A 106,358-nucleotide genomic window follows, 5' to 3' on the forward strand; every position below is an offset into this window, starting at 1 on the left:
GCTCTACAATCAACACACATGCGCCAACTACCGTCTTTTTTAGGAACCAAAAGAACAGGAATAGCACAAGGACTAAGGCTTTCTCGTACATACCCACAGTCCAAAAGGTCTTGGACTTGCCGCTGAATTTCCTTAGTCTCCTCCGGATTGGTCCTATATGCTGCACGGTTTGGCAAAGTCGCTCCTGGGATCAAATCAATTTGGTGCTCGATTCCTCTCAAAGGTGGTAGCCCCGGGGGTATCTCGGTTGGAAACACATCCTTATACTCCTGCAAAAGGTTAGTGACAGCAGAAGGCAAAGAGGAAGGTATATCATCAAGTGAAAATAAAGCCTCTTTGCATACCAAAGCGTAGCAAGGAACAACATTGTTAACAATTTCAGCAAGGTCTGATTTTGTAACAAGCATCACACAACCTTTTAATTTAATGCCTGTGGGACTAGAAGAAGGTGTTGGTTGCTCTTTCTTTGGTGGAAAAACATGTTTAGCTACTTGCTGATTTTCAGATTCTAAATCTTGCTCTCTCTTCGCATTTTCAGCTATTGCTTTATCACATTGCACAATCTCACTCGGTGTTAAAGGAAGCAAGGTTATTTTCTTTTCTTTGTGCATAAGTGTGTATTTATTACTTCTACCATGGTGTGTAGCATTAGTATCAAACTCCCAAGGATGGCCTAACAAAAGGGAACATGCTTGCATAGGCACGACATCACAATCTGCATAATCATTGTAGGAACCAATGGAAAAATGAACACGAACAGTGTGTGTTACCTTCACCTTACCACTGTTGTTGAGCCATTGAATGTGATATGGACAAGGGTGTGCGCGAGTGGCCAAGCCAAGCTTCTTGACAAAATCTGAACTCACCAAGTTATTGCAACTCCCACCAACAATTATAACTTGAACACGACAGTCCTTGACAATGAGAAACATCTGAAACAAATTATGGCATTGAAGCTGCTCCGCTTGCTCCATTTGAGCACTCAAAACCCGTTGTACAACAAATGTTCTATTTTTGTAGTCCTCGGTGGCAGCGGCACCTAAAATCTCATCACCATCGCTATCGGTCTCATGATCACCCGCAAGGTTAGCTTGAAGCACAAATTCATCCTCAACATCACTAGTACTGATGTACCCACCGTCATCAGTTGCAACATAAGCGCGTTGACTAGGGCAATCCTTCATGACATGGCCCATGCCCTTGCAACACCAGCACACAATACTCGCTGAACTACTCGTGGAGCCAGTTGAAGGAGTGGTCTTCGTCGCTGGTTGCTGCACAAAAACAGATTTGCTCACCTCGGTTGTATGTGGTGCTGGTGGTGACGGTGCTGCTGTACGCGCCCTATTATCGGAGGGGCCAGCAGACTGTGCTGGAGCAAACGAGGCTGATTTGGCTTTGCCCGATTGCGATATGGAGGAAAACGAACTCCCAATGTTCCGCGACATTGGCTCACGTCCCTACAATTCTTTCTCTGCCAACATAGCAAGATGGAACAACCTATCCATGGTATTATAATCTCTATAATCAACCAAGTCCTGAATTTCACGTCTTAACCCCGAATAAAAACGAATCATTGTATCCTCATCATTTTCTTGTATACCACAGCGAAGGACAGCAATGTGTAGTTCATTGTAGTATTCATTAACAGATCAACTACCCTGATTGAAGCGCTGCAATTTCTTTTTTAAATCTCGTTTGTACTCAGGGGGTATAAATCTACTACGCATGGCATGCTTTAATCTCTCCCAAGTAGTAGGTTCTAATCCAGCATTTACCAACCTATTCCACCAAATAATTGCATAATTAGTGAACTCACTAGTGGCTTGTCTAACTCTATGTATGTCAGGAACCATGTGAGAATTAAAATTCTGCACAACCGTCATTTCCCAATCTAAATAAGCATCAGCATCATATGAACCATCAAAAGAGGGTATCTTAAACTTGACCTTAGTGTAGTGATCATCATTACCTCGAACATTACCTCCCATGCAGTGGTTACAGTTGTTGTTATTGTTGTTCAGCCGGCGCTGATGTTGTGCCCTCCAATCTTGTCCCACAAAAACACCAGCATCATCATCTTCATGTCCAGCATTGGGATCATCATTTTCAGAAGCATCTTCTTCCTGTGGATCCCGCAGCTCAATGTCGTTCACCCGTGTGACTAGATTAGCAATACTTACTCTCATGTCGTTCATCCTTGTGACAATGTCATTCAATGTTTGATTCTGTCTTGCCATCATGTCGTTCAACGCTTGATTCTGTTGCTGAACGAGGGTGTTAAGTTCTCCCTTGGAGACACAGTACTTGAAATCCGTCGGATCATCTGCCATGATTAGTAGAAAGCAAAAGACAAAACAAAATTATCCCTATCACTATTAGGCAGTGGAATCACACACACTCAAGCGTCTTACCACGCTCTTACAAGTGTTCTGACCAACGTAGCAGGTGGAACAATCGGCGGCTGCTTCTTGATAACTTGTCGAGCGAGGGTGTGATTGCAAGAGAGGACATGATGAGGACATCACTCTTTCGGATACACACACACCGAGTATTCCTCCAACAATAGGTCCATTGACACGAGCTCGTGCACGTCAACTAAATCATGAGGTGAGCTCGTTCCTTAGTGTTCCTTTATATTTTGATAAGGATGGGATGCTACTGAATAATTGTGATGTATTATTACTTAGGAACACGGGAGAAGACCAGCAAGGGCGCCCAAGCCAAGGTGGAGGTCCAATCAAGTTCGAGTCCGTTTCGGAGTCTAGGACCAGACTGCACTAAAATTGTCGCCCAGGACGCATACAGACTCCATTTTCGACGTTCTACACATGGTTGGAAAGCTAAGGAGATAGGCTTTCCAACGGAACTGGTCCCATGTCCAAATTTTTTCTGAGTCAACAGGAATTGTCGAAACAAGTGGACATCCAGAATCTGTCAAGGTGCTGCGCCACCATCTTTTGGGCCGTTGGGCCGTGTAACGTGTTGGAGTCCATTAGGGACGCGTCCAGGGGTCCTTGGCTGACCCTAGTCTCTTATATACAGTAGCCGCCGCCCCAATTAGGGGGGGGGGTTTGCTTAGATATTGATCTACACACAGATTGTGAGATTTTCGCTCTTGTTCCGGACCGACTAGGCCGCCGCAAGTATTTGTGGAACTCCGACTTCGAGTGCTTGAATTCTATTCGCAATATTTCAGATTGCATCTTCTACATTCTTGCTTGTGTTCTAGGTACGCTTGCAGGAATTGAGCCTTCTTGGAGAGGTCAACCGCGCGACACGGTTGATAACCTACGGAGCTGTGGTGTAGTGATTGCAAGGGAGACGATCTATTCGGGTCGAAGCCTTTGGATCATCAACGTCGAGTTCTCCACCTACCGACTTATCGCTACCTATCGGAAGATCAGGCCAACAATCTCATCAACTGGTATCAGATTTTCAGGTTGCCCGTTAGGTAATTTCGTTTTCCCCTTTAGATTAGTCTGTTTTTCATTACCTAGAGTCCAGAAAAAGCAAAAAAAAAACAATTCCGTCAATTTCCGCTGCCCTAGAACCATTTGTGCATTTGCAATTTTTGTTTTCAGTTGCGCATTGTTTAGTTTGTGTCCGTGGTCGAGTCTTGTTGCTGGTTTAGAGTCGTGTTCTTGGTCTTTAGTCAACGCTCCGTGCTATTTTGATCACGCCGCTATCCCATCGCCACAATCCCCACCAACAAGTCGAGCCACCACATTACTCGATTTGCCACCGCGAGCCGCCTTGTGTTACTTTCCGCCACGCCAACCCTAGATAGGTCGCAAGCCGCCTTGTATCAATTGCCCTGCCACCGCTGCCCTCCATGTTCATCTCGCGATCCTATTGCTTGCAATACCTTAACGAGAACAATTTCTGCAAGAGGTGCTTTGAAAAAGAACCCTAACTCGACAGGGGTTCAGTAAAACGGCCATAACTTTCTCATACGGACTCGGAATCAGGTAAATTTTTTTTTCACGAACATCTACAGAAAAAGTTACATCCGTTGCTCCCTCGCTTGTCGGGTTCCGCCAAAATTTTTTTTCCCAAATTCGGCTTGGAAGATTGAGTATTCAAGCCGCGAAGTTTTCGCACGCTTTCAGAGAACGTGCTTGATTTTCTATAGGCCATATCTTGCATCCATTTGCGCTGAAAATTTTTGTGGTTGTTTCTTGTGTGCTCCTAGTTCAGAAACAAATATCAGAAAAATACAAAAAAAAATTCGTGATTCCTACTAGTGCTAAAAGACAAAAAAGAGGAGCACATAGAGAACACCCAGATAATTGTGTTGTTTGCTGTATCTTTCTCTGATCATCCTGTTTAGCTTTGTTTCAGCTGTTGTGCTAGGACTAGGGACACGTGATAGACCAGCAACTGTGATTCATACTTTGGACACTTATTTAGCTTTGCTCATCTGATTACAATTATTGCTAATCCTTTCCAAGCTCCACCTCCTTTGATCCGAACAGGTTCACTTTTGCAATCATCCCACGCTTCCAGACTTGTCACCGGTTGTTCCTCCTTGCTGCGTTGGTAAGAATATTTGTAAGAGCGTGGTAAGACGCTTGAGTGTGTGTGATTCCACCTTCCATCACCTAGTAGTTGATAGGGATAATATTGTGTTGTCCTTTGTTTTCTACTAACCATGTCAGGTGATGGCTTTCCGTCGGATTTTAAGGATTGTGTGTCCAAGAAAGAACTCAACAAAGCCTTGCAGGATCATACTAGACTATTGACAGACATTAGAACAAGCATTGCTAACCTTGTCACGCGAGTCAATGACCTTGAGTTGCGATAGCCACCACAGGATGATGAACATTCACATGATGATGATAATAATAATGGTGACGGAGATGGTGACCAAGAAGATGGTGAGGTTTTTGTTGGGCAAGATGCGCGTGCTGAGCAACGTCCTCGTGCTGAACAATTACGTCGTGACCAACAACTACGTCGTCAAGGTAACGGAGGTAATAATGTTAATCGTAGCGGTCGCGATGATCCTTATTCTAAGATTAAGTTTTCAATGCCTCCTTTTGATGGTGCATATGATGCTGATGCTTATTTGAATTGGGAAATGACGGTTGATCAAAAGTATAGTTCTCATATGGTTCCTGAAATACATAGAGTTAGACTAGCCACTTGTGGGTTCATGAATTATGCTATTATTTGGTGGAATGGTTTAGTTTCTAGTGGCTTAGAACCTGAATCATGGCCTAGACTAAAGCGTTCCATGCGCAATAGATTTATTCCTCCTGATTATACACGTGAATTGAAAAAGAAATTGCAGCGCTTAAATTAAGGTTCTAAATCTGTGCATGATTACTAGCAAGAGCTTCAAATTGCTATGCTTCGTTGTAGTATACAAGAGGATGATGAGGATACCATGATTCGTTTTTACTCCGGGTTGAGACGTGAAATTCAGGACCTTGTTGATTATAAAGATTACAATACTACCAATAGGTTGTTCCATTTTGCTATCTTGGCAGAAAAAGAACTGCAGGGTCGACAACAGGTGCAGAATTAGCGGAACAATTTTGGGAGTACATCTACTTCACGAGTACCACCGGGACAAGCAACAACATTCCCTTCTACATCTACACGATCTGCTGCCCCCTCCTCCAACACTCGGGCGCGTTCAGCAGGAGCACCACCACCATCACGTGAGGTGAGCAAATCTACTGTTTCGCAGGATCCAATGCTAAGCTCTTCTTCAAGTGCAGCTACCGCGGGTCGTACAACGGGCATTGTGTGCCATCGCTGTCAAGGTATTGGCCACGTCATGAAGGATTGCCCAAGCCAGCGAGCATACTCCGCAACAGCAGATGGTGGATATGTTATTCATAGTGATGTCGAGGAAGAATATGCATTTGAAGCTAATCTTGCAGCCGATCATGACATGGATAGTGAGGGGGAGGAGATTAGTGGTACCGCTGCCACGGAGAGTTATCAGCACGCACCTTCATTGTGAAGCGAGTTTTGAGTTCTCAAATGGGGCAAGCAGAGCAGCTACAACGCCATAATCTATTCCAGACATTCCTCATTGTCAAAGATGCACGTGTTCGTACCATAATTGATGGCGGGAGTTGCAACAACCTCTTGAGCTCCGATCTTGTGAAGAATCTTTCCTTGACAACACGTACACATCCTCATCCATACTACATTCAGTGGTTCAATAACAGCGGTAAGGTTAAGGTAACACAATCTGCGAGAGTACATTTTTCTATTGGTTCCTACCATGATTATGCTGATTTTGATGTAGTGCCTATGCAAGCATGTTCACTTTTGTTAGGCCGTCCTTGGGAATTTGATACCGATGCTACACACCATGGTAGAAGTAATAAATACTCTCTCATGCACAAAGAAAATAAAATCTCTTTGCTTCCTTTGACACCTGCTGAAATTGTGCAATGTGATAAAGCGCTAGCTGAAATAGAAAAGAAAGAATGTGTTTTGGAATATGAAAATCAGCAAGTAGCTCAATCTGTTTTCCCACCTAAGAAAGAGAAGAACACACCTAGGTCCGAAGGCATTAAGTTAAAGGGTGGTGTTATGCTTGCTACTAAATCTGACCTTACTGAAATTCAAGATAATGATACTTTGTGCTATGCTTTGGTATGCAAAGAGGTTTTATTTTCAATTGATGATATACCTAGCTCTTTGCCTGCTGCTGTCACTAACCTTTTGTAGGAGTATAAGGATGTCTTTCCAGCTGAGATACCCACGGGGCTGCCACCATTGAGAGGGATAGAGCACCAAATAGATTTGATCTCGGGAGCGACTTTGCCAAACCGCGCTGCATATAGGACCAATTCGGAGGAGACTAAGGAAATTCAGCGACAAGTCCAAGACCTTTTGGACCATGGGTACGTACGAGAGAGCCTTAGTCCTTGTGTTGTTCCTGTTCTTTTGGTTCCTAAGAAAGATGGTACATGGCGCATGTGTGTTGATTGTAGAGCCATTAATAATATCACAATAAGGTATCGTCACCCTATTCCTAGGCTAGACGACATGCTTGATGAGTTGAGTGGTTCTATTATTTTCACGAAGATTGACTTGCGTAGTGGTTACCACCAAATAAGAATGAAATTGGGAGATGAATGGAAAACTGCTTTCAAAACTAAGTTCGGTCTATATGAGTGGTTAGTGATGCCTTTTGGTTTAACTAATGCACCTAGCACTTTCATGAGATTGATGAATGAGGTTTTACGTGCTTTCATAGGAAGATTTGTGGTGGTGTACTTTGATGATATTTTGATCTATAGCAAGTCACATGAAGAACACATTGATCATCTACGTGCTGTTTTTACTGCTTTGAGAGAGGCACGTTTGTTTGCTAACCTTGACAAGTGCACATTTTGCACGAATAGAGTTGCTTTTCTTGGCTATGTTGTTACTCCACAGGGAATTGAAGTGGATGAAGCTAAAATTGAAGCCATCAAGAGCTGGCCGACCCCTGGGACTATCACACAGGTGAGAAGCTTTCATGGCCTTGCAGGGTTCTATCAGCGTTTTGTGAGAGATTTTAGCACCATTGCTGCCCCACTCAATGAGTTGACAAAGAAGGGCGTTCAGTTCCAATGGGGGCCAGCACAAGAACAAGCTTTTAATATGCTGAAAGAGAAGCTTACGCATGCACCTCTACTCCAACTTCTGGACTTTGGTAAGACTTTTGAGTTAGAATGTGATGCTAGCGGCATTGGAATTGGAGGAGTGCTACTACAAGGAGGTAAACCCGTTGCTTATTTTAGTGAGAAATTGAATGGGCCATCTTTGAATTATTCGACTTATGATAAGGAGTTGTATGCTTTAGTGCGAGTTTTAGAAACATGGCAACATTACCGTTGGCCCAAGGAGTTTATTATTCATTCTGATCATGAAGCTTTGAAATATATTAGAAGCCAAGCCAAACTAAACAAACGTCATGCTAAATGGGTTGAATTTATAGAGTCATTTCCTTATATCATTAAACACAAGAAAGGTAAAGATAATGTCATTGCAGATGCGTTATCTAGACGTTATACCATGCTGTCCCAACTCGATCATAAGATTTTTTGTTTAGAAACAATTAAAGGATTATATGCTACTGATTTGGACTTTAATGATGCTTTTGAACATTGTAAAGAAGGAAGAACTTGGAATAAATATGTGCTGAATGATGGATTGCTATACCGTGTTAACAGGCTATGCATCCCAGCTAGCTCTATTCGCCTATTGTTCTTGCAGGAAGTGCATGGAGGTGGTTTGATGGGACATTTTGGAGTGAAGAAGACCGAGGATGTACTGGCTGCTCACTTCTTTTGGCCTAAGATGAGGCGCGACGTCGAGCGCTACGTGGCACGCTGCACTACTTGCAATAAAGCTAAGTCTCGCTTGAACCCACATGGACTTTATATGCCTCTTCCTGTTCCTAGTGTGCCTTGGGAGGATATTTCTATGGATTTTGTTTTAGGATTGCCTAGGACCAAGAGGGGGAGGGATAGTATATTTGTCGTTGTGGATCGTTTTTCAAAAATGGCACATTTTATACCTTGTCACAAGAGCGATGATGCTACACACATAGCTGATTTGTTTTTCAGGGAAATCATTCGCTTGCATGGAGTACCTAACACCATTGTTTCGGATCGTGATGCTAAATTTTTGAGCCACTTTTGGAGGTCACTTTGGAACAAACTTGGGACAAAGCTGCTGTTTTTGACGACATGTCACCCTCAAACCGACGGACAAACGGAGGTTGTGAACCGCACATTATCCACCATGTTGCGGGCTGTTTTGAAGAAAAATTTGAGGATGTGGGAAGAGTGTCTACCCCATATTGAGTTCGCTTACAACAGATCAGTTCACTCCACCACCAAGGTAAGTCCGTTTCAGGTAGTGTATGGTTTTAATCCTCGTGCCCATATTGATTTTACTGCCTTTACCAACATCCGAGAAATTGAATTTTGATGCTAAGACACGTGCTGATTTGATTCTGAAAATGCATGAGTTGACTAAGGAAAATATTGAAAAGATGAATGAGAAGTATAGAACTTATGGTAGCCAAGGTCGGAAACATATTACTTTTGAAATTGGTGATCTTGTGTGGTTACATTTGCGCAAAGATAGGTTTCCTGATTTGAGAAAGTCTAAATTGCTGCCTCGAGTTGATGGTCCTTTTAAAATTGTGAAAAAGATCAATGATAATGCATATAAGCTTGAGTTGCCTGCAGATTATGTGGTTAGTCCCACATTTAACATTTCAGATTTGAAGTCTTACTTAGGAGAAGAAGATGACATTGCGTCAAGGACGACTCCAATTCAAGAGGGGGAGGACGATGAGGACATCACTCTTTCGGATACACACACACACCGAGTATTCCTCCAACAATAGGTCCATTGACACGAGCTCGTGCACGTCAACTAAATCATGAGGTGAGCTCGTTCCTTAGTGTTCCTTTATATTTTGATAAGGATGGGATGCTACTGAATAATTGTGATGTATTGTTACTTAGGAACACGGGAGAAAACCAGCAAGGGCGCCCAAGCCAAGGTGGAGGTCCAATCAAGTTCGAGTCCGTTTCGGAGTCCAGGACCAGACTGCACTAAAATCGTCGCCCAGGACGCATACGGACTCCGTTTTTGACGTTCTACACATGGTTGGAAAGCTAAGGAGATAGGATTTCCAACGGGACTGTTCCCATGTCCAAATTCTTTCTAAGTCAACAGAAATCGTCGAAACAAGTGGACGTCCAGAATCTGTCAGGGTGCTGCGCCACCATCTTTTGGGCCGTTGGGCCATGTAACGTGTTGGAGTCTATTAGGGACGCATCCAAAGGTCCTTGGCCAACCTTAGTCTCTTATATACAGTAGCTACCACCCCAATTAGGGGTGGGGGTTTTGCTTAGATATTGATCTACACACAGATTGTGAGATTTTCGCTCTTGTTCCGGACCGACTAGGCCGCCGCAAGTGTTTGTGGAACCCCGACTTCGAGTGCTTGAATTCTATTCGCAATATTTCAGATTGCATCTTCTACGTTCTTGCTTGTGTTCTCGGTACGCTTGCAGGGATTGAGCCTTCTTGGCGAGGTCAACCGCGCGACACGGTTGATAACCTACAGAGCTGTGGTGTAGTGATTGCAAGGGAGACGATCTGTTCGGGTCAAAGCCTTTGGATCATCAACGTCGAGTTCTCCACCTATCGACTTATCGCTACCTATCGGAAGATCAGGCCAACAATCTCATCAGGACATGTTCTGATCAAGAGAAAGTGTAGCTTGGCACGGAACAATATGGTAGCAAGGAGTAGCAAAATCGTAATCTGATTAGCAAAGCTGAATAAATGTCCAAAGTAGTTATCGTTGCTGGTCCCTAGCGTGTCCCTAGACCTAGCACAACAAGCTGAAAGAAATGACCAAGCACAAAGAACACAGTGTGCTACCACAATCCGATTGCCTTTAATATTTCTGATTTTTACCACAATATTTTTCTCTATTTTTTTTTGCACACTTTCTTTTCTAGATGTTGTAGCACACACTTATAAAGGGTCTAAAAAAGATAGGCACAAAATTTGGAAGCAAGCAAAGCCAAAATATATCACAAAGTGGTAGACAGCAGGATGTGAAAAATAGGTGCTAAAACTTCTGGGCCCCGAAAGAGGGTCTAAACAGTTGAATTTGGGGGTCAAACAGGGCAACAGGTCAAAGACGAGTTGCTTTTTTCACGTCGGGCTCGAAATTAGCTTTCTAGCGGGTATAGAACGTCCAAATCCAAGTTTGTAGGCAAAAGTTACGCCCGATTTAGTGAACAATGCTCAAACTAGGATTTCTGCGCACTTATTTCTTCTGTCGGTTTAGGGCAAAGCTTCCCTATCAACCGAACATAGGACATGGCTAAGTACTCTGCTTAGCGATGTAAACACACCTAGGGCAAAGCTTCCTTTGGCTATGGATGATAACCGCAGCAGAAAATTAGGGCAAAGCTTCCCTACTCAATCGGTAAGCCCACGAAATTAGGGCAACAAAGCAATCGGATTGCGAGATGAAAAAGGAGGGTTGCGGTGGTAGGGCGAGTGATACAAGATGGCTTGCAACCTATCTAGGGCTAGCGTGGCGAGAATTAACACAAGGCGGATTGCGAGGGCAAATCGAGTGATGCAGTAGCTTGACTTGTTGGTGGGGGGGTGGTGGGAGAGCGGCGCGACAAATAGCACGGGCATTGAACTAAGACCAAGAACACTATTCTAGATCAGCAACAAGACTCGACCACGATGGACACAAACTCAACAACGCAACACCAAAAATAAAACTGCAAGGCCCAAAGGGTTGTAGGACAGTGGACAAGGGAAATATTTTTGGCTTTTTTAAGACTCTAGGTGATGAAAACACTAATCTAAGGGGAAAACGAAATTACCTAGCGGGCAACCTGAAAATCTGATACCAGTTGATGGGAGAATTAGGCCCGATCTTCCGTTAGGTAATGGTAAGTCGATTAGTGGAGACTCAACATTGATGATCCAAGGCTTCCGATCAGGATAGAACGCAACCCTTGCAGTCAGTACGCCACTGCTCGGTTGGTTATCAACCGCGCGTGGCACGATTGACCTCACCAAGAAGGCTAATTCCTGCAAGCAAATTGAGAACACAAGCAAGAACATGGAAGAACACAATCTGAAATTGCAAATATGATTAAGCTCACGAGTTGGGGTTTCACAAACCGAACGACGGCGAAACTGTTCAATGACAGATTAATCTAAGCAAAATCCAAAAAGTCTATGACGACGGCTGCTAGATATATGAAGAGGGGCCTGCTAGGGTTTTGGGCGACCAGGGGGGCGTCCACAATTTGGGCTTAGACCCGAACACATTTACAAGGCCCGATATGGTCCAAAATTGTGACACAGCACATTGTTTTGATGACACAAAATAATCCACCATGAATCTGGAGCTAGGACTAGTATAAAAACAAAGCTATCATCCTTATCTTTCCAACGCATCAAAGAACACCTTATTTGGACTCCATATAAAGAAGTTATGACCGTTTTAGTGTGGCGTTGTCTGCTGAATCCGAACCGAGTTCCGACTCCTGCTTGAAGTTGGCTTGAGCCCCATCCGACTTGGCTGTTCCATAGGTGCTTCTCCCATATTCCTAAGCATAAAAAATTCAAAAAAATTGAGTAGCATCTCATCCTTATAATTAGTAGTATGGACAGCGAGTAACGAATTCACCTCATGAGCTAAATGACGTGCACAAGCCCGTCTAATCGGTCCTTGTAATGGATCAATCACTGGAGGATCACTTGTAGTGCGTGTATCTAAATGAGTGATGTCCTCATCAACATGCCTTCCAACATTTAGAATCACAACATAGCTTAAGAAATAGCAAGTAATTAACATTTATATTACAAGTTCTTAAGCATGCAACCATTTCCAACAGTTTACATCAAAAGGTAACAACATCTACGTAATGGAAACATAAACCTATACAACAAAAGAGAGTGGAACCACATTCCCTTAGGCTCCACCCCAAAAGCACGACCTTCGAAAGTAGGATGCACTACTCTTGCCCACCACCCTAAACGGTAGGCACGAAGTAGCCAAACACCAGCTCTTCCTCACCAGCAGCACCTAAAAATGTAGGCATGAGTACGAAGGTACTCGCAACACTTAAACCATATAGAGAACATATACATAGCTCGACTCCAAGGATTATGCATTGAGCCATTAGCAAGGAAAAGACACATGGTTAAGTTAAACATAAATGGTAAGCAATCTAGACATATATGTGTGAGCAACTAACTTAACCAACAACAACATAACTCTACCCTACCATAACCAACTGAACATAAGTAACTGGAACCATAAGAACAAACATGTAACAAAGACCAACTCAACCATCTCCCACATATCCAACCATCAACCACAAGCGAAAACTCTACAACCGATGCAGATGGACAGAAGCATGCTCATAACCGAGAGCGCGGCATTTCAAAATGTTTTTACACCCTGCAGGGGGATACTCGTGGACCCACACGACTTGAGGATCATATGGCTTGCATGACCACGCAGATCCATACAAGGGGGTACTCATGTCAACCTTTCCCAATAAGCCCCGATAATTTGAAACATGCATCGCTCGGCGCTGTGGTACTAGAGAACTACTCCCGAAGAAAATTACTACCACTACAAACCCGCTCGCTCACACCGTCCATATTCAGGCCCCAAATGACAACAACTACAAAGGTATTCGGCTCGCCTTACCATTAGATCTGCATGTGGTGAGTACGGTAAGTGCTAAAGCCGACTACACCGACGATCGGTGCTTAAACGACGCAAGTGGTCTACGGTGTCTGTTTTCCTCTCCTAACCAACCTAGGGGAACTCCACATCCGGGCAGGGTAAACACCTCCTAGCACAACCCACGTCTCGTCTCATACTCACCACTCGTACAACCATCATCAACAACCCATCAAGGTTAAAAATTATTGTGAACAACAATTAAGCCTATAGCTCGCGAACGGTGGAACATTTCACCGCTTGACTTCTACCGGTGGCCTATGCATTGCTAAGCATTTAAGTCGAAATTGAACTTAGATGACAACATGCTCTCAAGGCTACAAGGATGCGGGTAAACAATATCTCAAGGTAGGGCTAATGCAACCAACATAGGATCTACCCATTTATACCCGACACCGACTCGCTAATCATGCAATATACATAAGCATAATTTATCAACTTTAAACTTCATTCAATTCAAACAAGGGTGCAATATGCTTAGTTGCTAGCCTTGCTGCTCAGGTGGCTGCCTATAATTACCCACACAACACTCACAGAAATCTGGAAGATTGGAGTCGTCTTCGACCACGGTCATCTCCCACTCCGGCTCCTTGTTCACTAAACAAGAACGTGTGCAATGATGAGCATGAATGAATGCAACAAGGTATGCCACAATGCATAACAACATGCTAGAAGTATAAGACATGTGAGTCAATGCAACACTAAACGATTTAAACGAAATCTGAAAAATAACAGCCATCCGGAGTATCCGGGTTGGTTCGGAGTATCCGGGTCCGGACCCTCTGGGTGAACCTCCGGAAGAGGAGCTCGGTTACTGCCTTTTGCTTGTCTGACCTAGAGTATCCGAGTGAATCCAGAATATCTGGGTTCCGGAGCCTCCGCGCCATCCTCTGGTGAAGGTACTCGGTTAGCCACTATTCTAACTTAACCCGGAACCTCCAGGCTAGTCCAGACTATCCGGGTTGTGCCGGACACTCCGGGTGAGGCTCCAGGAGAGTCTCTCGGTTAATCGTTAATGCAACTACCCGGAGTCTCCTGGCTTACCCGGATAATCCGGGTGAGACAGACTTGGGTTCTTTCACAACTTTTCCCTTGGTCGATTCAACTCACTTTACAAATATGTGCTACACAAACGTGTATCTGCCCTATCCAAAGGATTCTAAACCTATCTTGCACCCTAAACCCTAACCAATTTTGAACACAATTCGACGAACGATTTCTGCTGAACCTGGAGTATCCGGGTGAGGCCGGAATATCCGGGTCAGCCCAGAAAAGCTGCTCTCGAGTGGATTTTTGGTCGATTCAAGTTGCGATCTTCTCTAAGCCTAAAGGTAACATGTTAGGTATAGTCCAAGGGTAGCAAAACTCACTCATCAATTAGCAACACGATTCTATAGCTCAAATTTGTCCAAAACTCCATTTTTGCTCCAGAAAGCTCAAGAACTTCAATAACTACTCAATTCTTCCAAGAAAACAAATATGAATTGGATAGATGAGCAGCTCATGAGCTAGAGAATTCAATGGTACCACATGCATACCTTGACCTTGCTCCTAGAGAGAGAAATCCAAGGGAGAGTGAGAGAGCTTAAGAGGGGAGTGAGAAGGGGCAGCAGCTGCAGCTGCTGTGTGCTGCATGGTGGGGGTGTGGGGAGTGAGAGAGGAGAGAGAGAGGGAAGGTGGGGCTACCACACGGTTGGGGTGGTTGGCCCACTTGTGGGGCCCACATGTTAGAGAAAGGAGATATTTTCAATGCGATTTCTACTTTTTTCTCTCCCGATTTTCTTTCTCTTATCCAAATGATTTTAAATGAATTGCTTTATAGTTACAAAACAAAACTACGCAAAATTAAACATAATGCTTGAGAAGCATATTTATGCTTAATTATGCAATTACGGATTTTGGAACGTGACAAACCTCCCCCCCCCCCCCTTAAGAAGAATCTCATCCTGAGATCCGGTACGAGTCGGGGAGAGGACGATGAGTCTAGGAACCACGCTGTTAGAGATATCACGCGGCGAGATACAGAACCTACTGCAATACTTTCATTCAATGTAGTGATGAGCATAGACATGCAAGAGGTTCCAATTGTGCAAAATTTACACAAAGCATACAAGCTCTCAAAAAGCTCGGGATACTCGGAGCGGATTTTATCCTCACGCTCCCAAGTTGCCTCATCTCCGAATGGTTGCTCCATTGGACTTTGACGAACTTTATGGAATGACGCCGAGTTTTGCGTTCTGCTACGTCCAATATCCAGGTCCGTTGCTCACGATATGTAAGATACGGCTGCAACTCTTGGTTTGCAACTCCGATTACCTCGGTCGGGACTTGGAGGCACTTCTTCAGTTGCGACACGTGGAACACATTATGAACGGTGGAGAGAGACAGCGGCAAGTCCAATTGATAGGCTACATCTCCACTCCGACCAACAATTTGAAAAGGTCCCACATAGCGAGGCGCTAGCTTGCCTCGAACTCGGAAACATCAGACGCCTTTGAGAGGCAAAACCTTGAGATACACATAATCTCCAATTGCGAACTCGAGGTCTCGGCGGCGGCGATCCGCATAGCTCTTCTGCCGTGATTGTGCCGTGAGAAGACACTTTCGAATAGCTAGAACATGCTCTTCATCCTCTTTGACCAAATCCGGGCCTAGAAAAGCCCTTTCGCCAGATTCGGACCAATTCAACAGTGTTCGGCATCGTCGGCCACATAGAGCTTCAAATGGCGACATGCCAATGCTCGTTTGGAAGCTATTTTTATATGAGAACTCGGCAAATGGCAAGCAAATGTCCCACCTCTTCCCATAAGTGAGAACACAAGCCCAGAGCATTTCCTCCAGAATCTAATTCACCCTCTCATTTTGACTGTCGGTTTGAGGATGATATGCGGTGCTATGGAAGAGCTCGGTCTCCATAGCTTCATGAAGGCTCCTCCAGAAATGAGAAGTGAACTGAGTGCCTCGATCAAAAATGATATTCTTCAGAATCCAGTAATGAAATCAATGCCGATCTCCTCCAAACTTCCAGGAGGGAATAGGTAAAGGTTGAAGCGTACCGGCTAGTTTGAGATGCTCATCCTTCACTCTTCAGCAAACATCACACTCAACAACATATCGAGCGATTTTTTGCTTCATGCGAGTCCACCAAAAATGTGGCTTGAGGTCTTGATACATTTTCATGCTCCCTAGATAAATGGATAGCAGCAAGTCATGAGCCTCATCCAGTATCTTCTTCCTTAGTGCCTCAACCTTCGGAACCACTAAACGGTTCCCGAACCACAGAATACCCTGGTCATCTTCAGGAAAGCACACGGCTTTGCTGATCTTCATTTTCTCCTGAATTCTAGCTATGCCCTTATCACCCTTCTAAGCTGCCTTGATATCATCTAGGAGAGTTGATTTGATCTCTAGATTGGCGAGAAAACCATCCGAAACCATTTCAAGTCCAAGTCGGCGGAAGTCATCACAAAGTGTGGCATTCTCGGGCTCAACTCTAAGACAATGACAATGAGGCCTTCGGCTCAAAGCATCGGCGACCACATTCGCCTTACAATGGTGATAATGAACTTCCAGCTCATAGTCTTTGATCAACTCGAGCCACCTTTGCTGCCTCATATTCAAATCCACCTGAGTGAAGATATATTTGAGACTTTTGTGATCTGTGTAGATACGGCACAAGTTTCCCATCAGGTAATGGTGCCAGATCTTCAGAGCGTGCACCACTACGGCAAGCTCTAAGTCATGTGTTGGGTAGTTCTCCTCGTGGCGCTTCAACTGGTCGCTTGCATAAGGACAGATCCAAGGCCCATGCGACAAGCATCGCAATAGACGTTGAAGCTCTTGCCCACATCAGGCTAAGAAAGAACGGGAGCAGTCGTGAGCAGCTTTTTCAAGGTTTGGAAAGCTAACTCACATTCACTTGACCACTTGAATACACTTCCCTGCTTCAATAGCTCAGTCATTGGCTTGGTAATTTTGGAGAAGTTTTTGATGAACCGACGGTAATAACCCGCAAGTCCAAGAAAACTCCGGATGTCAGTGACATTCTTGGGCTGAACCCAATTGAGCACATCCTGCACCTTGCTTAGGTCAACTGAAACACCGTTCTCTGACAATACATGACCTAGGAAAGCAACCTCCTTGAGCTAAAACTCGCATTTGCTAAACTTGGCATAGAGTTGGTGATCTCGGAGTCGGCCAAGAACAACACGGAGGTGCTCAGAATGTTCTTTTTCAGTCTTAGAGTATATAAGAATGTCGTCAATGAAAACCACGACAAACTTATCATGTTCCTCCATGAATATCGTGTTCATCAAGTACATGAAGAACGCTGGGGCATTCGTCAAGCCAAAGGACATGACAGTAAACTCATAAAGACCATAACGAGTCGAGAAAGCCGTTTTTGGAATATCCTCTGGTCAGACCTTGATTTGATGATAGACCAATCTCAAGTCAATCTTCGAGAAAACCCGGGCACCGGTTAACTGATCAAACAGAATGTCGATCCTCAGGAGCGGATACTTGTTCTTGACAGTGACCTCATTCAACGGACGGTAATCAACACACATCCAAAGAGATCCGTCTTTCTTCTTCACAAAGAGTGCCGAGCATCCCCAAGGTAAGGAGCTCGGACCAATAAACCCCTTCTCTAACAACTCCTTCAACTGCTTCTTCAGTTATTGTGAACAACATGGACCTTGAGACCTTGAGGAAACCAGACACCGTAGACCGCTTGCGTTGTTCAAGCACCGATCGTGGGAACTCCACATCCGGGCAGGGTAAACACCTCCTAGCACTGCCCACGTCTTGTCTCATACTCACCACTCGTACAACCATCATCAACAACCCATCAAGGTTAAAAATTATTGTGAACAACAATTAAGCCTATAGCTCGCGAACGGTGGAACATTCCACCGCTCGACTTCTATCGGTGACCTATGCATTGCTAAGCATTTAAATCAAAATTGTAATTAGATGACAACATGTTCTCAAGGCTACAAGGATGCGGGTAAACAATATCTCAAGGTAGGGCTAATGCAACCAACATAGGATCTACCCATTTATACCCAACATCGACTCCCTAATCATGCAATATACATAAGCATAATTTATCAACTTTGAACTTCATTCAATTGAAACAAGGGTGCAATTACCCATGCAAGACTCGCAGAAATGCGGAAGATTGGAGCCGTCTTCGACCACAGTTGTCTCCCGCTCCGGCTCCTTGTTCGCTAAACAAGAACGCGTGCAATAATGAACATGAATGAATGCAAAAAAAGTATGCCACAATGCTTAACAACATGCTAGAAGTATAAGACATGCGAATCAATGCAACACTAAACGATCTAAACGAAATCTGAAAAATAACAGCCATCCGGAGTATCTGGGTTGGTTCGGGGTATCCGGGTCCGGACCCTCCGGGTGAACCTCCGGAAGAGGCGCTTGATTACTGCCTTTTGTTTGTCTGACCTAGAGTATCCATGTGAATCTGGAATATCTGGGTTCCGGAGCCTCCGGACCATCCTCCGGTGAAGGTGCTCGGTTAGCCACTATTCTAATTTAACTCGGAACTTTCGGGTTGGTCCGGACTATCCGGGCTGTGCCAGACACTCCGGGTGAGGCTCCAGGAGAGGCTCTCGGTTAATCGTTAACGCAACTACCCGGAGTCTCCAGGCTTCACCGGATTATCCGGGTGAGACAGACTTGGGTTCTTCCACAACTTTTTTCTCAGTCGGTTCGAGTCACTTTACAAATCTGTGCTACACAAAATTGTATCTTCCCTATCCAAATGATTCTAAACCCATCTTGCACCATATACCCTAGCCAATTTTGAACACAATTTTGACGGACGATTTCTACTGAACCCGGAGTATCCAAGTGAGATCGGAATATCTGGATCAGCCTAGAAAAGTTGCTCTCGAGTGGATTTTTGGTCGATTCGAGTTGCGATCTTCTCCAAGCCTAAATGGAATATGTTAGGGATAGTCCACAAATTAAATACACAATGGGAAATTACTTCTAATTATTATATACACAAATTAAATTAGTATATTCTAGGCTCTAAGATTTCTTTTATATCCTAAGAATGATTACCTAAATTATCTACACTTAAAACTATTCTTAAACTAGCTAAAGGGCTAACACAAAAGAGATGAGATGTGAGGGATTTTTACTTTTTTATTTTTCTATTCGATTTTATCCCCTCTGTTTCTTCTTCTTGTTCTGGAAATTTTAGGGTGTGACAATGTCTTTGAAACAGATAAATTATCTGCCTTGTCCCGTTAAGCTCATTGTATGGTACATACTATTCAAGTGATATGAACTGTTGAGGGCTAAATAAATATGATTGTATCAAAAGAAAAAATATGAACAAGTACAAGAATCTGACAATAGCTATGATTTCCCTCCTTCCTCAGACCGCATATGCTCAATAAGCACAACGGAGGAACTCAAAGAATGCAGGATATTATCCAACAAATTTTTCGAGTAACACTTATTTTCTATTTGAAGTTGACTTTAATGAATTTGGAATAGTGTAAGGAAAATTCTAAAGTGAGCTGCACCTTTGTAGTAGTGAGAAGCTTGAGATGGAATATATAGATGAAAAGGCTGAAGAGGTATACTCGATTACTCATACACATTTTTTTCATAACTAATGTGCATGTACTCACTATGCATATTTTTGCAAAAAATAAGTTAGAAAATGAGGTGTTTGCAACAAAGGAATAGTTTCTTTTGTAACTATCGTAGTTTTGGATATTGTAAACAAGCTTGCGTTTTGGCAGGAAAAGTATAACTTTGATCATGTGACAAAGGAACAAAAATGTTACAATAATGATAATTATGAAAAGAAAATCTCATTGACGGAAAATAAAAAGCTTCTCCGAAAGCCAAAGAGAGAAAAAATCAAGCAGAATATCTAAAAAGAAACTAAGAATTGTTACTCGCAAGAAAAGCCAAAAAAGTTGTGGCAGAAACTAAAAATTCCGATAATGTTGTATTCTTTAATATTTCTAACATATTAGCTAGCTTATTACAATATAACCATGTTGGGGAAACGCCGCAGTCTTTAGATATTTATACGGTGTACAACATTATTACTATAGCAATCATAATATCCCAGTTACTACCTTACATGTAAAGGAGTGAAAGACCCAAACTACCCTCATATGCACATGATTCACTATGTAAGAAACCATCAAAGGAGACACGTCATTAGTCACGGCTCCTCAGTACATGTCACTAATATACTATTAGTGACAGATCCAGTGCTGACCTGTTACTAATGTGTAGCCCGAGCTAGGACCCGACCAAGACCCGTCACTAATGAGGGTTCATTAGTGATGGTGAGGAAACGATCTGTCACTAAAGATAGTAGTGACGAGTATCATAAAAGACCGTCACTAATAATATAGTCATTAGTGATGGATAGATGGGGCACACATCACTAGATGTAGCTTACTCATTAGTGACGAGTTGTTATGAGACTCATCACTAATATTAAAGTAATTAGTGACGGATCGTAGTTCTTACCCATCACTAATTACTAACTCATTAGTGACAGGTGTCCTTATCACCCGTCACTAATTTTTGCGCCAACCATCTGCTGCTCGACCACTCTTATCTGCTCATTTCTCTCTCTTGACCACTCCCATCTCCGGTCACCTCCTCCTCCTGACGCCACCGCCGTTAGCACCGCGCCACCCGACGCTACCGCCATCCTCCCACCTCCACCACTGCCCGACGTCGCCGCCCCCTTCTACACGCTAGGGTTAGGGCAATGGATCAAGGTAACAGTGGGGGCCGTGGCCGTGGAGGCCTTGGATGGATCCCGATGACTCCTCCATCGGCTCGCGCACCAAGCGTCCACTACCCTCCAGGCATTCGCCCACCGGCGGCGTCCTCGGTGAGGACCCCACGGCCGCTTGGGTCAAACCCGAGCATAGTACGTAACTTCTTTCCTTTTTATCCCTCATTGTTAGGCTCATAGTAACACTCATTAGGATACAATAATTTAATTGAGTTTATAGTACATTAGGCTTAATTCATATCATCCTATCATGTAGGTGTTTAAACTGATCATATGGCTCAAAGAGGTAATCCATGTGATAGGTGGTACTGTACCTTTGGTGCAATCCACATAAGATGGAAGGAATTTTGTGGAGATATCTATCTCTTTTGACATACGTTCAAGGGGAGAAAGTAGTGGGGATATCACTATTAGGGCCTGTGGCAATGCATCACCGATTGCGTTGTATACCAAAAAACCGCAGTGGAAGAGTGGCTAAAAGCGCTTGAGGAGCATGGGTTCTTTTTGCCTGACTACAACTATTTTCGAATAAAAGCGCTTGAGGAGGGCAAAGAGGATTTGGCTTCGATCAATGAGAGGCTTGATCAGTTCAATAAATATGATATGGTATAGTAATATGTAATCTGGTTGCTTTGATATACATGATTGTTAGCATGTATTATTTTCATAATTTTATTTTCTTTACTTGTAGGATATTTTTTGTGACACCTTTGCATCAATTAGCTTCATTCTATCTTAGATCAAGCCATGGAGCATCTTGGGTTAAGCCTTTATGGCCCCGAAGTGGACTTCACTGCTGAAGGTAACTTTCGGGCTGATATAAGGTTTTATTTAAGAGGAAATGAACCAGCTAATAAGACATTGTTTATTGTCTATGGTAAAGCATCGGGTCGTCCATGCCAAGGGAAAGAGAGTGCACTAATTCATGTGCTAATATATATCGATGAAGTACTATGATACAATATTGTAGATTTCAACTATATTAAATATCTTAGGTTACATACTCCGGCAAATACTCAAGTGTAATGATGTATCGATATTTGAATAAGTATGTAATGTATGCATAACTATATTGTATGAGTGACTTGAGCTAAATTGAAGTTTCTGGATGTATATCTATGTTCTTGAATGTATAGATGGCTGCCAAATCCTAACATTGCTTCAGGATATCGTCCATCGAAGTTCTGTTCTGTTCTATTGAATGGGATCTGTTAAAGTACTCTTTGTTTGCATACATGCCTCTGTTCTGAAAGTCGATCTCTTCTTGTAGAAGTCATTTCACCCATCACTAATGTGTCATGAAAGTCATTAGTGACGGGTTGTAAGGAAACCCATCACTAATGTGAAGTCATTAGTGACGGTGTACTTATGACCTGTCACTAATATTAAATTATTAGTGATGGTTATCCTTCTAAACCGTCACTAATTATTGATGTCTACTGTTATTTTTTGCGTCGAGCAGCACGATCAGACAGTGTCTGTCCGCCAGCGGCTCAGCAAAGGGGTGATTTTTTTGGCGATTCTGTTGAGGCCAAATCAAATCTCAGTGATTTAAAGTTGGGATTGTCCCTAGCCTTTGAAGGTTTGCCTCCCCCCTCCCCTCCTCTTGCTCATATATGCATGGTGGATTCTAGGGTTTAAGTACTTGGAATCATCAATTTTGCTCTTTCTCCCTGATCTTGATATATGTGGATTGTCCCCCTTAGTGTACATGTGTAACCTACGTCTCATGTGGAGTGCTTGATTATAAATATGACTTGGAAACTTATCATATTTATAAGAATATGCTCCCGAATTGTCCACGTACTTTGGACAGTTCGAGGATATGTGGTCCGAGTAGTAGGTTTTTGTGCTCTTGTATGGTTCTAGAGAGAATTTTGGTGGTGTCTCCCTGTTTGTTCTCTGGATACACACCCTCTCGGCTCGTTATCGAGACGTGTATTTGGAGAACAGCGGGGAGGTGCTGCCAAAATTTTCTCTAGAACCGTACAAGAGCATGGAAATCTACTCGGGCCACATATCCTCGAATGGGATTAGGACCTATCTTTGCCTATTAGAAATTAGCTAGGATTTAGCAATTTGGATTTAGCAGCCTTTTGCGGTCCTCATGGGTTTTTTTTGTGTAATCCAGACCTTCTTTGTTGAGGAAGATGATAATGGCATGCCTACGGAGAAGAAAGCTCTGCAGATGTTGCGGAAGCTTGCATGCCTTAATGCTCGGGAGAGGGTGCCATTGACCCTTCTAAAGTTCAACGACCTCACTATGGATCAAAAGAACACCTTGTTCAATGATGGTGTCAATACGTTTATGGAGTTCTCAGAGAACATGAAGGTGAAGGCTTGCAGGGCTGCTATGAAAATGATTGCCAAACTTTGGAGAAGCCACAAGAGCAAACTTGTGAACGAGTATATGGCAAAAGGGTTGGAGCCCTTTAGCAAGTACCCATATGTTAAAATAGAGGATTGGAAAGCTTTTGTGAGGTTAAAGAGCTCAGAGGTGTTCCAAACGGAGAGTTTAGCAAAGAAGCAGCTTTGGGCAAAGAACAAGAAGAATTACAAACTGGGCACAGGCGGGTACATGAGGGAAAAAGGATAAATGGCAGGCGGAGGATGCAAAGTTAGCCAACGAAGGCCTTGCGAAGCATATTGTGTTCTTAACTTCTTATGCTGCTAGTTTATACATGATCTTCTGGACCATAATGTCTACTGATATTTATAAATTGTATTGGATCATTTCTTGTTCCTATGACATCTTGTTTTTTATTAGCTGAAGATTAAGAGTATGCCATGCTATCTTTATATAGTTTATTTCTCCTCGTGATTTCTTTTATAAAAAGCTTACAATTTTTGTTCCTTCTTTGTGACTGTTAGGATGAATTCTTTGTGACTGTTATTTTAGATTCTCTTATGCTGCTCTTTTACCAGTTACTTTCAGTTATGCAAGATCATGTTATTAGAATGCTTTTGCTTCAATACACATGTTGTTACCCATTTTTGCTTTGGTGATGACATTTAGGAAATTAAAATTAAATTTGTAAGAAAATCCCAAAAATGAATTTAGGTTGCGTAACCTATTACGTTGTCTCCCGTTCGGGAGTGTTTGATTATAAATATGACTTGCCAACTCGTCATATTTATAAGAAGATGCTCTCGAATTGTCCATGTACTTTGGACAGTTCGAGAATATGTGGCCCGACTAGTAGGTTTATGTGCTCTTGTATGGTTCTAGAGAGAATTTCGGTGGCGTCTCCTGTTGTTCTCCGGATACACACCCTCTCGGCTCATTATCGAGACGTGCATTTGGAGAACAGCAGGGAGGTGCTGCCAAAATTTTCTTTAGAACCGTACAAGAGCATAGAAATCTACTCGGGCCACATATCCTCTAATGGGATTAGGACCTATCTTTGCCTATTAGAAATTAGCTAGGATCCTTTGCTTTAGATAAGAAATACATCCTATTTTCATAAATTCATATAAAAGTGAATATAGTTACTAATCCTGGATCAATTGTATCTGCATATTCGTATCTATTAGATGTCTACCAACCAGTCTTCATCAGGATCCTCTGATGAAGCACAAGCTCCCAGTCAGACGTCTGCGCAACTAGGTCCCAGTGGAGCAACAGTACGAAGGCCAAGGGCGCAAGCAAAGTGACTGACGGACAAGATTACCGTCACGAAAATCGATGATGATGGCATGCCTACGGAGAAGAAAGCTCTGCAGATGTTGTGGAAGCTTGCATGCCTTAATGCTCGGGAGAGGGTGCCATTGACCCTTCTGAAGTTCGACGACTTCACTATGGATCAAAAGAACGCCTTGTTCAATGATGGTGTCAATACGTTTCTGGAGTTCTCAGAGAACATGAAGGTGAAGGCTTGCAGGGCTGCTATGAAAATGATTGCCAAACTTTGGAGAAGCCACAAGAGCAAACTTGTGAACGAGTATATGGCAAAAGGGTTGGAGCCCTTTAGCAAGTACCCATATATTCAAATAGAGGATTGGAAAGCTTTTGTGAGGTTGAAGAGCTCAGAGGTGTTCCAAACGGAGAGTTCAGCAAAGAAGCAGCTTTGGGCAAAGAACAAGAAGAATTACAAACTGGGCACAGGCGGGTACATGAGGGAAAAAGGATAAATGGCAGGCGGAGCTTGCAAAGTTAGCCAACGAAGGCCGTGCAAATCCTTGGTTGCCATTCCCAGGATGATCGCAATCGTATTTGCGAGCGAGGGGTTCATTGTCTGATAGTGGAGAAATCACCTTCAAATCCAGCGAAACCGAGTCAGTCACTGAAAAGGTGAAAGAAGTAGCAGCCCACTCCTCCGAAGGTTCATTCAGTGCGCTGGGAAACCCTGAGCACTCAGGTCGCGTTCGAGGCGTGTCCAGTTCCCAGGGCTGGAAGTTAGGCTTCCCTGAACGCGTCGGGATGTATAAGAAGAAGAAGAGATCGATCCCAATTGATGTGCAAGCATTGACCCAGTCAATCACGGAGAGCGTTTATCAAGACGTCCTGCAAATTTTTACGGCACAGGGAGTCGTAATTCCTAGTGCACCAGCGGGTGATAGCCCCATTGCTGAACACAATAGTCAAGCCTCCAGGGAGGTTGAACAACCAGTCTCTCCATCCATGGGGCTTGATACTATAGACCTTCTCGATGGGCCCATGCCATGCCCGCTGATCATAAGACCTGGTGGCTACTATATTGAGGTTGCAAAGGGCCAGGTGCATCCAGAGGCTCAGGAGTTACATACAGTCCCGAACGTCCTGGCTATGTCATGGTCTTTATGGATTTTGTACATGCCAATGCCATGGACACAGATTTTCCCATCCCCCCCAATGATGAAATCCAAAAATTGGGTCAAGCCCGTCTTTAAAGAATCCAATGGAAGAGAGGGGACATCGTGGTGCACACAGAACCATCTAGGAGCGATCCTCCTGGACGTTTAAGTGCACCAAGTTCCCTACCCCGACCTCAACCTTGAGATGCGCTAGTTGTGTCACCTTTGCCCACTCCATCATCTCCAGTTAAGCAACATGAGGGCAGCCTATAGAAGAAGAAGAAGTCTAAGCTAAGGTCCAAGAAGCAGCTACCGAAGAAATCCAAGTCCTCTGGTAAGGACTCAATCGCCGAGAAGCACCAGATAGCGGCAGCTTGGAATCAGGACAACCCAAAATTCAAGCTTGGGAAGCCTTTGCTACCAGCAGATCCACTTTGAAGGGTGGGACAACCTTGTGTCCAGTTACATAATTACTAGCTGCAAGGTTGTAGAGAGAAAAAGATTTTCATTGTCGTCTATTACCAAAATTGTCACTTCTTGCAAGGGGACGGCTACTTCATCGTGGACTTCAACGACTTATATGACCTCTTCAACCTCGATGACCTAGACGTGAGGTTATTGTGATGCTTTATATTGTAAGCCCTTTCAGACTAGACGTTCATTAATTGTTACCATTAATTCTCCCATCTAATTAATTTCTTATCTGTAGACACTTGATGCAAGAAACGAGGAAGAAGGAGCCCTTCGCATTCCTTAACCCCCAAATTTTGATAATTTTTGTGATGGAGCAACAAAGGGAATTCGTTGTGGCAAATGTAGCTAATGAAATGAGTCACTTTTCGAAGAGGGACTACCTGGTGGCCGCCCACAACACAGGTGGCCATTGGATCTTACTAGTCATTGCCCCCAAGTGGAACTTGGTTTGGTACCTCAATTCGTCAAGATCAGTAGTAGAATCTAATGTAAAACTGGGAGTACGTGACTATACTTTGGTCAAACAAATCCTCAACGAGTAAGTTCTTCATGACTTAGGTTACATATTGAACTTTTCAAACTTACACCAAATGTTGACTATTGGATCCCTCTTCACATGTAGGGCTTTTGACAGGTATATGCGTTGTGATCCAAAGTACGATCCGAAGAAGCCCCGCACACTAACACATAAGACTGCCTTCACGATAACTGCCAGCATACATATTTGCAAATACTCTACTACTACCTTTTTTTTAACTGATGGTTTTTTCCTTCTCCATTGCCACCAACAACCACCGTGCAACGCCTGTGGCTTCTATGTTGCGCGTCACATGCTACTAACATTAGTAGCCAAGGATATGAAATCCCCAGATGTAAGATAATTGCATAGTCTTTTCATAACTGCTTTTATTCATTACTAATATCTGATGATAAAATGATTTTTCTTATGCTAATTGCATACTTTTTCAATAACTACTTTCATTCAGTAGGAATTTAGCTTACTGGATGGCAACATCGAAGAGTCTGCACTCACCAACAGTTGAGGACGGATTGCCGCGTTCATAATGATCGAAGTCATCTCTTCTAAAGGTGAGTTCTATTGTAGGGACACAATATCCTGACTTATGTAATTTGTAGTTATCTTGATGTGGACTTGTGTCGTTGTACGTTTTGATTATGTATATGTGCATATCTCGTGACTTGGTCCCTACAATGTGGGTATCTTGATAATGCATGGTGTGGCATGAATGTGATTATGGCATGAATGTTTTGATTGATTTCGATGTAGGTATCTGGATGTGTCTTGTTTGCAGGAGAAGACGGTTGCCAAATCCTGACATTGCTTCAGGATGCAACCATGAAACAAGTAAATCCCTTCGGGGAACGAGATCATTAGTGACGGGTGAAAATTTCACCTGTCACTACAAAGGCCACCAGTGACAGGTCATAAATTCACCTGTCACTCACGACCCGGTCCCAGTGACGGGTAGCTTTCCAATCCCTCACTGGGACTTGGTTATTAGTGACAGGTGGTAAATAGATCCGTCACTACTATCTGGATCATTAGTGACAGGTGGTAAATAGACCCGTCACTTATGACTCGATCAACAGTGACGGGTTGTAGTTACCACCTATCACTAATTACCGAGTCCCTGATACGGGTTGGAAAGCTACCCGTCACTGGAACTCGATCATTAGTGACGGATGGTAAATACACCCGTCACTAATGACGATCACAGTGACGGGCAACAGGCCTTCTCAGGCTATAGGAGACGCACTTTAACGAGGGTCTCAACTATGACCTGTCACTGGTGATAGTCATTACTAACGGGTTTCAACTCGTCACTAATGTTTCATTATTAGTGACGCAATAAGAGTGACTGGTACGGTAACCATCACTAATGACGGTTATCACCCGTCACTAATGACGGTTATCACCAGTCACTAATGTGTTGTTTTGTCGTAGTGATTGTAGCACAATCTCAGGGGCAGGCTTATAATTTCTCATGCCCCTTATCTCTATAAAATAAGCCCTCAAAGGGCGGGTAGAGGGGGCCCCTCTTTGAACTTAGTCAGACAACTCTCTTCCTGCTTCTTCCTCCCCTCTTAGTGCTCAGTTCATCTCCAAAGTTGAGCCTTTCACTCCAGTGAGAAGGGCTCTCGCCGCGCTCTATTGGTGCCCTTTTTCACGCGCCAACAAACCATTTATTTGAATTTAGATGGAAGAGAGAGCAGATTTTAATTCGTAGGGAGGGCATTATAACAGTTTGTTTGATTATTCTAGCAGATATAGTGGAAATAAAGAACATAGATAACAATAGCAGATTGGCAAGAAGGTAAACTTTTCAAAAAACAGGAAAATCATGCATAGCATGAAGAAGAAACAATCAAGGGTGCTCGAACCCTTTGTTTCCTGCTTCGTGTCGCCGAGGTAACTTTCGAACCCTCGCATTCTATGCGGTTCGTTGCATATGCATGTGATTTGCTTCTAAGTAGTTTGTTTAATTGTGCGTGTGTTATGGAGAACTGCCCACATACGCTCCTGATGACACAAGTTAATTAGAGGAAAGCAATTGCAAACTGCGAAGCAATGGGTAATTATTCGTAGCGAAACAATTAAGGGTGGAATGGATTGGGTTAATCCCTTCCAACCTTGGGAGTTCATCCGTTGGTTTGTATGCTTCAACTAAATAAAATTTGTTTGGATTGGGAGGGTTCGTTATCTCATATTCAAATATCAAAATTAAAAAAAGAGTCAGAACATTTTGAAATGAAATAAGAAAACCACAATATTTTCTTGCATAAATGTTTGCAGGAGAGAACTCTTGCTGAGCAACACTCGTCACGCCACACAATTATACAGCAACTAGGACACTCATCACAGCTTTGTTTACATTTTATTGCACACAGGCCAGCCCAATGGGCTATTATTCAAACTCAATAATGAACTTGCAAGGATAAAGACACGACAACCGTTTCAACTTTGATCATTCGTAGTACTCATCAACTACCACTGTAGGTTTGTTCTGATGCATACCTACAGAACTTCTGATATCAGACACCTTCACCTTGGTAGCTTCAGAAGCTTGCTGGCTGACTGTTAGATTCACTTGCTGAAGATTTCCAGGGTTCTCTAAACCATAAGCACCTTCCAATATCCTGAATTGTAGCTCGAGTCTTTGAAGCTCTGGCATTGCCCCTTCTAGGAAGCTCAGTAGTGGCATCACGGGTGCGGAGAATCGGAGTAGTTTGAGACGGACAAATCCGCCAGGCGGCACGAAGATCTTGCCTCCCGAATCCATTGTATTCTTCTCTAGAATCTTCACGATGCTACGATCATGCCCTTTTGCAATGACTGAAAATGTGAGAGAAAACAACAAAGGGAGACGGGAAAGAAGTAGCAAACCCTCTGTCTGCAGTGAAGTCAACGATAAAGTTAAGTTCTCAAGAGTTTCCAGCTCCTTGATCCATTTAGGCACATGAAGCAATTTGCCAGAAAGATCAAGTGAGAGAATGTATTTTGGTGGAGTGGATAGGTCATCCATTGAATTAAGAAAACCCGTGAAACCATCATCAATTGCAAGAGACTTTAGGGAGAAGCCACTTAGGTACTCAATGGCAGAGAGTAAATCATACTTATGGCTATTGGCATCAAGGTCTCTAAGATTGTAGATGCTCAACTTCTTCAATTTGGTGAGGTTGTGCATGCTTCCAAGGTCTCGAGTTGAGCTCGTACTAATCTCAATCCCTGATAGTGTCTGTAATGCTGTCATGTTTGCAATTTCTTCGGTGAATCTTAAGGCACGACGTGTGGATTTATTGCCACCAAGAAGATGGACCATTTTTTGGAGCCGCCCAATGGATGAAGGCAAGTATGTCACATTTGTCTCCCTTATATCCAGTGTCTCCAAATATTGAAGCTTTCCTATTTCTGATGGGAGCTTCTTGATGTATACCTTGCGTAGGCTCAGATACTTCAAGTGGAACATCTTACATATTTTGTCCAGCTGATTGGTATTTAAGCTCTTGCAACCTTCCAGTTCCAACACCTGCAGGATTCCAGACTTGAATGAATAAGAAGGCAAATGGTGAAAATTCTCAAACACTGTTAGTGACCGGACATGGGACAAGTTCATGCTCTCCATTTTCTCTTTCGCGTCCTCAGGATTGCTGCTATGCAGGGAAAGCCGGCGGACTTTGTTGCTTGGTGTTGGTGTGAGCAAGTGTCCTCCAACCACAGTGATGAAATTCTCTTCGCTTGACTTGGACACAATGTATTCAAGGATCATATCATGAACCTGACAAGCTTTCACCTTCCCATTACTGCTATGCTCCACTGGCCGAACTATATTTCTGCTGATGAGATCATTAAAGGTGTCATCAGCAACCTCCTCAACAGTTTTCCCATCCTTCTCAATAATGAAACCTTCAGCTATCCATCTCTTGGTCAAACGCTTCCTGTGGATGCTGCAACCCTTTGGGAATATGCTCAAGTACAACAAACAATTCTTCTGATCGGCTGGCAAATCATTGTAGCAGAGATTAAGAATATGCGTCACTCCCTCGGGGGAGAGATTCTTTTCTAACTCTGAGTTTAGAGACTCCTCCACTGTTTTCCAATGACTACTTTCGTTCAGGTCTCTTCTGGCTAAGAGACCTGCTACTGTAAGTATTGCTAAAGGCAGACCTGCACACTTCTTTATAATTTCCTCCTTGATTTCTTTGAATTTTGTCGGCTCTGGATCATGAATTCTTTCAAAGAACAGGATTTTGGATTCCTCACCACGGAGTGGTTTAAGCATGTGGATACGGTCTTGTTTATAGCAGCAGGCATTTGCTACAGACTTGAACCTTGTAGTCACCACTATGCTACTACCTTTTTTATTTCTGGGCAAAGATTCCCAAATATCTCGCCATGACGATACGGACCATACATCATCTATTAAGAGAAGGTACCTGCGAGGATAGCATGTACAAATAAAATCAGTGGCGTACTAACAACATGATTAGCGAACTTGTCACCACAATGGCATAATTTTTTTTTATAAGGATGACGTGTGTGCAGACACACCACAACACACATATGCCACACTCACGAGGATCTCCAATCTTAAATTTACAAACAAAACGTTGAAATCACTGACGTGTGTAAATAGTGGATATTAGAATTTAAACACTGATGAATGGAGTCATACCACTATGCCCCCACCACCCCACTAATTTAATATATTCTCTTTTACTTGTACCTTTTGACATTGACATGTATAGTCTCTAACACACATCCTTACAATTACCTTTACTTGTGGTTTTCTTAAAAAAAGATACTCTTTTTATTACATTTTAGAAAATAACGGACATTGAAGAAAATACATCTGCAACTTTGGGGTTTGTCAAAAAAAAAAACCCTTCAGCTTGTTTTTTGTCGGTCTACTCCTAACAACTTTCAAATACCCCCATAGTACTGTTTGACTACACGTTATATATGGTGCTTATGTGACTTCTAATTAAAATAGCACAATGACTTCTAGAATGATTTTCATATTTTGTTGAACCATTAGATTGGGCTTGCCTCTATATTTTGAATGCTTAAATATGATTAATGTTCAAAAGTACGTGAACTAGCTAGGAATTTAAATAGTCCTAAGATGTCAAAAGCAACGTTAGAAATCACTACGCCACCCTAGAAACCCTAGTAAGTCACGCATACACTACATCGTGCAGTTAACGGTCATAGGGGTATTTGACATTATAGAATAGTTACGTGTGGGAGAATGGAGAAAAAGAAGTTTTAGGAGAGGTTTGACAAACCATCAAAATTATAGGTGGATTTTTGTAATTTTTTCTAAAAATATAGAATTATTATGATATAGAAGTAGTTTTCATGTCTACTAGTATTATCTCCATGCATGCGGCAAATCTAACAATTTTACGTATATTGGTGGTCAACATTTAAAAAGTTGAATCGACATATTTTAGGATGACATTTATTTTGGTCATAGTAAGAGACTCCAATTTCTTCCCCGTTTGAGTATTTGGTCGTTCAGTTAAAATTGTTTTAGCTTGGTCCATGTCTAACTCTCTTACCCCTAATATTAGTCGTCAAGCCATGCTCATTTAGAGATAAATATGCTATAAACTCAAAAATTTAAATAGTTTTGTTAAAAAAAAGGCTGACCACTCAAAGTAAAGGTCATATATCTCGAAAAGTGTGCATAGGATTCACTGGCAAAAGTAAAAGGTCAGAAGGTTAGAGCCTTTTTGCTTAAGATACTATTGAGTTGCATGCAGCGAGTAGTAAGCAAAGGCGCTCAGTATACTCATATGCATTTCAATGATCATAAACCATTCAAATACAATATAAATATCAATAATAAGGGCGCTGCTTGGATCCCTCGCCCATGATTCCTCACCTTGCTGGACTAATTTTAGTGTGTTTGGTAGGCACTCCAAAATCTTGCCTTGCCTGGCACACTTGCCAGCATAAGCAAAGATTTCCTTGCCCGTGTAGGTGAGCCAAATCGGCTCTTCCACACAGGCAAGCTTCGTTGCTAACACTAAATTGATGTCGTGCAACAGAATTCACACCTAAATCAAAGCAGCGACATCCTTTCTGAGCTCCGTCGCGAGAATCGAAGAGGGGCGGCTGCCGCGAGCTCCACCGCGCCGTGACTCGGAGTGCCCAAATCGAACTCCTGGCACGGAACTGAGCTCGGGCGAGCCCAAATCGGCGTCCTCGACGGCAGCGGGCGGAGACGACTCGAACGGCCTCGCGAGCTTGGCGGCAGCACTTGAAGCCGGAAGCCGTATGCAGCAATGCAGCGCGGCGGTTGCTATGCTTATTTTACTTGTTAGCAGCGGTGGACCCTCCCTATAGGCGAGGTGGGACGGCCGCCCCAGCTACTGACGTGGCTCCGTCTGCGTGCCTCCAGCCGACCGGAGATGAAAAAGAAAGGTATTGGCGTGCAGCGTGCTGTTATCTGTTGATGTTGTTGCAGTGGGCCGGCGGATTATATTTCAATTTTGTGGTGACCCATCGATCCCCTCATGGCCTCATCCCCATCTGCCCTAGGCCCTTGGCCATCCGAACTCTCCCAGGCAACCAGCCAGCCCCCATCGATCTCCCAGACTCCAGTCCGCCTCTAGCAGCCCCCATCGATCTCCCGATCCATCTTCGAGCTCCGGCAGTCCCCATCGGCCATCGCAGATTCGCAGGACTGCCCCATCGATCTCCTAGCTTGGCAGCCGGCAGCACCCATCGGTCCTCAATTCCTCAACCCCCAGCGCCGAACCGTCGGCGGCTTCTAGCCTTCTGGCTTCTTCCGTTCTACGACGCCTGCGAAGCTGCGACACTGGGCGCCTGGGCGCGATCCGGCGTCTGGGACTCCGGGAGCCCCTGCTGGCTGCTAGCCTGCTAGCTGCTACGGTGCTCGGCGTCGTCCACGCCTCTGCGCGGCCGGCAGACGGCGGACCTACGACGGTGGGCGCGACCGCGCTATCCGGGAGCCCCAGCTGCGGACAGGTCACGGGCGGACGGTGGTCGGCGGACCTACAGTGCTCGGCGACCAGCTCGGCCGCGACTGCAAACCAGTCCAACTCAGTGCGGTCGTGACTCGTGCGGCACTGTGGGATCACTGGGATGTGGCTTGACGCTTGACGGCTTCCCCAGGTCACCCAGCAGAGAGCAAACCACCTCTTGTTGCCTACTTGCCTTGATGGAGGAAGAGGAGGCCGGAGGTGCCCCGGCTTGCGGCGTTGCTGGGCACGGCCATGGCCGTGGCCGCGCTACTGCTTCAGCTGCAGTAGCGGTTCCGGTGGGAGTTAGCATTGGCCGAGGCCGCGGTGCCACCAGCACGAACCCCACTAGGAACAACAACAAAGGAATTGGCAAGAAGACTAAAATAAATGGTAAAATTCGTTATTGTTTGATTGAAATTTTTTGTAATTTAGCAATTTGCTTAGTCATTCATGTGCTTAGTGTAACATGTACTTATTATCTTATTGTGTAGATTTGAAGAACTATTTTACAAGTTTGAGTGGTGGCTCCTCGAGCTCCAACCACCCATGAAAGTCGCAATGCCGCCAATTCCATAGTCAGAGAAGTTGAAGGCCATGCTGCCATTGAAGCCGTAGTATCTAATATAGCTCAAGTTGAGATTGGTGTTGATGATGCACAACCACAAGCACAACAGGAAGAAAATGAACAAGAAGGTATTGACCTTATTGTAGAATTTAACCCGCTTGTTCATGTTGTTGCTGATCCGGCTCTTAGAATACCAATTGAGGGATTTCATCCTAATATTAAATTTGAGGTTAGGAGAGCTTATTTATTGCGAGGCCCCACCCAACCTATAGGTCATAATTTTCCTCGCAAGCGCGTTGGAAAGGATTAGAGACTCTTTCAACCGAAATGGTTTAAGGACTATGATTGGTTGGAGTATAGTGTGTCAAAGGATGCCGTATTTTGTTTCTATTGCTTTCTTTTTAGGCAAGAAGATGAGCATGAAAAATTTGGTCATGTGGTTTTCACAAAGACAGGGTATGATGATTGGAAGGATGCATATAGAGGGTTACCTGGTCATGTTGGTGGAGTTTCAGGTTGCCACAATAAAGCAAGGTTATGTACCGAGGATTTTAAGAATCAAAGGGCGAGTATCTCCCATAAGATCGATTCTAACTCTAAAGACACAGAAATGCTATATGAAGTTCGTTTGACTGCTGCTTTAGATGTTGCAAGTTATCTCATTTCGCAAGGTCACGCATTCCATGGACATGATGAATCTACCTCTTCCTTAAACAAAGGCAATTTCTTAGAGATGATTGATTGGTAAAAAAACACAATGAGGAGGTAAGGGTTGCATTTGATGAGTTGTGTCCAAAAACTGCCCGCATGACTTCTCACAAGATTCAAAAGGACCTTACACAAGGTTGTGCAGAAGAGATCACTGAAGTGATAAAGGAAGAGATTGGGGATAGTCTTTTCTCCATTCTAATTGATGAATCTCGTGATATCTCAATAGCAGAGCAAATGGCTGTACTTGTGAGGTTAGTAGTTATTTTTTTATGCATTATCTTGAAATATTCATTGATGACTCGATGTGTTAAGCAACTAACTGTGCCAGTGTGTCATGCAGGTTTGTGAACAAAAAAGGAATGGTTGTGGAAAGGTTTCTAGGTCTTAAACATGTTGAAGATACAACCTCAAATGCATTAAAGAAAGCTTTGACTGAGATTCTTGCTGACCATTGTTTATCTATTGCTAAACTAAGAGGGCAGGGATATGATGGAGCTTCAAATATGAGAGGTGAATTCAATGGTTTGCAAAAACAAATTCGTGATGAGAACCCTTATGCTTTCTATGTTCATTGCTTTGCTCACCAATTACAGTTGGTTATTGTTTCTGTTGCAACTTGTTGCTCATCTTTTGATGATTTCTTCAACTATGTGAATTTGATTGTGTCAAGTACTAGTGCATCTTGCAAGAGAAAGGATAAGTTACTTGCAAAGCATCGTGAAACCAATTTGGCAAAGTTGGAGAGTGATGAGATTTTTAAAGGAAGGGGGAAGCACCAAAGCACAAACTTGACTAGACCTGGAGATACAAGATGGGGCTCTCATTTTACAATATTAGTTCGTATTAAGTCAATGTGGGATTCCGTGGTCAAGGTGTTGGCCATGATTCATGAGGACGAACGTAATCCTGATCGAGCAGGTGGTTTGGTGCGCAAAATGGAGAGCTTTTTCTTTGTTTTAAACATGAAGTTGATGTTGAAAGTGTTTCGTATTACATGATTTATCTCTCCTGATGCAAAGAAAAGATCAAAATATTGTTCAAGTCATGTCATTGCTTATTGATGTGAAAGCACGTTTGATCACCTTCAGAAATGAAGGTTGAGAGCCATTATTGGAAGAAGTCAAATCATTTTGTGTTGCAAAACATATTCCAATACCAAATACGGATGAGGCAATACCAATATGGGGTCGATCAAGGCTTGATGGGAACTTAATCACTCAAGAACATCATTACCGTGTTGATACTTCTTTACTGCACTTGATGCTATTATCACAGAGATGGATCATTGCTTCAATGAGGTATCATCGGAGTTGCTTGTTTGTTTTTCTTGTCTTGATCCAAGAAATTCCTTCTCTAAGTTTGATGTTGGTAAGATTGCTCGACTAACGGAGATCTATGACGAAGATTTCACAATTGTTGATCGTTCTCTTATAAAAGATCAACTTGAGACCTTCATTATACATGTGAGAAGAATTGATGATTTCACTGCTTGTCATGATCTTGGAAGTTTAGTCGTGAAGATGGTTGAAACTGAAAAGCATATTGCTTTTCCATTGGTCTATTGCCTCATTGAGTTAGCATTGATCCTACCAGTGGCAACGGCATCAGTTGAAAGAGCATTCTCGGCTATGCACTTAATCAAGACAGATTTGCGCAATAAGATGTCCGATGATTGGCTCAATTACTTGCTGGTGTGCTACATTGAGAAGGAGATTTTTAAAGGACTTGATTGTGATAAAATTAAGAAGAGGTTTCAAGTCATGAAAGACCATAAAATGGGCTTGCCGAGGAAACCTAAAGGATCTAGACGTGCTTAGTGTTTTACTAGTAGTATGTATATTCTCATAATTTTCACCAATTTTTAAGGCATATGATCACTTCATTATTACTAACTAATTGATCTTTATTAAATTGACAGGTTACTTTGATCCATTATCTTTTGGTGTATTTTGAATTATATGGTGCTAGTGCAAGAACTGTTATTTATTTCTTCATATTAGAGGTATCATCTGAAATCTTCTTCTACGTCATTCATTTACCGTTTACACTCTAATTTGTATGATTGCAATATGCGAATGCCGTGTGTAGTATATTTTTACTTTTGATTTACTTTTTCGTTCCAATTCACTCCACCTAAAAATTTTAGCTGGGTCCGCCACTGCTTGTTAGCTGCTTGTTGCTTGCTCGGTAACCTCGCTTGTGTGCTTGCCTGCCTGCGTGCTTGTACGCGGAAGACAAAGAAGGGGGAGAAAAATAGCAAGGATAGCAAACAGGGGAACCAAACGCTATCATGTTTCCTAGTCCAGCTAACTAGGTTAGACAATCCTCAGCCACCTAGCTTGTCCTAGCGAAAAAAACAAACATACTCCTCTTTTGCTCACCTCTTTTGCTCGAGTTGTGTTTTGAGCTTCAGCTTGAGCTGTTGCACGCTCCATCCTTCGGTCCCATTGACACGGCTCTCCGAGGGGCCACCGCCGCCGTCATTTTTGCGCTCGGGTTCCTTCTGCGGCGTGACCTGGTTGAGAATGCTTCTCAGCAGAGACGGGAGGTTCAGCTTCCGCGACACCTGCACGGACGCCCGGTATTCGAACTTCTCCCCGAACCTGCGGAGCAGCTCCTGCGCCATTGTTGTCTTGCCGAGCCCGCCAAATCCGACGATGGCGAGGATCCTCTCGTCGCACTCGGGCCGCGGCTCTGTGAGCCATTGCCCGTGGTCGACGATGTCCTTATCCTGCCCTACCAGCTTGGTCGTGCCGACGAGCTGCGGGGCGGCAGGTTGGTGGTCGGCGGTGTACGGGCGAGGCGTTCCGCTCGACTTGCCCTTGGAGTCGTGCTTGGGGTCCTGCACTCCGTACCTCGAGCGGCGCTCGCCGACATCCTGCGCGCGTTTCTTGAGGTCGATGATCTTGGCAGCGATGTCCCGGCGCGACCAGAGCGTGGCCATGGTGTACCACGCGCGTCGGAGGTTGATGAGGAGGCCCTCGCCGCGGGGCTGGTGGCCAAGGCGGTGCGCAAAGTCGTCCACGCAGTCCTCGATGTCATAGGCGACATCGCGGACCTGCTCGGTCCAGTCCTTGGTCTGCTCGTCGTGGGCAGCTCCGGCTGCGGCGGCGCGCGCGAGCTTGCGGAGGAAGGCGTGCATGCTGGCGAGCTCGTCATTCATGTACTGGATCTCGCTGCGGACACCGCTGATGAGCGTGTACTCCTGGGCGAGGAGGCTGCCGAGTTTGCCTAGCAGCGAGCTCATGGCGCTCTCGGAGGCGCCCACAGCGAGCTCCATGCTTGCTCGCCGACCTCGCAGACGTTGGCTGAGCTTGCCTTCGTCGCTAGCTACCTTCTTCTCTCTTCCTTGGCCGTCACCTCAGATACTCAGACTTCACCACACCACGACGACAGTGCCTATTGTTGTCAGAGAAGACAACAATTGTTTAAGATAGATGTTAATGGCGTTTTCAGCGGGTGATGCTGAAATTCATGTGGGTGGGAACCAGGGCTGTTCTCTTTAATAATGTATGAGCGGATCCAGTGATCCACTGGCACAAATCACGGAGTGAATGAATGGTTGCGATATCAGAAGCCAACACTCCCACTACTCGAAACAACTGGTCTCGCTGGGCAAGGTTATTGAACTTTTGAAGCTTTAACTATTAATAAATTTTAAATATTTTGTTAGAAATATAAAAATAATGTGTAAATTTGTCTTGTAAAATTCTTTCATAATATCATAAACTTATTTAATTTTATTAATATATTCTAATAGAAAATGATGTTCAAGACTACACATTAAAGATCGGGCTGTTATCTAAAACGTAAGCATTTGTGATTGGATAGAGTAACTTGTTTGTATAGCATTTCACCTCACATGGACACAGGCAGGGTTCTTCTTATTGTTTTTTTAAAGAATTATGGGACCCCACCAGTAAAGCTGATAAGGCGGTTTTTGAAAAAAATTCAACCAAAATAGTCCAAATTCAAGTTTAATTTAAGGTCCTAAATTCAAATAAATCCAATTTTTTTTACCGATTATTTTACCGGGGCCCTTGGCTATGATTGAAAATTGGTCGATTTTCGGTGATATTATGCATCGATAATACCTCTGTTCCTTAATTCTCTTTTCACATGGTATTATTCGATCATATGTAGTGCGCTTGCCTTTGGATGATGAAAATAAATAAAGTTAGAAGGATCCCTTAAAGAAAAGAATAAAGATAGAAGGAAAAGCAAAGGCAAAGCGGAGAGCTAAGCCAGCATCATTGGAAAAGAATAAAGTTGAAACAAAGGAGGAATTCCAAGAAGAATGGCTTGGAGAGTGGGACAAGGAAAGCTACGCAGAGAATGGCTTGGACAGTGGGAAAAGAAAGAATCGGAATAAAGTCCCTTAGTTATTAATCACAGCTTCATATAATAAATAATGTTAAATCAAAATAATCTATTTATTAATAAAGGATATGACCCTCCATCCTCCCACCGTGATAACTAGCCCTATAAAAAACTATTTTCAGATATGGGTGGTAATCCATTTACACAGGCGTATAACTTACCCATCTGTGATCAAAGGTATGTAGAAATAGATGATTTTCATGGGTGAAAAAAATACCGTTTGTGAAAACCTATTATTATAGACGATTCACTCGAAGTAACCGCCTATGATAATAGAATCGATGTTCTTTCCCTGAAGATTGCGAAAAAAATTCACCCGAGGAACCCCCATGCCGCACCATCGCAAACCACAAGACGCACTATATTTTCACACTGTTTCAGTCTTTGTGTTTTGTGGGAATCGAATCTGGGACCTTCACTCACCTGCGAACCTCATTACCACCTCACCTATCAAGTAGCTACGATAGAAACTGAATATTTCATCCTTTTAACCTTTTGTGCCGAAGCATCATAGTGAACCGGAGTGCCTTCTGTAAAACGGGTACAACTTTTGCATACGGACTTTGAATTCGACTTTTTTGACTTTACGGATATCTAAAAAAAAAGTTACATCCGTTTCTCCCCCACTTTATTAGGTTTGGTGAATTTTCCAAGGCCAAAAACGACCTGGAAGATTGTGTTCTCGCGCCCTGAAGTTTCTGCACCGTTTTCAAAATACGTGCTTGTGTCCATAGCCGTCACCCCTTATATCAAACTTGAGCAGAAATGTACACTGGTTCATATTCTAGTGCTGCTGAGGTGAGAAAAAAAAGAGAAAAATAAAAAAAAATTAAGATAAGTTGTCATCCATTTTCAGAGACGGTTATTTATGTAAACCGCCTCTGAAAATGATTCTTCATTTCTACAAGCGGTTCATATAAGAAACCGTCTGTGAAAATGATCATTATCACATGTGGTTTCTTATGTAAACCACCTGTGTTTGTGAACTCATTTTCAGAGGTAGTTTATATAAGGAACCGCATCTGAAAATAACCTATTTTTATAGGCAAATCGTTATGTGAACCGCCTATGAAAATGATACGATTTACACAGGCAGTTCACATAATGAATTACCTGTGGAAATGACCTTTACACAGGCGGCTTCTTCTGTCGTCCGTCTCTAGAAATCGTTCAAGCGGTTTGCCATAAGACCCGCCTGTAGAAAGACACATTGGATGTCTCGAAAAATAGTTTTTAATAATGTAAAAAAAAAAGATAATTTTTTTTTTTAAAAGCAAAACATTCTGTCTTTTGTTCCCTCCTCGCATAATCTCATAGAAATATCCAACACTTAATCCCCTCTTTATGTGATCCGAGTAACAATCCACGCACCCCCTCCTCTCACCCTCTCCTAACATCCAAAACTGACGTACCCCCCTCCTCTCAGGTGATCTATTAGGGAGGCTCTTGTGCCGCACGGCTCCAGCCGGTCACCGCCCGCGATTGTTACTTGACACAAAATCGATCTGTTAATCCTAACGAGTGCCCCCCAACCACCCTCTTCGTCGGCGGCCACATCGCTGTCGCCGCTGCCGTGGTGTTCGCCAAGCCGCAGGTACCGAGCGCCCGTACAACGGCACATCCGCGTCGCCCGTGAAGGCACCCAAGCAGGAGTCGGACGGGGCGCTGCGAACCCACAACGGCATGGTTGCAGCTGCCGAGCCCACCGGTGCCAACACTACGTGCCTAGGCCGGTCTTCAAGAAGTTCAGGAGGACATTCCTAGGATGTAAGTTTCATTTTCAATTAGTATTTAGTTAGCTTTGTGTACGGGAGTTTTTGGCTTGGCTCAAGGTGTAATCGAAACGAGTGATGCTCATGTTCAATAATTAGGGAGATAGGTTCAGGCGGTGTAGTTACTATTTGCTTTCATGTTTACTTTTGATGAATGCTCTTTCTTGCCGCTAGATAGATCTGATTAGAGAGATGGCAAGACTACTCTACGGGGGAAATAATGTGGTTTATGAGCAAACAACTAACTAATGAGTATAAATCTTGATCAGATTAGTTTATGGAAGTGGAAAGTTTTTCAGAAAGTGTTCGGTCCGATACGTGCTAGCTCTTTCCATCCTGTGCTTTCATGTAAAATGGGTTTGTTTGCCATTTCACAATCGCAGAATTCGGCCCTCTTGCCAACTGATTGAACGTCGCACTTGATGAAGTTGTCAAATCACTATTGTTCTGGAACCCTCTCTTCATCCACTTGTTTAACTAACGGTTGTGCTGTTTTATGATCTGATTATTTTGGATTTACTCTGTGTATCACCTACTTGTGCTTGTGTATCACCTCCTTGTGCTCGTTAAGATACGGTTCCACTTCTTTCATGTCTTGCAACACTATGAAATAGCATGTCTCAGTTCATCTTGATCTGGATCCAAAATTCTTTCGTTCCGATGGTCCCGATACTCTCCTGCCTCCCATCATGAGGGAATACATGCACATTAATCGGTGTAGCTATAACATTAACCAAAGCCGCACGCCACGGCCTAGCATCCGTCGTGATTGCTGGCCATTGTCATGGCTATTCCCCCCTCACTTGCCTATAAAAGCCAGTCACTCACTCCTCCGTATCGCACCACCGCTCATCGAGCTCGCTAAGGCAAGCTCTGCCACTCCTCTCTCTCTTCCCTCTCACTATCTCCTCCCCCTCCACTGACAGCACCCACCATCAATCCACCACCAGAGGTTGCCGCTAGCCAATTAGGCCAGCGGAGAGCTTCACCCAACCTCCCTTCACCTCCCTCACCCCTCAACCTAGCCTCTCCCCTCTCTCCCGAGTTGTCATTGAGATGCCATGGCCGCCGGCCTCCGCCTTCGTCGCTGGCCACCGTTGATGCCCCACCGGCCAAGCCAAGCACGGTATCACTTCCCTGCGCCCCTTACACACTCTTGACGCCCTAAACCCTAGCCCAGGCTGCCTCCCCACATATTTCCCCCAGTGGCCTCCGTCGCTCCCAACTCTGGCGTGCTGCTGGCATTGTTCCGGCTGGTGCCCACCATCGACTCCGCCGTACCACGCTGGTCCTCTTGGACTGGCTCTCGGTCCAATCCAAGCCCAGGAGCTACCGATGGTGAGCTCTTTAGCCAGCCCTTGCCGCGAACTCCCTGGCGTCGCCGTCTCAGCTCCACCCGATGATCACTCGCCCCGCTGCCAACATGTGTCCAACCACGTCGATGCCATGTCGATGCTACCTTAGCACCAGCCCCACCCCTTTAACCCAATCAGCTGCCACGACAGCGTAGTCCATGGCCCTGGTACACCGTGAACCATGGACTTGAGCTCCTCCGGTCCACAAGATCCATGAACCTAGTCTACAACACATTAACCTTTTTGTTTTTTCCGAAAATCCTTTTTCCAAAGAATATTCTAGGGAATATTCTCCCCTTTTCTTTTTTCCTGAATTATTTTGCCAACCAAATTCCGGAGCCCATATCTCCTCTGTATCAACTCTGATTTTGTCGATTCTTTCACCGATATTCATCTAATTTCAAATCCTATCCATTTGTATCAATTTCATATTTATTTAAAATTAGATTGTATTTTGTTGGTATTTATGTGTGTTTTTGTTTGTGTGTGGTGTGCCACACAATAGACACTGGAGAGACCGAGGAGGAAGAGGAGTCGAGAGCGTAGGATTTCGAGTAGGACCCTCTCGAGAACTTCGGCGTAGGACCCTCTCGAGAACTTCGGCGGAGGCAAGTCTCAATATGTTTTCCTCGTTGATCATATTGAACCCAGATTTTATCACCACAACCCGTAGCTGCCATTTTTCCACCAAATAATTGCTTGAAGTATTACTATTTGACATAATTTAAATTGTTGAGCTAGTTATGTCCTATTTTTGAGTTGCCAGCTAGATTACTTTTGGCTTATAACATTGTTGAGCTAGTTATCGTCTCAGCAACTTTAAATTGTTGAGCTAGTTATCGTCTCAGCAACTTTAAATTGTTGAGCCAGTTATCGTCTCAGCAACTTTAACTACTCTAAGACGAACACCTTGATACTAGTATACTTAGGGTTGTGTACTTTATGGTTATTTCATGCATAATCATGATTAGTTTTACGAAATGTGTGAAACGTGGTGCCTTGGTGTTGTGTGAGTTATCGGGATTGGAAGGGTTACTGGATGGCTAATAACAGCAAAGAGCCTGTTAGAGCTGGGGCAAGGCTAGGTTCCCGCCGAGAATGCCTTGGGAGTTTAAGTGATGCCTGTGTGGTAGGGTTAGTGTAGAGATGTTTACCTTGCCTCGATTAAGGACCAAGTTGGTGTGACATCTTACCTAGTCTTCACCGTACAGCTACTCGACCCTGTATGTGGCAGGGCTTAGTCTAAACCCCACCAGCTAGTTCACTAGACTTTTGGAGACAGGAGTGCAACAGGAGACCATGGAGCAGGCACAAGCAGTTGCATGCTTGTCGACCCAGTTGGCGGCCTAGTATAGGTCAGGAACCCCCGGTTAACTCTTGTAGGCGGCTAGAGGGATGATGCTATGGTGGGTAATGGCTTTGTCGAGTTACACTGCTATGATAGTGGTTTGTTACCAAGCTCAACTTGTGGGTAAAGTGTACCACTCTACAGAGGTAAAACTATTCGAATAGTTGTGTCCACGGTCACAGACGAACTACGGTTCGGTCACAGCAACTAGCATGGGTTGTGTGCGTTTTTCTTTTAGCATGAGTGAGCAAGGTGTGCCCATTTTTTTGGAAAATAGGTCCAACAGTGTGCCGTGAGTTGTTGTGGACAGAGCATCCAGCAACGGGACCCACTAGTTACTTTCCAGTGGGACCCACCTATGAATAGTAACATTTTGGAATTTCTCGATATAATTTTAGATTAATCTTTCAGGAGTTGTAAGTTCTCCGTTTTGACTCCGATTCTGATGATTCTTTTGCCTAAGTTCATCTAAATTTGAGATCTATCTTTCTATCGTAGTGTGATATCCATTATTTTTCATTCGGTTTTCTATTTGGTGTTATTTGATTCTTCAATAGCATATGCTCTCGTTAATCGTAATCACGCTTTGCAGAACCGGAGGATTTCTTGGAGGATTTGGAGAATCCTGACTTCCACCAAAGACTAGGGGAAGACATCGGAGAAGGCAAGTCCTATCTCCTTGATCATTTTGAACCCAAGTTTTCAATAATCCAATTGATCAACTTAAAACTTAACTTATTATCGCATGTGCTATATATTATGCTATTTTAATTGCTTGCAGTAGTTAAATCCTATCAAATAATTGTCATGCCTTAAATGTCATTATCTTGAATCCATGTCACCCTAAGATTACCTGTTGTTATCTATATTAACGTTGGACGATGCCTTGATATCTAGCATGCTTAGGATTTAATACATCTCTTTGGAGATGTCGCTTATGAAATACATCTCTTCGGAGATGTCGCTTCAGTGAATATCAATTCATCTCATATGCCATGAATCCTTGATGATTGTGGAATCCTTAATATCATGTGGTGTGTAAAAATGGTGAAAACTATTTTGGCGGTGATAGGTAGAGTAGTCCTCCAGTGAGGATGCTCTTAAGAGCTTGAGTTACCTGTGTGGTACTTGTTGCCAATGCTGAAGATGCCTGCCTCAGCCGTATAAAGGACTGAATCATTGCACCGTCATGCTAAACCACCCCCGTGCAACCATGCATCCTGTTATGGGCAGGATTTGACTTTTCTATCTCCTGACCAAGCTAGATATTTTACTAGAAGGCTAGAGGAGCAACGAGGATCCAAGCATCTGTCATGTGCTCGCGGGGATGCTTATTGAACCAGACACTTTACAAAGGTCAAGGTGGTACCCTGCCATCCCTTACGTAGGTCTGGAGGACTTGAGTGTCTCGTAGTATAGCTCGGTAAGGGAAGGTGATTGAAGCATCTCGGTATGATTCACTCCTCTGCTTGCAATGGTTAGAGACTAAGCATATTATGTGGGTACAGTGTACAACCTCTGCAGAGTGTAAATCTATTCAAATAGCCAACTAGTCGTGTCCACAGTCATGGACATGCAAAGCAATGACCTCACTTGGTTAGACTCGGGACATGTGTATCATTGATGAGTGAGTGTGTAGACTAGATATCTGTATGATGAGGTTGCTGGCTCAATCTGCCAGGAGCTGAGTGGTACTGAAGGTACACTAGATATATTGATAGGGACTGCAGAGCGAAGTGTATCCACTCCCATGACTGAAAATCCCAGATATACATTGTTACCTTATTTAAACTGTTTCAAAGTTAATAGTAGAGAATATAACTGGATATCTTCATAAACTGCTTTATGCTTAAAAACTAAACCGTAAAGCCTTATCCTTAAGTTATCCTTTATGCATCTAACAACCCCTTGAAGTAGTATAGAACTTGCTAAGTACATTCCGTACTTATTCTTACTGTCATTCAGATGAGGAGATGGATGCTGACTTCGCGGGTGACGAAGGCGCGGATGAGGAGTAGATTTAGCGATCACGTTTGCACCAGAGCTACCTGTGGCTTTGGGTTGTTATTCCGCTGTGCTTTTGTTGGCCAGTTGGCTAGGTTTGTAATGTACTGTATGATTTAAAGACTTTTTAGTTATTGGTACATTTACTTTCGCCAAGCATCCTCAAGTGCGCAAATAATAAAGTGATGGTTTTCTCCCTTTCCATTCTTCATATAGGGTTTTTCTCCTTATTCTTGGTAGGAACTCAATTTAGAACATGACACGAAGTCACCAATGCCATCCCCACCATGCCTTAGATAAACCTGTAGTGTCTAACATGACAATAACCAAGTCAGTCAGGATGTGGTTCTTCCTATCGGCTACCCCGTTTGATTGGGGCAAATAGGAAGATGTTCTCTTATGAATAATTCCATGTTCCTTATAGAATAAGTCGAAACCACTCGAGAAGTACTCTCCACCACGATCCAAACTAAGTCTTTTGATTTTCCTTTCCAATTGATTTTCAACTTCTACCTTATAGATCTTAAAATAGTCTAGAGCCTCATCTTTAGATTTCAACAAATACACGTAATAAAATCTAGATGCATCATCAATTAAAGTCATAAAATATCTTTTTTCACCATTCGTCAACACACCATTCATTTCACAAAGATCTGAATATATGAGTTCTAACGGTGCCAAATTTCTCTCCTCGGCTGCCTTGTGAGGCTTATGAGGTTGCTTAGATTGCAAACACCTTTGGCACTTGAAACCTTTGACAATGGAAAAATTCAGAATTAAATTCAAGCTAGAAAGCCATGTTATACAACCAAAGTTTATGGGACGTGAGTACCAAACACTAGCCTCGTCTCCATTAATATTACAACAAATATGGTTCACAGATTTATTGCAGAAATCAGAAAGAAAAAAGCAGAACAAGCCTCCACACTCATAGCCTTTACTAATAAAAAGATCATGTTTCGACACAACTACTTTATTGGACTCAAGTACCACCTTAAACCCGTCTCTACAGAGAAGGGAACCACTAACTAAATTCTCATTTATTGAAGGGACATGTTGCACATTCCTCAGCTACACGATCTTTCCCGAAGTAAACTTCAGATCTACCGTGCCAACACCATGAACAGAAGTATGAGACCCATTCCCCATTAAGACAGAAGAATCCTGAGCGACCTGATAAGAAGAGAACATTGAACTGTCAGCACACACGTGCACATTAGCCTTAGTATCAATCCACCAACTGATAAACTGATTTACTGAAAGAACAATAGGTAAATTACCATACCCACTAGTTTCATCTCTAGTGTTGCCAATGGTCACGTTGACAGACGTGGTGTTCTTCCCTTGATTAACCTTTCTTCCTTTGCAGTCTCGGCAATCTTTGGCCCAATGGCCAACCTCGTTGCACATGAAGCAAGTTTTATCATCTTTGTTCATCATCTTCTTCTTAAAGTTGGTAGTTTGTTTGGTCTTGTTATTTTTCTCTTTGTTCTTGCTATTAGAGGACTGTTGCACCACATTTGCACTAGACTATCCATCGCATCGTTGTTATGCACATCCTTAGCTCGAGCTTTCTCCTCAACATCAAGAGATGCGATCAAACTCTCAACAGAAATCTTTTGTCTTTTGTGTTTTAGAGCAGTGAAAAAATTCCTCCACGAGGGAGGTAATTTGGTAATGATGCCCCCAGCCACAAACTTATCGAGTAAGGTACACTTTAGGAGCTCGAGATCTTTTACAATGCACCGAATCTCATGAGCCTACTCGACTACTGATCGATTATCGATCATCTTGTAGTCATGATATTGCTCCATGATATACAGTTCACTAGCTGCATCTGACGCATCAAATTTTGTATTAAGTGCGTCCCATAACTCTTTTGCGTCCTTTATGTGCATATACACATCACAAAGATGATCGGTAAGAGCACTAAGAACACATCCTACAAAAGAGTGTATTGACTTCCTCGAACTTCTTCTCTCCATCAGAGGAAAGAGTTCCTTTAGGCATGCTAGATGCAACCCAGTAGCAGTTCATAGCCGTAAGCCACAGAGTGGCTTTGACCTGCCATCTTTTAAAGTGTACATCGGTAAACTTGTCCGACCTTAGTGCATCAGCAAAACATCGTTAAATCAAAGTTCCTACAATAAGGTTTTTGGATTGTTGAAAATCATAAGACTTTTAGATTTAACTTAATTCAATTCCGAAATATAACAGGACCAAGAATAGATGTAGATAATCAATATCGACTATGTTGCGACTAGCTCCGACGAGCCTCGACTAAATTCAATAGTCTCGACTAGGATTCGACCAGCCCCAACCTACACTCGACTAGATACTCGAGCAGGATCTCAACCAGCTCTAACCAGTCTCGACTAGTAACGACTACCACTCGAGTAGAGTTCGACTAGATTGCAGTTTATGTACTCGATGGCAATATGTGATGCACAGTCCCTCGTGATGTCAAAGCAGTAGACGATGACGAAGATGAAGCAGTCGATGTGGAGTCCACTGTGCTGTTGATACAGTAGGCGATGACGAAGATGAAGTAGTCGACGTGGATCGCGATGATATAGAGGAAGCAGATTGTGAGCAGTCGCGATGAGCGCTTCCCAAAAACCTTATTCGCCTTTTCCGGTGCGGGATCTTAAGAGCGACAGGTTTCAAAGACCTACTCTTCCGTTCGTCGGTGCACGTCGGCGCAGCGGGATGGAATAGACTATGTGCGATGGCGCAACAGAGAAGAATTGGCAAAACCCTAATTGTGTATCGTGTCTTTCTTATTATCCTTTGAGAGTCGCGCGGTTGAGATGCGCCACGACCGGAGTCGGTTACACCGCCACGATTGGAGTCTTGACCGACACGATTTTCATATATTTATCTATTTGTACTCGCAGCAAAAAGAATAAAACTACAAAAGGAGGCTGCATCTGCACAAGGATCTGAACTCAATTTCGGCGGACCATTCACGCAGGTGCCGCTTGCCCACGCCCTTCGCCCCCGCCTCGGCCATGACCACAACCACGTTTGTGCTACAGCCACGGCCACAGCGAGACGAACGAGTGAGCGCACATGTTCTTCTAATCCTCTTATCTACACATGCTAAGTGGGTGAAAGAGAAAAACTTTTTTAAATTAGTCTCCATCCACATCCGCTAGGAAGATGAGACTAAAAATACATACTTCCCATGCATGACTGAACCTTTAAGATTTATTTAAAATTATACAAATATAATAACCTGAGCCCATATATTCTAACCGAGATGACGAAATCGAAGTCTTAATTTATATACCCACTCCTATTCAGCGGCGGATCAGGTAAATATTATTTCTGCTCCATGTACTTTGGAGAATTGAAGAATTGCAGTCCCTTGGAAAATTAACTACTGATTCTGCCGCTTGCTCTACCTACAGCTTCTCAGGAGGAGAGTGAGATGGCGCCTGCAGCTTCGGAGGAGCAGCCGAAGGGTGGGGAGCCTGCAGCTGAGGAGAAGGAGGAAGTAGTTGCAGTGGTAGAGCCCCTTCGTAGGAGGATATCTTCAGTGCTGGAGGCTGTTGGCCCTCTCCGCGTCACCAGCTACCGCATGCGGTATTCCTTGGAATTCATTGCGATGGAGCTCGCATTACTGACATTGAGCCCGCAGCCTGCATCGCAGGAGTATCATGTCATCTACCGCTTGGTGGTTTGGCTGAACTACTTGAAGGAGAAGGCCATGGATATCGAGAGCATGCTCGATCAATACGAAGCTCATCCGCTGCATCACGCGCTGCCGCGAAGCGCCGCACCGTGGTTCTGCCGGCGCCGTGATCATGACAGCACATTGCACGGGGGATTCTTATCCAGCGCGGCAAACCTATACTGTGCGACCGAGCACCCCTGCAGTTACAGGTACAAAATGAATGATCCTGTGCTCTCTGGCTCAGGCCTTTCGCTGCTGCCCCACGACGTGGCGGAGGAAGGCGGCCTACATCTCGTTGGCATCGACGGCCCGGCAAAGAAGCTGCTCAGGTGGCTCAGGCTCACGGCGGCCGACAAGAGAACGACAGTCATCTCCATCGTTGGCCCCACCGGGGTGGGCAAGACGACTTTTGCCATGGAGCTCCACCGCCGGCTCCAGCCCCAAACAAGAGGGCCCCATAATTTTCTGTGCTGTGCTATGGCCCATGTGTCCCAGGGGCATGATAGAAACAGGCTTCTTCTCAAGCGAATCCTGTCAGATATCGTAAAACCGAGAGAACTGGAGGTACTGTCATCTGAGCGCTCACATGCCACGACGACGTTGGAGGCTGAACTGGAGCTTCTGGCTCGCAATATCAGGGAACGCCTACAAGATAAGAGGTACTGATATTGTAACAACCGACTGAGTTCAGTTCATTCTTTACATCGAACAATATAATTGGGAGTTAATTCGCAATGTTTACGCCATGCCTGCAGGTACTTCATATTAATCGAAGATATATGGGAAGCATCAGACTGGGAAAAAATCAAGGGTGCATTCCCTAAGAATAAATGTGGAAGCCAAATTTTGATTACAACACGCGTTCGAAGTGTAGCCCGGTCGTGTTGCTCTGAATCTGATCACCATGAAGGGCTTGTGCATGAGATGAAGCCCCTGAATAAGCGGGATTCAGAAAGGCTTCTACTTATAGAAGCTTTTGGTTCAGTGGATGGTTCCCCGAAAGGCAAACCTTTCAGGAATGTTTGTGAAGAAATCCTGAGGAGATGTGGCGGTATACCATTGTTCATAACTGGTATGGCCGGCTGGTTAAAAGAGCGGCAGCAGAAGGGATATACATTTTACAGCGTGGAACAAGTGCCCCAGACACTGAAACAGTTCGAACAAGGGTTGGCCCCAACTTACTATGAACTTCCTTATCAGTTGAGGTTGATGTTTCTGTACATGAGCATGTTCCCCCAGGGGTACAGGATCGCCAAAGAGCAGCTCATCTGGAAATGGACAATTGAAGGGCTGAACAGTGAATATGGTATTCATTGCGACGCATATGATTTGGCTTGTCGGTGTTTCTCTGAGCTTGCCGACAGGAATGTCATCATCCGGGTGGAAAACTGCAAATGCCATCCTGAAATAGAGGCCTGCCCATGGCAAGTCAATTGTTACATGCTGCAGTTCCTTGCCTCCATATCAGCGGAGATGGGTTTTGCTTTCACCAGCACCACGCTCGCCTCAGCGAAAGCAGGAGCTGGCGCTACTGGTGACAACAAGCGTGCAGTACCACGGCGGCTAGCCCTCCACCACCCCGATCCAGAGCTCCCGAGGCTACTGCGAACAATGGATTTGTCTCAAACTCGTTCGCTAGCCGTGTCTGGTGAAGTGGACCAAATTCCTCTTGACAAATTTATCTATTTGGTGGTGTTGGATCTAGAAGGTTGGAAGAATTTGAAGGATGAGGACCTGCTAATGATATGCACCAGCAAACAGTATCTGCTCAAGTATCTGAGCGTCAAAAACACCCGGGTCCGCAAGCTCCCATCAGAGATCAAGGAGCTATGCTGTCTAAAGACATTGGACATAAGTCACACGCAAATAAGTGAGCTCCCATCAGAAGTGTGCGAGCTAGAAGATTTGTTGAAGATGGACCTAAGAAACACACAGATAAGACAGCTCCCAGAGCAAATCGCGGGGCTACGCTGTTTACAAGATCTTCGCATTGGTGGTGATGGAATTGCTAATTCCGATGAAACAGCAACAAAGATACCTGAGGGTGTCCGGCATGTTTACAGACTAGTAACACTAGCAACTGTTGATTTAAGTGAATGCTCTTCAAGCTTCGTACATGCTCTCGGCGATCTAAGCCAGCTGATGGTGCTTGCAATAACATGGTCCTTTCACCAGTGCACTGAAGGATCCTACTCTGATGCTTTACTTTCATCCTTAAAAAAATGGAGGTTGCTTGAGTCTCTGACCATTTATTGTGGACTCGGTTGTTCCATGGAGTTCCTGAGTTCTCTATCTAAGCCTCCTAATACAAGACTTGAGAAATTTAAGGTAACAGGAGGGAGATTTGTCAGTGTTCCCCAATGGATCAAAAGACTCAAGCATCTTGCTTTCTTGCAAATCACGGTGTGTAAAATGGTGCCACATGATCTGAAAATCCTCGGGGACTTGCACAGTTTGCGGTGCCTTGTACTAGGCTTGGAGTTCGCCCCCAGTGAAGGGATAGTGGTTGAAAGTGAGGGATTCAGTGAGCTTCTCAAATTCTCCGTCGATTGCCCAGTGCCATGGCTCAATTTCAGAACAGGAGCTATGAGGAAGCTGAAATATCTTGAACTAAAAGTCTGCTCAGGCCCACCAAGTCGAGGGAGTGCTGTTCCATCAGGTATCGGCAATCTCCGAAGCCTCATGGATGTAGTCCTCTATTACAACCAAAAGTGGTGCTCTGGTAGCTCCCACATCAAGAAGACTGTCGAAGCGGTGAAAAAAGAGGTTGCCGAGCATTGCAACCCGATCGACCTCATCATCAATGGCACCAGAGATGATGGTGTTCAAAAATTTGATGAGGAGACTGAAATTCAGAGTGAAGTTAGAAGGTGAAACGACCAAGAGCTCCCAACACAAGGTAAAATCACTCACTACTTGATGCTTGGAATTCTGCCTGTAATTGGCACCAGTTTTCTGATAATTTTCATACCCGTTGTAGAAGGAATGGTGATCTTCTCAGCAGTGTCCACAATTGCCAAAACAAACGAATTAAGACCACGACAAGTTAGAGTTGCAGTCTGGCAATAGACGTCACAGAATGGTACAGTACTATATATTGCTCTTGCCACTCGTGCTTCTGTATTGCTGCTGGCTTCTTGTATCGTTATGCATGTCAGATGGTGTATCGGTTTGGTAATGCATTTATGCATGCCTTCGTTTGTGTGTTGCTTCTCAAGACTTTTCAAGCAATGTACCCATTAATTAGTCCATTTCCTCGTGCTGTATCTAAAACCGGTGTAAATTATATAGAGAATTTTTTATTTGTTATTAGAAGATATGGTGATTCTCTATTTACCACTTTGCGAAATGCATTTTCTTATTTAATAATGTTTCTAATTTTCATTCTTTCCTCGTCACTGTTATCTATTTTATCCATAAAAAAGACACATTTGCCTATGAAAAGGAAGTATCCATTGTAGTCAAGTCATCTTGTTATTTTTATATCTATTTTTCTACAACAGGAAACACAACAAATACACACATTAAATTTATCTACACAAATTTTTTTACAACTTTGATATTCGCCAAAAAACTAATTCTAGCATTTGCTATGCCTAATCATAGTCACCAATGTAACCATACAGCTTCCTAATGGTCGGCAAACAACACGACTTCAGAAATTCATATCTCCTGATTAATTCGTCCAAATTTAACGTTCAAAAACTCTATGGAAGCATAAAGAAATTTTCTATAGCTCTCTAGTACATCACATTCTATGATTCGATCTCTAAAGAGCTCTAAACTTTGATTAGATGTCGGTGACTCCGCCCAAGGCTACTGTCCTCCCCAAGAGCAAATACATCTTTTTTATAGATAAAATGGGTGATATTGATGAAGAAGGAATGAAAATTAAAAACAATGTCAAATAAAGAAGTTTATTTCGTGGAGTGACAAATAAAAAATCACCTTTTCTTCTAATAACAAATAAGGAATTCTCTCAAAATTATATTGTAAGATCAGTGTGGAACTGGGAAACATTTCATGATCGTTCATGGCTTCATGCCGTAGCATGTGTTGCATGCAAACATGTAAAGAGACTTGTTCATGAAATGCATGCGCTGGGTTTGGTTGCGTCAGTCTCGTAATCGTAGTACACTCTATCATTTCGTTCTACCAAAAAGTGTTATTCGTACTGCAGTACCTTTCTTTTTGAGAAACAGGGAATATCTCCACCCGATTTTCATATTAAATCGGATAAAACATTCCGGCTACAAGTTCTCGTAACTGCAGTATCTTTTTTTTAGAAACAGGAGGCGGATTTTCCCCCACCCGATTTTCATATTAAAACCGATAAAACATTTGGGCTACAAGTTCTCGTAACTGCAGCAGTGACATAATATTATTCGAACTGGGACACCTACATATATTCACATCAAATGTTTCTTCTTTTTTGACGCCTTTCACATCAAATGTTTCTGTTTCAAAGCTGAAAATAGTCAGATTAGTTTTGCCCGCGCACGATCCCAAGTTCGAGGCGACGAACAGGAAATTTGCATTTCTGTGTACACGCTACAGTGTAGCAGCATCAATCAGCAACACTTCAGCAGGGGGGCGCGGCAAAATGATCTAAAATCTCGTCAAGCGGAGCTGCCGTGCTGTCCAAGCGTGGACCTTTTAAGTATAACGTATTCACCTCATGGTGTTAGAATTATATTTTACGTTTAACTATTTTTTATGAAATGATGTGAATAGTATGACTTTTTTTTATGTGATATATGTGTGTAATTTTTATGGTCTACGTGTTATGATTAATTATAACCAAAGGCTGTCAGTTATTGTCACTACTACAAAAGCTATTTTTCGAGACACATAGGGTTCATTTATACAAGCGATTCATATTATAAACCGCCTGAGTAGTAGGTTGAGGTCCGTGTGGTTTCTAGCTGCCTGTGGAAATAGCTCCATTTCTAAAGGCAGTTAATATAAATAACCACCTTAGAAAATGAAGCATTTCTACAGACGGTTCACATAAGAAACCGCCTGTGAAAGTTAATTTTCATAGTCTCTCCCAGTGGGGAGCTACATTCATGCAGAGCTTACTGTGTCCGAACAGTACAGCTCAAAGGCGGCCGCGAGTTTTGAAAACAGAGGGGGAATGTTTTGTTTTTGAATTTCTTGGAGGAGCCATCTAAGATAAATGGTATCTCCTCCCTAGCTAGCATCTTTTTGAAGTTTAGATTTAGATTTAAGGCTTAATTAGAGTTTAGATGTGATCTAAAGATGGTTATGGTTCTAGTCATTTAGATCCTCGAATTAGCTAAAATTTGTAGCCAATGTTGATTCAATTATGTAGATTCACATGATTCTAGCATTATATTTGAAAAATGTAGTTAAAATTTGATGTTTTTAGTCTCTAGGAGATTTTATCATGAATGAGGATTTTTTGATATATCTAGATCCAGATATAGAGGGAGAGATATTAATGAATCCATATTGTTTTGAGCCATATATTTGCGCCAACGTAGATTCAATTATGTAGACATATTATAATCATAACAAGCTCAATTTTTCCCATTTTTCAAAAAAATCTTTTTTATTATGATTTTCTTATTAATTAATTTATAGATCTAATTTTGTGGTTGAAGTTAAAGATGGATAGAGCATGGATATACAATGCGCCAAGACATGGACAAATATACATCAAAGGACTCTCTACTTCTATTGAAACTACTGAGAAGGAGACTTTGACTAAGAAGACAAAAGAAATACACTGTCCATGCTCTGACTGCAAGAACTAGAAATTGTGGGACAAATTAAGCATAATCAAATCACACTTGATCTTAAGAGGTTTTGTTCAGGATTACACATGTTGGTCCAAACACGGCGAACAATGTATATGCGAATCAAACGACGACGTCGCTGCCAATCAAGTGGATGGTGATGATGAGGGAGTCGAAGGCGACACTGATGTTATGATGGATGATGATGCTGATTTTGATCTGGAGGACATGTTGCGCCACACAGAACTGTACGTTTTAAGGGACATGAGAGGTTTACATAATTTTGAGGCGTTACAGAAGACATCGAAGGAACTTTTGTATGAGGAATTGAAGGGTTGTGATAACAAGTATACGATGTTGCATTCGGTGCTTGAACTTCTAAGGTTGAAGGCTAGCAATGGATGGTCCGACATGAGTTTTTTTGGATTTGTTAAGTCTCTTTGCAAACATGTTTCCGAAGCCTAACTCCTAGCTCACCACCACTTATCAGGCGAAGAAGCTTATCTGCCCGTTGTCATTGGATGTGCAAAAGATACACGCGTTTCTGAACCACTGTATCCTCTACCGTAAAGAGTACAAAGTCTTGGATAGATGCCTAGCGTGCAATGCGAGTCGGTACAAGAGAAATGATGATTGTGAGGATGAAGATGCTCCCTCCAATGCGAAGAAGAAGAAGAGTACTGCTGGTCGTGTCGAAGAAGACACTTCTTCCAACGTGGAGAAGAAGAGAAGAAGTCTTGCCATGGTGATGTGGTACCTGCCAATGATCTCCCGCTTGCAACGTTTGTACTTGAACCCTAGAGACTCTGAACTGATGCGCTGGTATTTCGGTAAGTGCAAGAAGGATGGAACTAAGGTTCGACACCCCGCTGATGCTAGCCAATGGAGAAAGTTCGATGTCATGCATCCAGATTTCACTAAAGAACCAAGAAATATAAGGTTCGCGTTGAGTACTGATGGAATGGATCCTTTCGTTGACATGAGCACCTCACAAAGCACTTGGCCAGTGGTCCTGGCCATCTACAACCTTCCTCCATAGCTATGTATGAAGCGAAAGTACCTTATGCTGTCCATTCTTATCCAAGGATCGAAATAACCTGACAACGATATAGATGTGTTTCTGGAACCATTGATGGAAGATATGGCAAAACTATGGAACGATGGGGTTCGGGTGTGGATGAGTTCCGACAACAATACTTATGCTGAAATCCATGATTTTCGTTACCATTAGTGATTATCCCGCCCTTTTTTCCCTATCGGGACTGGTTAAAGGGAAGCAAGGATGCTTGGATAAAACCGTGTCTGTGTACCTTCTGTAGTCACAGAAGTTAGTCTACACATAACATCGATGGTTCTTACTCAAAACTCACAAATACCGCAAGATAAAGAAATATTTTGACAATACGATTGAGCAAGGTACTGCTTCAAGACCTCGCAGCGGGGCACCAATGTTTGAAATGGTCAAGAGCATCAAGGTTGTTTTTGGGAAGCCGCCAAAGGGTAAAAAGAGGAAGAAAAGTGAGACGCCGACCAGCATGCTGTGGAAGAAGATGCCAATTTTCTTTAAGTATTTGCCCTACTGGAAGGACTTGGACGTTCGCCACAGCATCGATGCCATGCATGTTGAGAAGAATGTGTGTGATAGCATTATTGGCCTCTTGTTGGACATACTGGGCAAGACAAATGATGGAATCAAGTCATGTAAGGACTTGATACATTTCAAAATCAAGCCAGAGCTACACCCTGAAGATAGACCAAATGGGAAACATTACCTTCCACTGGCTAGCTACTCTCTGACACCTGAGGAGAAAAAGGCAATGTGCAAGTGCTTATGTGGCATGAGAGTCCCGACTGGTTACTCATCCAACATCATAAAACTAGTCTTGATGAAATATTTGAAGCTAATCGGCATGAAGTCTCACGATTGTCATGTGATGATGACGCAGATGTTCCCTATTGCAATCAGGGGTATCAAGCCAGAATACATAAAGGTGGTCATCACACGGTTGTGTCACTTCTTCAATACAATTGCACAGAAGGTGATCGATGTTGAAGAATTGGGTGTTCTACATAGTTACTTGGTAGAAACTCTATGCCAACTTGAGATGTGCTTCCCTTCATCCTTTTTTGATGTCATGGTACACCTCTTGGTTCACATCGTGAATGAGGTAATTGCATTGGGCCCTATATTCTTATATCAGATGTATGCGTTTGAGCGGTATATGGGCATTCTCAAGGGCTATGTACAAAATCGTGCTCACCTAGAGGGTTCCATGATCGAGGGCTACAATACCGAGAAAGTCGTTGAGTATTGCATCGATTACATAAAAGATGCGAAACCGATTGGTGTACCTGTATCTCGACATGAGAGGAGGTTGTCTAGGAGAGGGACCAAAGGAAAGAAAACAATTCATCAATAATAATTACAAAGCAGTGAAAGAAGAACATTTCACCATCTTGCAGTTGCTCAAGATAGTAGAGCTATACGTCGAGCAACACCTGAATGAGATCCAAACAGAAAATCAAGGCCGCTCAGATGATTGGATCTTGAAAGAGCACAAGCGTCGCTTCACCACATGGTTTAAGAACCAAAACCTTCTAGATGGTGAATCTATAGATAAAAAAATGTGAAAATATTGGCTTGTGGTCCATCAAGTTTAGTTACGTTATGGCAAGCATATGACATTAATGGGTACACGTTTTATACCAAAGCAAAGAACAAGAAGAGCATGGCACAAAACATCGGTGTTCAGATAGAAGCCAATGACACAACAGGGGAAAAGATCACCTACTATGGGTTCATAGATTAAATCTGAGAACTCAACTATGGAGTAAATCTACAGATCCCCGTCTTTCGGTGCAAATGGGTCAAACACCCAAATGGTGTGGCAGTGCACAACTACGGGTTCACAAGTATCAAAATCAGCATTGTAGGCCACAAAGATGACATGTGGGTACTCGCTAATCACGTCGCACAGATTTTCTATATAAACGACCCCACGAATGAAAATAAGCACAAAGTTGTTGCCAGAAAATAAAGAATTGTCGTAGTTGAGAATGTGGAGGATGAGAAAGAATACAATCAGTTCGATGATGTGCTGCCTTTCAGAGATCCAGAAAAGTTTAAACTTGTAGAAGCAACCCTTGATAGATCTATGATGCCCTAGATGTGCCATGATGGTGTAGGAAAAACAGTTCAAGGCAAATAGTGCCATGTTATGTAACTTAGTTTCTAATGTGATTTTCATGATATGCAACTTATTTTCCAATGTGATATTCATGTTATGTAACTTTATTTCCAATGTGATTATTGATTCCCAAAAGTGACAAAAAATGATAATGTCTAATAGACCTGTCAAAAACATATTTAAAACGATTGTATACGCATTGTCTTATGTAACAAAAATATAGAATATAACAATATGATATAATTTATGAGATTGTTTAAAATATACGCATATAGAATTTGTAATAGAAGAATATTTCCAGGGAAATAATAAAAATAAAAATAAAAAGTAAATGCATTTGCACAGGAGGTTTATAAAGTAAACCGCATGTGAAAATACATTTTCACATGCAGTTTGTTACATCAACCACTTGTGGAAATGAAGTTTTATATATAGCACGCGCGATCCCCCCGAACCCTAGACCCCATTGACTACCTCTCCTTCGCACCGTCAGGCTGCCTCTCTAACGCGTCGTCTCCAAGCCGACGCGCCGCCTCTCCGACGCCGCCATGAGCCCAGTCTCCTCCTCATCCCCGAGCCGGGCCTCCTCCCGACACGGATCCACACCGCCAGGAGCTTGAGCCTGGCCTCCTCCTCATCCTCGAGCCCGGCCTCCTCCTGACGCGGATCCACACCACCACGAGCCTGAGCCCAGCCTCCTCCTCATCCTCGAGCCCAGCCTCCTCCCTACGCGGATCCATGCCACCATGAGCCCGAGCCCGGCCTCCTCGTCCTCGAGCGCCACCACATCGTCGTTGACTTCTTCGCTAAGGACACGGTGTCCAGTGCCCTCGACTGGTCTCCCTCCTGAAGGGTTGCGGGTAGGCTACGCTAGCACAAAATAAATTTTCTCTACCGCATTCAACCAGGAAGCCATGCGAATAGGGGATCATGAATCGTTACCACTTGACGAGCAGTGCAGCGGAAGAAGAGTTGGAGCAGACCAATCCAACGTCGTGCGCGTCAAGTAGTCGATCGTCAACCTCGTCCCGAGCACCTTCCGAGTACTCGCGGGTACGTCCCGAGTACTCCCGAGCAGATCAGCACCGCAATAGTAGCAGCGCCTCCACGGTATCCACACGTACAAGGATGGAATCGCCGTGCGCCGGTGTGCTAGCACCGCGCGCCCGGCTAGGGTTTTGAAGGGAGTTCGGGAATATGAGGCGGCTAGGGTTTCTAAAAACTCAATGCGCCTTGGCCCCTGCCTATTCTTATATAGAGCACGCTAATGGGCCTTTAATCAACATTAAAGCCCATTATGACTCTAAACCCTAATGGTCCTTTAATCAATATTAAAGCCCATTAGCAGATCCAATCCGCAAACTCGATCGCCTCTAGGGCATATCACCAATAATCTCCCACTTGCACTAGAGTCAGTACAAGTTTTATATTCCATCCCCTTAAGTGTGTGACCCGTTAGGTTCATGTGTAAACGGCCGCTATCCGGAAACCCTTTTCCGAATTGCAAGTCAATAGCGGTACCTAGCAGGACATATTGACTCCCGAATGCACACAAAGATCATATCGACTGAACCTTGATATACTCATGCACCAATCCCTTTACCACACGATACCAGTCAAGCTCAAGGCGAGATTCGTGCCACCCTTGTGATAGCTCGACCATTCACTCGATCAAGTAGTGGATTCATCATGATTAACTCTTTAATCACATTGGCATGGCCATGCACTTTCCAATCCAACTACCTCGAGGGGCCCAGAGATATCTCTCCCGTTATTTAGGAGGGGTAAATTCCTTCTTGATCACTCACATCCCACGACATGTTTCATAACATACCCGAAAGCAACCTTTATAACTACCCAGTTACGGAATAGCGTTTGGAAGCCCCTAAGTGTGTTACTACACATTCTGGAATCAATGATGATCTTAGGTCAAAGGATTCTGTAGGTACACCATTTGAGATAACAACTGATGGCACATTAAAAATAACAATCCCAGCAGTATCTTAGGGTGGGTCTATCCAACATCATGTTCTCTAACATGTGTCCACATTACTGATTTGATATCTCCATATCTATGATCCGTGAAACATGATCATCATTCAGTCAAATGTGCTAATCTATAAATCATTATTGTCCCACACAATGATATGAGATTAGGGACTATTTAGAATAACATCATAAAAACAAAGAGTTTCACAAACAAGTCACATACTTGCTGATCAATGTAAATGATAATTATTCATGGAACCAGATAACAATTATCCAAAAGTACATTAGCATAGACAGAACACATTCTCTCACATGCACTAGAGTCTATCCCGCAAGTATCTAATACCCATAGAGCTCAAGTGTGCCTCATGCTTGGGCTGTGGGAGAGGCTTCGTCAACGGATCAGCAATATTTGAATCCGTGTGCACCTTGCATATCTTTACATCACCTCTATCAATAATCTCTCGAATGAGGTGATAGCGCCGAAGTATGTGCTTGGACTTCTGGTGCGACCTAGGCTCCTTGGCTTGCGCAATGGCACCACTATTGTCACAATAGAGGTCCATTGGACTGGACGCACTAGGGACCACACCCAACTCAGAAACAAATTTTCTGATCCAAACAGCCTCTTTTGCAGCTTCCGAAGCTGCGATATACTCGGCCTCCGTTGTGGAATCAGCAACCGTTTCTTGCTTGGAACTCTTCCAACTCACCGCACCTCCATTGAGGCAGAACACAAAACCAGACTGCGATCTCGAGTCGTCCTTATCGGTTTGGAAGGTAGCATCAGTGTAACCATTTACAACGAGCTCCTCCTCACCTCCATAGACTAGGAACATATCCTTAGTTCTTCTCATGTACTTGAGGATACTCTTTACTATAGCCCAGTGACATTCACCTGGGTTCGATTGATATCTGCTCGTAACACTTAGAGCATAGGAGACATCTGGGCGTGTACAAAACATAGCATACATGATGGACCCGATAGCAGAAGCATACGGGATCGCACTCATCCTCTCGAGCTCATCAGATGTCTTAGGACATTGATTCTTGCTAAGAGTGATGCCATGTGACATTGGCAAGAAACCTTTCTTGGAATCTTGCATATTGAACCGATTCAATACCTTGTCAATGTACGTGCTCTGGCTTAATCCGATTAGTCTTTTTGACCTATCTCTATAGATCTTTATGCCCAATATGTATGCTGCCTCTCCTAAATCTTTCATTGAAAAACTCCTTTTCAATGAAGATTTGACAGCATCGAGCATTGGAATATTATTTCCGATCAATAATATGTCATCCACATATAAGACCAGAAATACAAGTGCGCTCCCACTAGTCCTTTTGTAAACACAAGGCTCTTCTTCATTCTTAATGAAACCAAACCCTTTGATTACTTCATCAAAACGAAGATTCCAACTCCGAGAAGCTTGCTTTAGTCCATAGATGGACTTTTGCAGCTTGCAAATCTTCCCAGCATTTTTCGGATTGACAAAACCTTCAGGCTGTGTCATGTACACATCCTCACTTAGGTTTCCATTAAGGAAAGCCGTTTTGACATCCATTTGCCATATCTCATAGTCGAAATATGCAGCAATTGCTAGGAGAATCCGAATAGACTTTAGCATTGCGACGGGCGAAAACGTTTCATCATAATCAACACCTTGAATTTGCCTGAAACCTTTCGCCACCAATCGTGCCTTATAGATGTGAACATTTCCATCAACGTCTATCTTTTTCTTAAAAACCCATTTACACTCGATAGTTTTCACACCATCAGGTGGATCGACCAAGTTCCAAACTTGGTTTTCTCGCATGGATTCTAACTCGGATCTCATGGCTCCAAGCCATTTTTCGGAGTCTGGTCCCACCATTGCTTCTGAGTAAGTCTTAGGTTCATTATTGTCCAACAATAATATGTCGCGCTGCCCCGTGGTTAGGAACATAAACCGCTCGGGTGCACGACTGAACCTTTCCGACCGACGTGGGGCTGGTGTCTCGACAACAGGTTCTGCAACATCTTGCATACCGAGTTGTGGTTCAATAGGAGTTGAAACACTTTCAAGTGGTTCCCGAATTTCTTCGAGTTGCACCGTACTCCCACTAACTCTCTTCGCGAGAAACTCTTTCTCAAGAAAGACACCATTACGGGCAACAAACACTTTGCCTTCTTCCCGGTTATAGAAATAATATCCTTTGGTTTCCCTAGGATACCCCACAAAGAAGCATTTATCAGATTTGGGAGTGAGCTTATCAGACGACAAACATTTTACATAAGCCTCACAACCCCATATCTTAAGGAAAGATAATCCGGGACGCTTCCCGGTCCATATCTCATATGGTGTCCTCTCTACAGCCTTAGATGGAACCCTGTTTAACGTGAAAGCAGCAGTTTCTAGAGCGTATCCCCAGAAGGACAATGGAAGATCAGATTGGCTCATCATCGACCGGACCATGTCTAACAAGGTTCGGTTCCTCCGCTCGGACACCCCATTCCATTGTGGCGTACCCGGTGGAGTCAATTGTGGAACGATTCCACATTGCCTTAGATGATCACCAAATTCATGGCTCAAATATTCACCTCCACGATCTGATCGTAGAAATTTAATTGTCTTGCCTATATGATTTTGTACTTCATTCTGGAACTCCTTGAACTTTTCAAAGGATTCAGACTTGTGCCTCATTAGGTAGATGTAACCATATCTACTAAAGTCATCGGTGAAAGTAATGAAATACTGAAAACCACCTTTAGCTGTAGAACTCATCGGTCCACATACATCTGTATGTACTAGGGCCAATAATTCATTTGTCCTCTCACTTCGACCAGTGAAAGGCGTCTTAGTCATCTTGCCAAGTAAACAAGACTCGCATGTATCAAATGATTCGAAATCAAATGAATGTAGAAGACCATCTTTATGGAGCTTCTGCATACGCTTCTCATTTATATGACCTAATCGACAATGCCAAACAAAAGTGGGATTCAAATCATTAAGCCGAGGCTTCTTTGTATCAATGTTATAGATAGTTATATCCTCAAGATCCAATATATATAATCCATTTACTAATGGACAATTACCATAGAGCATACCATTCAAAAATATCGAACAACACTTGTTCTTTATTATGAATTCATAACCATCTTCTTCCAAACATGAAGAAGAGATAATGTTTTTGCCCAAGGCAGGAATATAATAATAATTATTTAATTCCAAAACTAATCCTGAGGGTAGCGATAAGGAGTAAACGCCAACGGCCAACGCAGCAACTTTTGCACCATTACCGACGCGAGCATCCAATTCGCCTCTTGCACACTTCCTAGTCCTTTTCAGTCCCTGCAACGATTTGCAAGTATGAATCATTGATCCGGTATCAAATACCCATGAATCATCAGGACGAGTAGCAAGATTAATTTCAATAACATTTATACCTGAAGAGGAAGTCTTACTTCCCTTCTTCTTTTTGAGTTCTTCCAAGTACAATTTGCAGTTCCTCCGCCAATGACCAGTCTTATGGCAGTGGTGGCAAGTGTCAGAAGCGGCAGGGCTAGCCTTGGGCTTTCCAACAGGTTTAGGCTTAGAACTCGAGATCTCATCCGAAGTTTTAGCCTTGTCCTTGCGCTTTCTCTTCTTGCTATCCTTTTGAACCATCATCACATGACTAGAGCTCTTCTTAATGCTTTCCTCAGCAGTTTTTAGCATCCCATGCAATTCAGCCATGCTTTTCTCCATGCTGTTCATATGAAAGTTCAAAATGAACGGCTCGAAGCTCGCAGGGAGCGACTGGAGAATTACATCCGTAGCCAACTCAGGGCTAAGGGGAAAACCAAGTTTTTCCAGGCTTTCAATGTAACCAATCATTTTGATCACATGAGGACTGACTGGACTGCCTTCTGTTAACCTGCACGCAAACAAGGACTTTGAGGTGTTGTACCTCTCGGCCCGAGCTTGGTTCTCAAACATGCCTCGGAGTCCCACAATCATATATTGGGCATCCCTGTTCTCATATTGCTTCTGAAGCTCAGAGGACATACAGGCAAGCATGAGGCAGCTAACATCCAGTGAATCGTTTGTGTGCTTCTCATAAGCCCTCCGATCCGCGGCAGGAGCATTATCAGCTGGTTCATCAGGATAGGGGACCTCTAGAACATATTCCTTTTTCTCTTGTTTGAGAACAATTCTCAGATTTCTATACCAATCAATAAAGTTTGTTCCAGAAAGCTTCTCTTTTTCAAGAATCGATCGCAAATTAAAACTGGAAGTGTTACTAGCGGCCGGTGCCATGATCTACAACAGAAAATGCAGGTTCAGCACTATGCCTATGTGAATCTTCTATTAAATAATTTAACAAAAGATACTCCACTATATGTGTTTTCCCTCTAACAACATATAGAGGATCAAGCTCCATATTCAACTAAGTTCTAGTGAGCTTTGGCATCACTGCTAGAAACTTAGTGACATAGGTAAGCAACGCCTTGCTAATCACATCCATATGTGACTCTTGTTTGTTGGGTGGCATCGAATGCCCCGGCGCCCAACACCATGCCCCAAAGCCCAAAACCGTTTTGATAGCTTTATCAAGTAAACCAATACTATGCGTGTGGATGTCCGACATCCACTCTAACTGGTTAAGATAAATGATGGCACCCTGCTTTGGCAGACCTACCACACAATGATCAAAACCTTTGTAGGTGCAGCTATTGGAAGGGCATCAATTACTCTTGATTTTTCTGAGGGAAACTACTCAATCATGAAAATCATATCCACCACATATAAAACATGAAAGAATAGTATGACAGGAACATAAAAACATCACAGGCAATCATATTAACTGTGACATAGTATGGCCCCTTCACATGGTGATCTTCATCGCCACGGTTCCTGTCCTCCGGGTCATCATGCTTCAAATCTCCATGATCTTGTTCTAGTCTATTACACCTAATAGCACTAGATAAATTACATGAGAAGAAGCATCACAAGTCGACACGCAGGCCGTTATACAATAACATGACAGCCTTGGGCTGCAATTAACCATGACTCGCAGGCCATGAAAAATTACACACATGCATCACATATCACAAGGCCATACCAGTCACAACATTCTCTGCAAAAACGAGTTAAGCGTAGAATCGAATTCTAATGTCGTGATGGGATCATGTTATTACAACAATCTATGCGTGTACGCGACGGCGGTCCCGCTGGCCGGTCAGCGGGCGGGGGGTCGAGGGGGGAGCCGCCCCCCGCGGGTTTCAAGGCAGCACCCTGAAAACCTCTCGGAAATACATAGATCGCATCTATGAAATCGCTATGAAAATCTCATCGGATCGATCGTATCGAGCCAATTCCGAGTCATTCATAATGCCTCAATTTCCATTAGATCAATCCCATTGATCATCGCGTGAGGTTTTTCCAGAAACGATGACAGCACACACGACCTCGATCTGCTGTTCTCCCGACCATGTCGCGATGCACGCAGTTAGCCCCGATGGTGATTCCAGCCGGTAGGGGCAAGTCGCACGCAAAAACAGGTGGGAGATCGAGCTAATCTTTTTGGCTATGTGGTTTCATCGACTGGCATCTCATCCGATCTCTAATTCACCTAACCAACCGTGCATTGATCAATCCATCATATGAACTGATCAAAAACAATAGATCTAATCTATTTCTATCACATATCTTCTACATGTGACTGATCCAGATCGAAAACTACGCAGGATGGCTCTGATACCACTGAAGGGTTGCGGGTAGGCTACGCTAGCACAAAATAAATTTTCTCTACCGCATTCAACCAGGAAGCCATGCGAGTAGGGGATCATGAATCGTTACCACTTGACGAGCAGTGCAGCGGAAGAAGAGTTGGAGCAGACCAATCCAACGTCGTGCGCGTCAAGTAGTCGATCGTCAACCTCGTCCCGAGCACGTCCCGAGCACCTTCCGAGTACTCGCGGGTACGTCCCGAGTACTCCCGAGCAGATCAGCACCGCAATAGTAGCAGCGCCTCCATGGTATCCACACGTACAAGGATGGAATCGCCGTGCGCCGGTGTGCTAGCACCGCGCGCCCGGCTAGGGTTTCGAAGGGAGTTCGGGAATAGGAGGCGGCTAGGGTTTCTAAAAACTCAATGCGCCTTGGCCCCTGCCTATTCTTATATAGAGCACGCTAATGGGCCTTTAATCAACATTAAAGCCCATTATGACTCTAAACCCTAATGGTCCTTTAATCAATATTAAAGCCCATTAGTAGATCCAATCCGCAAACTCGGTCGCCTCTAGGGCATATCACCAACACCTCCTTCGCGTGCCGCCGACGCTCGAGGCTCGGTGCCCCCATCCGGTCTCCCTCCTCCTCGCACCGCCGACACCTAAGGCCCGGTGGCCCCCTCCGGTCTCCCTCATCCACGCGTCGCTGATGCCCGAGGCCCTCATCCCGGTGCCCTCCATTTGCCGTGGTGACTAGTCATCCCCTCCCGGCTGAGGCATCATAGCAGGTGCTCCGGCTGAGCTCGTGGACCTTTCTTTCTCTGTGTGATGCCCAACCATCGTGTCGCCGTTCTCTGTGTGTTGCCCGGCCATCGTGCTGCTGAGGGATTTTGCCATTAGGATGTCAAACTTTCTAAAACAAACTTTCTAAAACAAACTTTATTGATTGATATTGTAATATGAGAATTGCTCTCAACCAAGAGAAAAAGGAGTATGTTCTAGAGGTTTTCTATACTGATGAACTAGCTAATAATGCCACTGCCACTGAACGGAGAGCTTTGAGAAGCACACAATATTAATGCCTGAAAAGCTTGTTGACGCTAATTGCGCGCACAATATTACTACCACAAGCACATGGGTCATCTGTAGCCTTGCACCTGAAGTATTCTAAGGTTATCATATCCACAAGGATCATCAAGTAGACTCGATAGAATTAACTACCTTATATTAACAGATTAGTTCTATTCATGAATATAATAGTATATATACAAGATGGTGGACAATTGCAATGGTTGTAAAGAAACAGTAGAACAGATATGAAACAAATAGATCAACAAGCCATAACTAGATATTAATTAAGCTCTATCTTGGCGGCTATTAGTTATTCTTAGCTAGAAAGATATTGTTGCACGATATACACGACACATCTTGAAATTATTTGGGGTCTAGTGCCCAGGTCATTATAGAAGAAAGTGAAATATACTGATTGTTTTCTAGTGTACATGATGAAATATGATCCTTTCTTCTTGGATTTCACTCTCACCTATATTCCTGATGCCTTGCAAGCCCATCTGGGTATGAGGCAATCATCTCCTTCGTCACATTCTCAAATGTCAACTCTTTCAGCAAAGGGAAGGGGTTGAAACTTGAACCCTTGTGGTGAATATAATTGGTTGCAACTAGGTGCAACTACGGCAAGGACATGGCCAGTAATCTTTTGGGCATGCATGAGAAGGTCGGCCCTCTGGTATTTGTTGAATGGTTTAGATGAATGGTTCAATGTCGCTTGCCCAACCGAGATGCTTGATTCATAAAGCATGCACCACTAGAAAACTTTTCAGTCCCTTATATATTGTAGGCATTAAATTAACACTACGTAAGAAACCAACAAAGGTGACATGATATTAGTGACGACTGCTCATTACGCATCACTAATGTCCTATTAGTGACGGGTCCTATAAGGACACGTTACTATTAACAATCCCGAGATAGATCCGTCACTAATGATAATAATGACAAGTCACTTGACAAGCTGTCACTAATGATTCAGTGTATCTCAATGAAAATCAGCAGCTATTGTGCATCAGTGTATCTCAATGAAATGTACATAAGGTCCAACAGCTAGACAGGTCCATTTTTTATTGCACAAGATCCAGGCAGTTGAAAACCAACACGTAGATCGAGTATTGCAGATTCAGACTAATCATAACAAACAATCAGTTTGTGCAATCTATTATTTGATAGAAATGTTCTTTTTACAAAAGACAAGAAAATAATAACATTGTATGCTTCAATAGAAGCTCTATAGGCTTGAAGCACATTGTCATCACATGCATTAGCTTCCTTTCTCTACAGTTACATGCAACAATCCATTACAATGGCTGAATTTGATGTTAAACCAGGGTCTAGGTTCTAATAGTATTGATGTGAATTAAGAAATTAACCTTATATGCACTAGAATATTTTTTTCCATATATATTTTCCAGTAGAGATTCTTCAGAAATAATGCAGGTGAGAGTGTGAGACATGCATTTTTCCCAAATGAAAAATCTAATGATTCAGTTATCATGGTGAACTAAATATTTCAAGTCTACTCTGAATTTAGATTCCTCCCTTCTTTACTCTGAGTTTTATTGCTGGTTCATTACATTACCTGTTGATTTCATCTTCCTATTCCTTAATCAATCCTTCTCTACCTACAGTCCCTTGTTGCCCACTGCATTAATCTCCGGCCAGCTCCGTGGTTTGAGCAAAGAAAAAGGAGGTTTTGAGAAGACAAAGGTATGGCGTAATCCATCCTAATCCTGCCAGGTTCGATAATCTCCGGCCAGCTTCGTACTAAGTTTGCAGGAAACATAAATTTTTGTTAGATTGTTCTAGATGCATTTGTATAATTTATCTCAATTGGAGTAAAAGTAATTGTCTCTGGACTCCCTTGAAAATTACGTCTAATGCAGACCTCCTAATACTGTTCCAATAATTTATCAAATTGTTAAGTGGTATGTCTGCAATATTTCCATCTTTATTGACACTTTATAGCAGATAATTTAGTGTGTATTTTTGTCAACTAAGCTTCACTAGCACTTGAAAACTGTTCATTGGCCTATTAGAATTCACAGGTTAGAATATTTTAATGTGCATTGTCTTTTGCAAATTAGTTGTGATAATGTAACTTGAAGACATTCAGATAATCATAATCATGTTCTTATGAGATAATCATGTTCTTGAAGACATTCAGCATAATTAATGATATTTTTTTATAGTTTCATGATGGATTTAGAAGTCATCAAGGTTCTTTTGCGTTATCCTAAAGAATCTAGTCGGTACAAAGCCGGTGTAGAAGGATTTCTTGAGTTTGCATTTAAAGATAAGTCAGCAGATACCAAGGTTTATTGCCCATGTCATATATGTGTGCATACTACTCTACTATCGAGGGATGAAATCTATGATCATTTGGTATGCAATGGGATACTTGAGAATTATGACGAATGGGATTTTCACGGTGAGCCTTCAGTGCAGCACACTGTTGATCAGCAACCACAGTCTCAGAATGAAGAAAGGCATGCTAACATGCAGCAATTGATTAATGATGCATTTGGACATATGTATGATGACATACCTATGATTGATGGCTCGGATTTTTCGAATCCACCTATTGATGGGCCAAATGCAGAAGCACAAGAATTTTATAAATTGATTAAAGATTCAGAGAAGCCTTTATGGCCAGGATGTGAATTATCACAGCTAACTTTACTTGTGCTTTTGTTTAATATAAAATCCATGAACAAATGGTCAGATAAATCATTTGGTGATCTACTTGACATTCTTCATATGGCAATTCCAAATGGAAATGAATTGCCCAAAAAATTTTATGATGCAAAGAAAGTTATCTCAAAATTTGGACTTGGCTATGAAAAAATTCATGCATGCCCAAATAACTGTCAGCTATATTGGAAACACAAGATAGATGATGATTTTTGCTCAACCTGTAAGGCTTCTAGGTGGAAAGATAAGGAACCTGAAACCAAATTAACAAAGAAGCAAAGAAGGAAAGCAACGCCTAGCAAAGTATTACGATACTTTCCTGTTAAAGAGAGGCTGAAAAGATTATTTATGTGTAGAGAAACAGCACCTCTCCTGCGATGGCATGATGAAGAGCGCATCAAGGATGGTGCTCTACGACATCCAGCTGATTCCCCAGTATGGAAGAGCTTCAATGAAAGTTTCCCACACATCGCATCCGATTCTCGTAATATTCGATTTGGCTTGGCTACCGATGGGTTTAATCCGTATGGGATGTTGAGCTCTAAATACAGTTGTTGGCCAGTTGTTTTGGTAATATATAACCTACCTCCATGGTTTTGCATGAAAGAACATTATCTTATGTTGTCATTAATAATTCCTAGGCCTAGAAGTCCTGGAGATAGAATTCATGTGTTCCTCCAACCACTTTTGGAGGACCTAAAAGATTTATTTCTGAATGGCATTTCCACATATGATGCATCAAGAAATGAAACTTTTAATTTGCGAGCAGTTGTGCTAATGACCATAAATGACTTACCAGCCTTGGGAATGCTTGCTTCTCATATGGTGCATGAAGAATTTGCATGTCCACCTTGTGGTGAAAATGCATGGACCAAACGTCTCAAGCATGGGTATAAATCTTGTTTTATGGGTCATCGTCGATTTCTGCCTCCGGATCATAAATTTCGTTTTGATAGAAATTCTTTTGATGGAACCACGGAGCCTAGAACAGAACCTATAACCTATTACAAGCGTCCAATTTTGGATGAGATCATTGCTCTTGGTGATTTTAAAAAGTCAAAAACTTATAAGGCAGTAAGTAGTCTTTTCACATTGACTTATTGGGATAATAATCTTCTTCGATATAATCTCGATGTGATGCATATAGAGAAGAACGTGTGTGAAAATATTTATGGTACACTGTTAGATTTAGATGGAAAGTCAAAATATAATCTCCAAGCTCGTCTAGATCTCAAAGAAATGAACATCAGAGAGGATCTCCATCCGCAACAAAGAGCTTCAAGCAAGTTGTACTTGCCACCTGCAAGATTTACTATGTCTAAAAGTGAGAAACAATTATTCTGTAAAGTCCTTAAAGACATAAAAGTTCCTGATGGCTATTCGGGAAATATATCAAAATCGGTAAATTGTGCGGAAGGAAAAATTCATGGTCTCAAAACACATGACTGCCATGTCCTAATGCAACAACTCGTGCCTATTGCTTTGAGGGGTGTTCTTCCAGATGATATCACAGCAATACTATTTGAGTTATCTTCTTATTTTCAAGGAATATGTTCAAAAGTGCTTCATGTTGATGAACTTGACCGTTTGGAACAATCAATTAGAATTACACTGTGCAAAATGGAGATGATATTTCCTCCTGGGTTTTTCACGGTTATGGTTCACTTAGTAGTCCATTTAGCAACTGAATGTAAGATTGCTGGACCAGTTTGCTATAGATGGATGTACTTTATTGAAAGGTGCTGGTTCTGCTTATTAAAAATTTCAATGTTTGCATTAAGTCATATATTATGTAACTTACTAAATTGATCCTTTTCCATATGCTACAGGTACCTGGGTAAATTGAAGTCGTATGTTCGCAACAAAGCTCATCCGGAGGGTTCAATGGCAAATTCATTTTTGGCAGATGAGGTTATGGTGTTTTGTTCCAGGTATCTAGAAGGTTTCTCCACGAAGCATAATCAAGCATCAAGGAATGATGAGAATAGGAATAATCTTGAACCGAATTTATATGGACATGAATCCTATTTGTTTCCTCCAATAGGAAAACCATTGGGAAAACCATCTAGTTTCACTTTAACTGATTTAGAGAAATTGCAAGCCCATAGATATGTGCTATACAACTGTGAAGCTGTCATTCCATATTTCAAGTAAGTGCTGGTTGTACATATTAACATATCACATAATATTTTTTAACTGACATCATGTTTATTTCCACTGTAGAGAGCATGCTGCTGATCTCAAAAGGAGAAACCGTAACCATCGCCTAACTCTAAAAACGATTGAGCAAATACAGAATAAAATTTTTCCTGATTGGTTCAGAGAACTCGTAAGTATGATGCTTTTGTATAAAAAATGAATTCCGCTTATTTATATTTTTGGATGATACAGATCATGCAGTTGGAGCAACAAAATGGTAGCGATAGCATCGATGAAGAGATTAGATGGTTGGCCCGGGGTCCAATTGATGCAGCTAGAAGACATAGAGCCTTTAATATTCATGGATACAGATTTAGAGCTAAGCGTTATGATAAGGTTACTCAAAACAGTGGAGTTATTGTGACTGCAAAAACATCAAGCTATGCTTCAGCAGGTGATACTAACCCTATCTTTGGAGATGTCATGTACTATGGAAGGATACTTGATATAATTGAGTTAGACTATTATGGAAAGTTTTCGGTGGTGTTGTTTAAATGTGAATGGGTTGATGTCACTCCAGGAAAGGGAGTGGAAATAGATAAATATGGTTGTACACTTGTGAATTTCTCACATCAAATTCACATTGGTGATAAGATTGAGCACGAACCTTTTGTATTTGCTAATCAAGTTGACCAAGTGTTCTATGTCGAAGACCATATAAACCCAGGATGGTCAATTGTGATGAAGATGAAGCCGAGGGATGTATTTGAAATGGGAGAAGAATGGAATGATGTAGAAAGTGAACCTTATCATGTCAGTACTCTTAGGGATCTTTTTGATAATGCCCGTGACAGTCATACATGGATTAGAAGAGATATAAATGGAACAACTGTTGATCCTAGATCAAGTTCCAATCAAGAAACATAGTAACTCACCAAAAGGTTTGATGTTTTTTGCTTTTTTCCTATAGTTCACTATTAGGTAGTGCTGAAAATAAAAAAAGGTTATTGTATATTTGTGCTGTCTGCGATGGCATGAACCGTTTTGCTAAGATTATGCGGCACCTGACATGTTTATTTTTAACTGATCGTATTCTTCAGGTCCTGGCTGGGCAACCAATCGTCGCTGCATCGCATGAACCATTTCCTTCAGTTTGCCAAGTGGTCGTTTTGTATAGTCTTCTGGGTGTTTAGTTTGTGATATGATCTGGAGCATGTGTTTCGCAGTCTTCAATAAGCGTGCTGTGTGAAAAGTTTGGAGGGTGTGACCGTGAGGCATACTCTCAAGCTTTATTTAGGTGTATTAAAATTCCTGCTATATTGTGTAAGCATGGTTGCACTATTAATGACCTGTAATTTTCATTTTATCTCTTGTTAAACAGCATTTAATTTCATCTTGAATTAAGTGTTTTTTGTTGTTGTGAAAATTATCAATATTATGATAAATTGACGACTGTGCCTACACAATGATACTGTTTTAGCTGTAAAATCGGGCAAAAAATTGGTTGCATTTACTTTCAAAAAGTATAAGTAAGTTTATATGACCAAAATTGAAAATGGGAAAATTAATATTGTAGTCTTTTTTTTGCAAAACACAATACAGACGTAGACGTTTCAACAAACACAGTACAAACATAGTACACTATACAAAAAGTTGAAATGTGAGGTGGAGATTTTAAGGGCGGGGAAGCTTCACCAATCTTTTCCTCATCAACGCATTCACGAATGAAGTGGTACCTTGTGTCAATGTGCTTGCTTCTATCGTGATGCACTGGGTTCTTGCTCAATGAGATGGCCGCCTTGTTATCGATCAGCAGTTTGAACTTCTTCACCGCTTGTCTTCTAAAATCTGTAATTAGGCGTGCCAACCAGACGCCTTGACACGCCGCAGTAGCTGCCCCAGTGATCAGGTGGCCGCTGAAGTAGAAAGATACCCGGTGGTGCTCTTCCTGTCATCAACATATCCGGCAATATCACTATCACAATACCCAACCAGCTCCATCTCAACCCTCTTCCTTCTCCCATAGAAACAACCAAACTTGAGTGTCTCCCATGGAAGAAAGAATCAAGCTGAGCAAGAAGTGCTCGAGTCCAATAAGAGAACATCACCAACTCTAGATTAATCAAGACTACCTACATCTGAAGAAATAAAGTTGAACTAGTTGAATTTACATAGCCTTTCATTTTAAAATAGATGGAATGCAATAGGCTATTCAAAAATATTTTTTTATTTTTCTTTTATTTTTTCTCACCTCAGCAGCACTAGAATAGGAACCATTGTATATTTTTGCTCAAGTTTGATGTAAGGGAGACGGCTATGGACACAAACGCACGTTCCAAAAACGGTACAGAAACTTCCAGGGGCGAAAACTCAATCTTTCAGACCGTTTTTGGCCTCGAAAAATTTACCAAACCCGACAAAGAGGGGAACTGGGGGAGCAACAGATGTAATTTTTTTTTAAAGATTTACGTAGAGTCAAAAAACGCCAAAATCGGTGTCCATATGCAAAAGTTATGCCTGTTTTACCAAAGGCACTCGGATCACCTTTCAAATTACGATCATTAGCATGAAATATTCTTTGAATGAACAAAAATTGTATTATTATTTTGTCGGATTAAAATTGATGGCTTTTTTTTACTCCCGCCTTTCTTTACCTCCGTTTTTTCATCTCCCACAATTTTTTCTCTGCTCAAAAACACACCCCGCCATTTTTGTTTGGCTATCACAAAATCCAAGCCCCACCAATACATTGGGTGTGTACATGACCCCACCTGTCATAGAGGTTAGGGATGAATGTGTAGAAAAAGGCTAAGGAATTTCACCAATCTGCTAACTACGGAACTACCCCATAATATCTTATCACCTCCTCATTCGACGCCAACAAGGTTGTGGGTTATTTCTTCTTCCCCCCATCGCACAAATTCACATCTCCGCTGCATCTGGCCTGCTGTGGGCTGCACCGCAGCAGGACCTCCTGCATCTTCCTCTCCTCTTGCCCAGCAGGTTCGATCCCATGTTTTACTCCGTTGAGGCTCTGACGTAGTCCCTTCCATGCCTCCTTCCCTGCTAATTTGTTGTGTTTTTTCCTTCCCGATTTTTTTACTGCTCCATCTGTTGATTTTTCTTTTCGGCGTACTTTTCTCCACCAGATCGTTGATTAAAAATTCGTTAGATTGGTTTCAAGTCCCAGACAGTCAAATTGATCAGTGCCCTAGTTGTATTCTGAGAGAGAGGTGTACTAATATTCATAGAGAGTATGGTAAAATTAATTGTATTTGGAATATGTAGTCTTTTCTATTCATATGCCTCCATTAACTAGTACGAAATTTATGGTCCAATCTATTTTTATTCTAAGTTTGTGACTATCTCTGCCGAGATTATTTGGCTTTAGATTGCCCTGCATGCTCCAATACATTTGTTATGTAAGTCCATAAAAATAATAAGAGGAATGGGTTGAAGGTTCTCTGTTTCAGTTCTCTGTTTTAGTTCTCTGCTAGAATGCCGTTCAATAAAGATGCTTATTTCAGATGTTAACTAATATTTTATTGATGACATGGTGCATCAGAAATGGCAAGGCGTAGAAGAAACCGCATTATTCAAAGCCAAGATGAATATTTGTCAGAGGAGCAGATTGAGCAAGAGAGATCCCCTGGACAAGATGTTGCTTCATCTGAACTTCAACTTGCTACTGGAGGAAGCCTGACTGAGAGTGATGATGTTGAAGTTAATGTTCAAGGTAACTACTTAGCTATTAAATAGTAATTACCAGAAAGTATTTTGTACCAATTACTATTGAACATTGATTTTTACATGACAATGTTACACTGGACAGATGACAATGGAGAAAGAACAAAGCGTGGGAGGACAAAACTGAAAGATATTTGGAGCCTTCCGAAAGGTCTCAGAATTGTTGTTGCATGTAATGATCTTGATCAGCCAATTGGTGATGAGGCTGGAGTTCTAGGTAAATTTCTTGGCATGGTCGCTAGGAACGGGTGCTTGTGTAGCTTGAGCTACAGGGATTGGAGACTACTGATAGGAAAGAGAGAAAGAAATACCAATGAAAAAAAAAAGATGGATATAATTAAGCAAGTGAAGGTACATCCTTAAACTTTCTTGTCAACTTGTAACATTTCACCTTGTTTTTCAACTTTTCTGCATGATTTTTGTTACTGGTATACAGATGAGATTCCTTTACCCTTCTCGCATGGAAAAATGGATATTACGAACTATTGGGGAGAGATGGAGGCAACATAAGTCAAATCTAAAGTCACTCTATTTCGATGTGAACAAGAGCATGGAAATTAATTGCAGCAATGTTCCAGAAGGTGTGATCGGTGATCAGTGGATTGCACTTGTCAATAATTGGATGACACCGAAAACAAAGGTACATGTATACATGTTTGATTTATCATGTACCTGCATATTAGCTTTTCCACAATTTGTGAAACTAAAGTGCTTTGACATATTTCCTTATTCTATGATAGGAGATAAGTGAAACAAACAGGACAAATCGTACAAAGAAGAAGTCAACGCATACAGCTGGAACAAAGAGTTTTGCTCGAATAGAGAAGAATTGGTAAGCATTTTTACAACTGTAGTTATGTGCATCTCTTCTTCATTCAGACATATACAGTGATTACTAAGCCCTTGATATTCAATCTTATGTTCAATAGAGGCAGAGAGATCCTGAAAAGAAGGTCCCACACAGGGCCGTGTTGTACATCCATACACACCAGCCAAAAAGCGACAAGAACATAAATGAACACGTGGTATTTTACTAAATGCTCAATATTTGGTTATCTACAATGATTTTTTATACATTATTTTAATTCATATCATTGAGATTTCTAGGGAAATTTGAAGGAACTTTTAGTGGAGCAGCCAGATTTAGCAGATACTAGGCAAGGAAAGATTGCTTGGAAAGGAGATGCACTGAATCAAATATTAGGAGAAGACAAGCATGGCCGTGTTCATGGTTTGGGCCTAGTTCCAAATCCTAATAAAGTGTTTGATCTGTCAACTTCACGACGCTTTAAGAATATAAATCTGACTTCATTGGATCCGACATCAAGTGTAGATGTTCTATCCCTTAGACTTCAAATGGAGAAGGTTCAAAAACATGCCCAGATTCAAGATGCTAATATTCTAGAATTGAAATAGAAGACAAAAACCTTGGAAGAAAGACAACTCGATCAGGTAATTTTAAGGAACTTCTCTGTTAACCATTTTATGTACTAACATTTTGAATTGGTGTCCCAGAGGTGCTTAGATGATCCTTTGCATGCAACTCAAGATGCTATTTATGTTGATGGGCCAAATTCAAAACGAAAAGTATGTATCTCTATGAAGATTTAAGAAAATATTCTTAGATTTCCATAATGTTAATTTTTTAGTAATGAGTTGTAAGTCCTATTCTTTTTTATGTCCACATCGAGTATACGGTGACCCTCAAAGTCAACAATTTAGCATGGTTGAGCAGCAGAATAATATGATGGTAGTATGAAATTGGCATAATTTTTCATCCAGAGTTTATGTAATAGTATTAATCTGTTTTTAGTCAAAAAATAGTATTAATCTATTCTTATCCACTACAGAGGAGACAAAATGATGATGAGTACGAGGATTTGCAGCCACCAAACAAATATTCTACAACAGAAAAGGTTTGCTCACATTTTGTTTTAAACTCTTCATGGCTTACAACCAATATATTATGTGACATCAGTGTTTATTATAGTTTCTACAATCTCCTGACCTTTGTTTCATTTTAGAATGAATGGGAAACGATACAGAATGACAATGCACAACAACCAAAAAAACATTCTAGTGAATATAAGGTTAATTTCTTAATTCACATTAATACTATTAGAACCTAGACCCTGGTTTAACATCAAATTCAGCCATTGTAATGGATTGTTGCATGTAACTATAGAGAAAGGAAGCTAATGCCTGTGATTACAATGTGCCGCAAGCCTACAGAGCTTCTACTGAAGCATACAATGTTAGTATTTTCTTGTTTTTTTGTAAAATGAATATTTCGATCAAATACTAGATTGCATAAATTGATTGGTTGTTATGATTTAACGACAGATCAAAAATAAACATTTTAAAGATGACGTTAGGATCGACAAAAACAAGCATACTAATGCAGCCAAGGTGACCAGTATCATTTGTTTGTTTTACAAAGTTTTTTGATTTGTTGTATAATGTATAGTTACTGAAATAGCATACACAACAGGTTGCAGACCTGGAAACATCTTCATATTGCTCAAATCATGAAGGTTCTCAATACCAGGTAAAGTTTTTTTTCTAGCAACAATATATTTTGTTACGTGCATAATTTGAAATAGATTAATTGTATACTCAATTCTGTCCACAGCGACCGTACGGTGACCCTCAAAGTCAAGATTTTAGCATGGTTGAGCAGCAAAATAATACGATGGTAGTATGAAATTGGCATAATTTTCATCCAGAGTTTATATTAGTTTTATTCTATTATTATCCACTGCAGAGGAGACAAAATGATGATGAGTACGAGGATTTGCAGCCACCAAACAAATATTCTACAAGAGACAAGGTTTGCTCACACTTTGTTCAAAACTCTTCATGGCTTACAACCGTTATATATGTGACTTCTGTGTTTATTATAGTTTCCACAATCTCCTGACCTTTGTTTCATTTTAGAATGAATGGGGAATGATACAGAATGACAATGCACAACAACCAAAAAAATATTCTAGTGCATATAAGGTTAATTTCTTAATTCACATCAATACTATTAGAACCTAGACCCTGGTTTAACATCAAATTCAGCCATTGTAATGGATTGTTGCATGTAACTGTAGAGAAAGGAAGCTAATGCCTATCATGACAATGTGCTTCAAGCCTATAGAGCTTCTACTGAAGCATACAATGTTATTATTTTCTTGTCTTTTGTAAAAAGAACATTTCTATCAAATAATAGATTGCACAAACTGATTGTTTGTTATGATTAGTCTGAATCTGCAATACTCGATCTATGTGTTGGTTTTCAACTGCCTGGATCTTCTGCAATAAAAAATGGACCAGTCTAGCTGTTGGACCTTATGTACATTTCATTGAGATACACTGATGCACAATAGCTGCTGATTTTGTTTGACCTGCTTGCCTGATCTGCTCAGCTCATAATGGCCCGCACTAGCATTTGATAGTGCTTAGATAGTGCTTACTCTGTTGCTACGTTTCTCCTTCTGTGCAAGATTAGTTCTTTCTAGGCTGTGTCCATTAATAAAGCCAAGGAATGAGTCTATGCTGTGCTTCCGATGTTTGCTTTATAAGTATTACATGAATGAGATATGCGTGCCATTCAAGGGTTCGGGCTTCCTACTTTGTAGAAGCAAAATTCTGCGGACCCGCTGTTACGGCATCATATTAAACTGCAACAATACCATTCCAATTGGCTCATATTCATTAAAGTCTCAGAATTTTAGATGGCATGTCAATTCAAACTTCAAAACTTCAGCATATTTCAAAAATCAACATAATTCAAAACTGATGGGTGGTTATGATTTCACGACAGACCAAACATAAACATTTTCAAGATGATGTTAGGATCAACAAAAACAAGCATACTAATGCAGCCAAGGTGACCAGTACCATTTATTTGTTTTACAATGTTTTTTAATTTGTTGTATAATGTATAGTTACTGAAATAGTATACACAACAGGTTGCAGGCCTGGAAACATCTTCATATTGCTCAAATCATGAAGGTTCTCAAAATCAGGTAAAGTTTTTTTCGAGCAACAATATTTTTGTTATGTGCATAATTTGCAATAGATTAATTATATAGCACAATAGATATGCCTAGTCTGTCCACTCGTTTGCTTGTAAAACTTTGTTTCTTCGGAGCTTGTGCTGACTTTCTTATTTTCTTCAGAGCAAAAATATCTCAAAAGGAGCTTGTGCAGCCATGCGTGCTAATGTATAAGAAACTTCTTCTAAACTTCATGATATTTATTTCCTTTTTTCAAAGAATTCTCTTAGCTACAGACTGATGTTCCATATAATTTTTTTTATAGAAACAACAGCATGGTACAGGCAGTAGGTTAGTGACCAGCTCAATGATGGTATAAGAGTGTTTATGTTCATTAGCAATTTATTTTTACAAATGGTTAACTTTCTGTTGTTTGATTATTTTGCTCAAACACTTCCATATATGCACTAGGCTGACACTACAGTATTTTTGAAGAGCTGGAAAAGTCAAAATAAGAAAGTAGCTGTTGCTACAGTAGTAAGTTGTGATCCAACACAAACTTGATGGTGTCCCAATAGGAAATGAATTTTGGATAGTGCGTGTCAATGTTGTAATTGCTGCAGACGAAGCATTGATACGGCCATACAAAACCTACAAATTTGTCGGTGATGCAGATGGAGCTAATATTGCTTGGCCTTCAACATTTGTACATTCACATCTTATTATCTTCACAATGAGATTTTGTTTCTTTCTAATGTTGCATTAAAGGATTCTAATTTTTTAATGTAGGTTGAAAAGATAAATTGGTGATGGTTTCAATGACATGCTTGATGGAGGATGGACAGTGGTGGTGGCATTTGCAAAATACTATTCCTTGTGTTTAATATTTGTTTCAATAGGAAATGATGTTTAGATCAAACTTCTATCATGAATCATGTGGATGGTATTCAATGTAATGCAACAATTCCATTTCAATATATCAGTGTTTATTTGCAATGTGATGTGTTCTTGATTAATTTTTGCATAAATTATTTTTTCATTAATTGGGCTCCAAATAAAAACTAATTAGGCCAATTAGATGAACAATTGCTAATTGCAACATTTATAAGTGTCGCAACAATCTCAAGTTATGGGTTGGAAAAGACTAGAAAAGTCATTTGTCCAGGGTATATACCAACACATGTAAGCGATGGTATAGCCCACTGTATCCGTTGCAACCTTGCAACGGTTTTTTACAGCTATTACCAACACTTATATATGCGTTGTAATAGACCCTTGCAATGCCAGTTCTTGCAACGAATAGTGAATGCGTTGCTATTGATCCTACCAACGCTTATTTGGACTTCTAGCAACGCATATATGCGTTGCAAAAGAGGGGTTTGTCTTGTAGTGTCCCTACTATAAAAACTATTTTTTAAAAACACCCACGGTCTTTATTCACAGATGGCTCATATAATAAATCGCTTGAGCAGTTAGCGAGAGATCCCTTTGGTTTTGGGCTGCCTGTAGAAACAAATTACCACATGTGGTTCACTGCTACAGAAACAGTTTTCAGAAATAGGTGGTAACCTATTTCTACATGCAATTAGCCACCCACCTCTAATCGAAGGCCTATAAAAATAGATGATTTCAACAGACGTAAAAGAGATCACATGTGAAAACCTATTACCAGAGACAACTTACTTAAGGAACCTATTGCCAGAGACAGACGCTTCCTTAAGCGGACCGCCTCTCAAAAAAAAAAAACTAAAATATATTTTTGCTCAACCAGGCACCCCGTGGCCGCGCTGTCGCAAGCCATAAGTCACATGATTTTTCATACAAAATACGCGCGTGTGCGGTTCATGGTACTCGAACGCGGAAGTACTAGTGATACTAATAGTATATGCAATTCTTTTGATCTGTTCTATCTGAAACTTAAATTATTATTTGGACATATAAATGACCTTAAATGAAAAAAAAAATTTAACTACAAAGTTGTAGATCTCGTCGAGGGCTACAATTTTTACGTAAAGTTTTTTCTTATCTGACTTTGTTTGAAAAAGATTATGAATTTTTTAAGATAAATTGTCATCTATTACCACAGGCGGTTCATATAAGGCACTGCCTTGGAAACTTATATGAATCGCCTCTGACAGGCAGTTCACATAAGGACTACATGTGGTAATTATCCTATTTTTAGATGTGATTCACATAAGGAACTGCTTTTGGAAATAACTTTTTACATAGACGGTTCACATAAGGAACCGCATGTGGTAATCATCCAATTTCTAGAGGCGGTTGTCGTAAGCAGACGCATGTGAAAATTTGTTTCCACATGGCCCAAAACCGCAGGGGCCAGCTCAGACGGTTTGTCATATGAGCCGCCAGTGGAAAGATACCCTCGGTGTCCCGAAAATAGTTTTTGTAGTAGTGGTTGCTTATGACAGCCGCCTGTGGTAATGAGATGATTACTACATGCGAGCGACATAAGAAGCTACTTGTGGTAATGGTCATTTTCAGAGGTGGCTCCTTATGTGGCCCGTCTGTAGTAATCATTTTCAAAGGCGGTTCACGTAATGAATCGCCTCTGGCAATGGGATGATTACTACAAGCGGACCATATAATTAGCCGCCTGTTAAAACGTATTTTCAGATGCGGCTCCTTGTGTGACTCGCCTCTGGTAATCTCGGAGCTTCATCCAGATCGAGTTTGCTCTGCCCGAACAGAGCAGCTCGATGGCGGCCGGGAGATTTGAAAATAAAGGGGGAGGTTTTGATTTTGAATTCCTTGGAGGAGCTAGCTATCCAAGGTAAAAGTATCCCATCCCTAACTAGCATCCTTTTGAAGTTTAGATCTAGATTTAAGCCTTAATTATGGTTTTGATGTAATATAGAGATGCACATGGTTCTAGCCATTTAGATCCTTGAATTAGCTAAAATTTGTGGCCAATGTTGATTCAATTGTGTAGATTCACATAATTCTAGTATTATATTAAAAAAATGTAGCTTCAATTTGATTTTTTTTAGCCTCTATGAGGTTTTATCATGAATGGAGATTTTTTGGATATATCTAGATTTAGATCTAGATCTAGATCCAGATATAGAGAGATAGAGTAATGAATCCACATTGTTTTGAGACATAAATTTGCACTAATGTATATTCAATTGCGTAGACATATTATAATCATAACAAATCAAAATTTTCCTTTTAAAAAATCTTTTTTATTATGATTTTTTTATTAATTAATTTATGGATATAATTCTGTGGTTGAAGTTAAAGATGGATAGAGCATGGATGTATGATGCGCCAAGATATAGAGAAATATATATATAATGACTCTCTACTTTTATTGAGGCTGCCGAGAAGAACGCTTTGAATAAGAAGATAAAGGAAATACATTGTCCATGCTATGACTGCAAGAACCAGAAATTGTGGGACAAATCAAGCATAATCAAATCACACTTGATCTTGAGAGGTTTTGTCAAGGATTACACATGTTGGTCAAAACATGGCGAAAAACGTACATGTGAATCAAACGACGACATCGCTGTTGATCAAGTGGATGGTGATGATGAGGGAGTCGAAGGCGACACTAATCTTATGATGGACGATGATGATGATTTCGATTTAGAGGAAATGTTGGGCCATGCAGAACCACATGTTTTAAGGGACATGAGAGGTTTAGATAATTTTGAGACGTTACAGGAAGTATCGAAGGAACTTTTGTATGAGGAATTGAAGGGTTGTGATAAGGAGTTTACAGTGTTGCATTCGGTACTTGAACTTCTAAGGCTGAAGGTTAGCAATGGATGGTCCGACAAGAGTTTCTCAGATCTGTTGAGTATCTTAGCAAACATGCTTTCGAAGCCTAACTCCTTGCCCACCATCACTTATCAAGCAAAGAAGCTTATCTGTCCATTGTCATTGGATGTGCAAAAAATACACGCTTGTTTGAACCACCCGTAAAGAGTACGAAGACTTGGATAGATGTCTAGTGTGCAATGCAAGTCGGTACAAGATGAATGATGATTATGAGGACGAAGATGCTTCTGCCAACATGAAGAAGAAGAAGAGTACTGTTGGTCGTGATAAAGAAGACACTTCTTCCAACGTGGAGAAGAAGAGAAGAAGTCCTGCCATGGTGATGCGGTACTGCCAGTGATCTCCCGCTTGTAGCGTTTGTACTCTAACCCTAGGAACTTCGAACTGATGCATTGGCATTTCGATAAGTGCATGAAGGATGGAACTAAGCTTCAACACCCTACTGATGCTAGCCAATGGAGAAAATTTGATGTCATGTATCCAGATTTTGCTAAAGAACCAAGGAATATAAGGTTCGCGTTGAGTACCAATCGAATGAATCTTTTTGGTGACATGAGCACCTCACATAGCACTTGGCCAGTGGTCCTGACCATCTACAGCCTTCATTCATGGCTATGTATGAAGCGAAAGTATCTTATGATGTCCATTCTTATCCAAAGACCGAAACAACCTGGCAACGATATAGATGTGTTTCTGGAATCATTGATAGAAGATATGTTAAAACCGTGGAACGATGGGATCCGGGTGTGGGATGAGTTCCGACGACAGTACTTCACGCTATAAGGCATTATTTTAGTAACAATCAATGACTATCCCGCCCTTTTTTACCTATCGGGATAAGTTAAAAGGAAGCAAGGATGTCTAGTATGCTTGGATGAATCACGTCTGTGTATCTTCCGCACTCACAGAAGTTAGTGTACACGCGATACCGATGGTTCTTACTCAAAACTCACAAATACCACAAGATGAAGAAATATTTTGACAATTCGATTGAGCAAGGTACTGATCCAAAACCTCGCAGCGGGATACTAGTGTTTGAAATGGTCAAGAACATCCAGGTATATTTTGAGAAGTCGCTGAAGGGTAAAAAGAGGAAGAAAAATGTGTTTTTGGGAACATCAAGAACATCGCAGGTTGTTTTTGGGAAGCCCAGCCTCCGGCGCTTTGTCTGTAGGCTTTGTCGTGTGCCGGCAAGCTTTTCTTTCTCCTGCTGGAGCCTAAGAGATTTCAATGTCTGTTCGGAATTAATCTTTAGCCTAAGAGATTTCAATGTCTGATGTGCTGTAGTGCCTTAACGTTGACAACCGTCAGTGTTTGATACAGAACTCACTGCAGTTGTCATCTTCTAAGCAACTACATACCCTAGACGACTCATAGAGCGACCGAAGAACTTCAGGAACACTCCAAGCCTGTAAGATGCAATGCCAATGAAATGGTAGCATTCAATGAAGCCATCAGTAATTTGCGTTTGGTAGAGCTCCCTTTGAAGGGTTCTACCTTCACATGGTCAAACAAGAAACAACATCCATTATTGGAGAGACTAGATTGGTTCTTCACTTCCAATTCATGGACTATAAACTATCCTGAAGCTCTGGTGACTGGACTATCCAAAGATACTTCAGATCATGTCCCATGCTTGATCACCATCTCAACTGACATCCCCAAATCCAATATTTTCAGATTTGAGAATTATTGGCTAGAGCATGAAAGATTTATGAGCATTATGCAGCATGGTTGGGCAGTACCAGTTCTGCAGACTGACAAGGCAAAAGGAGTGGTAGCTAAATTTAAAACCTTAAGAAGAGTGCTCAAGGCTTGGAAAAGTCAACTTTCCAACCTGACAGAAACCATCACAAATACTAAGATTATCCTGCGGTTTGTGGATCTTCTTGAGGAATCCATAGATCTTTCCATTGAAGAATGAAATTTTAGAACTATTTTGTAGGAGCACTTAGCCTCACTTCTCAAGCAACAAAGAATTTATTGGAAGCAACGTGGCACAATAAAATGGGTAAAGTTTGGAGATGAAAATACTAAGTTTTTTTCATGCTCATGCCACATTACAACACAGAAGAAATGCTATCACTTCTCTTCAGGCCCCATCTGGACAAATTCTGACCAAACATGACGACAAAACGAGCCTATTATGGAATACTTATATGGGGAGACTGGGTACTTTTGATTACCAGGGTATGCACTTTGATCTCACATCTTTGCTTGAGAGAGTAGAAAATCTAGAATGGTTGGAGTACCCATTCACAAAACAGGAAATTGACAATATCACTGCAGAACTCCCAACTAACAAATCCCCAGGGCCAGATGGTTTGAACACAGATTTCATGAAGAAATGTTGGGCAATAATCTCTCCAAATTTCTATGAACTTTGTGAGGCTTTTTATCAGGGTGATATCTGCTTGCAAAGCATTAATGAGTCTTATATCACATTAGTGCCCAAAAAAGATAATCCTACCCAAGTTGGAGACTTCAGGCCAATATCTCTTCTTAATTACTCAATTAAGCTCATAACAAAGCTCCTGGCAAATAGATTACAACAAATCATCCTAGAGCTCATTCATCAAATTCAATATGGTTTTCTAAAATCAAGGGCAATTCAAGACTGCTTAGCCTGGTCCTTTGAATATTTGCATATTTGTCACAAGTCTAAGAAAGAGCTTGTCATTTTGAAACTGGACATTGAAAAGAATTTTGATAAGATTGAACATCAGGTAATCATTGATATTCTGAAACATAAAGGACTTGGGGATCGATGGGTTTCTTAGATATTAAATATCTTACACTCAGGAACTTCCTCAGTACTATTAAATGGTGTACTAGGGAAAGTCTTTCACTGTAAAAGAGGAGTGAGACAAGGAGGTCCATTGTCACCTCTTTTTTTTGTACTTCCTGCTGACCTTCTGCAATCAATTATAAACAAGGCCAAGAATCAAGGCTTGCTCAACCTGCCAATACCATTGGGTGCTGATAGTGACTTTCCAATTGTCCAATTTGTGGATGATACACTGCTGATCATGAAAGCCTGTCCTGGGCAACTATTTGTGCTGAAAGCATTGTTAAATACCTTTGCAGACTCCACTGGCCTCAGGGTTAACTATAACAAGTCCATAATAGTACCCATCAATGTATCAAATGAAAGGATTCAGATTTTGGCTAATACTCTGAACTGTCAAGTTGGAACTTTGCCCTTTACCTACCTAGGCTTGCCTTTGGGTATCACAAAACCTAGAGTAGAGGATTTCTTACCTTTGTGTCAGAGGATAGAGAGAAGGCTAGTCTGCTGCTCACTCTTTCTCTCACAAGGCAGCAAACTACAAATGGTGAATTCAGTTATGTCCTCGTTGCCAACTTATTATCTGTGCACCCTCAAACTCCCAAAGACAGTGATCAAGCAAATTGACAAGTATAGAATGCACTGTTTATGGAGAGGAGCAGACCTTAATGCAAAGAAGCCGCCCATGGCTGCATGGCACAAAGTGACTCGACCTAGGAAAGAAGGTGGGTTGGGTGTGATCAACCTCAGAGTGCAGAATGAAGCTCTTCTTCTTAAAAACTTGCATAAATTCTTCAACAAAGTAGACCTTCCAAGGGTCAGACTAATCTGGCAAAGGTATTATCCCTCTAATCAACTACCAGGAATGAGAAAGGTTGGATCCTTCTGGTGGAGGGACATAATCGAGCTCTTGGATACATTCAAAGGCATTGCCTCAGCTCAAGTGGGAAATGGTAGCACTATTCTATTTTGGCAGGACCTTTGGGGAGGAAGAGTTTTCAGGGTGCACTCCCCAGAGCTCTTTTCTTTCTCTACAAACATAAACATCACCCTGAAGTCTCTTCTAAATCTAGAGGAGCTACATCAGCACATCCACCTGCCACTTTCAGTCCAAGCTTTTGAGCAATTTCAAATACTCCAAGACCTTTTACAAAATTTGGTTATAGATTCAGATGAAGACATGTGGGCATATATCTGGGGTAACAACCATTACTCTTCAGTCAAAGCTTATGAAGTGCTCATTGGTCACGTTCAAGTGCATCCAACATTTCATTGGATCTGGCAATCTTGTGTCAATTAAAACACAAAATCTTTTTTCTGGCTCCTACTAAAAGATAGGCTGAGCACAACAGGGCTTCTGCACAAGAAGAACATGGATCTACCCTCGTATACTTGTGACCTTTGCATTCCACAAAAAGAAGAAACAATGACACATCTCTTCCTTCATTGCAATCGCCAGAGCTTGTTGGGCCTCCATCGGGTTGCAGATTTCTAGAAGATTACAACCATTGCAAGCTTTCAAATATATGAGACGCAAACTAGCAGTACCTTTCTTCATGGAGATTATCATCCTAATGTCTTGGAGCATATGGACCACGAGAAAGATTAGATTTTTAATGATATAGACCCGACAGTTCAAGCTTGCAGATCTAAGTTCATTTCGCCATGGTTACCCATAGAGCGAAAAAGAGTTATTTCCCTCAGATTGAAGAATGGCTAGCGGCAATTACTTCAAGTTTTGGTTTATAGTTACCTTCTTTGTTACCCTCTATTTTCTCTGTACTCTTTTTACCTTAATATAGATTAACCAGTAGGGGCTTTGATCCTCCTGTTCTGTCAAAAAAAAAACAAGCCTGTAAGATAGAATCGGACTGAATTAGTAACTTGATGAAGGATATTCAACATCTGTGTAGTTAGCATGTTGAGTTGGTAATCAAACCTCAAGGTCCAGATGGTCCACTATATGCACAATTGAGCCGCCACCCTCACATGGGCGGACTAAATAGCCACTTGGAAGCATCTCAGCTCTAACAAATTGTTGTCGATGCAGTACTTTGACCACCTCCTGAACCACTTAGGTAGCGTTTGGTTCACCGTACCGAGGGTGGATGGGATCGCCGATCTAAATTTTTAATGTTGCCTGGTGTTTGGTTCTTAGCTCAGATAGGATAGGGCCATCCAATATTCCTTCAGATCCCGGACGAGCTCATCCCACAAAAAGACCCGGACGAGCTCATCCCGTGTTCCTCTGCTCACGTTCCAGGCGGCTGGCGTACGTGTGTATTTATTTTTTTATTTAACTCTCGATTTTACCTAGAGTGCAAGAGTGATTTAAAAATTTTAAACATTTTTATGAGCAAACTAGAGCTCACTAGAAACCTATTTTAATTAGTTTAATCAAAAAGTCTGAGTCAATATTTAATTAAAATTCTCAAAAAAATCTACTTTTATAAATTCTAGCAATTTTTAATGTCTCAAATAAATTATCAAAAATCTAGAAAAATTCACTAATATTCTTTTCATATGATGTACTAATATATAAAAATATTTTTAATCCCAGGTTATTTGATGAAAAAGTGAGTTCCTTTATAATACTCAATTTATATGTATTTTTATCATTTTATGTGATAATCTCTTTTTAATTCAATTTGAATTCAAATAAATTCAAACATGCACAAATTCATTCAAATACACCCTTAACATCATCATAACCAACTTAGTTCATCCAATCCATCTAACCAAACAGAAAACTGACTCATTGTACTACTCTAATCCCACCAACTAAACAGAAAACTGGCTCATTTCATCTATCCAAACAAACAAAAAATTAGATCATCCCATCTGAAAAACAGGAATAATCCTATCCCATCCAACCTTGCCTTCCAACTAAACACATCTTAAAAATCTCTCACAGACCTGAAAGATACATAGATGTAAATAATGGAAACAACTCCTTGAGCTAATTTACCATGTACACAAACTAAGAAAAAACAAAAGGTTCACATTTATACGCACCACAAGACTGCCATCCTGTATAGTGGTTGTGTATCTCAGCGTCCAAAAATCTCGTGCAGGAACTGAAGTAGTAGGAGCATACATCTGAAGGCACAACCAAGAACTACATATATATATAAGAACACTGCAATTCTTCAACAAATGGAATGACCAGTGACAAATAGCTAACTTGCATGCAAACAAGTTCAATGGTTCCATCATTTCCAGCCGGTAACATTGTAAAGACTTCAAGACTCCGACAATCACGGAACTAAGATGGGGGGGGGGGGGGGTCTTTCAAGATGTCCACAATCTATCAAGCGCGCGCACTAACATTAGAAACCTATAGAGAATTTGCTGAATACAAGCACTACTACAGAAAACCCCTTCACTGCCGGCTCTAAAACCCCCTTCACTATCGGTTTTGGAGCTGGCAGTGGGCAACGGGCAATGATAATCGAGTTCTATCAGTGTCGGTTCGGTGGACCGACAGTGAAGGGGGTTTTCACTGCCAGTCGAAGGTTTGAGCCAGCAATGTTTTCCCTCTCCCCCTATCCTCCTCTCTGTCCTCTCTGTACTCTCTCTCTCTCTCCTCAATCTCTTCGTCTCTCTCTTAATACATGCATAAAATGATACATATATTTATTGTAAATTAATAATAAAAACACTTTCATTAATACATAGTAATGAACACATATTACAAGTCAGGCATCAACAAACAAACAATATTACAAGTCACCCCCTGAAAAGTCGGTTGAGTTGAGCCAGTCCAGTATCCCTCTACCTCTACCTCTACCTCTACCTCTCCCGCGACGAGGACCGTGTCCCCACACTGACGATTGATGGCGTGAGTACGTCCAAAGACGCCGGGGGACCAATGGTAGTGTAACACCCCAGGGCCACCAGAATCCTGGGATGTCACTAAACTACGCAACCTACAACTAGCCATAATAAAAAAATGGCAGCATCTCCTCTATGAAAAAAAAACATCGCGGAAGCATTAACATAGATAAACAAGATATGCGGATTCTCACAATAACGGATAGAAACATCCTAACATGAACCAAAAGGAAAATATTAAGTTTAACTTCACCACCACACTTAAACTTCAAACGTACGACTCTAAGGACTAAACTTTATTTATTATTACAGCACAATGATAAAAAAATATAGGTATGAAGTGCAAAACATGCTGCTACATTCCCATCCCTTCACGACATGCATCAAATACCTGGAAGGAGTAATGCAAGGGTGAGATATAAAATCCCAGCAAGCAAACTTGTTTTGACAAGTTATTTAAACCACAAGTTGATTAAGCATCGATTTAATACAGTTTTCTCAAGATATAAGACATGTTAGGATAGTATTAACAATATTAAAGAATAACTTCAAATAAAGATCACAACCACATGTGTAACTTCATATCCACAATAACATATAAATGTTATTAATTTCCAAGAATGCATATGAATGCAATGATATGTCTTCTTTTACATCGCACCCCTCCTCGAGCAACGTACGATGTGTACCGGTACAGTCGTGATCTTTACGACATAACTTCCAATGCATATGCAAATGCAGATACACATGGTAGAAATATGCTGCAATTGCATTAAAGTATACTACCAATAATACTTCGACTTCATCCTCAAGTCAAATAACAATATAGCTCACAAAAATTGTAGCAACGTAAGGATAGATATAAGTCAATGATTAAACATGCTTAAACATAAAGCATAATATAAAGTTTGGATCACAGTTAAATTGTCATGGTTCTGAAATAAAGGTGTAGGTGATGAAAATAACAAGTCAAAACGGTAGCAACAACATAGCTACGTTTACTTGCCTTTTACCGACGATAAAAGCCAACTTCAAGTGTGAGACGAAGAACCACCACCTAAACATAACCATAACTCAGAACCAACACTCCTCATAACATGCAAATACATAAAACAAAGCGCTCCTACGCCCGAAACCCTCAATCAAGACATATCGACCAAAAACAGCACACACGCATTAGTTTGACAGGAGCAGCAGTACTTATCTTTTTCGTAACTATTTTTCTACCATAGATATAATAGCAAACGAATACATTTTCAGAAACTAAAGAACAAGGGCTACAACTTTCGTTGAGACGACACAATTTTCTCATGCCTCTAAGGTCTCCTAAATGACATAGCAAAACAGCTCTAGAAACCTGTTGTCAATTCCAGACAGCAGCCACCCAAACTTGTTTATCTCCAGAAATACGCAATGAAAAATTCTAAAATTTTGTGGACATGTAGATCATAACACAAGATTCAACTTTTGCATCATTCGGATCTACATAAAACATCTCTAACAAGGCCTAATCAAGTTCTGAACTTTGACAACGAAATCTGTCAACCATTAATTGCAAAAAAGTTCAGAACAACGTAACTAGAGCTACAACCAATGAAAAAATTGCATTGTTCACACCATTGGAAAGCTTAGTGAATCCTCTACAACCTTCTAGCATTTTGAATAATTGGCTAGGCAACTAAGATGCCCAAAAACAGAATAGATCTAACACTGACAGAAATTCGACAGAGGTACAACAGTCAGATTCAGATAGCAATATCTCCTAAACCACATGGCCAAAAATTCTGAAATTTCACTGGTAGCTAGGTTTCGACGTTAGCTACAACTTTCTATTTGATCACTTCTACAGGAAAAATCATCTAGGTCACCGAAACATCAAGAATATGCATACTGTTCAATCTGCCTGCGCACAGAACACTCAGTTCGACCCCAAACCACAAATTCCCCTAACCAAAACCTCTCAAACCAAGATCTACCGGCCATAATCATCAACCAAAACATGAAGAACAGCAGGGGAACTGTTACCTTAGGGCACCACAGCAAGGAAACCCCAAAATCCCCTAGCTCCAAACCTCCTCTTCCCCTCTTCTCCTTGCTTTCCTTGCTGCCCTTCCCTTCCCCTTCTTCTCCTCTTCCTTTCTCTTCTCTCTACCGCACAAGAGCAACAGCAGGGGGGTGGCGGCATAGAAGAGGGACGGCTAGGGTTTGGCAGGGTGGAGGGGAAAAAGAAGGGGGGGGGGGGCGCATGGGCCTTTGGGGGGAGGAGCTAGGCTAACCGGCCCAAGCCCAGGTTGGCTCAGCCCATTCTCATGGTTAAAGCTTCTCTATTTTAAAAGAAATATACTACTGCAATTTACCTCAATTTCTTCTCTTTTCTTTCCCGGCGAGAGCGATTCAATACCCAAAAAAACCGGAAACGATGACTTCCAATTTCCTTCCAAAATTTTAGGGCATTACAGGTAGTGGAACGGAGGACCTGGGAACACCTGATCGACCGCAGCGTCGCTTATGCTCCAGGCTCACCGGCGTGTCAAAGACATCGAAGTCTGACGCCTGAATGCCTCTAGGTTTTGAGCCTTCGGTCTCCTCCGCAACACATTGACGGTCCACCCTCTCGTCCTCCTCCTCCTGGGCACGTTTACGGGATACTGCTTCTTGCTTCTCCGAAGTGCACAGCTCACGGGGTAGCCTCTCATCCTCCTCCTCTTGGGCACATTTACGAGACGCCGCTTCTTGCTCCTCCTTCACATCATTGTTGGAAGGCCATTGTGTCCAAGAGTCGTCCGACGATACCAACTTCGCATCATATGTAGTAATTCATATAATTCATTAATAAATGAAAAAATCTACTATCTACAACTGAATAAGTGTTGGTTCTACGATATTCCATCCATTGTGAGGATGACAAGTGGGACCTGGTCCCACATGTCATTGACATACCGGTGGTATATTGTAGAACAAGTAATGTCATTCATTAATATTGTGTGAATTGTGGAAATAGAATACGTTGACAAGCCCCTTGGTAGCTTTCCTCCTTGTCGCATACTCTCTGCTTGAAGGTAAGGGGTCATCTGAAGGTCTCGCACATGTGGACGGCATGATCGGTTCATGAAACTCACCATTTGGGTTCATAACATGTTCCAATAAGAACCCGGCCATCTGTTCTTGAAGAGCATGTATTTCAGCAGGTTGTAACACACTTGTGCGTAGTTTGGAGCACTATGTTTAAAGAATCGAAAGAACTAGTCCTTGAACACATGTAGAAATTGAAAAGAAGGCATCGATATGTTATTTCATACCTCAAGGTCATGAACCTAACAGCATCTCCGTCCGGGCTGAATGCGTGCATGAAAGTAAGAACATAAAACGCGCAGAGATTATTGTCGGGTGGTTGCCTCATACACTTCAAGAGGAAATGATTCGTCAGTGGAATGAATTGACCCTTTTTATTCAATAGGAAATGCAAGACATGAATATGTATTGTGTACCGAAAAGTCGGTTTTTACAGCGTACTCCTTCTTGAATGGAAAGTGGATAACACTCTTCTTGCGGTATCTTGTGTACACCCTGTACGTGAATATAAATACCAATTAAACTTATATGCAATCATCGAGAAGATTAAATGATTGAGTTAACCTGTTTAGCATGTCGATGAGGTGTTGGTAAGTCGTCTGATCTCTTTTTGTTGAGTCCAACATAATGATCTTACTCAAGTCTGGGTGGATGACAAAGAGAGTCCAATGAAATCTGCAGAATATGTCACCATAGCAAATTAGTACTAGAATCGAGTTGCCCATAAAATGAGGACGCCCTTGCATTGAAACACGTACTCATAGCTATAGGGTAAGAGTATGAATTTCTTGTATTGGTGGTGAAGCAGACACTTCAATCAGTAGGCCTCGGTGAAGTTTGGATTCTTCATTACAAGTTTCTGGTTCACAAGACCAGGATCGATGAATCCTACTTTCTTATCTAAGTCTTGTTCGTATGCTTGGATCTCCATTCTACGAAAGAAAGAAGTTAGCTATGCAATTACAAGGTGCAAGATCATATAACATGAATTATATGCATAATTCACTTGCAAAGTTCACGCTCTGACTATAGCCACATCAAGGTCATCTTCCTTGTACAGTTCATACAAGTGCAAGAATTCCAAATAGAAGAAACCGTCCCCATTGAGGAAATAATCTTCTTTGTATCTCATGGGGAACGCCTGAAAACCCTACCTGGACTACTCCAAGTACTATTAATGTAATCGACGCATTTGAGTTGTAAGGTTCCTTTCTATATTTGGTTTGACCAAAGGTTTGCCCAACTCGAATGGCCATATAACATCCGACTTTGATATATCCACTCCCACAGTAAGTCATGCTAGTTCTTCTGCTGTTAATCTAGAAGAAGCCAGGAAGTCCGCTATGCTTGGAGCATCCTTAATGATTGGTCCTAGTTTGCTCTTGGCCTGCATCTTGGTGATGCGTTCATAGTCAGTCGGCGGCTTACTTGAAGCTGACCCTGTCTGTTTAACTTTGGCCATTTTCATGAAAAAATTCAAGGCATCTTCAGGCACAACAAGCTTCAGTGGAGGTGGTGGAGGATGGAAATGAGACATGACACTGGCGTCCACAATCTTTTTTGTTTCCTCAGCAGTGAGTGAATAGACATACTTGGGTTCTGCCAACTTCTTAGATACCACCAACTTCTTAGATTATGTTGTCTGCTTAAATGTTGCAGAACCTGATTTTGTTTTCCGAGCTGATGGCTAGCTTCTTGATGGTGTTGGCTTCTTGAGCGATGGACTTCTTCGAGGAGATGACTGAGAAGGTGGACTTCTTCTAGGAGATGGCTGAGGAGAGGGAGATCTACAAGCCGATGACGGCCAGGGTGTAGTGGAGAGTAGAGGTTCTTGGGAGCTATCGCTGGTGGAAACACCATGTAGGCCTTCTCCACACAATGAATGTATGCCTGTTCTCTCCTATATATAGTGTTCGCCCACTCCTCTGCGGGGTAGTCTACCTAAACATGACGGTAATCGTCAACTGCCTTGTCTACTTCTACCACGGCGTAGCCCTTCGGTATCGGATGTCCGTGCAAAAGTTCATGGGCGCCGTGGGGATAAGCCACGCTAGAAGCAACCTTGATGGTAATGTTCTTAGCACCAATGTGTAGTTCACACAGTGTCCGTGTTGTGATGTGGCCCACGAGATAAGAGATGGAGTCAGCGCCCGAAACTCCCGTGGATGCACATTTACTCCAATGACCACTGGGGCTGGAGCGCACAACATTAGGAGACGCTGTCGGCTATTCCTGTTTGCTCCCAATGGCGCCCTATTCACGCCTAATGGCTTCCCGTACTACTTGTCTTATTTTTTCATCTGTCCATTCCCGCTCACATTGAAGCACAAGTTCAAGCATGTTCATCATCCTAGCTCTTTCTGCCTCTTGTTCTGCATCTTGCAATGCTTGGGATCTCTTTCGACTCTTGTAGCTGTTGACAGCGCCTAGGAATCCATATTTCCAACCAATCACAACAACGCCTCGTGTGCGACCACCGCGATCCTTGTTTCCCAGGGCCAAGGTGAGCTTGTCCCTATCCCTATCTAGCTTGAAAGAGCCTTGTGTAGATTGTGTGTGGGCATCCGCAAGCCTTTTTGCAAAAGTTTGTGTCACTTCCTGGTATTTGGAAGTTGTAAAGCATAAGCTTCCATCAACCGAGTAAGAGGCACCCCTCCCACGAAATAAGCGTGTTGATTGTTCGCTCCAGCCCTCCATCTCAAGTGTGACACCTCTCTCTTGAAGTTCATCTAGCTCTTGTTGCCACTGCCATTCTTTCCTCACGTACACACGACTGCCGACTTTGTGAGGGTAAAGGTTCTTCTTCGAGTTAGCTTTGTTCACCTCACTCAACTTTTGTGCTTCTTCCGAACAAAAGTACTCTACAAAGGCTTACCAATGATCTTCCAGTTATGACCATTTGCTAAAATCTAGCATTGTACCTTTCTGCATATAGAATCTGTTCAGTGTGCCATTCCAATTCTAAATGAAAGGCACATGATCATTAGTGCCTTACGCTTAACTACTTCTATATCTGTCTCTTCAGGGAACTCGAACTTCTATAATACGATGGGCCATAAGATGTCATCCTTGATTGAATTAGGAACTACGTGCAGATCACCTCATTCGCCAGTCCACAATCAGTAGCTGATGGGCACTTGATCCTTAACAGCTATCGCACAAAATAACTTGTATGGCCCTAGAACTTTCTTTGGTGCAATTGGCTCTCTTGCTGGTGAGACTTCCGTGATCACAAATCATCCCGTAGGCATCTTCGAGGGACCTCAGACACGATGCCGCTCTTGGGATTGCTCATTGTTATGACCCTTTGGAGCATCAGACATCTACACATAAGCGAAACAAGTTTTGAGACCTATACGATAATATGTACAACATATGCATTCATGTACTTTTGAATTACCTCATCACCTCCACAGGTATCTGTTTGGTCCAGATTGAGGTAGTAGCTCGGGCTACCTTTTGCAGGGAACTCGAACTTTGGTAATACGACGGGCCACAAGATGTCATTCTTGATTGAATCAGGAACTACGTGCGGATCACCTCATTCGCCAGTCCACAATCAGTAGGTGATGTGCACATGATCCTTAACAGCTATCCTACAAACTGACTTGTATGGCCCCAGAACTCTCTCAGGTGCAGTTGGCTCCCCTGCTGGAGAGGCCTCCGTGATCACAAATCATCTGGTAGGCATCTTCGAAGGACCTCGGACACGATACCGCGCCTGGGATTGCTCATTGTCGTGACCCTCCGGAGCATCAAGCATCTGCGGAGAAGCTAAAAAACTACTGGGAACCTATACGATAATATGTAGAAGAGATGCATTCATCTAATTATGAATTACCTCATCGACTCCACAGGCGCCTATTTGTTCTAGGTTGAGGTAGTGGCTCTAGCTACCTTTTTCTATGTTTGACGGCGACACATCTCCTTCTGGCACTTGGGCTAGATCGGCAGTTGGTGGTGTCATCCCTTCCTGAGAGTTCTGCATACGATGATGATGAACGATTGAGTAACAGATAGGTTGCTAAGGAAGTAGAGAGATAAAGAGAAAGCCGACGAGGGAGGGAGAGAAGCTGTCGAAAGATAGAATGCATACACATACAATATGGTAATTGAGTATATTTTATGACCACATTTAATAAAAAAATCACATCTTACATAGCAAAAAACGCACAAATAGGCACAAAGGTACTGACAAGTGACACATTGATCTTACAAGTCACATCATCTTACATAGCAAAATAATAATGATTACAACCAGAACTAGGATTATGACATCTTTACACGTGAAATCACACTTCTTCTCCTTATTTTCAAAGTTAGCCAATTTTAGCTCGATTTGGATGACTTGACTGTTGTATGCCGCAACAGCTTCATGTTTGAACTTGTATCCTTTGTAACATGCTCCTTTAAATCCATTAACTTGGTGTGGCATGCCTCCCGACTAGAGAACACTCCACTTTGCCGACCATGATGGACAGCATATTGTGTCATAGCAGAAAATATGCAAAAATGATTAAAAATTAGTAATCATTAACCACAACAGAGAGAGAGAGAGAGAGAGAGAGAGAGAGCACCTTCTGCTATCGTGCAGCAAGATAAAAAGGGCACAAACACAACTGACCTAGAAATTAGACCAAGCTAAGCTATTATGGCAAGTGTAAGAAATACCTCGTAATGCCAAAATACAATACTTGAGCGGTAAAAATGGACAGTTCAGATTGAAATGAAATAAGATATTCACTAATACTATACCTCATAATGCCAAAATACAATACTTGAATGACTTGAATAAGATATTCACTAAGATTTATATCGCATCAGATTATGGAGATAATTATATACGACTGCAAGCTTGACTGGGATAGTGAAAAGACGTGGAAGCTGCATGTGTAATAACCATCCCAGTCAAGTTTTGCAGTCATATATATGGTAAATAGTTATCTCCTTTCATCATTTGCTCATCTCTATAGGGGAAGGAATCACATACATGACACATGCACTCCAACAATATTGTTAAATAAGTTATTCAGCACTATGCAATCTGGAATTTGTGATCATACTATATACTAGAAAAAATTATGTAATCTCTACCTATATATATTCTCCAAATGTCGACCACGATGGACAACATATCTTGTCATAACAGTCCTAAATTTCAGAAAATATGCAAAAATATTTGCAAAAAAACTAGTAGCATCCAACAGTCATGTTTTTAAGCAAAATTATATTGATATACTACAAACCACACTAAAGATACAACCAATAGTTGACTTCATCGGCATTCAAACAAGTACAAACATCTAAAAAGGAACAAAACAACAAACAATGTAGACAGACTGTCAAGCATTAACATATCAAGTCATTCTTAGCGATTTAGCACACAATGTCCAAATACTCTAGTATGCAGAACCTTGGCCAATCTCCAGTCGAATCACTGAATTATTATCAAATATGTAAATCATTGCATAAGGAAAGCATCCACTCTCACTGGATGTTTTGTTTCCTACGAAATTCCTATGAGAGTCCTAAATTCTAGGAGGCCCTAAATAATTAAATGGATTGATTCCTACAGCTTGCACTAGTTTGTACAAGCATTATGATTCATGAAGCATACATTTTTTGTTTCTATTACTATTTTTAATATATGTATCTACCAAGTTTTGACATATCCAGATCATGCAAAGTTGATGAAATGCATCATATTTGGAGCAGAAATTCACTTTACTTGCTTCCTCTTATAGAAAACTATTTATGTCTTCTCTAGCTAGGTAAATTCAAACCTTCCATATTGTTAAAATCAGTTGGAGATCAACAAATAGTTTCAGCACATGCAATTGTGCTAGGTAAATTCGATAGCCTGGGTAAAATTATAAAGTAATAATTTATTACTAAAAATATGCCCTAATTTATATTGAGCACATCCAAACCAAACTCGGTGTCGATTGTCAAAGACCTTCAGCTCCTCCTCAGAGACCTTGTCGATTGTCTAAGCCAAAACATAAACATTAAAGATAGTTCTCAGATCATGATCATGATGAATTCAACCAGAACTATGTTGGCTGCACCAAGAACTGAACCACAATGATTCATTTTCAAGAGAAAAACAGTGTATATTTTGCTCCTAGTGGCTGCACCAAGAATGGACTAAACAATGACTCATGAGCCTAAATAGTAAACTGAAACATATTTTCCTGTTGAGGAATTAAAACATCAGATTCATGTTCAAGGAAAAATTGATAAGAACAACACTAATTGACCAACATAACTAAAACTATTCTCACAATCTTAGTGAAATCAGCCTCTGTGAGCATTGGGGAATTTGGAGAAATTCATTCTAGCTTCATAAAATTATTTTTTTTAAAGACTAGCTTGTGAAAATTTTGATTAAAGAACTCATCATTCATAGGGATGTGCTATCAACTCGTCATTCATACGGATGTACTACCAATCTACCATAAACAGGAGAAGATCGAAAGGAGATGGAGGAGGTGGCGTACCTGGGTGAGGGAAGAGGGAGATGGCGAGGGCGGGCTCCGGCTTGACAGCATGGACGGCGGGCTCAACGGAGACAGGGACCGTCTGGCAGTCCCTTAGCGGCGGGGTCCCTCGACGGCGGAGGGGGCGAGGAGGCAGTGAGGAGGTGAGGAGGAGACAGCATGGGGAATGTGTGCGATGAAGCTATGGGGCCAACGGCGTTGCGGTCCTCGGCGTCGTGGTGCTTGGCGTCACAGTGGAGGAAGACAATGTCACGGTCCTCGGTGGCAGCAGCAGCGCAAATAGGGAGAGGAGGCGGCGGCAGGAATGAAGGATTGAAAATTTTGTAATTATTGGTAGAAGGCGTAGGGCTTTTATAGGGGGAGAGATTCACTGCCGGCTTAACGAGTTTCACTGCCGGCTCATGAAGTCCACCGGCAGTGAAAATACTTTCACGGTGGTCTGTTCATCAACCACAGTGGTCAATTCAAATGACCATGATGAAAAAAATTTCATGGATAAATTTGCTAATTAATTAAAATTTTCATGGATGAAAATTAATTAAAAAATAAATAATTGGAGCTTGATATATACCTTAATTTCATGGATAAACTTTTTAATTCATTAAAAATGGAAAATAAATATGCTTATATCTTAATTTCTATATTGAAGCTTGCAAATTAAATAAAAAATATAATTGGAGCTTGTTATATACCTAAATTTCATGGCTAATTCATTAAAAATAAAAAATATGCTCATACCTAGCTAATGTAAATCAATAATAAATTCACCTTCATTAAAACATAGTAATTCATGTCCTTCATTAATACATAGTAATTCATGTTATTCATTAATATGCAAATAAAGCTACTTAATCTGGCTTAACGATTCGCCCTTCATTATGATCATGGCGTACATAGGGAGATTCGTCGGTGTCTTCCATGAGACCTAGGTCGACGTCCTCTCCGAAAGGAGGTAGCACGTCGAATTGATTGTAGTCTTCCTCGTTGACGACATTCTCCACTCCGACAATACTTCTTTTTCCTTGAGGAACCACGTGGCACTCCTCCTTGTTAGCTGGGTCCGGGTCCTTTACATAGAAGACTTGTATAACATCTTTCTCAAGTACGAATGGTTCTTCTCTGTATCCGATGAGTTTTTGGTCCACTGTAGTCATACCATACTTGTCAATCTTCACGCCCCTGGGGAGTCTGACCTGTTGGTATCAGAAAAGAAGAACCTTTAACACTCCATAGTCGAGCTCCCGGATTTACTCTATGAATCCATAGTAGGTCTCCCTATTGCCATTGCAGTCGTATGCATCTATATGGACATCGCTGTTTTGGTTGGCAATCTTATTTTCTTATGCTCTTGTGTAAAATGTAAAGCCATTTATGTCGTATCCTTGGAATGTGAGTATTGCAGTTGACGGTCTATGAACCAACACATTAAATTAAGCATATTCTATCTACTTAACCATCACATGTCTACGTAACCAGGCGCAAAAATGATCTCGGTGCTCTTGCACGATCCAAACATCAGACTTCCCTGGGTTTTTGGTGCGTAGCATCTTCTGTTGATCTTCGACATACAGGGCCACTACAACTGATTGTTGTAGAACTATGAAATATGCTTGCATGAATGAAACGGGGTCGTTAGTGTGGAATGAGTTTGCACCTAGCATCCCTTTCCCCTGTAGCCTCCCCTCATGGCGAGTTACAGGCACACCAATCAATTTGAGATTCATGTAGTCCACAAAAAATCAATAACCTCCTCGGTTCCCCAGCCCTCGGCCATGTAGCCTTCCGGCTCATTTCGGTTACGAACATATTTCTTCATAACTCCCATGAACCTCTCAAAAGGGTACATCTGATGTAGAAACATGGGGCCAAGAATTCGTATCTATTTCACAATGTGAACAATGAGATGCACCATGATATCAAAAGATGATGGAGGGAAAAATACCTCAAGCTGGGATAGAGTCTCAACCATGCCTTCCTGCAGCTCATCTAGCTTGGTTGGATCGATGGCCTTCTATGATATTATGTTGAAGAATGAACACAACAATATAATTGGATTTCTATAACACCCTGGTTTTTATAATTCCCTAAAATTTTCTTAGAACTTAATTAGGGTTTAATTGAATATAATGGGTTAAAACCTATTTTCTATAATAAATTTAATTTTTTCCATAGGTTATGTATGCATTCATGCCCGAATAGATGCATTAGGGTTATATTGTGTGAAAAATAATTTTTGAAAACCTCGAGGCGAGCCGTTTGAAAAAGATTTTATAAAAGAAAATCTATTTTCTCCTCCCTTGGGCCTAATTCCCCTTCCCTCTTCTCTTTTTCTCCTTTTCTTTCTAGTGGCCCACCTTCCTTTTCTCCCTGGGTCGAGCTCGTGCTCCCTCTCTCTCCTTCCGCGCCTCCCCGCTTGGGCCGACCGATGGTCAGGCCCCTTTCGGCCTCTGAAAAAGAATTTTTGAAAAATTCAAGGCGTGCCGTTTGAATTTTGGAAATGTTTGAAAAATATTTTATAAAAGAAAAATCTCTTGTCTCCTCCCTTGGGCCCAAATCCCCTTCCCTCTTCTCTTTTTCTCCTTTTCTTTCTGGCGGCCCACCTTCCTTTCTCCCTGGGCCGAGCTCGCGCTCCCCGTCTCTACTTCCCCGCCTTCCCACTTGGGCTGACCGAAGGCCAGGCACCTTTCGGCCTCTTCCCCGCCTCCCTTTGTTGGCACCCGGCCGAACCCCGCCTCCCTTCTCCCTCTGATGCGCGGGTCCCGCGTCGTCTTCCTCCTCGCGCCTGAGCTGGAATCCGCGTCACCCGATTAGGATACGAACACTGCCGCTCTCCCGAGCCCGTATCCCAACAACCCCCGAGCCTATCTGATTCCCACGCGCAAACCCCCATCTATATAAGTCTGGCACCCCCCCCCCTCTCTTGATCTGTTCCGCCAAACCCTAGATCATTTCCGCAACAGCCACCATTGTTGCTCTCGGTCAAGCTTCGTCGCCTGCCGTTCTAGCAGCGCTTTGCCACATCCGAGTGCACCTCCGGCACCGCAAGCTCACAGGGAGTCGATCCCGTCGCTTCTTGTCGCCTCTCCACTGCCGAAACACCGCCGTTGTTGAAGACCTGTAAACCGCTACCACCCTCTCTCGTTACTAGCTTGTTCCGCCACTTTCCCAAGTACACCGAAGCCCTAGGTTAGTTTGCCGCCCTCTCGTGATTCTTTTCTGCCACTTGCCGTCACTGCCGATGAGCCGTAGCTCGATTCTGGTGAGTCCGCCGCCGCTAAACCCCTTCTACCGCCGTACCGAGCCCTCTTCGGCCGCTTTCTCTCTCCCGCCAGCCGCCCAACTCCCGTGACTGTTAGATCTAAAACATGTGGCCCAGATTAGATCCAAAATTCGCTGATCCAATCGCGTGATGCCATGTGCCCCTTCATAATCCGAGTCAGCAAGCTTCACCACATCATCACGTCCCGTCAGCTGGCCACCTCTGACAATCTACCCACGTGTCACACCACGTCATCAGAAGCTTTACCCAATCATATTTCTATTTATTTTAATTTGGGGAAATGGCAATTTTGCAAATAACCCCCTAAATTTTCTATATTTAACTAAAAGCCCTTATCTTTTACAGTTTAGCCCCTTAACTTTCTCATATTTCCAAATAGATCCCTCTGTTTTTACAAAAAAGGCCCATTTTCGCTCTGTTTTATTCAAAACAAGTCCTTTTCTTTTACAGATTTAACTCTAAACTTGTTTTTAAAGTAACTTTCTTGTTTTAGCTCCGATTTAGGCGATTTTCTCGCTCTCACGTTCGTAGCAGTGTGTACTATCTTTTAGTACCTTTTTCATAGATGTTAGCTATTGTTTGGTGTACTGTTCTTGGTTAGTTTTGTTTTTTGTTTTTCCAGTGTGTTTCGACAGCAGGCGAGGAGCAGTTTAGAATCTCCAGGACCAAGTCTCTGAAGAGTCTAAGCAACAAGTTGGAAGAGGCAACTGTCCTTGAACATTCTGATCATAGTTTTTCAAATACGTTCTTTATTTCAAACATGCATGCTGTTAATTCTAAATCTTATTTACATATAGTACCATGTTCCATATATTCCTTGTCGTCTAGTTGTAAGTAGTGGTTATGTTGGGTAGCTTATGCTTAGCTTTGCACAAGGGTATGGATGGGTAGTCAGTTAAACATGACTAATGAACTATTCAAATATGAGTTGGGAAATTCTGGTAATGGTATAGCAACATGAAACCTTAGGCCTTGTGCAAAGAGGTGTTGGTAATGGTGTTTAGAGTTATGTTGTTGGTTTGGTATCTGTTCAATTGACCTAAGTAAGGACCGGTTCATGGAGCGACAACCCAAGAAGTTTCATACCAACCACGAGGTTTGGTATGGGATAGGCCTAGCTTATTAATTAGTGGATTCCAGTTTTGTGTGTGCCAAACTATAAGAGTGGATGTGTGGGAACGGCTAAGACCAGAATCATTTGGTTAGTGGTATGGGATGTGTAGTGAAAGGGAAGAGTAAATCTTTCTGGAGCTACAAGGCGCAAAAGGGGGCTTCTAGGTGGTGTAAAAGCAACTTTGATGATGGTGAAACCTAGCGGGCGTGCACATACTGGATGAAACTTTGTAACGGCCTTGTAGTGATCACCGGGCAACACACCATAGGCTTGTGTTAAGTGTCTTGCAAACACGGCAACACGGAAATCACTACTTGTGGAGAAAGCTGAACAACCTCTACAGAGTGTAAAATTTGATATATCAATCGTGCTCACAGTCATGAGAGACTTGGATCCTCACATGATTAGTTGGATGGGTTTGGTTTGTTTTGGCTTGTTGGTGGGATGTTACCAGTGAAGGGTATCAAGTCGAATAGTTTGGGAACCTGATGTGATTTTTAGGTAGTTGGGAAACATATGGAGCTGTTTATAGGCGATGGAAGTCTAGTGATGAATCATATAATTAAATAGGATGCTTTTATAACTCCATGATAGCATAGTTGGCATTTATGCAAATCTAACCTGTTATGGCATGTTCCTTTAATTAAGCTTGCATGTCATTTATTTCCCACACTTACGGAGTATGACATGTACTCACACTTACTAATTTCCATCCAAATGTACATCAAACGCTGCTCAGTAAATGAAGGAGAACCAGACTACTACATCGATGAAGATGAAGATTGCTAGGCTGGTGGATCCCCCCGGTCGATTGCCTGTGGAAGATGGGAGCTTCGCTATATTTTTCTAGTGTGCTTTAGTTAAAGACTTTTATATCTTTCTATGTTGTTTAAGTTAAGCATTGTAATAATGACACTATGTGTGATACACTGATGAATTTGCTGCATGTATGAAATTTGATCTTTTCATACATGTGGTTTACATTTGGTTTTATCCCTTTATAAAACCGAATGTTACAGAGGTGGTATCAGAGCCGTGTTAACTGTAGGACGCAAGCCTAGCTAGAATGGTTGAGTTTTAAGGATTAATTTGATAAAGAAAACAATTTTCAAAAACTCTTCCTTGGCTTTTTTGTGCTTTTCTTAGCTAAATTTGTTTAAACCCTGCTACTAACTTCTTCCTGTTCCATTCAAAATGTTGTAGATGGCCCGTACCCATCAGACTGCATCCAAGAGCACATGTGGTCGTCTCTCTGCTCGACCATTGACCCCGACCCATGCTATGGCTTATGCAAGACCGCAATTGCCCCATGTTAAGCGTTGGAGCCATGTCTACCACTCTGATGGACGCCATGCGGGATGCTTCCCCACCAAGCTTTGTGAGATACTTCACAGTCTGGGATCCGAGAAGGCACCAGAGTACGCAGGAGTAAAGACTGAGTACGTCGATGCTCCTCCTGAGTGGAAAGTCGAGGTGATGATCTACGATTCGCTACCAGAGCATGGAGCCTACGAAGTGATGAGCCTCCACTACGCCATCTCACCAAGAGCTACCTTCGAGGCTGGAATCCGTGACGCCACACGCCAAGCCCTTTTGGTCCTCTGCCACTGCCACAGTGACGAGCTAATCTTCACTCAGTTCATCCACTACCCTAAGCGCATACGTGGCTTCACCAACATCATCGCTCAACCCATCACCGTAGAAGGCACTACCAAGCTTGGAGAGCAGACCACCCTGGCTTTGGAGCTGAGTCGTGAGCTGGACCATACCGCCGAGGAGTTGCAGTATGTTAGAGGCAAGCTAGCTCATGCACATAATGAGCCACGCATCAAGAAGCACCACCACCCGGACTGCTGGGAATCTTCTTCTTCTGACTCCAAGTCTGAGGAAGAGACTCCACGTTCTCTGCCCCGCCTCCAGGCCCGTCGTTTCCTAGCATCAGCACCCTAAGGCTTTAGTAGAGTTATGAGTTTGTTTAGGAGGTTACCCCTTTAGATGTTTTGAGTCGTTAGAATCGTGTGCTAGTTAGT

General features: G+C 42.1%; 4 protein-coding genes and 2 pseudogenes across 7 annotated transcripts; 4 read left to right on the forward strand and 2 right to left on the reverse strand.

Annotated features, from left to right (window-relative positions):
• Positions 1-29,216: 29,216 nt before the first annotated feature.
• On the reverse strand, positions 29,217-38,477 carry LOC133917575 (disease resistance protein Pik-2-like). Its single transcript, XM_062361456.1, has 2 exons — positions 37,509-38,477; positions 29,217-31,292 (listed from the first exon to the last, which is right to left on the reverse strand). The coding sequence occupies exons 1-2, from the start codon at positions 38,405-38,407 to the stop codon at positions 29,324-29,326; spliced, it is 2,868 nt and encodes a 955-aa protein (XP_062217440.1). The 5' UTR covers positions 38,408-38,477; the 3' UTR covers positions 29,217-29,323.
• A 10,942-nt stretch (positions 38,478-49,419) lies between these two features.
• LOC133917953 (disease resistance protein Pikm1-TS-like) lies at positions 49,420-52,484 on the forward strand (annotated as a pseudogene).
• Positions 52,485-68,869: 16,385 nt separating this feature from the next.
• Positions 68,870-73,620, forward strand: LOC133919191 (uncharacterized). Of its 4 annotated transcripts, XM_062363502.1 has the most exons (5): positions 69,172-71,803; positions 71,894-72,214; positions 72,288-72,393; positions 72,456-73,144; positions 73,304-73,620. In XM_062363502.1, the coding sequence occupies exons 1-4, from the start codon at positions 69,546-69,548 to the stop codon at positions 73,128-73,130; spliced, it is 3,360 nt and encodes a 1,119-aa protein (XP_062219486.1). In that variant the 5' UTR covers positions 69,172-69,545; the 3' UTR covers positions 73,131-73,144; positions 73,304-73,620. The 4 variants fall into 4 exon arrangements, 3 of the variants coding, with proteins under 3 accessions (XP_062219484.1, XP_062219485.1, XP_062219486.1); XM_062363500.1 differs by lacking the exon at positions 73,304-73,620 and adding an exon at positions 68,870-69,110 and having other exon boundaries at positions 69,563-71,803; positions 72,288-72,869; XM_062363501.1 differs by lacking the exon at positions 73,304-73,620 and adding an exon at positions 68,870-69,080 and having other exon boundaries at positions 69,563-71,803; positions 72,288-72,869.
• A 1,455-nt stretch (positions 73,621-75,075) lies between these two features.
• On the forward strand, positions 75,076-76,786 carry LOC133917954 (uncharacterized). Its single transcript, XM_062361758.1, has 5 exons — positions 75,076-75,206; positions 75,769-75,939; positions 76,036-76,301; positions 76,387-76,590; positions 76,691-76,786. The coding sequence occupies exons 2-5, from the start codon at positions 75,771-75,773 to the stop codon at positions 76,784-76,786; spliced, it is 735 nt and encodes a 244-aa protein (XP_062217742.1). The 5' UTR covers positions 75,076-75,206; positions 75,769-75,770.
• Positions 76,787-77,166: 380 nt separating this feature from the next.
• On the forward strand, positions 77,167-80,921 carry LOC133917955 (uncharacterized). Its single transcript, XM_062361760.1, has 15 exons — positions 77,167-77,181; positions 77,367-77,402; positions 77,466-77,537; positions 77,801-77,866; positions 77,975-78,040; positions 78,136-78,204; positions 78,294-78,359; positions 78,442-78,498; positions 78,583-78,645; positions 78,715-78,780; positions 78,888-78,953; positions 79,762-79,827; positions 79,910-79,966; positions 80,120-80,642; positions 80,726-80,921. Exons 1-14 carry the CDS (start codon positions 77,167-77,169, stop codon positions 80,168-80,170), a joined length of 816 nt encoding a protein of 271 aa, XP_062217744.1. The 3' UTR covers positions 80,171-80,642; positions 80,726-80,921.
• A 4,110-nt stretch (positions 80,922-85,031) lies between these two features.
• LOC133917956 (homeobox-leucine zipper protein HOX9-like) lies at positions 85,032-99,985 on the reverse strand (annotated as a pseudogene).
• Between the last annotated feature and the right edge of the window lie 6,373 nt (positions 99,986-106,358).

This window comes from Phragmites australis, chromosome 5 (assembly GCF_958298935.1).
Source record: "Phragmites australis chromosome 5, lpPhrAust1.1, whole genome shotgun sequence".
Lineage (NCBI taxonomy): Eukaryota > Viridiplantae > Streptophyta > Magnoliopsida > Poales > Poaceae > Phragmites > Phragmites australis.

Excerpts from the sequence above, each read along its gene's own strand:
- LOC133917575 (XM_062361456.1), bottom strand. The coding sequence starts at position 38,407 with ATGGAGCTCGCTGTGGGCGCCTCCGAGAGCGCCATGAGCTCGCTGCTA. Across the intron at positions 31,293-37,508 it reads ACACAACTCGAGCAAAAGAG|GTACCTTCTCTTAATAGATG; the intron begins GTGAGCAAAAGA and ends CTATCCTCGCAG.
- LOC133917954 (XM_062361758.1), top strand. The coding sequence starts at position 75,771 with ATGGCAAGGCGTAGAAGAAACCGCATTATTCAAAGCCAAGATGAATAT. Across the intron at positions 76,302-76,386 it reads ATATAATTAAGCAAGTGAAG|ATGAGATTCCTTTACCCTTC; the intron begins GTACATCCTTAA and ends ACTGGTATACAG. Across the intron at positions 76,591-76,690 it reads GGATGACACCGAAAACAAAG|GAGATAAGTGAAACAAACAG; the intron begins GTACATGTATAC and ends ATTCTATGATAG.
- LOC133919191 (XM_062363502.1), top strand. The coding sequence starts at position 69,546 with ATGATATTTTTTTATAGTTTCATGATGGATTTAGAAGTCATCAAGGTT. Across the intron at positions 71,804-71,893 it reads TGGATGTACTTTATTGAAAG|GTACCTGGGTAAATTGAAGT; the intron begins GTGCTGGTTCTG and ends CATATGCTACAG. Across the intron at positions 72,394-72,455 it reads CTGATTGGTTCAGAGAACTC|ATCATGCAGTTGGAGCAACA; the intron begins GTAAGTATGATG and ends TGGATGATACAG.
- LOC133917955 (XM_062361760.1), top strand. Across the intron at positions 77,538-77,800 it reads GGCCAAATTCAAAACGAAAA|AGGAGACAAAATGATGATGA; the intron begins GTATGTATCTCT and ends TATCCACTACAG. Across the intron at positions 78,781-78,887 it reads AATATTCTACAAGAGACAAG|AATGAATGGGGAATGATACA; the intron begins GTTTGCTCACAC and ends GTTTCATTTTAG.